We start from the raw sequence: 120,756 nt of genomic DNA, 5'->3' as shown, positions 1-120,756 counted from the left end.
CTATTCCCCTTCCTGCTGAGCCCAGAGGCGGCTCAGAATTCTCTCACAATAGTGCTGCTGGCAGCCAGTGCCACCGGCTTTGGCCTGTGAGATGAAAACTCTGTGCCATATGGGGCAGGCGCTCCATGAGGGCAGGGCTTGTCTGTGGGGTCCCTATCCGTCGGGTATAGCACCAAGCCTGGTACACAGTAGGCTCTCAGTAAGTATTAATTGAATAAATGAATGCCCCTCCTAGGAAGGTCAATCAAAGTCATAAGCTCAATGACTAACTCTTATTTAAAACATAGGCGGGGCTGGGGCATCAGATCTTAAGTCCCAGATCTGTGACTTTGCAACACGTTCCCAAACCTCTCTGAGCTTCAGTTTCTACATCTTCAAATGGAGCACTGCTACCTGCTCTACAGGCTTGTCCTAAGGATTAAATGAGTCACAGGCAGTGCCTGGGACATAGCTGGCACTCAATAAATGTCAGTTTCCAACTTCCTCTTGGAATGAGTCCAGCTCCAAGTTACAGAAACAAAAGTATTCTGGTCCAACTGAAAATGGAGGTGCTCTTCCCAGAAGAGCAGGGATGGCTGCTGGGCAGAGAGAAGCACCAGCTGCACATTCTACCCTTGGCACGGAATTGGACGGTGTAGAGAACCCAGGCTACGTCACCACAGCTGTGTGGGCAGCCCTGAATGGTAACAGACCTGAATGGTAAGAGAGAGAGCTCCCTTTGCCTGCTGGGCACTCTGCTGGGCACTGGCTATAACCCAGTTTCATATTTTTCCCAGAAGCCCCTCAATTCAGAGAATGAAGCACCTCGCCCAAGGCCACACAGCCCTGAGTGTGAACAGGCCTTGGATGTGAACTGAATGGGGCCCCCAGGGCTCCAGGAGTCTTTCCCAGCCCCATGCAGCTGATCACAGATTTCCCAGGTGGTGGCCAAGGGCAAAAGGAGTCAGAGGTCCAAGGGGCTGACGTCCCACACTCCTTCACACATGTACCCCGCTTAGTCCCACCAGCATCTCAGCCCCTTGCTTGGAAGCGCAGGCGTCTGCCAGAGACCCCAACCTACAACGCCCTCGAAATACCCCGAAGTGTCATCCTGAAAGGGGCATAGCTTATTGGATGAGCTGTGGAATCCCAGGCTGCCTGGGCTTAAATCCCTCCTCTTAGGCCACGTGGCCTCTTGGCCTCAAGTGTCCTCACCTGTGACATGGGGGAATGGTTTCACTTTGTATTTACTGCACAGATGATGCACTCAAGTAATGCCAGGCTCATGGAAAGAGCTAACTAAATTTGAACTCTTGCAATATCCACATTATTGGATTATCATATTATCCAAGTAAGAAAAATGTTATCCATTACTGTTTAAAGGTGACCAAAGATCAAACATACGGAAATTACTTGCATCCTTTCTGGAACTTAAGTCCAGGTTAGATTCTTCCCTGAGACAGTTAGAAGCTTCCAGCAAGAGAGAAGCTACCGTCCTCAGAGGCCCTCCTGCTCCGATGGCCCAGCCATCTGGGCCCTCGCCTCCTCCATCCTCTCCCCTCCGATCCTGTATTTCTCCAACTGCAGTGGCCCCAGCCACCTGCACCAGAGACCTCTTGGCAGGGGACACTTTTTAAAAATATAGATAGCAGGGTCTTTGCTGCATCAGACTCTGCATTTGACTTACCTCTTCGGGTGATTCAGACACAAATGCAGCGTGAGAACTACTGTCTTGCTCCCTCCTGACCCAGTTTCTTCCCAGATCCAGTGCCTACAGTGTGCTAAGCCTGGAGCCAGGGGCTTTCCATCCCTTACCGTCATTAACCCCCTAAAAATTAAAAAAATGACCATTTGCGTGTTGTGACAAATAAGGAAACTGAGGCTCAGAAAGGGTACGCCGTAGGCCCATGATCACACGTGGTAAGTCATGGAACTGGGACTTGAACCCAGAATCTGTCTGCTGTTCCCTTGCAAATGTGTGCTCTCCCTTAAGTGCAAGCCACCCTTATCAGTCTGGGCCCGGGTCTAACTTTGTAATTCCCTGGTGAAAGCTGGTTGCCGCAGCCAAGCTTTTTGGCCAGAGGCACAGGAGAAACATCTAAACAGAAACTAGCAACTCGGGGTGGGGAAAGGTCAGCAGTTCAGAGAGCTGTCTTCAAAGGGAGTGTCAGCATTTTGGGCCGGGGGAGGGGAGTCAGCCGGGGTTTGTGGTCGCCGGTCAACTGACACCGGCTGCGGGTTACTTAAGCAGGAAAGGAACTGTAATTAAAAGCTACTGGGGCCCACAAGCTCTGAGAAAGTCAGAGAGCCCGGCCTGGGGGCCTCAAGGCCCAGACCACCCCCCAGCCCCCAACCCTGGGGCACTGGTGTGGCAGCCTGTCCCGCTGACACCCAGACTTGACAGTCCCTGCAGAATCTCTGTCCCCGATGACTCCAGACACTGGATGCTGGCACTGCCAAAGTAGGGCTGTGTGCTCCCGCCTCCCCGGGTCATGATTCCCCCAAAGGTCTGCGCCGGGGGCCTGTGACTGAGGGAGCCTGGGTCCTGTGCCCAGCCCTCACTGCAAAGCATGCTGGAAAACTGCCCTACCGGAAGCGGCATTAGGTAGGGGATTCACCCAACCTGGGAAGGCAGCTGGAAAACAGGGCAGCCGATAAGAATGCGAATGTCCACCAAGACCAGGAATGGGGGGTAAAGCCCTGCCAGCTCCTGAGGCACGGTGCCAGGTGTTTCCCAAGTGTTAGCTTCAATCCTTATCTACAGGAATAACACCCAGTTTACAGATGCATGAGTGACAGGTCGCACTGTTGAACCCAAATACGTCAGACGCCTGAGCTAGGGCTGGTGACACCAGGACATACATCATGGCTTTTTGCTTCCTGTGACTAGGACCAGACCCCACCCTGCCAGATTGCACACTTGCCTTTCCCCTGCCTTCTGCATGTCTCCTGGCTCAGCAGGATGACCCCTCAGCATCCCTGGAAGGGAGGCAGGGCGAGTGTTATTACCCCATTTTATAGCTGGGGAACCTATGTCAGGGCGGGAGGATTTGCCTGGCTCAGGGAGCAGTCAGTCATTGTAGGGCTGGGGTCTCTCCCTCATCTGGCTGCTCTCACTGATTCTCTGCCTGAACTCTTGGGGAAGCCTGGCTGCCCTTCCAAAGGTTGCTTGGAGAGCCAGCTGGGAACACTTGTCCCACCTATCTTTGCCTGGCAGAGAGCCAGCTCCTGGTGGAGGCTGTGGGGTCGGGGTGCATGGGCCCTGGTGTGACCTGGGCAGGAGAAAGAAGGTGAAGAGAGCTCTAGAATGTATGTTCAAAGCCCTGCTTCTCCAGTCATCTGCGTTGCTTTGCCAAAGACTTGCCCTTCTCCACGGCTGGAGAAATGTCCTCAGTCCAGCCAGCCCACCCAGAGATGTCTCTCCCAGCCCCTCCTGTGACTCACCTGATACAGCAGGGCTTCACTAGCTGGGGACAAAACCACATGAGACTCTTGGCACATCTTCCTGGACAGTTGATTCTGATAGGAGATTTTATTAATTAGATACTAAAACATTCTTCCCAGTCTTCCCAATTTTCACACTCACCATGTGCCACCTGCACCACCCAAGATGGCTGCTGGGGCTGCAGATGTGACAGCGACATTCCTGCAGCAGGAAGCAGGGCGCAGAGACCCTCCAGCTGAGTCAGACCCTTTGGGAAGCCCACCAGGATGTCCAACTTCAACTTACTTAGTCAGGAGGCCACACGGCTTCAGGGGAGGCTGGGAAACGGAGTCTCTTGGCTCCACCAGATAATATTGGGGTTCTGTTACAAAGGAAAAGGGGAGCATGGATCCTGGGTAGGCAAGAAGCAGTCTCAGCCACTCCTGTCAGAAAGTGCTCAGATCCAACAAAGGGCCAACTCAGCATCACCTGGCCACTGCTGGGCCTGAGACAACACAGGTACCCAGCCTGGGTACTGAGCATCCTAAATCCCAAGCCATAATTCTATCAGGCTGTGTACCCCAGGAGGCCACACTCCTCAGCCTTAATTATCCCAGGGCCAGATACCCAGGAACTACAGAGCACCCCTATAGCTCAGAGCCTGCTGAAATTATCCACACTAGACGGTCCTAAACTGTTCACTCCGCCCTGCCCTGCCTTTCTCATAGAAACCCCAATGAAGGCTGTGGTCTAAGCGTTCTCCCCTCCCCCTCCTGGCCATCCTGGTGTTTTTCTATGCAGGGTGTGCTGCCTCCTGTCTTTAGGACCCTTGCGTAGAAGAGCCTTTGTTTTTTTCTGAACCTCTCCTCTGTGGCTGCACCTGACGTACCATCTCATAAAGGGATACAGAGCAGATCTCCAGAGACAGAAAGTCCACCACATCATGTCTCTGGTCCATCTTGGTTTTGCTTTCTGGAGATGTGTACCAGTCAAGGCAAGGTCATGCCACAATAACAAATGACCCAAATCTTCGCGGCTCCAAACACGAAGTTATTTCTCACTCACCCTACACATCCATCAAGGACTGGCAGGGCTCTCCAGTCCCCTCACTCCAGGGCCCAGGACGAATGACATTAAGGACCAACTCAGACCTCTGTTTGGGGTGTCTGCCAAGTGGCTGTGATCACCTGTGCAGGGGCAGAGGGAGCAGCTCTGACCTGGGGGGTGGAGAGGCTGCACTGAGTCCAGATGGGACCTACCTGGGCCTCCGGGGCTGAAGAGAAGGAAAGACACCTGACGCTCCGGAGCCTGGGACTGTCATGCCAGACAGAACTTTCAGTCCAGCCAGGAACCTCAGGTTCCTCTTCTGTAAAATCGGGACACTATTTCCCAGTTGGCAGATTTTAGTGAAGAGTAATTAAAATATATGAGTAACATGGGGAAATGTGACTTTATACTCCCAGCAGCCTTTCATGGAAGAGGATATTTTCAGTGGAAGACCCTTTGCCCTCCTGAGCCCCTTGGTGAACTTGGGTGGGCAAATTTGAGAGCAGGAGCTTGGCAAAGAGGGGCTTGGGGGAGGTAGATTGGAAGGGGCTCATCTGAAGACTGTGTGTGTTCACAAAGCACAAAATACTCCTAAGATTTCCTTGGGGGTGACCTTGTTCATTTGGGATGGTTTAGGGGGAGTTGATGGAGATTATGGGGGCATCCAAGCACCCATGATTGCCCCCATGGGAAGTGGGAACAGGTCAATTGTTCTGTAGGAAGAGAAGATTTGGGGGTTCCTGCGGTGGTTCACAAAATCGGGGAGCAAGAGGAGGGGAGTAGGAGAGGGAAGGAGCCCGATGGACAGAGGCTGGCAGGTATGGCCAGGAATGTCCCCAGGAGGGTGAAGGCAGCAGGAGGGTACTCTGAGAACAGGGTGAGGCTTTGAAGCTGTGGTGTGATGTAAGGAAGCCCCAGGTCCTCTCACTCTTCACATCTTGAATAAACTCTCTCTGATGACAGAGGGCTTACTCCTGCACAATTGCCACTCAACATGCTGGGTCCTCCATGTAAAGTCAAAGCCAACCCATGGACACGGAGGTCCGCTCTGCTTTCTGGGGGTGGGCATGGACAGAAAGCATATTGAAAGCTGGATCCTGGTCCTGCCCAGCACAGAGAGACTTGCTGCTAAGGCTCAGGTGTGCTCTTTCAGAAGCCTCACAGAGCCAGCTCCAGTCTGATGGCACAGTTCCTTGTCTGAGCAGAGAAATGGGAGAGAGGACAGCAGAAAGACAAGAAACATCCCGAGATCAGGAGTTTGCTCATTAATCTAGGTAGGCAGGTCATTTGGCAGACAGAACAAACTGAGCCCTGGAGGGGTCAAACAGTAACCCAGTTAGTCAGTGCTGTAACCAGGGGGGAAACTGGGGCACAGAGAGGGGGATCCTTGCCCAAAGTCACACAGCAATTCAGTAGCAGAGCCAGGATTCAAGGACTCCGGATTCTGTCTCTTCCGGCTGCCAGCCTGGGAAAGCTGCCCAGCCCTTTCACCCACTTTTTGCCTCCTGCTGGGGAAAAGGTGCCTGGGGTGGTGGGTGAGAGGCAGCGTGATCTAAGAAATCAATTCAGGCCCAAACACTAGGGCTGAACGGGTCGCCCTTGCACCCTGACCTGCCACAGCATTCTGAAAGCTGACCCCAGGGAGCCGGTAAAACTGAAGATATCCGTGCTCAGGGTAGGAAGGCTGGCATGGAGCTCGGCCTGCTGCCCGCGCGATCTCATTTTAACCCTCAGGCCACCCTGGGAGGTGGGTACCTTCACTGTTTTCAATTTTTCCAGAGAGGGAACTGGGGCCAGTAGGACTGAGGCCTCAGGGCTCTCAGCCCAGTGCTCGCAACCCCAGATCCGTGCTCGTGGCGGGAGGGACCTGGCTGAGCGCGAGGCGGCGGTGGCGCGGGGGAGGGCGCCCGCAGTCCGGATGCGCCGCAGCGGGGGCGGGAGCTGCTCCTGCCGGATTCCCGGAGCGGGACTGAACAGGAAGGGGGAACAATGGGCTGTGGCAGCAGCGGGCTGTTGGGTTCCGGAGACAGGGTGGGGCCAACTCCGGCCTGGCCGCCACAGAGACCGTGGGAACCAGGTCCCTGTGCAGGCGACTAACATAATCTGAGCACTCACTGTATGCCAGGACCTGAGTTCAGAGCTTTAGATGGATAATCTCTTGGAATCCTCACTTTACCCTTTATTATAGCCCCACTTTACAGATGAAGAAATTGAGGTACAGAATTTAAATAAATGTCCGAGGTAAGAGGTGAAAGCAAGATTTGAACATGGGTAGTCTGGCTCCATTTCCTATGCTCTTAACCACCATAAATTTTACACACACACTCTCATAAATTTCCTTTTTCACTTAAAGCATTGATAGCTTCCTATGTCATAAATACATGCCTTGTTTAAAGTCCTAACATGCTGGAAAGATGTCCGTGTGCCCAGCCCCGACTCCATACGTCTTTCCCACTATTCGAGGGGCCTGGATTTTCACCCCTGGTGCCCTGTCACTGAGTTGGGTGTGGTTCCCCTAATTTAAATAGGCTGTAACAGTAGTGGCACCAAGGGGTGGACTGGTGAGTGCTTAAGCCCCTCCTAATTTCCAGCAGAAAGCTTTCCACCATCCAAAAAGAAGCACCATCTAGATAAAAGGACATGCTTATTATGCAAATAAAACTTAAAGACAGGCCTCCTTCCCACCGCCAATCACATTGCTGCACCCAAACCCCGCCCACAGAGAATTTCCAGAGACAGCAGGGCTGGTGGGTTCCTGCTTGTGCGGTTCTCAGCTTTGAAGACAAGGTGTGGAAACAGTGCAGGTTTCTTAGGATCAGGCTGGGTGAAGATTTGGCCCTTCTCAGGACCGCGGAAGACACAGGAAGACCCAGCCAGGCGGTGATGGCTCCAGAATCTTCAGAAGGCATGGGCAGCTGGAGCAGGTAGAGGCGCGGGCCTGGGGCTGCGCTTCCTGTTTTTTTTTTATACAGGATTAAGGGCTCAGATGGGCGCCATCAATGACTGGGAAAGCCTGTGGGAATCTAGGGCACCTCTTACCCAACGCCCTTCCTCCTGAGACAGACTGGGAAGACTTCACTGCAGTGGTGATTGCAAGGCAAGGGGGTTGGGTAGTTGTTCAAGACACTCCACTACATCTGTGGGAGAAAGCCCTTTCCCCAAAGAGGCTGAATGGGGCTTCTCTTCCAAGAATGATGAGCCAACCGGAACCCCCCGCCCCCCTCAAAGCTCCCTTGGGCCCTCACAAAGCCAGCTGGGAGCACCGGATGGGGAACCAAGAACCTGCGATCTGTGGTCTAGTTTTGCTTCGCCCCCCACCCCCACCTAGGGGCTGTTGTATGACCTTGGACCAGCTGTTCTCCCTCTCTGGGCCTCTAGTTTCCCACCCTTACCACACCAGGGACCTTCAAGGACTCTTCCCACTCTGACAGGTGGTCTGACAATGATGCTTTCCCTTTCTGGGGTCACCTGAGCTGCCAGGTGGATGTTCTGGTACAAGTCAACTCTCTGAACCTCCCTTTTATCACCAATTATTAGCTTCCAAAGATGGCTGTTATTTGGGGGCCACCTAGCATCCACTTCCCCCTCCTATGGTATCAGCCCCCAGTCTTCCTCAAGGGAAGCCTCCCTCCTTCCCCTCAGCCTTGTACAGTGGGTGGAGTGGACTCTATCCCTGACTCCAAAGGAAGGAGAGTGACCAGGCCAGGCCAATGCCTGCATTCCATTCCCTGAGCCTCCAGTGGAACTGTCCAGTGGGTAGTCATGTGGTCCCATTCCAGTTACCGGCAGTCAGGCTTAGGACTTGTCCCAAACGCTGAGAAGTCTGGAAGAATCAAACCTGGGAGGGCTGGCGGCTGGAGTTGCTGGCAGCCATCCTGCCTCCGTTGCGGGGGGGGGGGGGGGGGGGGCTTTGCAGAGAAGGCAGAGCTGGGAGCCAGGAAATCAGGCCTTGACGCTGCAGTGTAATCCCTCTGACCCAGCTGTGCCTGAAGCCAATTGTCTGCCTTTAGATTTTCTAAGTCCAATAAAATGCACTTTTCACTTAAGCCAGTTTGAAGTGCGTTTCTGTTACTCACAACCAGAAGACTGTTTCGTTGGGTTTACCTGATTTTATGATACTGTGAATTGTAAGATGGCATTTTAAAGGTAAATATATCTATTCAATAACTTTTTGGTGAAAAAAGGAGCATATCAGGTGTGCTCTTTAAAAAACTGACAATAGTATGTTTTTAATCTCTAAAATTGCACGTCTTGGCCTCTTTTGGTGACTTGATCAAAGGTCTTCACATTTCAACTCTAAATCTTCTTTGGATGAACTTAGCAATTTTTATTTTGCCTGGCTGTTGATAGCCTTCTGAACACTTGATAACCTTTTATTTCTAGGTGGCATCATTTTAGAATTCACTTTAAGTGATAATTAGGGATCCAGGCTGGTAAAATTCCACCAGTCTCGATCCCAGTCACCCAAACAACTGGATAGCAGACAGTGAGAACACCAAACTCACCCTCTGACTGTTGGTTGGCATGTTCTTTGGACATCAATTGTGGGACACATCCTCATTCCAGAAATGTTTAGATGTGTGTGGGGAACCCACGTGTCAGAACTGGTTATGACTGTAACTGTGAGAGATTTCCTGTCGGACATTCACTGAGCTAAGCAGAACAGAGGTGTGACCTCAGGTGAGTAACATCACCACTGTTTCTCAACTGCTACGTCTAGAGATGAGACTAATAGCTTCACAGAGTTGTTGCGTAGATTTAATGAGAAAAATCAATGTGAAACTCCCAGAACATTTTGGCATATCGTAACTGCTCAATAAATATCAGGTATTATTATTTTGTTTAGTTCTCACAACTCCTCTTTGGGATCAAAATGATGACCCTACAGTACGGTTTAGGACACTGAGAACAGGAACAAGAAGCGGCATGTCCAGGGTCACGCACCTGAGAAGGAGGTGGTGGATCTGGGGCTCAAAGCCAGGCCTGTCCAGTGCCCATGCTTATGTTTTTAACCCTACTGCCACCTGGAGTTAACAGCCAGCGGCTGGGCTCCTAACCCCAGTGATAGGGGGTGGGGCAGGCCAGGGGGTCTTGGGGGTCCAGCTCTTAAACGTGGGGCAAGGAAAGATTATACTCACTCACCAGCTAAGCTCATTGCCCAGACCACTGTTTTGGCCTGATTTGTGGAATCCTGGGCCTTTGAAAACTCGAGAGGAAACACCAAGGCCCAGGGACTTTGTCCAAGGTCATATACACAGGGAGTGACCAGGCTTCGGGCTGGAACCTCTGTTCTCTGACTCCCCACATGGTCCTGATTCTTCACTGCCCCCCATGGGCCCTCCCAGCACCCCATCCTCCAAGAGAACCTCCCTGATCACCCCAATCCATGTCCCCAGGTCTAGCTCTGGCAGGGTCTCAACGCTTGCTGGCATTTCAGACTTTGGACTTTGGACTTGGGCCAACATTGGGTTTGAATATGCTTCCTGCCACTTATTAACAGTGTAAACCTGGGTTCCCTTCCCCATCACCGAGCCTCAGTTTCCTCACCTGTAAAATGGGCCGCAAAAGTCCATCTCATGGGGTTGATGTGGTTTCAGGTGAGGTCAGGGCTGAGCACAGCCTGACACGGAATCGGCCTTCACGATCAGCTGTTTTCTCGCTGCCCCTCCTCTAGGCAACATAATTATTATCCTTAATCACCACAAAATAAATAATAAGAATAATGACCAGAAAAGAAATTCAGACCATGAAAATTTTCTTTTATTAGTCTTGACATACATTGTGGCAGTGAAAAATAATGAACTAAATCAATAAATACAATATTACAGTGCAGAAAAGGAAAACAGTAACAAATTAATACTCTAAGTCACAGTAATGTCTTTTTTTCCCAAAAGGAAAAACAACCCATTAAGAAACACTTGCACAAGAGTGAATCCAAGATGCTCAGAGTGTGATCTGCACGTGGAATGACAGCATGAGGTCTCTCTCATGCCTGTTTCTTCCTCTCACAATCAGTGCTGTCACTGTGTGTTTCGCATTTGCTGTTTCAGTGCAGGGGTATGCAGAACACCGGGTGGTGCACCAACTGTGTCTGAAGCTGAGTTTAACCATCACAAATTGTTATCAAACTTGAGACAAATGCCGGCAGTTCGGTCTGGGTGTGCCGGGAGCCAAGTGTGTAATGAAGTTCTCTGGATTAACTTCCATGTTTATTACAGGAAGAGCCATTTTCAAATATGCTAATATCACATTATTAAAATTTAACAGTAACCACAGTGACTGTTCAGAACCTAGACTCACCAAAGAGTTTACCAGGAGGAGAAATTTAATCACGGCCTTCGGTTAGAACTGCCTGTCAGAGTGATAATAAAAAGCAAGCCAACTTTCGGTGGTTTCATGATTGCTTCTGAACTCTCTACAGACAGCACCTCCCTCACTGTCCCTCACTGTCCTCACTCCCTCTGGCCAGCCGCGGTACTCCACTGCGCTCCTTTCATGGTAAGTGTTGTTCTGATGATCTTAACAAGATTTAACCATTGGGCATCCCCAGAAAGGGGTGAATGAGGGAACGTGAAGGGAGCCCAGAACAAGGAGCCGTGGCCTCTGATTACTCTGAACAAAGAATCATCTATAAGGTTAGGTAGGTATACAAGCAACAAAGATTTTATTTTACCTTCATTTCTTCTTTTCCTGATATTCTTCCTTTCTTTATGTAGATCTGAGTTTCCAATCTGTATCATTTTCCTTCTCTCTGAAAAACTTCTTTTAACATTTCTTGCAAGGCAGGTCTACTGGCCACGGTTCCTTCAGTTTTTGTTTGTCTGAGAAAGACTTTATTTCTCCTTCATTCTTGAATGATAACTTTGCTGGATACAAAATTCTAGGCTGAGGGTTATTTTCTTTCAACATTTGGATATCTCACACCGCGATCTATTGCTTGCATGGTTTCTGATGAAAAAGTCCAATGTAATTTTCATCCCTGTTCCTCTACAGGTAAAGTTTCCCCCTCTCCAGCTCCTTTCAAGATTTTCTCTTTGTTTTTGGTTCCCTACATTTGAATATGATATGCTTAGGTGTAGATTTTTTGGTATTTATCTTGCTTGGTGTTTTCTGAGCTTCCTGGATTTGTAGTCTTATGTCTATCATTAACTTTGGAAAATTGTAAGCCATTACTACTTCAAATATGTCTTCTGCTTCTTTCTTTCTTCTCCTTCTGGTTTTCTCATTATGTGTATGTTACATCTTTTGTAAATGTCCCACAGTTCCCAGATATTCTGTTCCAGGTTTTTTTTTTCTTTCCACTTTGCATTTTATTTTTTCCCCAGTTTTACTGAGATAGAGGTGACATATAACATTGTGGAAGTTTTAAGGTATACAATGTGATTATTTGATACACTCATATATTGCAATAGGGTTAGTTAATACCTGTATCACTTCATGTAATTACCATTTCCTTTTTTGTAGTGAGAATATTTAAGATCTACTCCCTTGGTAACTTTCAAGTACATAATACAGTATTGTTAACTATACTAACCATGCGGTACTTTAGAGCACCAAACTTATTCACCTTCTAACTGGAAGTTTGTACCCTCTGACCAATATCTCTCAATTTCCTCCATGCCCAGCCCCTGGAATCCACCATTCTGCTCTCTATAAATTTGGATTTCATTGCATACTATTTGGGGACTGTTTATGTCTTCCTAGTTTGGGGTTCACTCAGCCTTTTAAATCTGTAGGTTTATGTTCTTTTGCCAAATTTGGGACTTTTTCTGTTATTCTTTCTTTAAGTACATTTTCTGCACTGCACTCTTTGTCCTCTCTTTCTCTGACTCCAATGACATAAATGTATGTTGGTATTGTGAGGCCCCTGAAGTTCTGTTGGTTTTCTCACCTATTGTTTCTTTGCTCAGGTTGTGTAATTTGTTTTGGCTTATCTTCAGGTTCATTGCTTCTTTCCTCTGTCATCTCCATCCTGCCACTGTGCCCATCCACTGAATTTGCACTCTTCACAGAACTCCATGGGGTGGGGAGAAGAGTGTCCTCTCTGATCACATTAGTGCAGGGTGGAGCTAACCAACGGAGCTCCACATCCCAGCACTCGGTGTGAGGAGGGGAGGGCTACCCACACATTAATGCACAGCAGGGATGCTCAGCAAGCTCCACACTTATCTCCCCAGAGCCAGCTGGAAGGGGGGGTGCTGGGGCTTATTTTATGGTGCCTGCCTGGAGAACAGCAAGTATTGTCTAAAGGTCTGTCCTGCCCAGTCCTTTGACTGGAGGAAGTAGGCTTTCCTTGAGACTCAGTCTGTGTTGGTGGTGGTTTGGGGTTGTGGCCTCCTCTAGTGAAGCCCCTGAGGACTCCTGGCTAGGTCATTCCTTGAGACCTAAGTTGCCTAGCCAGTCCACCTTCTTCTTCCCACTGTCAGAGTATTTTGGTAGTTGCTTTATGTATTTTGTCAAGTTTTTAGTTGTAGTAAGTGGAAGGAATAGGATGGAATCCACTTATTCCATCTTGTTTGGAAATGGAAGCCCCATAATTTTAATTTTTAAGTCAACTTTTTGAGGTATAATTTACATGCAATAAAATGTATCCATTTAAAGTGCACATTTCCATGAATTTTCCATGAAGGTATAAAAATGTAACCACAGTCAAAATACAGAATATTTCCATCATCCCCAAAGGTTCTCCTGTGCCTCTTCCCAATCAATTACTCCCATCCCAGGCCTAGACAAGCAGTAATCTGATTTCTGTCACTATGGATTAGACTTGTTTTTTTCTAGTTTCAGATAAAGAAGATCACAGTGTATTCTTTGATAAGTCTGTCTTCTTTTACCTGGTATATCTGTGAAGATTTATCCACATCACTGGGTATATAAGCAGTTCATTCCTTTTTATTGCTGAGTAGTATTCCATTCTGATTTGTCTGTGCTTTCATTTAGATTGTCACCATCCTCTGCTCCTTCCTGACAAACCCCAAGAGCTAATGGACTACACTTGCTCCTGCCACCACCACTGCTATTTCTGCTCTCAAAGTTCCTGTTCTTTGACCCAAGGAAGGAACACTTGATGTATCACTAAGTACTTATTTCAAGGTGTGGCTAGGATAAAATCTGAGTAAAAGGATGGGTTCTTCCGTATTTACCTGAATTGATCTGCTCTATCATATACTTACCAATCACATGCTCAGACCAAGGTACATGAAAAACACTAATTATATTGGTTTCTGTTCAGACATAAGCTTCTTTTAAAATGTACCTAGTCGATTTCTGGTCAAGATAGTGGAGCAGTCAGACCACAAACTCGTCTCCCCTCATGACTACAACAAAACCACAACTGACTGGTAAACAACCATCAAAAAAAAAAAAAAAAAAGCCTGAAACCTAGCAAAAAAGATCTTTTTCAACTGGAAACTTAAAGAGGGAACCACAGTAGAAATGGTAGGAGGGGCATGCTTGTGATATAATCAGGCCCCATACCCCCTAGGTGGGCGACCCACAAGCTGAAGAATAATTAAGGTGCAGAGGCCCTCCCACAGGAGTGAGAGTTCTGAGCCCCACGTCAGGCTCCCCAGCCTAGGGTTCTGGTATTGGGAGGAGGAGCCCTCAGAACATCTGGTTTTCAAGGCCAGTGCGGTTTAACTCCAGGAGCCACAAGGGACTGGGGGAAACTTCACTCTCTTGGGAAGTGCACACAGAATCTCTTGTGAGCCGGGTCCAAGGGCAGAGGCAGTGACTTCATAGGAATCTGGGCCAGACCTGCCTGCTGGTTTTGGAAGAAGGCCTCCTGGGGAGGTAGGGGGAGGCTGTGGCTCACCCTGGGGACATAAAAGCTGGTGGCAGACATTCGGGGAGTGTTCATCTACATGAGCTTTCCTGGAGGTTGATATTTTGCTTGGGTCATTAGCACCAAGACTTAGCCCCACCCAACAGCCTGTAGGCTTACATGCTAGGAAGCCTTGGGCCAAACATACTGGGTAGGAACTCAGCCCCACCCATTAGCAGACTTACTGAACCCAGGGCCACCTCTAGACACGCCCCAAGGTACAGCCCTACCCACCAGAGGGCCAGGACCAAGCTCCACCCAGCTGAGGGCAGGTACCTACTCCTCCTGCCAGGAAGCCTGCACAAGCCTCTAGTCCAGCCTTATCCAATAGGGGGCAGATACTAGAAGTAAGAAAACAACAATCCCAAAGCCTGTGCAAGGAATCTGCAAACACAGGCCAGACTACTCTGGGACCAGCTGAACCCTGGCCCTTGGGTGGCAAGAGAGGAGTGCACTGCTGGAACACATAGGATGTCTCCCACAAAGGGCCACTTCTCCAAGGCCAAGAAACATAACTAATCTACCTAAAAATACAAATAGAAAGTTAGACAGTATGAGATGGCAGAGAAATATACTCTAGGCAAAGGCACAAAACAAAATCCCAGAAGAAATAAGTGATGAGGAGATAGGCAGTCTATCTGAGAAAGAGTTTAATGATTGTGAAGATGTTCGGAGAACTTTAGAGGAGAAAAGATACACAGAATAAAGTTTTTAGTAAAGAGCTAGATAATACAAAGAATACCCAAAGAGAGTTGAAGAATATAATAACTGAAATGAATAACACCCTAGAAGGAACCAAGAATAGACTAAATGAGGCAGAAGAATGGATCAATGATCTAGAAGACAGATTAGTGGAAATCACTACTGCAGAACAGAAAAAAGAAAGAATGAAAAGAAATGAGAATAGCTTAATAAGAGACCTCTGTGACAACATGAAGTGCACTAATATTCACATTATAGGGGTCCCAGAAAGAGAAGAGAAAGAGAAAGAACACGAGAAAATTACTGAAGCAGTAATAGCTGAAAACTTCCCTAACTTGGGAAAAGAAGCAGTCACACAAGTGTAGGAAGTGCAGAGTCCCACAAAGGATTAACCCAAAGAGGAACACACTGAGGCACATAGCAATCAAACTGACAAAAAAAAAAAAAAAAAAAAAAAGGAGAAAATATTAAAATCAACCAGAGAAAAGCAACAAATAACATCAAATAACATACAAGGCAACTCCCATAAAGTTATCAGTTGATTTTTCAGCAGAAACCCTACAGGCCAGAAGGGAGTGTGGCACAATATATCTAAAATGATGAAAGGGAAAAACTTACAACCAAGAATACTCTGTCCAGCAAAGCTGTCCTTCAGATATGATGGAGAATTCAAAAGCTTCACAGACAAAAGATAAAAGAATTCAGTACCACCAAACCAGCTTTACAAAAATTTTTAGAGGAACTTCTCCAGTTGATTGATTCAGTCACATTTCGTATGGAACACATACTAGTCATTCTGAAACCACCTCAGCAAGATACACTTACCAGGTTAAGCACCTGGAGACTGCCCCCATTACAGAATGGCAGAACTGGATTTAGAACCCAGCCACCCAACATCCGACGCCTAACCCTCTCTATCTCCCCTCTCTCATGCACTCCCTTCCACAGCCCAGGCCTCCACCTCTCTGTTAGCTTGTGCCCTCCTCTAGCTTTTCCTGCAGAGACTGCAGAGCACAGAGCTGGAATCCAGGGAACTGCAAACATGACGAGGAGAACTGCGCATTCCATGTGGACGCCCTCAAGTCTGATTTCCAATCCCATGCGCCTGCGTCCTCATCGCCCGCAGACCCACGAGATACCTACAAGCGCGGCTCCCAGTCAGGGCTCGGTTCAATCACACCCAGTTCAGAGGAGCCTCAGAAGTTGCTGTCCCCGCAAAGTAAAGGAGCTTGCGTTGGTCATCACGCCAGAAGTAAAAAGCCGAAGCTCTACTCGACCCTTACACACCAGAACCGGCTGTCTGTCTCTTAAATCAAGACGTTTGTCAGCGCACTCCCGCGCATGCGCACCAGCCGTGGAAGGAGCTCCCAGAAGCCTCTGCGGTCCAAGTCTGTAAAGTAGACTGAGGGGCCTCCCCCAGTCCCGCCACTTTCACTCCATAGACTTGCGTCCCAACACAGGGCCCTGAAGGGCTAACCATGCTTAGGGTAGGTGGCAGGACATGCCAAACTTCTGTGGCTTCCTCCACCCCATCTAGGAAAACTGGCCAAAATCTTTCTTACCTTCTCCAAGCCACCCACTCCCCTCCACCATTTTCCTGGAATCAAAAAGCAGTGAAATAATTTCAAAAAGATATTGTCTTGTATGTAACATGATTTAACTTAGTTTTCTCTGGAAAAAAAAAGTATCTATACAGTTTTTAAAATACAGTGATGCCAAAGCCTCTACATGTGATGTAATTATCCACTGAAATCCACCAAAAATGAATTAACTGACTACTAAAATGAACTAAATCTTAAATAACAGAAAGAAATTTTTGACTGTGACAGTAAAACTTGAAGTCTGTTATCAAGGAAAGTTGAGCAGTCTTGTTTATCTGGAGATAATGATGCAGTCCTATATACAAATTGGGAATGAACTGAAACCGCTCTGCTGATCATTTGCTACTTTTCCTATCCATATTTCCTGCTTCTTGTTCTGTATTGTAGGAAACTCTGCCCTGCAAGCTAACATTTCCAGGCTTCCTTGAAATCTGGTTTCTAGATAGAGTCAAACCAATGTGAGACTCTCAAGAGATTGGAAGACAAGGAGAAGGAGTAACGCAGGGAATTCCTTTCCAACTCTGGTTCTTCATGATTCTAGTTCCCTCCAGGTGATTCCAATCCTGGGCTCTGATTCTCACCCTTTTCCTCCAACCCTAGGTAAGACACTAGCTTTGCGCCATTGCTAATTTTTAGGTTACCTAACCTTCTCTTGTTTGATTTGAAAATCCTCCAAACCCCTTTGTACACTAATTCCCCTTATTAAATCCTCTCTATTGTTCTGCAATTAATCAATCAATAAAATGTGCCTAGTCAAAATTTCTTCTTATACTTCAACTGAAAACAACACATTGCAACAGAAGGAATGCAGAAATAATTGTGAGAATTCAGCCATCTTCTATTAAGCCAGGCATCAAAGAGATGTACAAAAAATGTAAAATAACACCACTCTTCTGTTTTGTAAGAAAATATATTTATGGAAAATACAGCTATCAAAGAAATTATATAAGAAAAACTTTCAAACTGATGAACATATGTTTCCAGATTAAAATGACCTTCCAAATGCCCAGCACAGTAGATGAAAAACAGGAGGAGGAGGAGATAAAAGAAAGAAGACTCACACAAGGCTGTATTATGAAATTTCATCCTACCACAGATAAGCAGAAGATCCTGAAAGATTTCAGAGAGGAATAAAAGCAATCACTTACAGAGAACAGAAATCAAAATGGCATCATGACTCTCAACAGCACTGGAAACTACAGGACATTGCAGCAAAGCTTCATTCTTAGGGAAAATAACTACCAGTCTAGAATAATATTCCCAGCCAAACTATCAATTGAGAGAGTAGAAGAAAGCCATTTTCTGACGCCACCGTGTGGCAGTGTTATGGTCATGGTCCCAATGAGTCACACCTCCCCCTCAGCCACACCACTCTGGGGTGTGATTCTGCTGTTCCTCCCAGTGATGGGGAGTCTGTCTCTTCAGACCCTTGAGTCATGGCTGGACTTGTGACTTGTTCTAACAAGTAGAACATGGCAGAAGAGACACTGTGTGAGTTCCACAGCCAAGGCTTTACAAAAGCCTGGATACATCTCCTCTCATCTTCTGGATGAGAGGCCCCCCACGGAACTGAGACCGTCATGATGCGAAGAGGCCTGGGCATGTCTACTGTGGGACGAGAGACCACCTGAGAAGATAATCTAAAAGTGAGACGCCGAGACACAGCAATGTCATGTAAAATTCTTAGAGTAGTTTAATGTTATTTTCTACTAAATTGTCTTTTTCTTTAGATTTATTTATGTATTTATAGTATGAGATTTTTGTTATATTTTGCTAATATTTTCTCTCTATTCTGGCTTATCTTTCATTTATGCTGTTCTTTATGACACAGAAGTTTTGTTTTTAATCTCATTTTTAGGTGGTTATATCTATTAATTTCCTTTGTGAGGTTTTGTTTCTTGATTAACAAGGCTCCTTCCACTCAAAGATATTTATGTTAACATTCTTTTATTAAAAAACTCCCAACAGTATAAGCAATTGGTACAGTATGTTGGTGACTGTAGAAGGGAGCACTGAGAGTTTAAACTAGTCGTCCCTTGGCCGGGTTTGGGGGGTGCTGGCGTGAGGAGGTCCAGGCAGGAGGGCACTGCTTTTCTATGGGGACTCTGTCCCTCACAGACCAGCCTGGAATTTACACTGATGAAGTGTCTCCTGAATCTGACCACCTACTACCCTTGCTTCCACCAGTCTGGTCAAGGCCTCCCTCACCTCTGGCCTAAGCAACCCCAATTCTGTGGTTGACCTGAGCTGAGTGAAGTGGCTCCTCCTTTCACGAGAGGTTGCTGGGGCTGTGGGCGTCTGTGGGCTTGACTGAGTGGAACGTCCAGGTGGCTTTGACTTGGCTGGCAGTTGGTGCTGGCAGTTGGCTGGGTCCCCAGCTGGGACTGTGAGCCATGGCCCTCAACTCTCCTCCATATGGCCTCTCCATGTAGCATGGGCTCAAGAGCTAGTGTTCCAAGAGGAAGGGAGTGGAAGCTGGAAATCCTCTGCAGGTTTGGGGTTGGAAGTCCTGAAACATCCCTTCCACTGCCTTCTAATGGTGAAAGCTGTCACAAGGCCAGCATAGACTCGAGGGGAGAGGAGGAATCACTGGGGGCCGTTTGTGGAGACCAGCTACCATGATCTACTTCAACTTCCCAGTTTCTAGAGACATCTTTTAAACATACATCACTCCCCTGCTGAAATCCACCAGTGCTCACTATACCTGTACCCTAATGCCCTGCCTTACCAGGCCCCTGCCCGACTCTGCCCCTCACCCACTGCTCTCCCCATATGGACTATTTCCTCATAACCCCTAAATCACCACCTCTCAGAGCCTTTGCATGAGCAGTTCCATTAGCCCAGAACAGTTTTCCTCCAAGCCCTCACTTGGGTACTTTGTCACTCTCCCTGCTGTCATGCTCTGAGAGCTGACATTATTTATTTGCTCACATTTTGGGTCTCCTCTAGAACGTAAGGTCCTTGCAGGCAGCACCTTTCTCTTTGCTCTCTTGTAACTCACTCCTAACACCTAGACTAGCATTGATCACAGGGATGGCATACCATAAATATACTCTGTGGTTAACCGAACTTCCCTAAATCTTGGGTATCTAATGCTTTGAGAAATATATGAATTAATTCTAAACTAGGAAGAACTACAGTGGTATTTGGCAGACAGATCCAATAATCTACCAGTCCTACATACCCTCCTGGCAAATATTTTCACCTTCCTAATAAAAGCTGGCAGCTGTTTTCCTGTGTGCCCTACAGGGCAGCTGCGGCAAAGCCCAGCCCCTGGTGGTCCGTAATCCATCTGCCCGATGCACGTGGGGAACTCATCAGAACCACTCTGGGCAGAAGCCAGGAGAGTGCTGCCCTTGGCATTTTTAATTTAATGCATTTTTGGTGTCAGCTGTCCCTTATTAATTCACTGGCTTTAATTAGAGGGTTGAACAGCAATTCCTAAACTCTGGCTTCTCGATGGTCCCCAAGAACCCAGTGCAGCCAAGGCTGTCAACTGAAGTGAACTCACATTTATCCAGGAAGCAGGTGCGTGCAGAGGGCAGAATTCTTAGACACATATTCCACATGTGTCAAAGATAAATCTAAGTCCAAGACAAAATGAACAAAGCCTGTTCACTCAGAAACCTGAAGCAAGGGAAACCCTTCTGCCGTCACCTTTGCTTCATCAGGGGTTCAAAGGTGTCAGGGAGTATGCTAATTGAGTAAAAAGAAAACACTGGTGCAGCGTCTCATCAGCAAGTTTTGTTCTGGTAGGGTAGGGTCTGTGGAGTGAGGGAGAGACCAGGGCTCTTCAAGTGCATTGGGCCCTCCTTGGTTGGCTGCAAGGGGCAAGGCAAGCAGTTTGGGGACATTTCAAAAGCGGAAGAGGTGGAGGGTTTTTTGTGGCCGGCCATTTCCTGGAGCAAGTGGGGAGTCCATGGAATGCTTTTTTGTAGTCAAACTGTCATCCTAGTTATTAGCGAGTAGAGGAGGTGTGTGGCTGCCATAACCACATGAACTGAAGTTTCCCACATGATCACTGAATTTGAAATGATTATAATTTGAGTTGGAAGTTATCTTAAAATACATCTGGTCACTCTGACCCACCACACACACCTCAGCGCCCACCCCAAGTTCATTCAACAAATGGAAAAACTCAGACACAGGGTAATTCAGGATCTAAGCCATAGCAAAGGTCAGAAGCAGAATTAGGAAGTGCTCCTGAATCTCAGGGCTGTGACTATAACCACCATGCTTCTCAAAAATAAAAAGAGGAAAAAAGGAACAATCAAGTCAGTATCAACATAAACCAGTTCCAGCCGGGCCCACCAGTGGCCCTGCTCCTTTGGTAATGGATCTGGGATGCGTTCTGGGGCTCAGAGGCCCTGGGCTTCAGGAGAGCCAGCACTAGCGGGTAATGTGTCTCAACCGGTCTGGATCAGCCAATTCTCCACAGATTTAATTCTGGCCAACAAGCATGAGGGAAAAGTGGGTGGGTGGGTATCTGGAAAAAGAAAGTGCTCATTTTTTTTAGGAGACCATGGAAGTGATAGCCCATTTTCTGCCATGGGACACCAGTGGGGTTCGTTTTCAGAGCATGGGAAAAGGCTTATACAGCTTGGCAACATGAACTGAAAGTTATAAAAATCTCTTTTGACCCTACAAGTCCTCCTTCTAGTATTTTATCCTATAAAAACAAGGCAGTTAGTAAAGAAAAAAGTACACGTTCAAAAACGGTTTAATAAAAGCAAAAAATTGAAAGTAAAGCAAGTAGCCAACAACAGGGTGTCAGGAAACATTGCAAAAGACTTTGAAATAGCTCCCCTCTCCTGCCCCCCGGCAATTACTGGGTGTTCCATCTACCCCCACTTCTGGGTTGTCTCTACCTTTCACTCTCTTTAAGCTACTTTAGAATGAGGTAAATTAAGGGAAAACTGATAATGCAGATGATTCCTGTGCAGAGAAATTCAAATTTCATCCAGCACAATGTAACATTATTGCTCTGTGGATACTGGCCAATTTTGCCAGTTTTGTATTTATTAAGCAAATTCATTTCAGCATTCCTACTAGGCTTATTATTAAAACATCTTACTAGTTCTCTCTTTAATTAATGAATTAAAATCTTTAACATGTTCAGTTTGCATCTGAGTCAGGATTTTACCTTCTAAAAAAGTATCCTTTAACAAAGTGGTTAAATAAACATAGTACATTCACTTGATTTCATTTAGAGCCCTCTTAAAATAGTTATAAAGACCACATTAACTACATTAACAAATACTCTTGATCAGAAACATGCAGTGGGGGAAAAAAACGCAGCATGCAAAATTTGTACTAGACTATGATTAAAACTAAAAACGGTAAGTGCCTAGGGCAAGAATTGGAGGGGAAGAAGAAAAAAATTGAAGTCTGATTTGTTAGGGTGGCAGGATCCTACAATTTTTTTTTAATCCTAATTTATTATTACTCTGGTTTTTGTTATAATTAAAAACTATAAGAAACAAAGACCTTGTATAAGTTTCCTTTTGCTGAAATTGCCATTGTAACAAATCGCCACCAACAGTGGTTTAAAATGACCTACACTTATCATCTTTCAGCTCTGGAGTTAAGAAGTCCGAAATGGGTCTCATTGGGCCTAAAACCGAAGTGTTGGCAGGGCTGGTTCCTTCCAGAGGCCCTTGGGGAGGATTCTTTCCCTGTCCTTTTCCAGCTTCTAGAGGTCGCCAACATTCCTTGGCTTGTAGTCCCTTCCTCCATCTTCAAAGCCAGCAACACAGCATCTTCAAATGTCTTCCAGTCCATCCTCACATCTCTGACTCATTTAAAGACCTTTGTGATTACAAGGGACCCACTCACGTAATCCATGACAGTCTCCCTACATCAGAGTTCTTACTGTAATCACATCTGTAAAATCCATTCTGTCATGTAAGTTAACATACTCACAGGCTTCTGGAATCAGGATGTGGCATCTTTGGGGGCCATGGTTCTGCCCTATCCCCTATCCAGATGATTTCTTTGAACTTTTAAGTTCAATGAGAACTAATAGCTTCCCCATGTGTCTGAGTGCAAGACGTTGTAAAATCTTCCTGAAATTAAATTCTGCAACAGGCAATACTATGGTAGAAAAAATTAAAACAATTGTTGCCTGTGGGGGTGGAGTGGGGACTGATGAGGGAAGGGTGTAAGGGAACTTTCTGAGATGATAGTGACAGTCTATATTTTGATAGGGTTTTAGGGTACAAAAGTATAAACAAATACTAAATTCTAAAACATATCTAGGGGAAATTGCAGTGATATCTGCCATTTATTTTGAAATGTGATATAAAGGAACAGATTGATAGAGGAATAGATAAACATGTGATAAATAGGGGTACAGTAACATGTTTATGGTAGAATCTAGGTAGTTAGGTATAAGGGTGGGTGTTCACTGGAAAAATCTTTTATTTGTTGTCTGGCAATTTTTATAGATGAATTTTGGGGACAATAAGACATAGCTCTGAAATAATACTCTGGTGACTTAAATTAATACAGGGGTGGATTTGGAAAATCACTAAGCAAGTCCTTGAACTATCTCTCTGTTTAAAACAAAGGCTCTCAACCAGGGAAATTTTGGAAGATGTCTAGAAAGGTGTGGACCACCACTATTTCTGGTGTCTGTGATGAGGGAGGAGGGGAGTATTACTAGCATATACTGGGTAGGGCCAGGGAAGCTACTGCAACCACCCAGACCATCCACATGACAAAAAAAATATCCACACCAAGTGTTCACCGAGGAACACTGATTTAAAACCCAAATCTTCCCTTTGTAACTTTTTATAGTTTGCTGGTACTACACCTCCAACTGGGTTGTAGCTCATTTCTTGAGAGTTGGTTGCATCCACCACTTCTTGGCAACCTCAGAGAACCTAGCATAGAACTGGACCCAGAACACACATTTAATGAACATCTGATGATGGGCAAGGGAGTGGCTCCCTGATGACCCAGCCTGACATCCAAGTAGTTCCCTTCCTGGTAGATGAATGCAAATCTACTGCCCCCCAGCCCCCAAGAGGCCAACGGGGAAGGTGCTCCTGCTGCAGTTTTGCTAAAACACAACCTCCAACACTACACTCCCACCATCACACCCCAACCCCATCCCCCAAAGGGCAGGGAGAGACACCTGAAAGTAACCACCATCACGCAGGGCTGAGAAAAGCCAGCATAAAGCACTTTTATTGCAATAATAAAACTTGAAACTCATATGGAGTGCAGAAGGGTAGGGGTACGGGTGGGGTGTAGGCAGCAGTTTCTCTCACCGTATCACTACACAGGACAGCAAAGGGGTGAGAGGGGGGAAGGAAAAGCCAGGAAACTCTGAAATCAGCAGGGGAGCAGAGCATCAAAAAACAGGAGATGCTGAAGCTGTGATGACCAGCATCATTTTCTTAAGACAACACTCAAGGATTTGTCATGATGGCTGGGCTTTCATGGGTGTTAAGTGTCTACAAACAGCACCTTCAATTTAAACTTTCGATTAAAGTTCTTAAAATTTAGGAAGTGGAGCTTGGATAGCTATGAGATTACAAAAGTCCTGAATATCCATTAGAAAAACCACAGGATGGGGGGAAAAAAAAAGCCAGGCCATGAAAGAAGGCTTCAGAGGTCCCTGCTGGCTCGGGGACAGATACCTGTAGTGTCCAACATCTCAGTGAAAACTATCTGCTTTCAAAAGGCAGAGGGTTTAAGGGGAGGGTGGGGGTGGGGCAGTGGAGGCAAAGGCTCTCCCCCTTCCCACTTCTGTTTTGGGTAGGGCTTTTAATTCAACCCAAGGACATCTCTCAACTTGGAGAATAATTCGGCCCTCAAAAGCGCCTCAAATCTGCTATGGCTTTGCAGCGCAGCAGCAAGAATGTTTAATATATAATAGATAAAAATTTCATCCAAAAAAATAAAATAAAATAAAGATTCTTGCACCTCCCCCCACACACCAATTCCTATTCTAAAGTTAACCCATTACTTGTGCTGTTAATACTTGACTAATACTTAATTGGAAACCTAGATCCAAAAGACTGAAACTCAATCTTCACCCCAAAACGAAAACAAAATAAAACGAGTAACTTGAGGTTTATGGCATATAGTTCAGGTCAACACACATACGGGGAGAGGGGAAGAGCAAAGCCGGTGACAGAACACATTCAGTCAGGGGAGATGTTTACACGGAGTGGAGTGGAACATCAGGAAGAGCTCCGTACGGATTCGCGTGTGCGCGTCTGGAGGCGCCAGATCCCTCCATGTCACATCTGTTGGGGACAGAAAACCGGTGAGTTTCAGCAACTCAACGCTCTGTGTGTGCAGTGAGGGCAGCCACAAGGCTGTCTGCCACACCAAGTCCCTACCCCAACAGCTGTGAGGTCTGACGTGGACCTCACCCCTTCTGCTCCAGCTGGGGAGGGCTGGAGGCCCAGGTGAGCAACCTCCTTCCTGCTTACACTGGTTGTGTTTTTTTGAACCTAAGGTTACATTTATGCTGCTGAGGACAGCAGGAGGGGCACAGCCCAGCAACGTGGCTGACAATACAGTTCCCCATCAACAGGTATCCAACCTGGCCGTACACAGGAATCACCTGGGGGCTTTAAAAAATCTGAATGCTTGGACTCCATTCCCAGTGATTGTGGTTAACTGGTCTGGGGTGCAGCCTGGGCATCAGGAGAGTCTTAAAAGCTTTCCAAGGACTTTAATGTGCACAGCCCTAAGCTGCTGCTCCTCAGGTCAAACAGATTTAGAAATTGTCTGCAGTCTTCATTCACTCCCTCACACCTGTGACTCTCTGGGTTTGCCCTTGGATTTTCCTTCAAGACCCCTACAAGAAGCTCTGAGCTGCTCCTTGGCAGTGCATAGGGAGGCTTAGGCCAGAGTGACTCATGCCCCTTCAGCCCTCTCTCTCCTCCTCTCCCTCCCTCTGTCCCACCAGATTTACAGAAAGTCTATTCCCAAATCAGAGTAACTCTAAGACTCCCTCAAGTACATTTATGGACTCAGCTCTCAAAGAACAGGAGACAGGGTCTGGACTAGGTGTGGACCTCTGGGCAAGGAGAGGCTCGTAAAGTGCCAGGTTCCCGCCTGGTAAGAATGACAGGTGGAGAAGCCAGACTGATTAAACCTGACCAGGCCTGTACGACCCAGGTGTTTAGGACTCGAACCACTGAGTGGAAACAACAAAGGCCCCTCTATTTAAAGAAGCCCACAACAGGACAAGGTACACCATAACCAGCTAGAAGCCACTGCTACTGCTTTTAAACGAAATATTCTCACCCAGCCCCTGGCTGTGGTCCTGATTCCAGGGGCAGGAGGGGAGGAAATGCAAATGTCTGGGGCCACTTGGAAAATGGATGACAGCATTCATGTGCTTTATGATTTTAATACCCGCATGAAAAGTTATGTGCCATTAGGACATTGTGTTTGGTTTTCTAGAAATGAGAGAAGGGAAAAAAGTCCAAGAAGAGGAAGCAGGACAGGGTTCTGTCCTAATTTGCCACTGCCTGGATGTGACCTTGAGTAAGGCTTCTCTCTCTGGGTCTCGGTCTCCACATCTGTTGCACAGAAAGGCTGACTAAGGTCCCCAAGACCCCTTCCTAGACTATTTGAGAGCACCCTTTACACTTCAAAAACATCCTTGGGCCTCACCTTTCAGTGCACCGGTAACAAGCTGGCCTGCTGGCCTTGAGGGTCGTGGGCTTGCTCCCCAAGGTGGGTGGCCCAAGTGGTAATGTCTCTCTCACATCATCTAACAGGCAGCGACCACAGACTATACAGACGAGGGAGCTGCACAAGCTAGGCAGGGCAAGCAAAGTCATCACCAGTCTTACTTCAAAAGAACTAAAATGCTGGCATTGAAAATCTGGTCTGTATTTCCCGTTCCCAACTCAGTTTTAGTTTCTAAGCTACATGTAAAAATACTTCATTTAAACAGCTACCATCAGGTGCCCAACCCCATGAGTTCTTTCGAGAGCATATGCCATTCCTTCCCAAGGTATCCACTAATAACTGAAACTGAATGGAGCCAAGAGAAAGAGAACGTAAGGGGAAAAGCCCGTGGCGTTTCTGGTTCTCTCTGATGCCCATCAAACACTGGGCATGACGTGGGCGGAGCAAAGGTAGTTAAAGGAAGCTCCTTCAGCATTGAGTTCCTTACCCAAGAATGGGGAGCTCAGGGAGGAGGCCATTCCTGTCATTCCAGTTTTAGAAGCTCCACGTCAAAGATGAGAGTGGCATTTGGTGGGATGATGCCTGGGTGCCCAGTGACACCGTAGGCATAGTCTGGGGAGATAGTCAGCTTGGCTCTCTGACCCACGCTCATCTGTGAAAAGAGCAAGGAAGAACGAATGAGCTGGATACACTCCCCAACTGTCTCCTTAAGAAGCAGAGCTGTTTACCTGGGTGTCCCTTGGCCAGGATGATGTGACTAGGACACATTTCAGTGACTGCATGGCTGCCTGGGTGCTGGGCACCCCTGTGCAGGACATGGAGGTAGGCAGTCAGGCTGGATGAGCCCTGCATCTGGCTCTGAGGGGCCACACAGCAGATAAAAAACCCTCTTAACTCCCGGAATATTCAGGCCCTCGGTCTTTCTACCCAGGTCTTACTGATCTAACTCTGGACAGCCAACACTCTGGAAGTGTCACCACCTAGTCCTTGAGTGGCCTGTCACTCAAAGGACATGTTAAGAGGCATCTACATTCTTAGAAAAGGAGCACTTTGATAAAAACATTGCTTTAAAAGAGAACACACAGAACATAGTATTTGGGGGCAGGTTTCTGGGCTTTATATATTTATACTCATACTCAGAAATATAGAAAAACTAAGACAGTATAAATTTCTGGGGTACAAAGTAGCATGTACAGCATGCTATCATTTGTGTGAAAAAGAGGAAAATATATATTCGCACCTGCCTGCATAAACAGAAAACATCTTTGGAAGGACACAAATATCACCAGCATTTTTCTATGGAGAGAATAGAGAGTGGAGGAAAATATATTTCACTTTTAAAAATGTACTTGTACTTTTCTCACTTTCTAATTAAAAATACAAAAAAGTTTAAATATCTATTTTCTGAACAGTGAGCAGGTCCTTAGCTGCATATCCATCCTTGACTTACGTCTTCTAAGTTTCCATGTGTACATTCCTGGCTCTCTGACCCAGCCCAAGAGATAGTGACTAAAGAGAAAGCTGCAGGCTTGCTTCCTACAGCTCCCTTCAGAAACTAGGACATGTTGGACCAAGGTGGTAAGGACACTTAAAGGCAATTGGCTTAACCTGACAGAACTCAAAACAATCATATCCTTTCACCGAGTAATTCCACTTCCAGAATCTTTTGATAGAAATCCAAATGCTTATTGCAAGAGGAGTGGTTTCACAGGCACATCTGCATCACAGGTACACACAGCACCACTGTTCCACCAGAAAGATTAAATGTACTTAAAGCCTTGAATATACCAACATTGAAAGATGCCCAAGATATATTGTTAGATGAAAAAAGCAAGCTGCCAAAATAGTACATGTGGCAGGACTGCAGACCTGTAAACATAAAACAAACCAAAACAATATCAAAAGAATAGGAAAGGGGGCACAAGTGTTTGTAAGTTACTTGCTAAAGAAATAGCCTGTGGAGTAAAAGAAGATGCTCTGCGTAGGTCTCACCACCCAGACTTCTCATGGGTAAGAGCTGTGACTGGCCCAAAGCACACTGGGTCCAGGGGGAGCCTGGGCACCTCCCCAGCATTTCGTCGTGCCTCACCAAGCGTGGGATGTGAAACAGGCTGATAACGCTATCTCGGTGGCAGCTATGGCTCTTGGAACATACAACACAATGATTGTTCCAGTGCTGGAACAGCCACAGAAGATGAGTCGTAGGGTGGACAATAGTTGGCACGAGAGATGGGGGATGGGCTCCAGACCCAAGAGCCTGCCAGACGTTGGAGGTGGGGACAGGATGGGACAGAAAGATATAGTTGGGGAAGTTTCCAAAGGGAAGTAAGGCACAAAGATCCTCTCCTTTCTGTACTGTTGACCCTCTGCTGTGCAGGAACAGAAATCTAGACACCTGGGAATGGGATGGCTCAAAGTTTCTGAAAGTTAAGCAGTTTATCTGGAGATAAACCAGTGATATTTTATAAAGAAATTAGTGCATTCTGGAAAAGAGAGAGACAGACAGAAATCTTTCTCTCCACATTGTTTAAATCTCCAATTCTCTTTGGTGAGAGGAAATAGACTAATTATCCATCATGGCAGGGCTTAATTATAAAGCCCCCTGAGTCTTAGGCCACTATAAACATTCCTTTACCTGGTTGGTGCCAAGAAAAAAGTCCCTAGGCTCGATGCAAGGATAAAATCCAACTGAAATTTGGCAACCCTGGGTCCCCTATTGCCTACTGGGAATTCCATAGTGTTGGCTGTGTAAATAACAAAAGCTGTTGATACAAATGGGGAGGGGAAAGGTGAAGAAACAGACTCAAGACAAACAAAATTACTTTCTCCATGAGTGTGACCTCTCAGGACTGGTCTCATACAACATGGTCAATAATAAGACACAACCAAATTAAAACCACACTGAGGTAACATTTTTCATTCGTTACTTTGTCCTGAAGCCAAGTTTAACAATACACTGTGCTGGAGGGGCCGAGAAGAGACACTACCTTCACAGCCCGCTGGTGGTAATTCACAGTGTAAGTAAGCCCATACGGTAAAACGTCAAAATACAGTGCACACAGCCACTGAACCACCCACTCCACCTCTGAGAAGCTGTGGCAATCCCAGCACAAATGTAAAATAAAGTCCATAGAAGATCAGTCACTGCAGCACTGTTCACATGATCCAAATTCTGGAAATGACCCAAATGGCCATCGACAAATTACAGTACTCCCAAGGGAATACAGGCATACCTCATTTCACTATGCTTTACAGATACTGTGTTTTTTACAAGTTGAAGGTCTGTGGCGACTCTGTGTCAAGTAAGTCTATTGGCACCACTTTTCTACAACATTTGCTCCTTCATGTCTCTGGGTCACATTTTGGTAATTCTCACGATATTTCAATACTTTTTCATTATTATTGTATTTGTATGGTGATCTGCGATCTTTGATGTTACTGCTGCAAAAAGATTATGACTCACTGAAGGCTCAGATGACGGTTAGCATTTTTCAGCAATAAAGTATTTTTTAATTAAGGTATGTACACAGGTTTGAACTATATGGGTCCACTTATACATGAATATTTTTCAATAGTAAACACTACATCATCTGCAGTTGAATCCTCTGATGAGGAGTTGCAGACGTGGAGGGCCGATTATAAAGTTAGACATGGATTTTCAACTGGTTGAGGCGGGAGTTGGCACCCCATCCTCGCATTGTTCAAGGGTAAACTGTACATTGTTTTTTAGACATAATGCTATTGCACACTTAATAGACTACAGTACACTGTAAACATAACTTTGGTAACTGGGAAACCGAAAAATTTGGTGGTCTGGCAGCGAACCTGCGATGTCTCTGAGGAGTGCCCACACTACGAAGCTCTGTGAGGAGGAGAGCTTCCTCCTTTTTTATGTCCTGGTATATAAAGTATCAGAGATGGATTAAGTGAAAAAGCAAAGTGCCAAACAATGTGTGTGTGTCTAAAAGAAAAAAAAGGCAACTTAAAGAAACTCTACAAGACAATAATAAAAGGAGTTACCTGGATGGGGGTGCTGGGAGTGAAGTTTTTCACTTATACCTCGGACTTCTGAACCATATGAATGTACTACCCATAAATATAATTTAAAAGGTAGACACTAGGAAACAAAACAAAACAAACGACAGCATACCTGGGCAACCCCTTCTTCCCAGCCTCGGATCACCTCCTGCTTGCCTAGCATAAATTTAAAGGGCTTGTTTCTGTCCCGGGAGGAATCGAATTTCTTTCCGTCTTCAAGCATCCCTGTGGAAAAGGGCAGTTGTAACATGAGCAATGAGGAGTAATGACATGAGGCAAGTCAGAGCCAGTGGCAGGGTGCCGGGCCCGGAGGGTAGCACTGGAGGGCCTGGCAGGATGTCCCAGGCCTGAGGAGGAACTGCAGCGTCCAGGGAGGATTCCCTGTGTCCTCAGTAGGCCTCTGAGGAGCTGGGACAGTCCCTCTACTCCAGATCCGGAATGCTCTTCCCCAACTCCAAGCAGTAAGACAGCACAGGATTCTGCTGTGTTTGTATGGTTTTAGAGGGGGAGGGAAACCCCAACCTAAACAACGGCAACACTGGTTGGTGGGATGGGGAAGCAGAAGTCAACTGAGAGCTTTATCACAGCCACCAGACTTCTTGTATTTTGACAAAATAGGAAATGGGGAGTAGGCGGGGGGGGGGGAGGTGATGTGGGACAGGAACTGCTGTCCTAACAGAGCAGGAAGGGAGACAGATGTCCTGGGGCAGGGTAGATGTGGACACTGCCTGAAGCCTGAGGCTGAGGACTGAGAGGGAGACAGGAGGATGGGGCTCCACCTCTGCCAAGTCAGTGCAGAGCCAGGCACTGGCTCCCCAGAACTAACGAGCTGGGGACACACACAGCTCACCTCTTCACCAGAACACAGTCACTACCTGATGAAAGAAACGAAAAAGGTAGGACTTGAATAGTTTCCTATAAATGAGTAACTGGGAGAAGACCAGGTCTCCACTCTCCGCAACACTGACTGCAGACACTCCCTTCAGCCCATTTCAAGCTCTACTTCATACACTGGACCCAACCCAACTGAACTCAGCATTAATGGTGAGAGCAGGCAACAAATAGCTGGAATTGCATAATCCCTTCTCTGGCCAGGTAGGAGCCTTTCCATCCACCTGCCAGACACTGCTTGTGACAGAAATAAGGAACACAATTCCAAGGCTCAGTAACCCGCCCAAGGTCAGAGCCAGTGGGTAGTGGGGCCTGGCTCTAGCAAATGGCTTTATTTAGCTCAGCGGGGACTGCGAACTCTGAAGGAGACTGAAAACCACAAATAGCCTCTTCCTGGTCTGCGCTCTTTAGAGTAGATCCTGAGTAGAGCCCAGGGGCTTCCTGAGCAGCCACGATGGACAAGTCACTAGGTGAGGAAGTCCCCTGGAAATAAGCCAAGGATGTTAGGGGGTCCCCTCTAAGCCCTAATTATCTGCAAGGGCTGGCTGGACAAAACCCACAGAGAAAAACTGTCCAGAGGAGCACCTGAAACCCAGGCTATGGAACATTCCAGACCCTTGGAAAATCCAGACCCAGCACCCCCAACCTCCCTTTCTAACTGAGTATCAACTTTCCAGAAGCAGCAACAGCCTAACCCAGGAGACGAACTAGAATCAATGTAAGCCTTTCTCCTCTGTCAGTGTTGGCGTGGGGTGGGCACACAGCCCAGTTTGGGCCCTTGGACCAGTTGTAAAGTCTACTGGAATCTTCCAGGAAAGACCTGCGTCACTGGTAAACACACCCAAGAAGAAAGCTCTTGCCCTCCCTTCCTGTTGAATGCTGTTTTGTAAGTATGTGATGTCTGGAGCCATGGCAGCCACCTTGTAACCAAGAGGTCAGTCAGGAACCTCAGAGTAGTAGTTCCTTTGCTCCGAACCAGCCTCAAACTACCTCCCTTAAGACTTGCATTCTGAGGTGATTAAAAGTCTGTTTTGCCTTAACTCAAATTTTCAGTTACTTGCAGCTGAAATAACAAATGGAATAAGGAAAATCTTTTGACATTTACTTAGCACATCCCATTGTAGTGTTGCCATGAGAGAAGTTAACAAAGAAATGGAACTCAACAACCCATATCTCACTAAGAGCTATCACCGATTGTGACAACAAACCAGTTATGTCAGGACCCAGTCTACACATAAATCTGTATAAACAAAACAAAATTTACATGTAATAGTTACTATGTCAGATGCACTTCTCATTTTTAAAAAGAACGCTGATTGTGACCCCTAGGTTTATTTCATGATACACTAATGAGTTGCAACTCATAGTTAACAGAAATACAGTATACCTACAAAAGAATTATACTATTTCCTGTCAAATCTGAACATGCCTCCAATCAGAGCAAGATCATATTTTGATTGCAACAAAAACCACTGGGTACTGAGACAGAATCCCTATACTTTCCATTTATTCCTGATCAAATGCATTGCTAAGCAACTTCTGGATGTTATATGCATCCATCCTGCTTTGCCTGAAGGTGAGATGCTTCAACTGCCTGACTGGTACCAAGCCTGCAGCACAAGGTAAGACTCAGGCTCTACCAGCTGCTGAACCAGACTGGAGAAATGGATGGTCTTCAGTGCAGAGACTGGGTTTGGGAAGATGTCTAACCCCAGCTCCCTTAAGCTTTTCTGGGACACTGAGGGGCATAAAAGAAACCATAAAAGCCAAGAAACAGGATTTCAAAGTAAAGGGGCTTTAAGCAGGAGCTTTGCCAAGGATCCTTATTCTCCTACCCTATTTCAGATGAGCCGTTATCCCTTAGAAGAGGACTTAAGCCTCACTCCAGAACTTCAGAGCACAGTCACCATCTGTCAGTCTCAGCTACTTTCTCTGAGGAGACATCTTCACACAGAAGGTTGGGTGGTGTTGATAACGGTGGGGTTCATTAGATGTGAGGTGGGGATTTCCTATAATCTAAGTCCAAAGAGTAAATGATATCCCAAGATCTGAGCAGGATGTCACACAACTGTCACAGGCAGGGAGAGGAGATGATGTTAGAGGGGAAGCAGTGTCCATTAAGATGCAGGAATGAATGCGCATGATATCATGTTTTCTCAAGTGGGAATTAGGCTGGTCAGTGTTGAATGCAGGACATAAGAGAAGCTGTGGCATTATAACAGGCAGTTTTGGCCAAGATGGAGGAAAAGGGATCAGATTTACCCTCCTACCTAAACAACCAAAAATAAAAACAAAAAAGCACCACACAAACAAACCAAAAAAAAAAAAAAAAAAAAAAGAGGGAGAGAGAGAGACAGAGACAGACAGAGAGTGAGAACAAAAGAGAAAGAGAAACAACCTAGACAATAGCTAAAACAATTAAGACACTGGACACTGTAATGGAAAACTGACTGCTGAGAGACAGGAAACTAATAAGGTGAGTCCTATGACTGCCCCAGCTTACGTCCTTGGGAGTTTCGAAGGAAAGGAACTTGGCTGGAACTCAAGTCCACAGGGCACATACCAGGGGGAAGAGAGCTATAGAGAAGATTCCCAGAGATAGAGAGGGTCCCCTTGAGTATTCAGTAATCAATGCACGTATTTGAGGAAACTACTCAAGGCCAGGAAAAGAACCATCCATAAGGTTTAGAAGGAACAGTGCTCAGAGCTCATATAGGGCTGGAATCAGTGCCTGATTTTCATCAGCCAGACTAAAGAAAGTCATGGTTTATGAGGCACTGGGCAGGATACCCAGGAAGATCTCGCCTCAGCAGTGAGGAATATCCAGGCCCAAACGGAGCACTCCAGCCCCACCGAACAAATCATAAAAGCACGACCCAAAAGGATCAACCTGTTTCCAAGTAACTTCAGTGCTTCCCAGTACAAAGCTCACGAAGATTTATAGTAATAAAGATATCCAGCATCCCAAATGGTAAAATTCACCATGTCTTGTGTTCAAAGATTACCAAGCATCCAACGAGGCAGGAAAACATGACCTACAATGCGACTAATCAATCAACTGAAATCAACCTAGAACTGACACATGACACATCACTCTAGAACTTACACTTAGTAAAGAAAGACAGTAGGATTCAAATCAAATTTCTGGAGATGAAAAGTACAATGCCTGAGGTTGACTGGGCTGGGACTGGACACCTACAAGCAAAAGTAAAAAAAATAAAGTAAAAACTTGGATCTATTATCAGCATTACAAAAATGCACATTAAAACCACTAGGAGACAAAACTACTACTGATTAAAATGAGTACAACTAAAAAGATCGTATTACGTGTTGGTGAGGATGTGGAGGAACTGGAATTCTCATACACGTTTTGGTTGGAATATAAAACAGAACAATCACTTTGGAAAATAGCTTGACAGTTTTAACACACACCTCCTATTTGATCCAGCGATCTACTCCTGGAAATTTGAGAAATGACAGCTTATGGCTGTACAACAAGACTTATATTCACAGTGACTTACTTGTAATAGTTAATAGCCAATAACTGGCACAACCCAAACATCTGCCAAATGGTGAATGGATAACCAAGTATATCCATCCATACAGTAGAAAAATTATTCAGCAATAAAAACGAATGAACTATTGACATGGAACAACATAATCTCTGAATAATTATACTGAGTGAAAGATGCCAGACAAAACAATATACTTTGTATGATTCCATTTATACAAAACGTTAGAAAATGCAAACTAACCTATGCTGAAAGAAAAGCATATCAGCCTTTGTTGGGGATGGGAAGAAGGGAGATGTTTCAGAGAGTAACAAAGAAATGTATCAAAACTTATGAAACTGTACAGTTTATCAGAAGTCCGGAAGTCCATTATGCCTCTATAAAACTTTATTTCAAAGGGAGGGGGAGGGGAAAAAGTGAGATTTACTGAAATCCTACATATGTTTACGTCCTACACCCGACCTGGCGCTGGATGGCAGCTGCTTCCTGTCTGGGGAAGGAGCAGGTAAAGCAGGCAGCAGGTCAAGTCTCAGCAGCTGCTCTGGTTTTAACTCTGAACATCTCCGTGCCAGGACCTGGAGCCCTTGAACACTGACACCACCTGCCAAGTTAGCGCCGTAATTTCCTAGAGAAAGCACGCTCTGCTGAGGGAAGGCAACTGAGGTTACAGTTCAGACACGACAGCTGACACTCTTTAAGCTCCAAACGCTACTCTTAGCAAAAACCTGGATCACCAGCACAACCTTCTATGTGCAGAACTGACTGACTTCATTTCTGATTACACACAAATCTGTACCTCATGACCTCCGATGGTTACTTATTCTCAATTTTGAGAACTAATTCTTGTCTCTCCTGACTGAATACAGCTCGAGGTCACAGACCTGGACTCGGAGTTCCATGTCCCTGTGGCACTCGGCTCAGACCGGGCACTTGCCACACTGGCACTCATGAGCACTTTTCGATTTGCTTCATTTGCATGTTTTTTAAGAACGAGGAGGACAAGCATGAGGCTTCCATATTTGGACCTCTTCCCTATATGGTAGGAAGAACCTGAGGTTTAATCCCGGAATTTTTTACTTTTGGCACTTTTAAATTACTAATCAGTGAGGAAAATGTAAAAATTTGGAGGTCCCCAGTTAAAAGCAAAAGACCAAGAAAGAAGCAAAAGCTATGGCTGCTTGAGCCTCTGGCAGCAAAGCAGTTGATGTCACCTTCGCTTGAGTCTCCTCCCAAACTGTTTAGCTGTTGTTTGGGGGAAGAAGGGAAGAAGCAAATTCAAATCCCTGGAGAGGGAGCAGGAGGGCTTAAAGACAGCGAGAAAGAGCGTGTGGGGAAGAGTCTCCAGATCATATCCCCCCACCCCCACCCCAGAAGGAACCTAAAGAGGCAGACTTGGCCAGCAGCTGCTGTGCAAAGGACCCTTGGACTGTGTCCCTGATGCCTGGCTCGTGTCACAGAAGCAGTGGTTAAGACCCAAGGCCAGCATTTGGAGATTCAGGAGCACCACTGGGTTATTTCACTTATAATCCAACAGAAACGGTTCCACTGCCAGCACACCCATTCCCCCTACACCCTCTACTGGATACGGGAAGATGCCTGAGGAAGGCACCTGTAGAGCCACAGCTTCAGCACTTGTTGCAGCTGGAGCGTGACTCACAGTGTGGTTTTCAAGAGCTGATGAATCTTTGCAGGTGGTTTTCACAAGCAGCATTTTATAGGGCCCCAAATATGGAAAGTTTTAAGGCTAAAAATGAAAAAATCCAAACCTATATCAAACAATGACAACAAAACAGAACATCCCAAACTCCAAACCTTCAAAACTATATAAAGTTCTTAACACTTACAGTTGGGAGAGGGAGAAAGGATTTCTACTTTTAACTCAGTATCAGGTAGTTTCTTACGTACAAAAAGTACAATGACTGAATGGAGGCAGGGGAACCAAACTGAAAAATCGCCATTTTTTCCCCAGATTTGCATTTTGAAGCCACTTGGAACACTTCAAATGGATGTACTGACCTAGACTGAGCTGTTTCCTTTCCCCTTCCTTCTTATATACAGAAGCTCTCTCAACTACCTTTCACTCAACTGTCTCACCAGACACTCTCACAAAAACCACACCTGCACAGCCCCAGACTGTGAAAGCTCCTTGTGCCCCAGTCTCTAGCTCATCCTCATGCCTTCTTTCCCCTGTGAGATTTATGCTTTCCAAGGGTCAGTCAGCTCTATATTTATTCCCAAATCCATTTATGTCAGTTATACTTACTGAATATAGATAACATAATTAAATAGTATGTAATTAAATATGAGTGTGGGTAGAAAAAGAGTGGTCCTAGCTGACTGTTTGGAAAGACTCAGTAAGACAAGTCACTAAAAAATATTGTTAGTGAATAACTATGTGTGAATGAGAATAATGTTTGGAGGAAGAAGTCTTAAAAACCTAGAAAGGTTTGGCACTTAGATGACCTCACAACAGTCCCTGCTCTACTTTTTTTATTTTAAGAAGTCAGTTACAATGTGTCAATTTGGAGTGTACAGCACATGCATATACATACTTACACTCATTTTCATATTCTTTTTCATTAAAGGTTATTACAAGATACTGAATATAGTTCTCTGCGGTATACAGAAGAAATCTGTGTTTTTTAAATCCATTTTTATATATAGTGGTTAACATTTGCAAATCCTGCTCTACTTTTAAAAGAAGCCCAAACTAGTTTTTGTAAGAACCTTGATGGGAAATTCCATCAGAAAAGCCATCATAAAAGAAAGACATGGCCCTTTAGTAAATGATAGATGCTTGGATTTGAAATATAATATTTAGAGAAACCAAGTCACTTTTATGATTAATGTATCAACTATCCACTATGATGGGTGAAGAGAGATTCTACACACCGAGGTAGTGGAAAAGTAGTCATTCAAAGCCTCTGTCTTGGTTCCATTTCCGGGCCTCTGAGGTTGAACTCAGGGCAACCTTCCTGAACTGGAGTTCTGAGAACCCCATGCACGTGCTATGATCAAAAGTCGAGTGCCGACTCAGAGAGAATCAGCTTCTCCCTCTCCATCACACAAAGTGCAAGAACGTTTCCCATCTATTATCTGAAAATGCTTCTAACCTTTGGCTAAATTCCTTCAGGTTCTATGATGAAAAGTGTATTTCCAAAGGAGGGCCCATGATGGGAAGAACATGCAGGATCACAGGATACAGACAGAATGCAAGTCCTTGTGGGCGTGCCTTCCATTTCTACTTTCTCACAATACAAGGGGCTGCCACACTGTGTCTCATGGCGGTATGGGGAGATGCACAGAAGGAAACACAGTAACAGGGGCTATCTGAAACTGGGAGAAATGCACATGATCTTTAGCTTTCTTTTCTTTTTTTCTGTCTTCCAGAAATAGAGGCAGTAGGCTGTCGGGTGCAATGGTTAAAGGCATGGATTCTGGAGACTGGCTCCAGATTATTTCAGTAATTCTCCCTCTGATCTCCATGCTTCTGCACTGCTCTCCCACAGCTTAAACTCAACATGGCAGCCAGAGAGGCATTCTTTAAAAATACAAGACAGACCCTATGACTCTTCTGTTCAAAATTCTTCCATAGCTCCCCATTTCACTCAGAATAGAAGCTAAAGTCCTTAAAACGGTCTTCAAGGCCCTGTAAGAGCTGCCACCCATATCACCATCTCTCTCACTCCATCTCTGGTTACTCTCACACTTCCCTACTCTGAGAACTCTGTTTTCTCATATGTTCTGTTTACACACACCAGGGATACTCCCTCCCCAGGGCCTCTGTCCTTGCTGTCCCCTCTGATTAAAATGCTCGTGTACAGTCACTTGGATCACTGCTTTAGCTCCTTCAGGTCTTTGTTCAAATGTCACTTTCTCACTGAGGCCTTCCACTGTTCTTTCTAAAATCTCAACCACCTCCTGTTTCCTCCTTAGCACTTACTGGCTAATGTCCAATATATGTTTGCTTATTAATCATATTCATCATCTGTCGTTTCCACTACAATGTCAGATCTGTGAGGGCAGGGCCTCTCCTCTTCACTCCTATATTCCTGGTACCCAGAACAGTGCCTTGCACGTAACAGATAATCAGTAAGTACTTGTTGAAAAATCAAAGGTACCCTTCCCTTCTCCCAGCCTCTGCACACACTTGGTAAGTCCCTTCCTCCTCCCAGACTAAGTCACACACATCTAAGACCATGTGGCACTTCTAGCCCCAGGTGTGACCTGCTCAAGGCACTTTCCTTGTAACAGTAAGCACAAGAGAAGGCACTCACTCCCCACAAAGTAGGTCCCTCCAGGGCAAGGCTGAGGCTTTCCCCAGCTCCTAACACATCTGTTGAAAGACTAAGGAAAAGGTTTGGTGTGCTCACCAGTACGTAGTGAGTGAGAGGAAGAACTGGTCAGTTATATTAATCCACAGGGACTGGGCAAAACCCAAAATATTGTAAATATTCTTTTTTATTCTAATTTAAAGGAAATACAAGAATCATACCAATCACAACAGGAATGTGGGCTTCCCACACTCCAGCTAGAGTCTAATGCCAGGTCCTAACTGACCACTCAAAACAGTCACTGAGTACCTACCCCAGGCCAGGCACTGATGGGGAGGGCCTGCATAACACCACCAGTGTGGGTCTGGCCTCCTGGAGCCTGCAGTCTATACTGTCTGACTGTGAGGAAGGCTGAGAGGAAGGGCGCCCTGCTGGAGACAGAGGCGTGAGTGTGTACGCCTGTGTGAAGGACCACTTTAGCCAAGGGTTGGGGAGACTCAGTGAAGGGGCGTCATTTAAGCTGCAGTAAGAACCTGCCTTGTGGTGGGGACTGAGGGCAGTGTGGTGGCACCTACGCAGAGGGGCAGCGACCTTCCTGTGGGGAAAGCTTGGTGAGTCTGTGGAACTGAATGCAGGCCATGGAGGTCTGAGCTCCTGTGAGGGGAAAAGTAAAGGCGACAAGAGCACAGAGGGCAGCACCCAGGACGTGATTATTTCCTGTTCTCTCTCCTTTTCCTCTTTCCACTTTCTGTTCTGCTGGAATTTATTTGGCCAAAGTGAAAGGGGCCGGAGGGAAGAAACGCAAGGACTCACTGAACTCTTCAGTATGAACAAAGTAGACAAAAATGGCATATACAACAAAATGTCAACCATCGTGGAATCTGGGTGGTGGGCACAGGGGTATTTATTACTCTATTTTGATTTTTCTCTATGTCTGAAAACTTAACAAATAAGAGCTGCACACAGACCAAGAATGCTGTGAGGTCTCTGTTCATTTCAGACGAACAAGCCTTCTGCTCTCACCTGCGGAAGAAGAGAGCGCGGCCCGTGCCTGAGTCTGTACTTGGGGAATCACAATCCCGGAGGAAGGAAAATAATGTTTTCACAGCAAGGCCCATTTTCAAAATGTTAACATCCAATTACGTGAAGGAAACTGGAGGAGAAAAAGACTGACACCGTAACCGGCTCCCACGGCCCGGCTGCTGTAGCCAAACCCTGCCCCGCTCACACCCACCAAGAAACCACGACAAATGCTAAAAACCTCCCTTGGTCCCCAAACTGAAGAGAACAGCTGCAGCCTTCTTAGCCGATACTGTGTAGGAAACGTGCAGGCTTGGTTTAGATGAATCCTCACTCATACTCATCCCTTTTTTGTAATGACTTATTTCCCCACCTGTGAAACGGGAGGGGGATGAGGTTTGGCCCATCCAACTCTGCCAACACTAAGCTGGGTGTAGGTCTGGGCCACGCCAGAAGCTGGAGTGCTGAGTCCAGGACTCTACCTTTCTCCCACTCTAGACAGCGCAGGTGGTGCCGGCTCGAGGACAGACCAGGATGATGCATCACCCAGCGCCGGGGACACAGTATGTGCAGTAAGAGCATCACTGCTGCTGCCGCCCCTCCCAGAACGTGCGTGCCCCCAGCACCTCCTCACAGCAGGCATCATGACTCCCATTTCACTGGCGCACACAGAAGCTGAGAAAAATGGTTCACTCTGCCCAAGCTGCCATTAACATGTTACATGGCAGAAGCAAGATCTGAACCAGCAAAGGCCCCACATCCTCCTTGGGGATCACTGTCCGCCTGGTACCACCTCTGCCCACCTGCCCTTGGCATGCTCTGCACATCCCGGATACAACCAGGGCCCTGCTTCTGCACCTGCCACAGCAGCCCAGTGTCCACACAGTAGGCAGAAGGGAGGGGTCCTGTAATAATCCAAGTCAGCTCATGACCCTCTAAAGGTTCCCACTACTCCGAGAGAAAGCCAACGTTCTTACAACAACCAATGAGGTCCCACCATCACCTCATCTCCTATCGTCTTCCCCCTCACACAGTCCACTCCGGCCACACCGGTCTCCTCACTGCCCCTCCAATACACCAAGCATGCGCCAGCCTCAGGGCCTCTGCACTGCTCCTCCCTGTGCCTGGAACACTCTTTCCCCAGACAGCCACGCCACTCACTCACCAACGTCCTTCGGGTAAATATTAAAATGTCATTTTGTCAGAGGCCGTTTCCAAGGGAAGCAGCAAACCCCCTTCCCAGGCCCTCACTCTGTGTCAGCCTCTCCACGGAGCTTCTCACCACCTGACGTGTCACACCTCTGCGCTGTCAGTCTCCTCTCCACCAGATCAGGTCTTTGCCCAGTTCACTGGCCAGGTCTCCAATGCCTGACTGGCTGCTGTCACTCAGTAAATACCTACTGTAGAAGGAAAGGGCCCTGCTGTGGCCCTGCCCACACAGCACATCGGGGAAGCCATCTGAGCAGTCTCTGCTGGGGGAGAGTCTTCCTCCAGACAGCAGATCATCAGCCAAGAAACACCCAGCAGGGGAGTGGGTGGAAAACAGCAGAGAGGAGGGGGGAGACAGAAGCTAAAGAAAAGCAAGGGGTGGCGGGGGGAAGGGGAGGTGGTTGCCACAAAGTGGCTACACCTGCCCTGGGAGCCTCAGTGTCCCTCCAAGTGGAGCTCCTGAGGAGGAAAGGCTCAGGGAGCCTTGGTTTTTCTCAGTCAGAAGCCAGGCTATGGACAACTTAAACCCAATCCCAAGGACAAGATGTCAACTGAAAAAAGAATTCCTCAGTCCACTTGAGGTGGCTCTGACAATGGCAGGCACATGGCTTTCTGATGTGAGTGAAAGGGACACAAGCCTAGCTGTGTGTCAGCACAAGCTCTACGATACAGATGATGAAGCTGCTGGAGGCAAGGAGGCAGCCGTGAGAATCCACTTGATCCTCAAGGCACATACTTGGCAGGCCACTCTTCCACCTCCTCCCTCCCACCTCAATGCCTGGCATGCTGCTAGGGGGTGCCTGGCTGGGGACAGTAAAGTTTTCATTTTCCCTTCTACCCTTTGTGGCACCACAAAGAGGTGGCACAGGCCATTCTATGATGCCATGCTCATGCTATGCTCTGCTCGAGGCCACGGAAGGCACCAGAGGGAGCCCTGAGAGGGGCATCCAGGCTACTACTGGCAGCTGCTAGGAGTATTTAAAACACCTATGTGGCCAAAGTCAGTCTGTGCTACCCAATGAAGATGGGACTCCAGCTTCCTTACTTCCACTGCTGTTTCTCTGAACATGCTTCCCAATCAGCAGTAGCAGACACCTGGCCAGAGCAGACTGGATCAAGAGTGTTCAACCGAACTGAACCTGGGTCAATCAGATTCTCCCTAGGAACTGTAACCATGGAAGCCAAGCAATCTGAGCTAGCTACGCAAAAGAAGACAGAGAAACCGGGTGTGGGGGTGGAAGGAGGGTGGGTGGGCACACAGGGACTTCCACCATCCACCACTTGGGAGAAACAGAAAGACAGAAAGCTGTATGAGAGACTACTGAGGCAGCCAGGGAGAGAGAAAGAGAGATTAAAACTAGGGGCATGATGAGACTTTCTTCTCCCTTCCCGAGGTCCACTGGGCTTCCTGCCTGGAAGACCCGCAGATTTTTATAAAACTCCCCATCTCTTCATCATGTTGAGAAGAGATGAATTCTGTTCCCAGTGGCTTAAAAGCCTTAACTGCTACAGATGAAATCTCATAGCACCTACCCATTTCTCTCACGCCCCCACAGGTCTCAAACAGGTTCTTCCTGGGAGGCTGGTGGCAAAGACCTGTGGTAATAAAGCCACCTGCCCAATGAAGCAGAGCTGGCTTCTCACCAGGGTGTCTTTGTAGGGCGTATCAAAAATGAAATAAAAAGGAAAGCTTTTGTCCTAATGCATGCCAGGGTCCTGCTGCTGTTCTGGGAACGTGTGGGTCGGTGCCACCCTTGAGGAAAACACGAACATGGAGAAGAGGCACTGGGAGCCCTGATGGTGTTCTGGGTCCCACGACCATCTGTTCTCTTAGGAGAAGGCTCCAGACATGCTGTATGGGGACATTTCAACCAAGAGGCACGGTGAAATTCGGTTCTACCTACATGCTGGTGTCCAGTTCTGCCATCAGCACCAGAAGCTGGGGGAGCCAAGGACAAGGGGCACAGACTTGGTAGTGGGACAGCTGTAGCAAATTATCCTAGTGTGGCTACTTACAAACTGGGGGCAAGAGGGGGACAGAAGTCACCTCATCACCTCTCTGAGTCAGTCTCTGCCCCGGGTGGCTGTGGGAGCTGAACTGCCCACCCACCCCAGCACTGGTTATTCTTCTCATCTCACAGATCAAAAACAACCAAACGTCACAAGTTTTCCTTCCCTAGAACTCCTAGGCTCAGGTGCCGACCGTGGTCTACAAAGATAGCCATTTAAAACATCAAAATCACTTTCCAGTTTCGTTTGCAGGCACGAGAGACTGGTGGCAAAGATCCGTGGTACAAAGGTAGGTTTCAATACTTCCTTCTTTGGTAGCCTTTTCAGAGGCTGTAGTCTCTAACCCCCTCCACCCTCTGCCTCCTTTTCTACCCATGGAGAAGGTCCAGAGAAATAAAAAAGCCAGAGAAATAAAAGGACACATGGAGCGGGGGCTGTTAGTTGCCTTTTTTCCTTCCCAAAGTCATTTCCCTCAACAGGGGGTTCCCCTGATGATCTGGGAGAGAAAGGTAGAGCGAATCCCTGGGTAGAAGGGTCAGAACTGCCTACAGCCTACTCCCCAGGAGGAGGAGGAGGAAAACGGAGGGAAGGAGAAGAAACAGAGGAAAGAGGAGGAGGAACATGGGAAAGGGTGGGAAGAGGGAAAAAAGGGAAGGAGAAGGGGGAGGAAAGTTATTCATATTAACAACTGTAGCTACACCAATCATCAGCCCCCCACTACAGCCAAGAAGTCCCCGCCTACTGAGCCTCCCTCCCTCCCCCAGTACAACCCAGGAGAACCTTGTAAGGGCATGAAGTAAAAGATGGTTTCAAGGCATATGACTGTCATGTTAGAATTCTGGCTGAAGGTCTAATATTTCCTTTAGCTTTCTTTTAGCTTCCTTTAATTTAGGTACCTTAACTGGGCTTCAATTTCCTTAGCTTTAAAACAGGGATAAGCGAAACCTCTACTAGAAGGGTTAGGGGCTAAATCACAAGTTCTGTCGGCCTGGGCCATCACTGCCACCGAGGCTTGGATTTGTAGGTAGCTCAAAAGTAAGAAGAGGAAGAAGATCGTGCAGATCTAGTTCCTCCAAGGCCACGCTGGGCCAAAGTAATGACTTAGAAAGTGGTACGTTTCCCAGCCCGCGACGGAGGGGAGAGGCGAATCCCGAGTTCCCCACGGAACAGGCTGAATTCCCACAGACTGGGAATTACCTCGCCCTCCTTATCTCCATCGAAGGGTGGGGCGGGAGTAGGGTGTCAATCCGGACACAGAAATGGTACAAATTCTCTCGGATGGTCCTTGGCCAGGGCTCTGCCCACTCCTGAGCGTGCGACCTTGGACAAGTGACTTCGCCTCCCCAAGCTTCAGTTTCCCCATCTGTGCAGTGGGCAGAACGGCAGCACTTGCACACAACTGCTTTCGAAGTGCGAAATAATGTTCGGGCCCCGGTCAGGGCTTGAGCGCGCGGCTCAAACTGTCGGGGTCCGGCAGGCCCGAGGCTGCCCCTCGGGGGCGCTGCCACCGCCCAGGCCTCGGCCTCCGGCCATGCGGGCCTCGCCGCCGCCCCGCCCCGGGCCTCTGCCCCAGGCCGCAACGGCCGCCCCCGGGCCGCCCCCCCGGCCCCGACTCACCCGTGTAGTGCACCACGCAGGTCTGGCCGCGCTTCGGGAAGGTGCGCCCTGAGGAGACAGACGGACGGACAGACAGACAGACGGGCGCGGTGAGCGGATGCGCGCGGCGGCGGGTCACTCCGGGGCCGCCGGGCGCGCCTACTTACCGTCTCCGGGGGAGATGGTCTCCACCTGCACTCCCATGGCGGCGGCGGCGGCGGCGGACGCTGGGCGGGCGGGCGGGCTGCGCGGCGGGCGGCGTGGAACGAGAGCGGACCTGGCGGCGGTTCCCCGGCTCTGCCTCGTCTCTCCGCTCGACGCCTGCGCACGCGCGCGCCCCCGCACGCCCCGCCCTGCGTGCGCGCCCCACACGGCGCGCACGTCCCTGGAGCCCAGGCCGCGGGGCAGGGGGACCGGAAGCCCGGAAGCCCCGAGGCCTCCGGATGCGGCCGTTCCGAGGGGCGGTCCTGTTTCCCCTACCTTTCCTTTCTCTGTGCTCCCAGCCCGGCTGGCGTCTCTAACCCAGTTTCCGCATCTGAGAAATGAGAATGAGAATTGGGGATCTGCCAGTTACTGACCGGGGGACCACAAGTTCATACTTACTCATGCTGTAAAAAGGGTGGTTGTGAGAGGTCAGCGCATCTGTGCGTTCATGTTAACATTCAGTCGGTGGTTCACGATTCTGGGCTCTGCTTTTCTGCGTTGGAGGAGGCCGTAGCATTTACACTGCCCTACAGGAAGCCTGTCCTCTCCTGTCCGGATTCATTCATTCATGCATTCATCCAGTCACAGCTTACATACATATATTCTTATTGGGCACCTGCCATATGCCATACGCTGAGTTAGGTGCTGGGGAAACAGCAATAAAGGGACAGACTCAGTTCCTATGTTAAGTCACAGAAATTACAGTTTTATGAGGGAGAGACCATTGAATAACCACACAGATAAATGTGAAGTTTCAAATCTGTAAGTACTGTGAGAGCAGTACCTGGCATTACGCTATGAGGGACATTTAATAAAGATGCCTAACAGCCTGGAGTGTGGTAATATGGTTCCCTGAAGTCAGGTTTAGCCAAGGTCTGAAGGAGTTGACCAGATGTGTGTGCTAGGGTAGGTGAGACAGAAGGAATATGCAGAGGAAGCACTGTGATACAGTGGAGGACCTGAGGGAAGCTGATCTTGATACATGTGCTCCTGAGGTATTTTAAACATGACCTCAAAGTTCTTTGACCCTCTTCCTGTCGTCTCTGTCTCCTTTCCCTAGAATCTCAGTAAGCTTGTGGTTGCTTTGGCAATTTCCATATTGTTTAGGATATGGGCTGTAACAAAAAAAAATAACAGTGGCTGAAAAGAGACAGAAGTTGATGTCTCTCTCTTTTAACAGCCTAGAGGCAGGTAGGACGGCTTGGTTTCCTGGGCTGTCCAGGGACCCATGCTTTCTACTTCTCCTTCTCCATCCTTAGGATTCTACCCTCATAGGCAGGGTCCAAGTGGCTCTCCAACATGTTTGCATTCCAACCAGTGGAAAAGGGGAAAGGTTGAATATGAGGGTATATCCCTCTCTCTTTAAGTGCATGACTTGAAGTTGCATACACCTCTGCATCTCTTCCCCTTTCACCTTACTGACTACAACTCGTCGTACAGCCAAATGTAGCTGTGTGCGAGGCTGGGAAATATAGTCTTTATTCTGGGTGGTCATGTGCCCAACTAAGAATCAGGGATTCCGTTTCATAGAAGAAGGGAAAAATGATTATTGAGGCAAGATTAGAAAGGGTGATTCCCAGCAGCACCCTCGCCACCACCGGCCCCCAGCCGCAGCTCCTTCACCGCCAAACCATCTAGAGAAAGTCAGACTGCAGAGGGTTCCTGGGTCCAGTTTTCCCTGAATCCCAGTAGGATATGGATTGCCTCACTTTCGTTCTGTGATCTGGTGGTTCTCTCATGGCTCTGGATTGAGCATCTGTTCAACACATAGACCTCACTTTGAATCAGTCTGCATCACAATCTGCAGGTGTAAGATTTTTTTTTTTACCCTTTTCTACGGAGATTTACCAAAGACCTCACGATTGTACCACCTCTTCACTGGCTTGAGAAAAAGAAAGAAAAGATGTAGCTCCCGTTTTAGCCACTGGTATTGATATGCTGCAGGGACCTGCAATGAATTAAACCCTAGGACTGATGTGTGCTGTGCAGAACAAGGGACACTTACTAAAAATCTGTAAGATCTTTTAAATAGTTGGGAGGGGTCCTTTGCAAATTGGCTTTGATTCTATATATAGCCTAGTTATTAATTTGATTATTTAATTAATGGATGATTGAATATGGCAGGTGGGGAAAATTGTTACGGAGCAAAACAAAGCTGGTTGAAATGGGTGGGGTCCAGGGTAGGCCTCTTCTAGGAGCTGACATTTGATCAGAGGCCTGAGTACAGTGTGTGTGTATGGGGGACCAAACAGGCCATGTAGAGATCTGGAGAAGTGTGTTCCAGGCAGAGAGAAAAGCATGTGCAAAGGCCTGGAAGGTGGGAGCATGCTGGGCACATCTGAGCAACAGCAGGGGAGCCCAGGGTGGGGAGCCCGGTGGGAGAGGAGGGGGAGGAGCCACTCAGTCCACATCTCTGTGTCCTGGTTTCATCTGTAAAACAGAGAAAACAATGGCACACACCTCATCAGGTTGTTGTGAGAATTAAATTTATAATTCTATTGTGGAAAATGTTCATTTGAACGCTGAGAAGAGCTTTGAGCAGGACGTAAGCACTCAGCGGATACTGGCTATCTCATAGAAAAAAAGTCAGGGAGGATCTACATTAGATGAGAGATTGTCATTATCTAGGATAGTAATGCTGGATTATGGAGGGACAGTACTTTTATCTGTGTTTTATGTTTCAAATGATCGGGTATAATCAGAAAAAAAATAGCTATTAATATATTTCCTTAAAAAAAAAAAACTTCCTTGTGCAGTGTGGGCAGTCTCAGATAGCTTGGGTTTGGAAGAAATAGGGGTGAAGATTATGGACACAGAGGTGGAGGAGAGGGAGATGGAGGAAGAGGGGGATGAGGAGATGGTGGGAGTCAGTGCTGGTGATGGTGGTGGTGGTACAGGTGATGGTGGAGATGCAGGTAGAAGAGGAGGTGGTGGATGTGATGGTAGTGGAGGTGCAGGTGGTGACAGTAAGGATGTTGGTGGAGGTTGTGAAGATGGTGGTGGTAGTAGACAAGGAGGTGGAGGAAGGAGAGGTACAGGTTACTTTGAACATGATGGTAAAGGTGATGGTGAGAGAGGACTGCCTGGGGAGGAGGTGGTGGACGATGGTAGAGATGGTGGAGGAGGTGGTGCAGGCAGTTGTGCTTGTGGATTCGAGCATTTCATCTGGGGACCACTTGGAAATAGATACCTTGTAGTGGGATTGTCTGACCTCTTGAAGAAGGGAGCGTATTTGAGTTTCTGTAGTGAGACTACATTGAATGTCTTTGTGAAGCATTAGTTTCCTGTGTCTACCCCTTGATTATGGTACAGATGGGCCCCAGAGGCCCTCACTGGAACCACATGGCAATGGCCAGCTGAGTTATTATCTCAGCCCTTGACCTAACTTCTCCTAAAGCCAAGGGCTTTGGCCCTGGGTGACATCTACCCGACCCCTTCCCATTCACTGACCTTCCTGAGTCTCCAGCCCCAGAGTCCTGACCAAAAGAAAGGCAGCACCTGTCCCCAGCCAGCTAGAACTGCCAGGTTCCATAAAGCCACCAGAGCTCCGGAGACAGTGCTCAGAGGGACAAGGCTGTGTTTTTCTTGACCAGGTAGGTTCCCAGTGAGTGGGATTCCTCCTGGATTGAGCTCCAAGTTGGACCTTGTAAAATCAAATATTCCAAACCCAGACCCATCCAGCCATTTCTCTGCATGACGCCTTCCATGCATATCCCACCAGCACTGCAAAAGCCACTCTCCTCACACTCCCACAGGTGTCTGTCTCCTACCAGCTTCCCTGTCTCTCCAGATGGCACCAATGTAAGTGGCAAACCGGAAGTTGGGCACCCTCCTGGCTTCTGATGCCCCATCACCAACCAAGAAAATCCTACCCTCTCCCAAGCCCTCAAATCGCCCGCTTCTCTCCACCCCACTGCCAGCACCCAGGCCAAGTTCTGTCGCATCTCATCTCCCACTCTGACAATTGCGAATGCCTCCAGGCTTCTCTTTCATTTTAAAGCCATTTGTTCATGTATAACATACATCTAGATAATTGCAAAATCAAAAGTACACACCACAAACTGAAAACACTTAAGAAACCATCACCTGACCAAGAAATAGCAGACGAACAACCCCTAAGAAGTCCCCTTGGGCCCCTCCATCGGCTCCTTCTCTTTTCCCTGAGGGTACCCTCGATTCTGACACCACAGATTAGTTTTATATAAATAGAATCATATAGTATTTGCTCTTTTGGTGTCTGGATTATTTTGATTAACTTTATGTTTGTGAAATTCATCAGAATGTTTGCCTGTAGCAGTCATCGGTTCATTTGCACTGCTCATTGTATTCCACTGTACAAACATACCACATTTATTTATATATTCTATCATAATGGGAACTTAGGCTATTTCTATTTAAAAAAAAGTAATAAACGAAAACCTCAGTTAAATAGAGTTGGGAGACCAGCCAATGAAAAGCCTCGGGCCCTTAGTTTACTAGAGCCCTCCCAAATTCCTTTCTCCCTCTATAAAAGCGTTCTCCTTCCCTTGCTCTGCAGGGTCTTGCACGTGGCTCACCATGGTTGCAGACCCTGAATGGCAGTTGTCTGCTGATCCTGAATAGACCTATCTTTGCTGGAGAAAAATCCGGCAGTCTATTTGTTTCAGGTCAATATTTCCAGTTTGGGGCTATTGAAATGCCCTTTTTAGACATATGGGCTCATTTCTCTTGGGTATACACCTAGGAGAATTTGTTTTCCAGGATAATCCTAACAATTTACTCTCCCATCCACAGTGTGTTTTACCAATTTATTTCCTTCTCCCAGCCAGCATGATATTTAATAGATATGAAAGGTGTATGGTTCAAAATTCTAAAATTAAAAAAAAAAGACAGTGTAACATAAGTCCTTCTCCTACTCTGTCCCTCAGCCACTCAGGTGCCCCTTCTCCTTACAGCCACAATTGCTGTTTTGTGTATCTTTCCGGAGTGTGTGTGTGGGATCTACACAGAAACAGGCAAATACGTATTTATATCCATTTATATTCTATATAGACAGAAGCGATGGAAACCAGAGTATGTCATCCCAAAATATACCTCTTTGACATAAAATTATCTTAAGCTGAAGACAAAAGATGACAGCAGAGGAATCTACAAACAAACCTTATTCCATTTGTTTCCTTCCATGTATTTACCTTCCCACAATCTGCCATCTTGGAAGCTTAAACTGCCTTCCTTTGTTCTGTCATTTGTCTATAACTTTATTGTTCTTTGTTGAAGATGCTATACATGCTGGAATTTTAAGCTGCGGTTTTTAATTACTTTTCGTTAGGATTCTCCCCGTGATGTGTGCTGCATGTATTAATAAACTGTTTTCTCTTGTTAATATCTTTTTGTAAGAGTCCCAGATGAAAATCTACGATGGGTAGGTAAAGTTTTGCCCCCCTACAGAAGCAAACTACACATTCCAAGGGAGGGAGAGAAAATGGAACCAGGTCCTCATGTTTAAATCCTGCCTCCTCCACCTACTGACTGCATGACCTTGGGCAAGAAACTTACACCATGTTTCTCTTCTCTCCCTAATGGGCTTGGTGTGAGGATCATGGGTTCATATTTATGAAGTGCTTAAACAGTGCCGGGCACATGGTGAGCCGTATTTTTGGAAATGACATATCAGGTATCTTGGAGAACATCCATTTTCTTTTACTTTACTTTACTTTTCTTTTCTTTCTTTCTTTCTTTCTTTTTTTTTTTTTTGGTTGGGTGGGAGGTAATTAGGTTTGTTTGTTTGTTTGTTTGTTTGTTTATTTATTTTTAGAGGGGGTACTGGGGATTGAACCCAGAACCTTGTGTATGCTAAGCATGAGCTCTACCACTTAAGCTATACTCCACACCCAGAACATCCATTTTCATGCATGAGCTCTCATTCTTTATAAATGGCTGTATTGTATTCACTGTGTGAATGTACCATAATTTACTGAACCATCTGCTTAAATTCATTTAGAGTCTTTTATTACAGACTGATTCAAAGCTATTCATTCATTTATATGCACACGCTTCACTTATCTCCCAGAATGCACCACACTCTCTGGGGCTTCCTGGCCTTTGTACCTTCTGCTCCCACCTCCTGGAACATTCTTCACCAGCTCTGACCACTTGGCTGATTCCTGCACAACATCTGGTTCTCTGCTCCAAAGTCCTCTCCTTGAGGATGGCTCTCTCACTCCCTGACAGGCCACGCCTGCCTGTGAGAAGTTCCGGTGTCTGTCTTGCCCCTCACCTTCCTTGCTGTCCTTTGGTCACTGTCTCTCTCCCCTGCAGATTGTACCTAAGGTCTGACCCTCAAGGAGCTGGTGGCTCACCTTAGACCCTTGGGCCTGGCACAGAGCAGGTGCTTATCAATCCTCATTGACTGATGGATACCAGGGGCTTTTTCTCTCACTTTTTTTAATCTCCTAAATCTGCAAGAGACCTGGACTTTAGAAAGTGCATTTCCATGTGCTCAATATCTCAGTTGCCCTGGTGGTCCTGAGGGATATTAGCAAGCTCATTGGTCTGAGGTCACAGCTTATCTGCTTTCTGCGCAGATCCAGTAACAACTAACCCTTAACAAGTGTGTGCCCATACACGTTAAGTAACCCTCTGAGGCAGATACAACTTTAGAAATGAGGACGTTAAAGCTCAGAGAGACGATACAGCCACTAAATGGTGTGGCAAGATTCAATCCAGGTCCAACTCAGGTCACTGGGCACTTTTTCTCTTGGTCACTTCCACCTGGGGCTTCAAGGACTTGGTTTAGAGAATTGTCAGGCCTTTGTGATAACTCTCACCACCTAACTTCCCCCATCACCATCAACTTTAGATCTCTGTTGTCTGGCTAGTGAGCTGAGAGTGTTCAGATGGTTAAAGTCTCTCTTGGATTCTGGCCACCACTGAGGATTTGGGGCCCTGTCTGGCCTGCCTGGAAAGAAAGCTTTCCCATCTTCATGGGGTCAAGTGGTCCCATCTGCTAAGAGCCTTTGGTGTCTCTGCTGATTGGGGCCTTGCTCTCCAGATTCCTGGTTGAAATCATCCAGAAAAAGACAAACCCCTGGGGAGAGAGGGTGCAAGCTGACTTGCCACCTGATCAATCTGGAATCTTCTGATATACCCCATCACCTGGGGGAGTTTAGGTGTTCCAAATCTGCCCTGGAGGCTGGAGTGTTGTCAAAACCAATAGTATTGGCTGCTCTGGGGATACAGGAACTCACAGGTTTTGGAAACAGTGTTACTAGCCTTACAGTAATTGTTACTAACAATACAATAATCCTGCTGTGAGCCCATTTTACAGATGGGAAAACTGCAGAGCAGAGAGAGAGAGAGGGGTGAGTCGAGGAGGAAGGGTTTGAAGCCAGGCCTCTGGAGTCCATTCTTGGTTTCATTAGTCTTCTCTCATCCCACAAGTCCAAGGGGAACATAGTGTTGTCCCTCAGTAGGGGACAAGATACTGTCCCTGGCATTGGCTCCCTCTCAGAACCCAGAGGTTAGGTGACTAGTCCAACGTCATATCTGGTAAAAGATGCAACCTAAGTTCAAGGCCAGATCGGCCTGCCCTATACCTTCACACATCCTTTTGGTCTGTCTCTTGAGGAAAGAAAAACTTTTTGCCTCTGTTAATGAACCAGACCCTGTCATCCTTCACAGCCCAGCTCAAGGGTGCCTTCTTCTGTGAAGGCCTCTGATTTTCCCGTGCCCTTCTCTCCACCTGTCAATCATCTAAGCCTGTGTCACACTCTTGCCTGTGTCCTTGGGCCTACCTTTTCCACAGCAGCAAAGCCTGGTGGTTAAGGGCCACGGCTTTGGAATTAGGCAGTTGGGGATTCAAATCCTGGTCCTGCCTTTTACTTGGTGTATGTCTCCAGGCAAAGCCCTTCTCTGTGCCAAGCCTCAGTATTTTCCTTTATGAAGTGGGGTAACTGTGGCACCTCTGGGTTGTTGTCAAACTATGTGGGGTAATGCACACAGGGCTGGCATAAAGCTGGTGCTCAGATTATGGCAGCTGCTGTCATCATTAGCAGAAGGTAAAGAACTCGTCCAGGCCTTGAGGATCTCAGGTGCTCACTATGGAGGGTAATTGGCCCTTAACGAACTTCCTAGTGCAGCCCACACAGGGTGGGGAAAGTGCAGGGGGGCATTCCCTCTATACCCTGTGCCCACTCCCCACATACACACCTGTGTTTTGTTCTGCCTTCTTAGAGCCTTTGCTGGAAGAACCTGAAGCTGTAGAGCCCTTGAGAACGATGCCTCCCTGTGGCCGAGTGAGAACGTGCCTTGGGAGGAAGGTAGATGGGGGAGGAAGGCTGTCTAATCTCTGTTTCACAGGTTCACCCAGCTATTTGCTGAGGACCTACTATGTGTCAGGCACTGTGCCGGGGGCTCAAGGTACAAGGGTAAAGAGCACAAACCCCCTGCTTCATGGAGCTTATAATCTAGTGGAGGGACAATGGAAACAAACATAAGAATATATAACACATCAGATAGAGGTAAGACAGAAAATAAAGCAGGACAAAGGGATAAAGTGGTGAGTGGGGCTAGGTCTGCGCAGCTCTTCAGGCTTTAGTAAAAAGTTTCTAGGGGTAACGGGGAGGTCCTGAGAACTTTAAAGGAAGAGAGTGATGGACGTGGGACCTGTGTGTGAACAGACTGTGAGGGGCAAGGGCAAGAGCAGAGGGGGACCAATGAGGAAGTCACTGCAGTTGTTGATATGAGAGGTGACGGAGGATGGGCCCAGGGGATCATAGGGCAGGGGTGACAAGTGGCTGGATTTGGGATGCGTTTGCAGCAGAACTTGGAGGACTTGCTGAGGGACTGGGCATGGAATGAAGCATGAGGTCGCTGAGAGAGAGGTGCAGGCTGCCAAGAGAGGAGCTTGCTCAGAATGGGACCTAGGCTGGACCCCAGAAGTCAACATTGTTTTCTGCTCTGCTTCCCTGGCCTGGCCTGAGAAGAGAATGGACCTAGAAGTGGGGGACAGGAGGCCACGGCCACAGCCCATGACAAGGGGGCAGAACCCATTTTAAAGAAGGAAGATCTCCTTTTATTTGGCCCTGGGAGGGAGAAGTCCTGACAGCAGTTCCCTGTGAAAGTGCAGTGCTTAGGATAGAGGAAGCAGCAGGGACCCCACGTTTCTGTGCTGACTTTTCCCGGTGAACACCGAGTCAGCTTTAAGGAGTTCCTGGTGGGGTGGGCACATTTTGCACCACTGATGGGTACGGAAAGGGTGCCCCGGCTCAGTAGGGCACTTTGGCAATGCCACTCAAAGCCATAAACACGTGCCCAGCTCCGCCCCACGTGTCTGTTTCCTCCCGTGGCCATCTCCTGAGGAAGCAACCAGATGTGCTGCAAGCTGTCCCTACGGGACTGGCATGTTGTGGTTTGAGGCCACACGGGAACACCACACGTCCCAAGGCAGACCAGTTTAAAATGAACACTTTAGGGCATCGTCGTGATGGCTAACTTACATTTTTCACTCGATGAAAAATTTTGGCTACCTTTCCATTAGGACATGTCCCATGTGTTGCAATTTATCTTTGGCCCAGCCTATGTAATGCCAGGAAGATCCCTCACTTGCCAACCAACTTTGGGGATGATTCCAAATGCCTCAGTTGAGAATGACTGCCCTGAATTCAGAAACCCCAGCACCCGTGGCTGAGTAAACCCCCTATTTTTATTTTTAAAATCTATGTAATATGAAAGCCTATGTGCGAGGCCACCAAGAACAAAAAATCAGGGCTGAAACATCCTTATCCAGGCTTGAACCAGATCAGTGTGACCCCTGGCTCTGTGGTTGGCAGTCCTTCTCACCTATGGCTGGACGCTTGACTGGTCTGCACTGTGGTGGCTGCAACAGTTAGATCAGATGCCTTGCTCACTTCCTGTGGCTGGGAATCCAAAGAAGCTCCTGCAGACTCTTCCAGATGATGCAGGGTGTGAGCGATGTTTCTATGATCTCTTCCGGTATGTACTAACCAACATAAGCAGGAACCCTGAAGGGGGCGGGGAGCCCATGTATACGGGGCACGGTGGTTAACAGCAGTGCCTCGGGGGCAGGCAGACCTTATTGCTCACCAGCTGTGTGACCTGGCCTACAGTTCTGTGCTGTAAAACGGGACTGAAGGCACTGAAGCACTTAGGATGTTGCTGTCATCACGCAACTTCTTCAAAGCAACCCCTTAGAAAGTACAAAACTCCATTGTCCTCATTCTGGTTTTTAATGGTCAAGGTGACAATACAGTTTCTGCAGACCTGAATTTAGTTTCATGTTTACCTCCACCTGCTGGAGGGCACGCTGTGGTGGATGCTGCCGCCCTGGCAGCCCCCTGCCACTCTGGGATTGGAAGCACCAAGCCATTCCTTTCTCAATACAGGTCCGGGTTGAAACCCCAAGCCCTTCCCCACTCTGGATAGTAGTGTTGGCTCGTGGCTCCTTGCAGGGGGTGAAGCAGCAAAGAGAAAGTGATCGGTGATGACTGCTCAGAAAGAGGACTGAGGCATGTTATAATTCAAAACCAGGAGATTGAGTCAGCGCTGATTCCAAGTTCTGGTTCATTTAACAGGGAGGTGGAAAGGCTTCCATCCAAGACCTCAGTGAGCCTCCTCTCCCAAACTGGCACACTTATTGCAGGGGGTGGGGGGAGGTCTTTGCCTAAGCTGGTGCAAGTCATAACTCAGCAGAGAACCACAACAGAGTGGAGCCTTCACACCTAAGCCATACTCATGGTTACTCTAACTTCAGTCAGCAGAAGCCTCCTGCAGGTGCCAACAGTGAAAAGAGCACTGGGAACCCACCCTTCTTCACTATGTGACCTGCCATGCATCATCAGTGCTCAGCAATATTTTGATTCTGTTTCTCTTTCCGGCCATGATACCCTGACTGTGACCTCATCTGGATTGCCACTAGCTGTTTCCCAGTAAAAAGATGCCCTATCTCCTCCGAGGCACATATTTCTGCATGTGGAGTAAATAAAGCAAGGACAGAGCAGCCCGGATGATGAGGGGCGAAAGGGCTGGGGCAGGCAGGTATAGTTAGAATCTCAACTGGCCAAGGCCTGGGGAGCATATATTTCCAGGGTGTGAGCGAAAGGCACACAGGGAAGTAATTATTTTCACCTGAAGGAGTTGAGCCTATAGCTCTGACCCCACACTTAGGGGACTCTTGTTGCTGCCCAGTTTTATCCATGTAAGGGATCCGCTCTTGTGGAAGCGAGTGGATGCAAAGTCGTCTTCTCTAAGTCCCCCACTCCCTCCCCTACAAAGGGGAGATCCTCCTCTAGTCACCCTGGGGGTGGCGGGCAGACGCATGTGGATGGGTGTTGTGTGCCCTGTGTAATTTTTACGCAGAGAGGATGGATGGAAGGCACCTCCCCACACACCCTAAACATAAATATGACTTTAAAGCAATTGAAGCCTGCACTGACTGTACACCTGTTCCACTGTACAACATGCTGGTGACATTCCTTCAATTTTTTTGGTTATTTTTATTTTTTCTTTAAAGTCCATTGATCGTCACAAAAAACCAGGAAATGCAACTAAGGAGAAAACAAATGTCCAACTGAGATCTAAGAACCCAGAGCTACGGAGGAGGCGTGGCACTGGACTGCTGGGTGTGCGGGAGGGGGTGGAGGGGCGGTCCCCATGGGGCAGCTGGCCGCGGGAGACACAGGAGGGAGATGAGGTTGCCGGTAGGGCCGGGCGGTTATGTTAACCGTTGCACGATGACGGCGTTGAGCAGGTTGGCTTCCTTCAGGGTCTGGCTCTCATCAGCCAGCTCTTTGTTTGGGAAAGTAGTCATGAGGACAAAGCTGGTGGCAGCCATGGCCGGCCGGGCATCCACGATGAAGAGTCGGATATCGCTGATCCTGGCGGAGTGGGATTGAGCGGGGAGGTACATGAGCAGTGTCCTTCTCTGCTGGCCACGCTGCCCATGCCCTGCAGGCTGCCTCACATCCTCAAGTCCCCTCCCAGGCCCACCCTTCTTTACAGAGGCCAAAGCTCTCATTTGGAAGCACAGGGGCTCATGTCATTCCCTCCCACCCAAAACCCTTCACGAGTGCTCCCATTTTCCTTGGCATAAACACCAATCTCCTGACTAGGGTCCCAAGGCCTGTCTAATTTTATACCACCTCCTTCATCCATTCTCCTACCTCCCCACTTCTGTTCTTCATCATGCTCTGCTCCCTGCACACATTTGGGCTCCTCTTCCTACAGGCTTCTCTGCCTGATCGCTTTTCTGTAATCCTTATCAAACTTGTTTCACAACTAGCCTCACATGAAGCCTGTCTGCACTTGAGGACCGGTGAACCACTCCCTGGGCCCCGCATGTGGCTTCTGGTTTGTATGGCCTATGAATGATGTAACTGAGACACTGCTATTCTAGAAAAAGGAGCTGCTAAATATCTTCACTGGCAACAGTCCAGCCCTGCTATCTGTGCCTCAGTTTCCTCGTCTTTACATGGGAGAGGCACGCTTGCTTTGATCCAGCCCAGATGATCTGAGATAGTAGAACAGGTATTCTAGAATTCTCAAAGTTCAGACCTAGACGAGACCTTAGTAGCCCAGCGGTTTTCAGAGGCCACTTTTGGGGAGAGAGGTAGGGGAGGCCAGGCGGGTGGGATGCTGGCACCATGTTCCCTCTCCCCTCCACCAACCACAGCAGTTCAAATTTATGTGTTCTGCACCTGGGCTTTAGCATGAAATTCCTTTGAACAGATAGTTTGGTGGCTAAAAAAAGAAACCCCTGAGGAATCCAATCCCACAATCAGACTTAGAGACTGGGAGTCAGCCCCACCGGAGGCAAGTGAGCAGTCACTGGCCACACAATGGAAGAGTGGGGACCGAACCGGAGGCTTCGCTTACATACCTTCCCATCCCACTGCCTCCTTTGGGGAAAGCATGGAGTGCCTGCTGGTGTTTAGGAGGAAGAACTGCTCCCTGCTTCTCACCCACTTGTGGGAGTTTTGAGGACCCTCCCAGAATAAGCGACGTCACATAACTCCCAGTACCTGTGGCTGTGGTTAAATTTCTGCACCAGCCTCCCGCCGTCGGCAAGCCGTATTTGGATGTTTGTGGTAGGCTGTGACTCATCGATTGAGATAGAAGAGCTAGCTTTGGCTTCATTTTCTGCCTGTTGGGCTGGAGAGCTGGTATTCAACACCTGGGGGGCAGTGCTGAGGAGAGAGGATTACATCAGGCTTGAATGGAAACAAGGCCCCAAGAAGAAGAAATAGGATTTCTGAAATCCTTTGAAAGACTTTTACTGAGCATTCACTTCATCTGGCGCTCTGCTTGTTGCTGCTGATAGAAGGAGTGACCAAGACACAATCCCTGCCCTCGTGGAACTTACAGCTAGGGCAGAAAGCAGCTTCAACCCCGAGTTACTACCTGCTCCCCAACTCCTGGAGTTGGGCAAATCACCAACACTCTTCTTCCTTGGTGTTCACAATTGAACAAGGGCTTGAAGGGAGGAAAGCAGTATGGACTATGGCCTGGGCTGGGAGACACTGGGACCTGAGGGCTGGAGGACCCAATGGACCAAATGAGTTTTAGTCTTAATGAGAGAGGCCAAGGGCAGAATGGGGAGGGGGCATTCCAGGTCTGCAGCTGAGGCAGGCTTGACACAGCCCAGCAACTGACTGTTGTAATGTAAGGGACAAGTCCAGACCCTTTTCCTTTGATGGAATTTTCAGGCCTGCATGCCCTAGTGCAACCTCACTCTTGTGAGCATCTCATAATCAGCTGTCAACTATCAGGAGGTGGCAGAGATTTCCAGGAGGCCAATTAAGTGCCTAGTACTGCAGGGAGTAATTACACAATATGAACAGGACATGGTGCCTGCTGCCCTTTAAGAGCTCAAATCTTGGAATGAGATGGACCAAGGTTTGAATTCACCCACTAATTACAGTGGTGTTGGGCTAGTTATTTAAGTTCCCTGAGTTTCAGTGAGGGTAGTAATGAGGTTCTTTAACAAGAGTTAAGGCTACCTGCCTTGCTCAGATTTTGTGAGGATTAAAGAGAACTACATAAAGCACTCAGGGTGGCTGACAAACACAAAAAGCACACGAACTCCTAATTCTCTGCAGCAGTTTGGAGGCTTCATCTCTCTCCTATAAACCATCTTTGTCTTCACTCTCAGCCTTTCTCTTAGCAGATGCCCTGGCCTAGACCTTTGCAGAGAACAGAGGCCATCAGGTGAGAGCTCCCTCACTTCCTCCCAAAGCCTCTAATTAGATCACTTCCTACACTTCACTCCTCCCTCTGATCTTTACAACCTAAAAAGGGTATTTGTAGCAAATCCAATTCAAAATGCTTTCCTAGTGGTTTCCCTGGGACCCCAATCCCTTGAGATATCTCCAGGAATATTTTGGAAATGTCATATATTATACCAGCATCACAGGCCACTAACATATTAAAGGTCTTAAGAGATCGTGCAGTTAAGGCAAACTTATTTGACCACCATGTCCTTTTTTCATGTTACACTTAACCTCCTGCAGATCATTTCATGGAACACAGTTCGTGAGATGCTGTCACAGAACATATAATTAGCAAGGAAGAACCAAAAAGTGAACTCACTCTTTTCTGTGCATGTGAAAAATGTGGGCTTAAAAGAATTACAAAGTGGAGCTCAGAAGAGAACCCTGGCCACATTTACTGGCTGGGAAAGGAGCTTCTTCTGTGTATCAGCCTCAGAGCATGTGGGCCCAAATGTGAGCTGAGACACAGATAAATTATACCACCACAGGCCGGAAGAGATGCTTGGACATAGTGGGAAGTTAAATGTTACAGCTATAAATGCCTAAGATCTTCTTTGTCTATTCATTAGTCTTATGGGCATTAGGTCAACTCTCTATTTAGACTCTAGGCAGCCTATCCCTCAACTGTTTATAACAATCCAAGTACATGACAGGTACTCACTGAGGCTACTGGCTGCCAGAAAGGCCTAAATGAGAAAGAAGCTGAGTTACCTGACTGCTCATTTTGTAGTAGAACTAAATTGGGCACTAAGGTGCTTTCTGCCACAATGATGAGTCCTGAGACCCTGCCACTGGCTTTACAAAGATGACCACCACAGAAAGCATGGTGGACAGCGGAAGCTCAGCCCTCGCAGCAGTGGCACCCCCACCGTCACTGCACTACTGGTGTTTGCTACTCAAAATCAAATAAATGCAGTCTTCCCAATCTTCAGATTAGTTCCCATCCACGCAAATGCAAAACCTAAAACAAAAGTTTCATACAACTGAAAAACTTTTTCAAATTTTTGAACTGAGAACAATCTATTCTTTCACTTTATTTTTCCAGACAATTAAAGAAAAAACCCAGGATTTACTGATTTTTGAGGCAAACTTGAGAAAATTTTCTTAAACTTTTGCCTTCCTGATCATTTTAGTTAACAAAATGACAATGAAAAATATAGCAAAATTTATTGAAAAAATTTAAAAAGCTGTCCATCTGGTTTAGATTGAAAAGCTAAAGTCCCACCTCTCTTAGCTATATAAAACTTTTTTTTAGCTCATTTTTCATAAAAAGCCAGAAATGAAATAAAATCAAAATGGAACTGGCAATGAACATTTATTTAGCTGACAAATCACATCCAATTACCAAGCCCTGTCATGACTTGCTATTCATCCCCCACACTAATGAAGAATTTATTCCCATCCTGCTAAAACAGACCCTGAAAAATATTTAATTTTTGAGATGTGGAATCTCACACACATAAAAGAATTAGACTTTCTAAAAGCAGAAGCATTTTCTGTTAGTAACATAAAACCAGACAAACTCAAACTGCATGGTGTTCTGAGCCTTCCCTGTAACTGCTGGTGGGTGAAAAAAGGATACATTTTTGGAGGGCAACCTGACATCATCTTAAAAGTATGAAGATCTTTTGAAGCAGCAATTTTACTTCTAGCTCAACATTGAGGAGTATACAAAGATTTAATTAGAGATATTCACTGTAATGCTGCACGTAATACTATTTATAATACTGCTTCTAATGTTTAATAGCAGGGACTGGTTAAATTATGGCACATATATAGGACAGAAAATTATGTTAGCATTAGAGATAACATTGTAGAAATACACTTACTGATATGGAATGAAAGGCGTAATACACTGACCAGGCCAAATAGCAGGTGATAGAATAGCATGTTTACTTACATGCGCACATACACATGACATCTATGTACATGCATTAAGACTTAGAAGGATATTTCCCAGATCCTAACTGGATATATCTGGCTGTTAGGTTTAGGGATAGTTTTTATTTTCTATCTGTATTGTCTATTTCTTTTTTAAGATAAATTCTTCATTTTAACAAGAAAAGAAAAAAATTATCTGGTGCTCCACAAAGCTTACCACAGCTGACAGGGAAGTCACAGATGGACCATTCTGGGAACAGCTGTCTCAGACGAACCCATAGGCCCGACTGTGGTAGCTAAAGTGATGTGAGCAGGGTGGACTTAACTATTTTGGCTCTGGTAAATCACAACCTATTCGTCTCTAATGTTCTGAGCTATGACTGTTGCTCCTGATGAGGCATGAATGGCCAGCAGAGAGGTAGGGGATTCTAGAAGAGGGCCAGCCAGAAGCTCGAAGAGCACAGCTGTTGGCAGACCATGCTCTGATTCCTGTGGATGGTGGTGAGGTGAGCAAGGGTAGTGCCTAGCTCAAGAGCTGCCAGAGCCAGGTCAGAGAGGGTGTCTTGCTGTGCAGGAGTGTTGGAAGGAATGCCAATCAGAAGGCCTGGTTCTAGTCCTGGCTCCACCACATATCAGTCATGCACCCAAGGGTAACCCTTAAAGTCCAAAAGCTTTAGCTTTCCCTTTGCAAAACAAGGATTGTACTGGTAGGGTCACTATACTCCGAGTGCCTCTCATGGGCACAGATCCCTCTGAAGAAAATTGACCAAGTAACCCCATGACCATGGCCAAAGCTGAGTGGGCCCCTGAGAGAAGGCTGCCTGCCTATGGGTTGGTCAAGGATCTGGTGAGAGAACCCTGCCTACCAGAGCAATAGTAACCATCAACCAATCAGGTCCTATCAGGGGTTTGAATGAAAGATGGAGATAGTGGCAAAGGACACAAAGCAAAAAAAGTCACAGGGAGTGACAGGGCAGGGCCAAAGAAGCAGAGATAAGAGCTACCATAATGGTGGAGCAGCAGCCTGCACAGGGACAACGATAGCCTTGGGCTTCCCTGGATTCTGGACAATGCTGCTGTGAGGCTGGCTGAGCAGAATAGTCCAAGACTCCTTACTCCCTCTGAAGCCCCATTTCAGGTGACCTGAATGTGTGTGTCTGTTTCAGCTTTAAAGCCATCAAGGAGATCACCCCTGCCCTGAACACCCTGGATTACTGACTCAGAGCAGCAATGTGTTACCTCTACTGCTTACACCGACTGCCCACCATGGGGGCAGTGCTCCGCGTGCTCCTCCCAACAGTAGCTGAGAGGGTAAGGACCCCTAGTCCCACTTTCAGTTGAGCAAACTGAAGCTGTAAAGTCCAAGCCAGAAAGCAGAGATTTAAACTCCAGTCCGTTAATGCCAAAGCCTATGTTCTCAATACTCTTCCTTTCATAAAAATAAAATTTGAAGTACTTCATAATAAACAGTAAAGAGCTATATAAAGTGAGCAATACACAAGGTCCGCTGTGCCTGGAAGGAGTGACCCACACAGTCCCGCTCCCACCTGTGTGTCTCCTTACCTGCCCAGTTTCTGACCCTCGCCAGTGAAGGCTTTGAAGGCTCCCTTGGGCTTCACAAAGTCCTCATCCCGATGGTCCTCCATGTCCAAGTTCACCTGCCCACCATGAGCTAACCTCCGCAGCTCTGCTGGCACCTCTCTGAGGGAGAAAAGGCAATGCTGGGGCCCACATACAGCAGGATGGGGATGACACTGATGGGTGCAAAGGGAGAAGGAACTTCTCAGCCCCAACAGTGAAAACTGCTGGGCCTCCACGGGAAGTCAGCTACTCTGGTGGCTACCTGTCTGCCTCCACCTTCTCTCATACCTATTCAGAGTCATAGCAGAGACCTGTATCTTATTTGATGACTTGGCTCTGTCATAGGCCCAAAGGGGAAAGTAGAGACACAGGGTTTTTAGAAAAGATCTGTGAATCTGTATTTGAACTGTGCTAAATCTGATTAAAATTCTAAACTTCTTAAATAAAAAACTTGATCAGCTTCCTTCCCATCTGCCATCTCACTCAGTGATATGGAACCTGGACAAGGGTTTTTCTGCTCACCCTCTGCGGATAGACTCCAGAAACTGGGCATTGGATGGGTCTTGGTAGCTTCTGAGTTCACCATTGTCCAGGCTGAATCCACTCTTCCAGAGTTTCAACACTACATGGACCTGTGACAACAGGAGGTAAGCAGTCCATACATTGTCAGGAACCTGGCAAGCACACCAGTGTGAACCTGCAAATTAGCGAGTTTTTACTATTTTACTGTGTTATTATTAAAACACACAGACAGACAAACATATACACATACAAAAGGAGATCAATCAACAACCAACAAAATGAGTATTAAATAAGCAGGTGACATGGCACAGGTTGAGAGCATGAGCTTTGATTTAAGCAGACCTGGGTCTGCATCATAATTTTGCCACTCACTAGCTAAGTGGCTGAGGCATCCTTCTCTGTAGGGTTGCCAGTGTGCTTGGCACAAAGCTTGTGCTCAACTGAACTACTATGGCAAAAATTATATGTACTCTGCAGTCATTAAAAACAGTATGGACAACTTCTGTTAATAATTCCCTATACATATCCACAGAAAAGAGTCCAAAGGACTAAAAACCAACATATTACCAGCTGCTGTCTCAGGAAGATAGGATTTTTATTTTTTCTTGCTTGACTTTATTTTAGGATAAACCCCCAAGTGATTAAAAACAAATACATTATGGAAACTAATGGTCACAAAAAACTCAAAATTGTCTCTACGGTATGGTTACACTTATTGTAGGAGGGGACCCCTATGCATAGGACTGGACAATAGCAAGAAAAAATTTTAGAAGTCACATTTCAGGCCTCCTTGGGTGGTCTGAATTCCAAGTTCTTTAGCCATGTCCACACTACCAGAGAACCCTGGAATCACTATCCCTCTGCCTGAGATCCATGGAATGCTCAGAAAACCCTTCCATTCATTCATCTGCTTTGCCCACCCTTCCTCATGAGCCCCTCTACTCCCCACCCAGCCAGATGAGAGATGCCTTTGATTCTCAAGTAAGCCTTTCTTTCCATTCACAAACCACAGCAAAGGTGCTCTTTTTTCCTTTTCAGAGGCTGCTGATTCACATGTAACATGGGACCAATTTCTTCTAAAAAATGATAAAACAGTCCACGAGCTTTCCTAGAAAAGTTATATGCACACTCACATCTTGGCCGGAATGCCGCCTCCTTTCTCCTGCCACGTAGGCAGACTCTTCCTCTGGTGCTGCTCCAAGGCGGTAGCCACCCCCTGCAAATGGCTATAAAAGATAAGTTCATAAACCCGAGAAGTGGGTCAACAGCGATCAGGTTACTCAAATACAATGATGTTATCTCAAGCTCGTTAACTACTAGATGTACTTTCTCTGGGTAGCAAACTCAGAACTACAGGGCCAGAAAATAAAGGTAGAAGAATTAAATGGCCAGGATTGGGGTGAAAACTAAAGGTGGGCAGGAAGGGGGCAGGGTGCTTGGCTAAAGGGAATGACTGTTACTAAGCTCTAGTTAATTATGACCATGTTGGAATCTAGGTGCAGAATAACACCAAAGACTTTCTGATTTTCCCAAAGAAAACAGAAATCAAGATTTAATGTAAAGCAGGTGGCTACTGATTCAATTAAAACAAAAATAAAGCAAAACACTAAGTCAAGTTGGTCAGGCCAAATAAAACATGTCTGCAGGACCTGATCCAGACCACAGATCACAGGTTTGAAAACTTTGCCCCAAATCTTGATTTCATGTTAAAGGGTAAGAGAAACTGCACTGCTCTTCACATACGAGAAGTGAGCAAATGAAAAACAAAAACAAATTTAGTCACTACTGGGGTGAGAAAGGCCTCCTTCCCTGCTCTGGAACCTCAGCCCTGTGGACACAGACAACGACCTGCTTTATGCTCACTCTTGGTTTACTGGTCTCTCCAGGGCTTCTGGTCACTCGCTCCACGGCTACGGCTCCATGCTCCTTGGCACCTTTAAAGAGATCGTCCACCAGCTCGTTGGGACTTTTCTTCCTGGGAGGGCCAACAATCTGCTGTCCACTTCTCTCTGAGCCCCCAGCATAAAACCTGTGCAGAAAATACACATCTAATACCAAATACACTTAGAAAACATGACTAGAGCACGTGCCAGACTCTGGGCTAGGAGCCGAGCACACTGAAGCAAAGGGTACAAATGCTCATCTTTAAGGAACTCACTGTCTAGTTGGGGACACATGTAAAGAGGCAGGCAGGCATACTGAAGTCAGGGGTCAGTCAGGGGTGCTCTGGGAACACTGAACTGGGGAGGACAGTCAAGGGTTCCTAGAAGGGAATCTTCTGGGCTGAATCTTGAGGATAAAGTTTTTATCAGGAAAAGAAATCAGGGAAGGGCATTCCAGGCATGCATGATAGCATGTTAGCTCTGGAGAGGGTCCCAGCTGGGAACTATCCAGCCAGTGGTCAGCACCTTTCCAGGAGACGGTAACTACGGTCACGGTCAGAAGCAGCTACCACTAGCAGCCCTAGTGGCAGTGGCGTGGTTAGTACAGGCAGCTAGGCTCCAGCATTGGCTCTGCCAGAGTGACCTGGGCAAGCCGGTGCATTGAGCTGTGCCTCATTTTCCTTCTTTGAAATGAGAGGAAAAGACCACATGCCCTACCTACCTGCTCCTTAAGTCAAGGCCGAGAGGTTCAAACCAGCGGATGTATGCAAAAGAACAAGCACAGAGTAATACACACGTGTAAGGTAGTGTGATACAGTACCGAGAGCTCATCCAAGCCTCGTCTCATCTTGCAACTTTCGTAACATAACACTGCGGGAACTGACGAGAGGGTACTGGAGAAAATCAGGGAAGCTCAAATACAAGCCCCAGGATACCCACACCAGGCTTTGCAATGGGCCAAACAAGGCTTTAGACTGTCAGCACTTCTTTTTTTTTTTTTACTGGGTTTAAAAACCTGCAGTCATGCAGCCTTGGCTAGCTGGCTCCTCTCCACTCCTATTCACAGCTGGGTCAACAGCAAACCCCTGAGTGGAGAGAACTGAGAACCTTCAAAATTGAGTCAGCCTTTTATTTCCTGACATTCCTCAGGGAATGCCCAAGGCCTTGGCAGGGACAACAGCACCGGTATCATTAGGTCTGAAATGCTGAGGGACCAAGGAAGTAACAGGGATGTGAAATAAAAGGTTGTTGGCTAGAGGATGTGACAGGATGGGAGAAGGAGGAGGTCACTAAGGGACTGAACATTCACTTACTTGATGACATTGCCTTTCATTCAAGGCGTGTTAAAACACTGAAATTTACATTTATTCCTGAATCTTCAGTGTATCTAAATAGAAGGCTCTGAGACAGTGTAAAGGTCACCATATGGATGAAAATGGAGAACAAGATATAGGTAATTTCTCAGCCAACTTCCCAAAGAGTGACCAAAATGCAGGTAATTGCATTTCCATAATGGTTACTATCCAATGTTCCTTAGGAATGTTTCACAGACTGAGGCAGATTCCACGGAGAACCAAAACCCATGAAATGAGGCTGTAGCCAGTTCATCTTTATTCATTTCAGGTAGAAAAGGTTTACTCAATGGACTGTAAGATTTTTATTAACGGATCTCAAAGCCCTGGCTTACAAAGTAGGAACCTGTGATAAAGACTGCTATAAAAATATTCATGCCCTTGACCTGGTATTTTCATTTCTAGAAACTTTTCTAATAATCTGAAATGAAGTCAGAGAGTAGTACACAGAGATGTTCACAGCACTGATATTTACAGTGGTAAAAAAAAAATCTTACTGATGTAAACATTGGACATTCCATATGATGGATTATTATAGTCACTGAAAACACTTATGAAGAAACTTAATGACATGAAGAAGTATTTAACATGTAGTATTAATTCTACAAAAGCAAGAAACAAAATTATCTGACCTTCATGATGTGAAATACAATAGAAACTAAGTATATTTATACACAGAATCAAGACTAAGTGGAAATATGTCAGAATATTAACTGTAGTTACCAAATGGTAGACGAGTGTTATATTTTTTTCATTACACTATTCTGTGTTTTCCACAATGGACACTAATTTTATTACAACATTCCTAAAGGTTAAAAACAAACAAAAAATAGTACTGTGTCTATATATGGGGAGAATATACATTTGTAAGCCTTTTATTCTGTTCATTATGTGATGTATTGCTTTTTCAATTAAGAAGAAAAAGCTGGAAGGAAATACAACAAAAATATTGATACCTGGTTACCTCTGGGTTTTAGTATTATGAATGGCTTTTTTCTCTATTGACTTATTTCCTTTCCCCTAATGTTCTTGAATAAATACATACTATTGTAATAACTAAAAATGAAACAAAACTGGGGGAGGGGGGTGTATAGGTCAGAGGTAGAGCTCATGCTTTTAGCATGCATGAAGTCCTGGGTTCAATCCCCAGTACCTCCACTGAACAAAACAAAAAATAAAAACAAACCCAGAATACCCCAAAAGGAGAAAAAAAAAATATTAAGAGGACAGGGATCATTTCTAAGCTACAGGGAATGGAAAACTGTTTCCAGTATGTGTGTGACTAGCCCACAGCAGTAATGGCTAATGGTAACCAAGCATATTTATTCTTTTAGGTGATTTACACATTATCATGGACTTTTCTAGACTGTGCCCCTGAACAGACTCACCTCTGACCCTCTTCCTCCTCCTCGTCCTCGTCCTGGTCATGAATGAGGTCTCTGAAAGATGTCACCCTATTATCGCTGGAGACACAGAAAGGAGCAAAATGATCTCAAAGGGGAGTTAAAGAAAGGTGAGCCCCATCATTACAGCTGCTAAGAGTTCATTTTTTTGGTGGGGCAGGAAGAAGATCTCTTGGAAGAGGGTTAACCTCTCAAGTTTATGTGCAAAATAATGTGGCATTTATTTATTCCAGGTCACACAGGACTAAGAGCACATCAGCAAGTGTACTGTGAAGTAAAGGGGACTCCCGTTTAAGTTCTCCTGTCGGGGGGAGGGAACAGGGCAGGGTCTGTGCTACTTTAAAACCTACTGCTGGATTGTGGTTTTTATCATCTGATTTTTAAATGCTGAGGGAATGCCTGTGTGCCAGGCACAGAACTGGATGCCAGGTCTATAAAATGATCAGGCATACTTCTCATCCTTTAGTTGCTTACAGGCTAATGGCACTTTGGCCAGGAAACCATCCACTAAATACTGTGCAATAGGGGCTGTGACAGAGGGAAGCACATGGGATGTGACAGCACAGAGTCTCTTGTTCTGGGTGAGGGTGGGGGGACGTTAGGAAAGTCTTCCCAGAAAAGCGCACATTTGGACCAAGTGCTGAAGAACTGGTGGCGGATGGTCAATCAGGTGGCTAAAAGATGGGGGTGTGAGGTGGTGCTGGTGGGGAAAGGAGTTGTTTACTCCAGTTCAGTATTGAAGATTTACTTCAAAGAGACACTCAGAGGACAGAATAGATTCTGAGGTTCCACCAACCAGAAATGAGAGGACAAAGAGTAATCGATGTAGCAAGTACATTCCTGCTTGACTTAGCTGAGAGCAACCCCCTGGGCATTCCTTGATGCTCCACACAACACAGCTCAAAAGGATGCAAGTGATAAGATACATATTAGTGCCCTAAAAGGGTAATTCCACTCATTAATCCTCCCAGGGGAGTTTTCCAGATGCTCAGCTTAGCAGCTATGGAAAAAAAAATCCTCTATCTCTCCACTTTTAAACATCTTCAGATACACATGTGCATCCTTGTTTGAGCAAACCACTTGCTCTGGCTAAGGGTTTGACTCTTGCCCCTGAAGTTCTTACACCTAGACTCCTGACAGTATCCAACACAGGCTCTGGTGTCCATATACCTGGTTCTGATCCCAACTCAGCCTCCCACCCTGGGACCCGGGGCATGCGAATGGAGTTCTCTAAGCCTTCATCTTCTCAGGTACAAATGGAGACAATCAGCACCAACCTCAGGGTCTGGCTGTGAACAGTCAGGGTGCCAGTGCACTGTGTAGCACATTTCAAGTACTGCTCTTAAGCAGTGGTTCTCAAAGTGCTGGTCCTTGGACCAGGAGCATCCGCATTACCTGTGAAACTGTGAGAAATGCAAATTCTCAGGACCCACCTTAGACTTCCTCAATCAGAAACTTCAGAGGAGTGTCTAGTAATCTGGTTTCAAGGAGTTCTCCAAGTAATTCTGATGCAGCTCACATCTGAGAACCACTGCTCTCTCTGGAGTAATGCTCTGAGAGTTGGCTTGATTGTATGGATGTCCTGGGGACATTACCAGTTTCGGAATACTCTGTCTTAATATCCTCCATAAATTGGCAAAGGTGTCTTAGAAATTTCAATTGTTCAGCATCAAAACCCTACCTCCCAGGTACCCTGAAGTGGCATCAAAGTCCTTGGTCAGATCACATTTCTGCAGTGACAGAAATGTGGTATCTGCACTGTCCAATATGGAAGCCACTAGTCACATGTGGCTATTGAGCACCTGAAATTCAGTAAGTGTGAATGAATAACTGAATGTTTGTTTTACTTAATTTTAATGATAAAACCACATCGGTGGCTACTGGCTATCATATTAGACTGCAGTTTCAGAGAATCAGACAATGATAGTCCCTGAAATTCTAAGAAAGTATAGCTTTGTTGGATGAAAGAAGAAAAAGGAAGATAACAGTCAATCTCTCGCTCAACCCTGTGCTAGGCACGCAGGTCGGAGGTATTAGACAGTGAGGTAGCTAGCAAGTGGCAGCAGACGCAGCTATGGACAAATCTGGGCTTGAACTTGCCATACCAGCAAATGTGCTATCACCCTTTCTAAGACTTAGCATCCTGACCTGTGAAGTGGTGAGCACCTTTCCTACCTCCACAGTTACTGAGGTATAAGAGAACATATATGAGACTATCTGGCAGAGCTACACAGATAGTGGGCGCTCCTGAAATACTAGCCCTCCCACTTCCAGGAACTTACAATTTACATAGGGAGAAAAATACTAAGGTAATAAAAAATTATCAGGAGAAGAGTTCAAAACAACACAGGAGAGATGTCATAGAGTAGTATGTGGATATGGGCCGTGATGGAGATCTGAGGAATAGGACTGGCTTGCTGCCTATGGGCTGGGGATGACCTGCTCAGTATAGAAGGTAGGGAGGGAGCTAAACCTGGAAGGACACAAAGGATCTGCACAGGTGGAAAGAAAGCAAGAGAGTGGGCATATCCAGTCACGTGAGATGCTCAAACAAAAGCAGAAGAACCAAGAATGAGATAGGGACACCAAAGAAATCAATTTGGCTGGAATATAGACTTAAGAAATGAGGAAAAGGGGGTAAGATTAGGATGGCAGGTTCATGGCAAACTCTGGAAGATGCTGTACGTCCCCAGGGAGAGGCATTCTGGCTGAGAGCTGAATGCTGGAAGCAGCAACAGATCTGCATTTAAATCCTTGTTTTACTAGTGCGTGATCTTGAGAAGATGCTCAGCCTCAGTGCCTTCATCTGTAAAATGGGAACAACAGCAGTACCCACCTCATAGGGTTGGAGTGAGGATTTAAAAGACGTATACGTAAAAGCTTAACCCAGTGCCTGGCGCCTGGTAAGCGCTCAGTAAGTGACAGCTGTCAGTTTATTACTGAGGAGCTGAGACTTTCTGCTATAGAAATGGTCAAACTTTTATGTCCCACAGCCCTCTGAGAATCTGATAAAAGTTATGAATTTTCTTGCCAGAAAAGATATAACACATATACAAGTTTGTACCTACAATTTCAGGTAATTTATAGACCTTCTGACAGCCACTCCATAGATTCTTCCTAGGGGGCTCAGGGTCTCCATGTGAGACCCTGTTCTCCCTGTTCCAGAGCTAAAAGAGGAACTCACTGGGCGCTGTGCCACAGCAGCAGTGATGACACGAAAGGGTATGCAAGACGGTGACAGTGGGGGGCAGGCAGGGAGAGCGCAGCAGCAGGCAAAGTGTCCTGCAACAGTCAGGTCAAATGTGGGGGTGGGAAAGGCAGGCCCCACGTAGAATTCCTCTGAGGGGCGAGCACAAGCTTGGCTTCTCCTGAGAATGCAGTCAGCGTTTTCCTTCCGGACAAGGACAACGATGTAACAAACCGTGCCCTTCCTTTGTTTATTCCTTGGCTTCACCTAAGCCCAGTACCAAGACTGAGGCTTAATCAAAGCAAAAAAGCAAGACCTTTAGGCCTGCAAGTGTGTTCAGTTTTTTCACTCCCCTCAATCTTAATGTTAAACTGTTTCCTTGATTCTTTTACTTTCAAGTCTACTTTTTCACGTATGTACTTGTAGAATGGGACAGGGAACAAGCAAGAAAAGAACAGGGAAGATAAGAATGGATGCTAATAATGATAATAATAAAATGACAGTAGCAGCTAACATGTTCTGTGTTCTAAGTGTTGTGTAAATATTAACTCATTTAATCTCCCATGTGGTAGGCATTACTATCGTTCCCATTTGACAGGTGAGGACAACTGAGGGACCGAGATGTTAAGTAACCTGCCCAGTCATAAAGCTCTAAAGTAGCAGAGCTGGGATTTGTACACAGGCAGTCAGGCCCCTAGCCCTAATAAATGACTGTCTTGATAAGACTTTGGATCCACCAGAGAAGACAGGTGTGAACATGTGACTGACATCAGAGACTAGGTTTCAACTTCTCTTCCTCTGTATTTCTCTAACATCCCAACAGTAATCTGGGGTGGCTGTGAAAGACAAACCCCAGGAAATCACCCTCCTCTATCATCTATTAGCAGCTGCAAGAAGTGCCCTTACTCAATCAACCAGGTTCCAGGAGTAATATCCTGATGTGGCATCACTGACACCTCACCTCATCTATGAATAACTATTGCCTATTACCACCTTTCTCTGGAAATGGAAGTAGGGAAAGAAGTTAAGGAAGCTATGAGAGCTGGCGTTAGCATTTCTTCTTGAAAAGGAGGAAATGAAGGAGGAAATGTAATTTAAAGCTCAGATGCCCTCAGACAGAAACACCATTTACCACTTCAGCGGTAAAGAAACACTACATCTGTATTTTCGGGTTGAATTCAAACCCAAATAAATTGTTCTGGTGAAAATATATACCAGAGTAGAAACAAATCAGGCTACAGCAGAGAGGGGATTTGTAGTTCAGACAGCTTTACAGGAAGAGGCCCTGCCTATCTCCCAGAATACCTGCACTGTCCCACTGTGGGAACCTCAGAGACAGGGTGGCTGGGACAGGGATGCAAATGGGATCACAAAGGTTAATATCCTTTCATAAAATAAGACAAGGTTTATTTTCTCTAAAGTCTCCTTGATAGGGCAATGGGCATCCTAAAATATCCAAAGAGCCTTTCTAAAGACATCTGGCCTACCCTTTTACATTTACAGCATCTAAGTCCTTCGGTTTCTACTTAAAAATTTTCAGAGATGGAGAAGCCACTCCTCACATTTCACTTAAGAGACCCCCCAAAGAACTTAAAAGCAGGTTCTGTGGTTTCCTCAGGGGATCAGAAACCAAACTCAGTTAAGAATCGTGTATATCTCTACAGGAAAGGAACGAGTCTTGCAAGCAACTCCTACCCACCAGGCAGTCTAACTTTCTCACTCAAACCCACTGCTCCACATTCCCAGGTCTGAACCTTCTGTCAAGCCAAGAATAGCTCATCACTGCCGGAAGCACATCAATGTAGCAATAATTGAAGTTGGCCCTTACCTGGGGGCTGTGCCTCTGGACACTGAACTGGGGGTTGCCTGCGAAATGGTCACAATGTCTTCGTCCCCTCCATCCTCATAAAAGCTCGCTAGGGCGATCTGAAACAGAGAGGTAGTAACTTGGGATCTTTAAACACTTCATGTAACACATCTCCTTTGAACAAAAAGGAGCAAAGACACAAAGATATGGGCCACACTTACAAGGCAGTCTGTATCTGGGGGCCACAGAAAATTAGACCAAAAGGTAACGGCCCAACTATTAGTTTTCATATCACCTGAAACATGTTCCACCTGCTGAAGGGAAAAGAAGGCAAGAAGGAAGGTTGGAATGGAGACACTCCTCATTCTCATTTTATTAGGAAATGAGCTCTAGAGTAAAAGCAGTGTACGTTTACTGATCACTTATTAACGTGCCACGTCGTTCCGAGTACAATCTACCTGTGTTACTCATTTAATCCTTAAAGAACCCTTTGTAGTTAGTGTTATTATCATCTCATTTTATAGCTGATAGAGAAGTACAGAGAAGTTAAGAAACTGCCCAAAGTTACACGGCTGGTAAGGAGTCGAGCCAGGCTTGATCCCAGGCAGTCTGCTCAGGCCCTTACTCTTAGCTCTTAGGTGATACCCAGGAGTTGCGGACTCTGAGGTTGGTCCAGATTGCTACTTTTACTTTCTCTCTGAGGCCGTTTCCAAATCTGTGCAATAGGAGCACAACCTGCAGAACCCTGCAAAAATGATCTATTAACATTTATGCACCGTCATGTCTTAGCTGTATACATACAGAAAGGATAAAGGAGTCTTCTAGCCCTTTGTGATTGAATGTTTCATGGACTCAATACATTGGTATTTACTAATCACTTGGCACAAAGAAATGAGAGCAGTGAGGTCTACAGAGATGAAAAAGACATGGCTCCTGTCCTCAAGGTCGCCACCTCATTAAGAGGCACTGAGTTTCTGTGGGACATAACCAGCCTCCTAGGAGTAGTGTTGCTTCATGGGACATAACCAGCCTGCTGGAACAGTGTGTCTTCGCAGGACACAGCAAGGCTGCTAGGAGGCCGTGCGCTGCCAGTAGGGGATTGGGGGGTTCTACATTCAAGTCTGGCCCTGCCAGGCAAGTCATGTCGCATGCAGGAGCCTGCTTCCCCACCTAGAGCATGAGGAGACTGGGACTGATGACCTGCCAACTGTAACTATAACCAGCTATAAGTCTTTCAGGCAGAAGCTGCATTTTGTACTTCTGTCCAACACAGAGGCTTCACAGTGTGTTTGTACAGGCATGATACTCTACCTAACTCTTTTAATTTGGGGAAGCATATAAATGGTGGAGTCAGTAAACCCAGTTCAAATCCTAACCCTGGCTGTGTGACCTTGGGCCTATCACTTGCCCTCAGAGCTTTCAATTCCTCATCTATAGTATGGAGGTAGTTTTTACTTCAGTGTTGCTAGAATTAAATGAATCATCATCTGAAAAGTGCCTGGCATATAGTGGCTAAAAGCCTGGACTCTGGCATCAGACAACTGAGTTCTAATGCCATCTCTTCCACTTGGTAGCTCATAAGACCTTGAGCAAGTTACTTAACCTCTCTAAACCTCAGCTTCAAAATGCAAGGGTTACCTAACTTAAGACACGTAAAGCAACTAGAACAGCACCTAGCTCATGGTAGGTACTCAATAAATATTCATCATCATCATTTACCTAAGATGTAGGCTAGCCAAGAGCATTTATTCAATTCTTTCTCCAATTAATTACTGAGTGCCTGTTATGCGTCAGGCGTTGTTCTATGCACAGGGGATTCAACAGTTTACAAAAACCCTTGCCTCGTATAGGGATTAATATCTTAACGTCTTCTTAATTAATAAATATTTAAGTATTTAAAGTGTATTTAACAAATGCCAGTGACCAAACGATAAACTCCACGAGACTCCAATTTTACAGATGAGCTACTTAAGAGAGATGAGTAGGCTCCAACCTTTCGCCATCACCCAGAGGGAGATTCTCCCAGCAATTAGGTAGGAAGGGGCGTGGGCCAACTCCCGGTTGGGCTTCTCCCTCCACCTGCGGCCGGGGCTGCGGAAATGGAAATGAACACGCACCTCGTCCCCAGCGCTGCTCCACCCGGGAGCTGGTCAGTCCAGCCCGCCGCCGAGACTCGGCGCGGCAGCCACGCCCCCAGGCTCCCCCTGTCCACGCGGGTGGCGGCAATGCCCGAAGTCTCGCTGACTCAGGAGCCAAGTAGAAGGGGAAACTGAGGCTAGGCAGAGCAGGTCCGGGCCAGGGCTGGCCCGCGTTTTCGCCGCCCAGACCGAGCTGGAGACGCGTGGCAAGCGGCCCCAGGACCCTGAGGCCTGGGTCGGGCCGCGGCCCGGCGGGATGACTATGCGCTTCGGCCACCGCGGGCTTGAAGCGCCAGGGGTCCGCGCTCCGCAGCCCCCCGCCCGCCCGATGCAGTCCGCCTCGCGGCGCTTACCTGCAGGTCCCAGCCGGCCGACTCGAGGAAGAAGCGAGCACGGTCCTCCTCGGCGCCCGTCACCGCCACGAACTCCCTCAGCGCCTCCTGCCGCTCCGCCGCCATCTTCGCCCCGTGCGCTGCCCAAACTGCTCCGGGCGCCGCCGCACAGTCTCAGCCCAGCCGCCGCGTTCCTCCTGCCGGTCGACCCGGCTCAGCCGAGTGGAGCCCGTTCGCAGGCCCCGCCCCACGCGGTGCCTCACGCAAAGTCCTCCGTGCGGGAAACTCTGCTGCTCCGCGCCCTCTGGCGGCCAGAGCGCGGACCCGCAGTCTAACGGCAGGGATAGCAGCCAGGGGAGGATGAGAGGAGGGGCGGCTCTCCCACTAAGTACCTGTGGAATGAAGAATCCCGAAACGAGTCAGGTTCACAATTATTCATGGAATCATTCCCTCACTTCATTAATTAATTAATTGGTTCATTTATTTACTTGTTCAAATATTTATTAAGTGCTGTTAAGGGCCTGGTACTTTTTTCCAGGGCTGAGGATCAACAGCGAGCAAAACAAAGTCCCTACCCTCTTGTTGCTCACATTTGAGGGGGGAAGAAAACCAAAAGACCTTGAATAACAGGTCACTCCTGTCTCTCAACCCTTCCGTGGCCCCCCATCTCACTCTGTAAAAGACAAAGTCTCATGGCCTCTGTGAGGTCCATGAACCAGCCCTCCATCTCACCTCCTGGGCTTCTCATTGGCTACGTCTGATTCAGGCACAGTGCCCTTCTTGCTGTTCCTTGAATGCGCATTTGCGTCAGAGCCTTTGCTGCCCCCTTTGCCTGGAACACCGTTCCCGTGCAGGTGGCAAGGTGTTCCCTCACCGTCTTCAGGCCTCTGCTCCCAGGGCCCTTTCTCAGACAGAATCCCGGCTTGTAGGTCCTCAGCTTCTTTGCCCTCTTGCCTCTTGCCACCCTGCCTGGGATGCTTTTCTCTTCCACTTTCCCTTGTCCTGCTCATCCTTCCCTTCTCAGTTTAGATGTCCCTTCTCAAGGAGGCCTTTGTACATCCCCAGGCTCCATCAGACAGTCCCCAGTGCCTGCCCTCTGACACCATGTAAGTGTCTGCCTTCCCCAAGAGCCACGATCCCTGTGACAGGACTATGACTGTCTCCTGCACAAAATGGCTCAAGAATACACGTCCTGGACTCAACCTGGGGTTGAAACCCAGATATTACTGCTTGTGTGATCTTGGGCAGATTATACCTCTAAGCTTGTTTCCTAATGTGTAAAATGGAGCTCTTTAAAGTAGCTACCTCAAAGGGATGTGTGAGGATTCATATTGAGGCGGTGTGAGCTGGTGTTGAGATGAGTTAAGGCCATGGGACCCAAGGCCACGATCAGAGCATGTTTGTAGTATGCAGTAAATAATTGCTCCACGCATGCGTCAATTATATAAGATTTAGACCAAAGAAAATAGAAGTACGCATGTGCTAGAGATATTCTGTAAGCCTAATGAACAAAGAAACTCAGATCACGCATGTGCTGACAGAAAACAGATAAAAGCAGGGCAGGTGCATCATAGGCGCACCTCCCTGTGGCAATGAAGTGTTGTTAACCCCATGGTGTCTCCGGCTGAAGTCTGTCCAGCAGTATGGCAACTGCTCGTGCATTTTTTTGTTTGGGCCGCTCACCTCCTAGAACCCCACATCAGCCTCTCTCGGCTGACAGGCGGGAAGCCCCATAAAAAAACAGGCAAGGCCCCCAAGCAGGGGCACTACTCTCACGGCAGCACCATCCGGTTCCCTGGCCCAGAGCCTCTATCTCACTTTTTGCCTCTGAAATGGCTTACTTACCCCTAAGACTCTATTGGTTCCCTGAGCTCACTTCTGATTGGTTATTTCCTTCACTCCTGATTGGTTATTACTCTCACTTCTGATTGGTCCACTTCCCTAACTTCTGATTGGTCCATTTGTAGTACTTCATTTGCATGGAGCTCAGTCCTGATTGGTTATTTCTCTCACTCCTGATTGGTCTATTTCTACAAAGCTTGTTCCTGGTTGGTCAACTTCTGTTATATTCTATTTGCATATGATGTTGCAAAGTGTAAAACTGGCAGCCTATAAAAGCCTGTGTCTACAAAGAGGGTCCAGAGCTTGGAGTGTTAAGTTTTCTGGGCCCGCTGGCGTATTAAAGCTGAGTTCTCTGACTTTCTGAGTGCTGGTTGCTCTCTTGTGCTGATTCAGGTTGCTGTCACAACTGAGCTGTAACACCGAGCTGTAACACATTTTTCTGCAGCAATGTGAACTACTGCGAGCACTGATTCACACTTAGTAAGTCCCAGCAAGTGTTAGCTGTCATTTTATCTCCCATGATTTGTAGTCACTGGCATTAAACAGCCACTTAATGTCTCTTTGCTGAATTAATGAAGGAGTGAATAAATGAAACCTTGAGTAGCTGCATATCCAGGTGAGAAATCTGTATAGAATGCAGAACTCTGGATAGGATTTAAAATTTGACAAGGATAAAGGGCAGGTACTTGGACCCTGTCGACTGAAGAAAAGGCACAACTTAAAAGTTGAGAATTATGTTTTATTCATCAGACATTCTGAAGAATTTAAGCCCAGGAGGCAGCATCTCAGGTAGCACTAAGGGACTGCTCTGAAGAGGTAGGGGAGGATCCAGGATATGTGACTTTTTGCAACAAAGACTAGGTAGTGGGGAAGATCAAAGATTATTTTTTTTAATTGAAATATTGTCAGTTTATGATGTGTTAATTTCTGGTATACAGCTTAGTAATTCAGTCATACATATATACAGATAGATATTTCTTTTCATATTCTTCATTATAGGCTATTATAATATATTGAATATAGTCCCTGTGCTAAACAGTGGGACCTTATTGTTTTATCTATTTTATCTATAGTACTTAGTATCTGTAAATCCTGAACTCCCAACTTATCCCTTCATCCTCCCTTTATTCCCCTGGTAACCATAAGTTTGTTTTCTATGTCTGTGAGTCTGTTATGTTTTGTAAATAAGTTCATTTGTGTCTGTTTTTTTTTGTTTTTTTTTTTTAGATTCCGTGTGTAAGTGATAGCATATGGTGTATTTCTTTCTCTTTCTAGCTCACTTCACTTAGTATGACAATCTCCAGGTCCATCCATGCTGCTGCAAATGGCATTATTTTGTTCTTTTTGATGGCTTAGTAGTATCCCATTGTGTGTGTGTGTGTACACATCACAACTTCTTTATCCAGTCATCTGTCAATGGACTTTTAGATTGCTTTCATGTCTTGGCTATTGTAAATAGTGCTACTATGAACACTACGGTGCCTGTATGAAAGACTACTGTCAATAAAGAAAACCAGATATCTCAAGTTAAGGAATTTAGCACTTCTCTATGTATAGGAAGAGTCTGGCTCATGGAAATCATTCGTTTGATATGCACTGTCTAGGGCCAGTTTCCTGTGCTTCCCATTCTGAGTCTCCTCAGGGGGCACCCTGGGGGTGGCTGCAGCAGCTGAGGGCTTGGCAGCAGGCGCCTTAGTTCCCTCAGGGCGCACCACTGGAGCAGCTACACTGTGATGTCTTGATGGCTGCAACATCCTCTGTTTACTGATAAAATGGCAGGCGATATTTTTCATTCGCAACCCCGGAGGAATGTTCAGCTGACTGTGGGATAGGACCTAATTTCAATAAATACAAATGTTCATTTTCCATAAAATAGCTGCCTTTGTGGCTGGGAGAAATGGTGACCCTGGGAACTGCAAACACATGGTCTCCGGTGAGGTGGCTGCACCTCACTTACCTACCTGAGGATTGAAATACAGATCATTTTATTCCAATTACTTTCTCTTTATTTTCCTCCAGAGCACCCAGTATGTTCCTAACCACTACACCACCCTCTCTCTCTCTTTGGCCTGTAGGACAGTGCTTCCTTGTCTGGTTTCTGGAAGCTAGCTCCAGATGATCTAGAGGTATTTAGGGCTACAGTTTGATTAGAAGGGGATGTGAAGGTGTGAAGTTGAAACTACCTTTCCATAACACTTACCTAAATATCCTTAACAAAACTGGGTAGGGGTGGTGCTGAAGGCCCAGCTCCATTCCCCGCCCCCTTTCCTACCTCCAGCCCCTCCCTCCATTTGCCTGCCCACTTGCCCCCATCCCCAAGTCCCACCACCACTGCAGCCTCCAGGCTCACTCCTATCTTGAAGATGCACCATCAGCAGCAGCTCCTGACCCACTCAGCCCTGCCTCTTTCACCCCTAACCCCACTCCCGCACCCCTACCCTCCAAAGCTCACTTCCTCCCCAAGTTTCTTCCCCAGCCTGGTTCCCATCCTAGCCTTTCCCCAGTCCCACCTTCCACCATCTGCCTGGAACATTGTTAGCCTTCCGCTACTTTTTATGACTGAATGAAAAGGGCTAAAATAGTGAAAAGTTAGGTTCCTGCCTGGGTGAGCTCAGATTCCAGTGGGGACAGCGAATAGCCATCAAGGAAACAGACACATGGGATGGCATTCACTTGGAGCAGCAAGTGCTGGGAAGAAAATGTCAACTGCAAATGGGAAATGAGAAGGAGGAAGATGTCACGGTGGACGGAGCTGTCCAGGAGGCCTCTTGAAGGAAACAGTTAAGCAGAGACTTGGGTGAATTAGGCGACGTGTGTGGCCAAGGCCCAGGTGGGGCCAGAGTGGAGTCAGTTTCAGGGATGGTGGGGGGAGAAGAGGTGGGGGGTGTGGTTTGCAGGGATCAGATCATGCAAGACCCTGTCGGGTGAGGAGGTTTTCAGGAGCAAAGGGAATCATCTCCAGTTTGTTCAGAGGCCCAGTTCCATGCTGTTAGTTTCCTCTGGCTCCTAAAACACATTACTACAAATACTACATAAAACAGCAGAAGTTTATTCTCTCGTAGCTTTGGAGGCTAGAAGCCTGCAATCAGTATCACTGGGCTGAAATCTAGGTGCTCGGGGGCCATCCTCCCTCGGGAAGCACTGAGAGAATCTGTTCCTTGCTTCTTCCTGATTCTTGCTGCCAGCATTCTTTAGCTTGGGGCCACATCACTCCCATCTCCGCCTTTGTGGTCACATTGCCTTCTCCTTCTCTTCTTAGTCAAATCAGGACACTTGTGTTTGCATTTAGGATCCACCTGGATAATTCAGGACAACCTCCCCGCTTTAAGATCCTTAATCACATCTGCAAAGTTCTTTTTGCCGTATAAGGAAACACTCACAGGTTCCAGGGGTTAGGACTTGGATATCTTTTGTGGGGTCACATTATTCAATTTATTATATCTACCCTTTTCTTTTGATGTCTGGTAATCCAATGATTTATTCAATTCTCAGTGCAGTGTAAACCCTGACAGTTGTTTCTTTTTCCTTTTTTATAATGCGACTGTCTGATTTAAGCTTTGATTGCGGAAGCGTCCATTTCAAAGAGGCATCCCCTTCCATGTGTTTATTTCCAATAAACACATTGCCAGCCTCACGTTAGATAAAGAGTCAGGCTCCTCTCCAAACTGAGGCTCCTTTGTTTTAGCGATCTTGGTTGATTTCAATAACCCATCATTTGAGCTACTTGTTTTTTTTCTCTTTCCGCACTTTATTTTTATTTATCTAAACAGCTTTATTGAGATGTAATTCACAGTCATGTTTTTTAAAATTTTGTTTATTATTTGCTTACTTGTATTTTCTCTTTTGGAGGGGAGGTAATCAGGCTTTTTTTTTTTTTTTAAATGAAGGTACTGGGGATTGAACCCAGGACCCTGTGCATGATAAGCATGCACTCTACCACTGAGCTACACCCTTCCCCTCTCTTCCTATACTTTAAATTTTTGCTTTTATGTTTTAAATTCACCAATAGTGAGCCCACCAAACCCAATAAAACAGAACCTCAGGCATGCTTTCTCTTCCCTCTCTCCCCCTCCCTCCGTTCCTCTCTCTCCCTAACTTTGACCTACCTTGGCCACCTCGCTGTGTGACATGCCCCCGCCTCACCTCCTCCAGGAGTGCTGTGTAATTTACAGGTCTTATAAGTAATAAACTATTTTTTCAGAGTCCCGTGATGGCTATCACCGAAGGGCATCTTGCAATCATAATAAGAACAACAAGGGCTGGTCCACCCACAACACTGGTCATCAAGATACACTGAAACTGGCATAAAACATGAGACTAAATTAATGGCCCCTTAGGCTTAGTTTTGTTCAAGCTGTTTTTCTGTTTGTTATAACAAAAAACATCCAGACTGCTCCACTCCCCCACATGGTAGGTGCTAAGTGTTTGCGTGGAAAGAGAAAAGGGAGTTCTCGTGCACTGACCATACACAGAGCACACGGCACCTAGGAAGCCCTCAGTCAATGCTGAATTGAATCACTTCTTATACAATGCAGAGTCCACTTTATGTTCTAAGAGGTGCAATGACTGATTTGTTACTAATGGCACACAGGGAGGGAGTAGGAGCTTCAGGATTAGAAATCAGATGTGTCTGACTTCAGGGCATGCCTGCTTCACCTACACCAGAGCTTCTCAACCTCAGTACTACTGATACTTTGGGCCAGGTAACTTTTTGGTTGTGGGGTCTGCCCTGTGCATTATAGGATATTCAGCAGCATTTTGGACCTCCACCCACTAGATGGCAACAGTGCCCCCCCAAGTTGTGACAACCAAAAATGTCTCTAGCCATTGTCATATGTCCCCTGGGGAGAAAGATATACTTTTCTTGAGAACTACTCCCCTTCATCATGCTGCCCTAGTGGAGGAGGTGGTACAAAGAGGTGCCATTTCTGCTCGGAACTGAACTCAGGTGTCCCATGGAACAAGGAAGAAGCTGCCTCTATGCCACGGAGGTGGACATCACTGGTTATCTACTGATATTAACTCTCTGGTTCTCCAGTGACGGATTTCAGCTGGGCACACTCTTGCCAGAATAAAGACTACATTTCCCAGCCTTCTTGCAGCTAGGTGTGGCCATGTGACAACATTCCAGCCAATTACATACAATGCAGGCAAATTTCTAACTTTGCCCTTGGAAGAAAATGTCATGCTCTCCTGCACTGCCTCCTTCCCTGGTCTTTCTGCCTGGGATGTGGACCTGGTAGCAACAAGATCAAAGAATCCTGGGTCTCAATACCAGGGTTCCCCCTAATTGCCTGGCCTTCTTATGCTTGAAAATCACTACCAAAACCAACTTTCTCGAGTCACTGTTTGAGCCACTGTTACTTAACAGTTTTGTTAAAGTTGTCAACTCTGTATTCTAACTATTACAGCCACCCAGGCCAGCCACAGCAGGGAAGAAAAGAAGGCAGGAAAAGAGGAGAGAAGGATGTAGATGGAGGGGCACAGGTGGTCTGGCTGGGCAAGCTCAGAGACGCTCAGGGAAACCTTTTGGGAAGGACTCCAAGTTGGATCTTGAAGAATGAGAAAATATGGAGCAGAGAGCAAGGGGATGGGCACTCCAGAAGGGGCTGCAGCAGGGACAGGGGCCTTGAGAGAGACCTGGGCAAGGCCTTGAAGGACAAAGAGGGCTTGAACAGGCTGAGAAGAGAGAGGAAGGCACATCAGAGGGGAGCCCAGCACCCGATGGGGAATTACACCAAGTGAACTGAAATCAGGTGTAGTGATCCCGGAGTTCGTCATGTGGTCTGGGGGCATCTAGAGGTTGGAACTGGAGACAGAGAAGTGGCTGGGGAGCCCTGAGCCCTCTCTGACTCAGAGGATCCACTCTGGGGCTGACCCCTCATCCAACACCCCATGCTAAGATGAGCACAGCTCTGCTGGGCCTGAAGTTTTGACGTCTTCTTGTCAAGGGCTCCTCCGGCGGGCAACCAGGACCAGCAGAAGTACAGCCAAGGTCACTGCCTTTAGCCCCAAGACCACAAGTGTGAGCATGGACAGGAGGCCTGGGGGACACAGGGGAAGGCTGAGGAAGGACCCCAGTTGAGTCCCTGACAGCCCAGAGCTCAGAGCCCCCATGGTGAAGTTGGACTCAGCTTCTGTATAAACTCTGGGGCCACACCGTTTCTACACTGAAAGAGATCAAAGACCACCCCTTTCCCTGTCCCAGGCTCGAAGAGGCTTTGCCCAATATCCTACCTATACCTTTAATCACCTTGACTGCATCCCTGAGCTCTGATAATAATTAGAAAACTGCTTTCATTATTGGCTGCTCAGCTCCTCTGTCCCAGGTCCTGAGCTAAGCACTTCCTAACTGCCTTCTATGAGCCTCAAACTCATCATGCAAGGTAGGACAGCAACTTGTATAGATGAGGAGAGAGACCCCGAGTAGGGAAGTGATTTGCTCAGGGCCATGTGTATCAGAGCAGTGATGGGACCAGGTGCTCTGGCTCCCAAGAGTGGCAGGAACAGGGCTGAGCATCAGGGAGGCTAACCAGGTCACCTCTATTCCAAGTTCCCCTCAGTTATTGAATGCCCTCGAGTGCACAGCATAGGACACCAGAGAGTCAAGTAGGGAGACAACCTGTCCACAATCTCACAGCTGGCAAAGGGCTCGATCCAGGGAGGCTGGCTACAAAGCCACATTCTTCAGCACAGTTATGCACAGCTTCGCGGTGTATCCTTGCACTGAATCATGGGGAGCTCACTACCTTGCAAGCAAGACTGCCCACTGAACAGTTAGCACTGTTAGAAAGTCCTTCCTTCCACTGAGCTTTAACATGGTTCTCTGGGTTCTGGTTCTGCAGCTGAGATGGAGTCCTGGGAACTTTCTTGGTGGCAGATAGGCTCTGGAAGTCTGGGACTGCTTTCTTCCCATGGCCAAGCCATCTTTGGTACCCCCTACATGTGTAGGACTGGTTAACTCCAGTTAGTTGGAGGTAGATACACTCACCTGATGGAGACATCTTGACTACACGTTCACTGGTGAATTCTGACTCTTCGGGAGAGGTGCGCTTTGCTGCAAGGGAGAGAAGCAGCCTCACTTTCCCCTTTTCTTTCTATCCCTCCACTTCATGAGCCCTTGTGTTAGGAACTGAGGTCACTGAGATGAATATACTAGTTTCTACCTGGGATGGGGACTAGAAGTCAAACCCTGTGACTATGAAGGACTAGTTAGATCTGATTGAGCATCTCTGGGGTAGGGACAATGTCTGCATCATGGCAGTATCTGCAGCATCTAGTACAGTGTAGAGCAGTCAACAGGCATGTAAGAGATGTTTGTTGAATCATTAACAGTATGTACAAAGTTCTGTGGAGCCCTGAATGGGGAGAAATTAACTCTGCCTGTGAGAAGGAGAAGGTTTCACAGAAGAGGGGCTATTTGTGCTGGGCCTTGAAGGATGAGTAGGAGTTCTTCACAGAAAAGAAGAAGGGAGTCCAGGCAGGGGGAAACAGCCTATGTAAAGGGATTGAGGCTAAGAAGAGCTGGCTTGTTTGGGACATGGTAAAAAGTTCCTTGTGGACCACCTCCCCCTCTCCCCCAGTACCTCCTGGACCACCTGTCTCACCTTTCACTCTGAGCCTGGTGCCCTGTCCAGATTGGTATTGCCTGCTGGGTTGCCTCTGAAATTTTACACAATAATAAGTGCCTGCAGACTCAGTGGAGATGTCGTGCAGAAGAATGCTGAAATCGCTGTTGGAGGCCTGGACCGCTGTCACATTGGGGGAGGAAATGCCTCTAAAGTTGTAAATGGCCTCCCGGCTCAGACCAGTGCCCCGAAACCACCTGATGGGTCCCGAGGGACCATCTCCAAGCACCGTACAGTTCAGGAAGACAGTGTCTCCAGTGGTTGCCAACACCAGCTCCTGGGGTTGGATGATCCGGAGGTCTGGCTCTGGGTCTCCAGCTCCTGAAACCAAAGAGAGGACTTTGTTGCTCCTGCTCTTCCTTCCGAGTCCACTCATTTCCTCCCTCATAGCTTCCCTCCCTTTCCCTCTCCGATTTCTTCACTTAGCCACTCGCTCCTGCATTCCCTCATTGTTCACTAGCTGATTCCCTCAGTGAAGAAGTTCTCAGTACCTACTATGTGCTGATGCTAGGACTGGGGGAAAGGAAGCTCGGCAAGACACACAGATGTCCTGCCCCAAAGGAGTGCTCAGTCTGGTGGTGAAGACGGTCCAGAAAATCCCCCTGAAGCTGGAAACTCAGAGGACTGCTGGACTAAGAGAAGGCATCTGTCCCAGCTTGGAAGGAGTCAGAGAAGACTTCCTGAAATTCTTGCATTAAGTTAAAATGAGCCCCCACCCCCACCCCCACCGCCCGCCCCAACACACGCACACAGATACCCTCCACATCAGCAGTTTACAGGGTGGTTTCACAAACGCCCATGCTTCTATTTCATCAGCTGAATGACCTTTGAAGTGGGAATTATGTTGCCTATTTTACAGGTTAAGCACTTGATGGATATAGAGCTGAAGTGACTGATTTAAGAACACACTTCCATTGAATGACAGACCCAGGATTTGAGTGCCCAAGTCACCAAAGGTGGACTCACAGATAGCATGACTGATTACTTGGGGAGTGTGGTAGATTCAGTGACCAGCCCCAGTTCCTGACTCCCCTCTGACAGTGTGGTACAGCAATACTCCTGCCGTGGCCTCATGGTGGCAGGGTACACTTCCTTGTCTCTTGACTGTGACCTTAGCCATGTGACTTGCTTCAATGGATGGACTGTTAGCAGACATTATATAAGCAGAAGCTTGAAATGTGCTGTGGGGGTTGGGACTTGCCCTCTTGTGCTTCTGCCATCTCCACGAGAAATATGTACTCTGGCCAGTCTGGGCCCTGGAATGAGACATGTAGAACAGAACCACCCCAGCTGCCTGCAAACGTGAGTGAGGTATACTAGTTGCTGTGTGCCACTGAGATTTTGTGTGTACCGCATGACTGTGGATAAGGGTGGCTGATACTGGGAGGCAGAACAGAATGCAATGACCTGCAGGACCTGATACTCACCCTTCACAAGCACTGAGGTGCCCTCACCCAGCTTCCTTTCTGAGTGCTCACTCAAGCTATCAAACCTCACACAGTGGTAGGTTCCAGCATGCTCGCTGGTGACTTTGTGGATATAGATGGAATAGTCGCAGTTAAGTGGTTCCAGTGTCTTCTGGGTCATGGGCGTCACTCCGGGGAAGAGGTCATGTTTGAAGTTATAAATTTCCTGTTGGTCCTGATTGCTCACCTTGATCCATTTTATCATGTCGTCGGTGCAGGATCCGACTACTGCACACCTAAGCAGGAGGGTCTCACCTTCTGCCACTAGCATGGGGCCCTCGGGCTGCAGCACCTGCCACTCATCCCCGTTGCTCTGCTCAGAAGGTCCTGCAACAGAGGAAGAAAGGTCTCTTGCTGGGCGGGAGGGACTTGGAGCCCTAAGAGGCAAGCTTAACATAAACCAGCTGTTAGCTGGCTGAGAACAGGTGCTCAGAACACTGGAAGGGTCCTGGTGGAAAGCGGAGTAAAAGAGGAGATGAGGCAGCTGGCTGGAGAGAGAGAGAGCACAGAGCTATTGAACGGAGAACTTATGAGTAATAGGTGGCGCTTGAGAGCTCACCATGTGCCAGGCACAGCAGGTCTTGTTTATTCCACCAACACTCTTTTGAGCTGGGCAGCATCATCCCCATCGCACAGCAGAAGATTTTGAGATCCCAGGAAGGTTGGGTAACTTTCCCAGGATTACTGTCTATTGGGCTGAACTGTGCCTCCCTCCCACATTCATAGATTGAAGTCCTAACCCCTGTTACCTCAGAATGTGATTGCATTGGAGATAAGGTCTTTAAATAAGTGATTAAGCTAAAATGAGGTCACCCAGGTAGGTCCTAACCCGATATAACTGGTGTCCCTATATGAAGAGGAGATTAGGACAGACACACAGAGGGAAACCATGTGAAAACATGGAGAGAGGACAGCCATCTGCAAGCCAACGAGACAGCCTCAGAAGAAACCAACTCCACGCATCTTCATCTTGGACCTCAGGCCTCCAGAATTGTGAAAAATAAATTTCTGTTGTTTAAAACCGTAGCCTGTGGTGCCTTGTCATGGCAGCCCTAGCAGACGAACACAGCAGCTGAAAAGAAGGTGACAGAGCCTCAATCCAACCCCTTGCAGTCTGTTTCTGGAGTCACTGCTCTTAACCTTCAAATGTATCATGTAAAATTTGTGTGCTGTGATGTTCGGTGTAGAGGCCCTTCCTGCCTCCTGTGGCTCCTTCAGCACACTACAACACCTGTTGATGTGTTGTGAAGTGGGTCTGGCTTGGTGATAGGTTGACCGGTTGAGTTTGGCCTGAGACTGGGCTCAGAGAAAGAGGGCCGAGGCCTCCCGTGGAAGTTCTCCTACACCTACAACCTGGGTTACGAACATCACCACAGGCACTCCATCCAAGAACTCTGTGAGGTCCTCCATTTTTGAGAGAAAACTAGTGCTCAGAGAGGTGAAGAAACCTGAGGGAAACCGTGCATTCAGTAGATGTCATGACCAGGATTTGGACTCAGATCAGGTGACAAAGTTCTGCTCACCACAGGCTCATCAGTTTTGTGTTCTGTGTTTCCCTTAATCTGTGCTCCCCTCAGTCCTTGGGAATAATTCGATCTCACTCTAAGACTTAAGTGTGCAGTATCTCATGGTGTTTCTCAGTTTCGAGTGAGGTGGAGGAGCAGAAAGATGAAGCAAACATTCCCTTCTAAGAGGATCAGGGGAAGGGCTGTGGAATTCTGAATTCTTTTCCTGCCCATCTTCAGCTAAGAATGCGTCACTAGCCACTAAGAACTGCCTCACATTTGTGACCAAGTTCACACCCCATGTTTAATCCTAGGGATTCTGTTTGTCCTTGGTGTCCTTACTTCCAAGAAGTTCAGCAACACTCACCCCCAAACACAGTGATTTGAATCAGTCGGATCTTGTTCTCTCGATACTTTCTGGTGGTCCTTTCCCTGGCCTCAGGCTGCTTCCTCACATGTATGCACTAAACTGTGCCCGCCGCTCAGGGCAGGGCTGGGAATACTGCCAGTTCCTACCTGTCGGACAGGAAAACCTCATGACTGATGGGGCAATGGGTAGACTACAGAAGAGAATATTCAACCCAGAGAGAAGTACTCTAGTCCCATCCAGCAAATCTGAAAAGCTAGGCTCCCAAATAATAAAATATAATACTGCTCTATTGTGAGGCTTATAACGCATATATCAGTAAATTTAATACAGCAATAGAATAAAGGCGGGGGGGTAGGGAAATATACCATCTTAAGGTTCTTACACTATATGTGAAATGGTACGATATCGCTTAAAGGTGGATGGTGATCAGTTAAAGAAATATATTATAAACCCTAAAGCAACCACTAAATTACAAAATAAAGAGTTATAGCTAATAAGCTAATAAAGGAGGTAAAATAGCCTTATAAAATATTAAAGTACCAAAAGAAGACAGAAAAAGAGGGGAAAAAAGAACAAAGAACCAGTAGGCCAAACAGGAAGTTAGCAGTAAACCTAGTCATATCAAAATTACTTTAAATGTACATGGTCTAAATACTTTCAGTAAGTTAGAGATTGTCAGACTGGATAAAAAAGTAAGATCCAACTATACGTTGCCTGTAAGAAATCCACTTTAAATAGAAATGTGCAAATACGTTAAAAGGAGAATGATGGACAAATATATCATCCTAACACTAATCAAAAGAAAGCTGGAGTGGCTATATTAATAAAAATTAAGAACTCTTGTTTGAAAGGAACTCAAAAGACACTTGTGAAAGAATGACAAGACAAGCCACAGGGTAGGAGCAAATCTCTGCAAGGCATACATCTGATAAAAAGGTTTGCAACCAGAAAATATAAAGACTTCTCAACATTCAATAATAAGAAACACAATTTAAAAATGGGAGTTGAACAGACCTTCATCAAAAAGGAGGCACACGAAAGATGTTCAACATTATTACACATTAGAGAAATGCAAATTAAAAGCACAATGAGATATTACTACACAGCTTTCAGAACAACTGAAAATTGAAAAGACTGACCATACCAAGTGTTGGCAAGGATGCAGGGGAAACACCATCCCCATACACTGATGGTGAAAACATAAAATAGTGCAACCACTTTGGAAGACATTTTGGCAGTGTCTTAAAAAGTTCAATAATCACCTACCACATGATCTACTCATTTTATTCTTAGGTATTTTCCCAAGAGAAATGAAAGCATATGTCCACCCAAAGACTTTTACACAAATGTTCACAGACGCTTTATATGTAATAGCCCCAAACTGCAAGCAACCCAAATGTCTGACAGTAGGTGAGTGGTAAAACAAACTGTAATTTACCCCCACAGTAGATAGAAATGAAAAGATGTGACTATTGACATGTGCAACAACATGAATCAATCTCAGAATGATTATGATGAGTAAAAGAAGCTACGCAAAGAGGAATACATGATGTATGATGTTTGCTGTATAAAAGTCTAGAAAACACAAACTAATCTATAGTGGCAGGAAGCAGATGAGCAGTTGCCTGGGGAGGAGGAGGAGGAGGAGGAGTGGAAAGGCTGAATCACCAGGAAATTTTTGGAAGTGTTAGATGTATTCATCACCTTGATTATCTGGGCGATAAGTTCATAAATGTGAAACATGTCCAATGCCCACAAAAAGTGTCAACTGTACTCCTTAAATATGTACAGTTCATTGTATGTCAATTGCACCTCAGTAAAGCTGTTAACAAATTTATGAAGATGAAGCTTCTGTGTGTGATGAGAAAGGGAGAACTGATGGAGAAGAGGCACTGGGAGAAGGCGAGGGTTCAGGAAGTCCCATGATTCTTATACCAGCTAGGGCACGTCTGACTAAGCGAAATGGCAGGGAGGAAACTGGAGCCTGGAATAAGGCTCCATGTCCCTTCTCGCTTTCCCCTTTTTGATTCTCCTTCCGTGCTGTCATGTGGACTTTGGGAAATGCCCTGGGAGCTTTGTCTGTACCATGTCCGTGGAACTGGACCAACCCTTTCCCACAGCTCTGGGATTCCTTCCCATACATTTTCCACCTGCCTACCCTGGTTTTCATGATCCCTGTCAAGGGGTTCCCTTTTGAAAGCCTGGTAGAAATCAACATTTTCCAAAAATATTTTGAATATATTTGATCCCAGTTCATTTTGATACATGATTTCCCAGCTTACTGCCTAACACATAGTGGACACTTAAAAGTATTTGTGAAATGAGAGACTAGGAATTATGATTCACACTTTATAATCAAGGAAACCAGCTTGGAGAAGAGAAGGGGTCCTCAAGTCACAGCCAGTGAGCGAGGGAGCATCCAGGTCTGACTCCACACCTGGACCCCACAGGGGCTTCTCTTGGGGGTGACCATCCTGGGGGCCCCAAGGTATGATGAACAGAATCTAGATTTCAGTAGGGTGTCGGGCAGAGACCCAGATGGGCAGGGGATGGAATGAGCCCACTAAGAGCTACACAGCTTGTCTGGTGGATCAGAGGGTTCTGGGCTCAGAGGCTGAGCTGTACCCAGGAGCCCCAAAACTCAGGCTAACTCAGCCTTAGGCTGACTTAGGGAAGACATGAATATGATAATAATTGCCATCAGTTATTAAATCTTTACATTGTGCCAAGTATTTACAGGTATTATTTTGTTGAATCCTCCAAAGTTATGAGGTGGGTCCTAGAATTAGCCCCATTTTATACAGCCCTGTTGGCTCGTGGATGTTTGATTTGTAGAGCTGCAAGAGGCCTCGTGCTTAGAAGGAACTCATGCTCGCCTTAATGCTCTACTGTTGCTGTCATAAAGTTCTTAATAATTTTTGTACAAAGGACCTGTTTTCATTTTGCACTGGGCTGGGCAAATTATGTAGCTGATCCTGGGCTGAAGCTCACCATTCTTATATTTAATACTCACAGCACCTCTAGAGAAAGGGCCCATGAGTGGCTCTCTATAGGAGAGCATCTGACATGGGCACACAAGTGGCCGAGGTGAAGCCCATCAGTGTGAGCCCCGAGCCTGGGATCCCTGTGCTGCCCCCAAAGTTCTCCTTCTCTGGACACTTGGTCTGTGCTCTGCTGGGATCAGGAAAGCTCTCATCTCCCTCCTCCCACTCCATCTTGGTGGGGTCAAGCCCCTGCTGGGGCCCCTTTATAGGATGAGCCAGGGGTGGACCCTCTTCTGTCCCAGACCTACTCACCTGAGAGGACAAGGAGCAGTGCCAGCAGCCGGGAGCAGGGAGGTGAGTGAGCCAGGCAGGGAGGGGTGGGCATCACAAGGGCCACAGGGCGCCATCTGTGGTCCTCTAGACTGGCTGCCATTCTACCCTCTGCTGGAGGCTGGACTCTGAAGTGGGGTCTTGGACAAGGCCTTTTCTGCTTCTCGTGGCCAAGGCTACTTGGGGAAGTGTTTTCACTACAGCAAGACAAGATTGCTGGTGCAAGAGGAAGAAGATGGGTGGAGGGGTTTCCGGCTTTTGTGTCTGGGCAAGTAGTTCCTGTAATCACTGTGCCAAAACCTTAATGCCCCTTTCCAGGCCCTGTCTTTGGCACCCTGGGAGGGAGATGAGCACGGCTGTCATAGTATGCCCGCAAGTCAGTCCAACTATGGATCAAGAATTGAGCCTGCCTTTTCCTGGCTGTGTGACCTTTCAAAGGCACTTGTTGCCGCTGGTGGGAATGCAGTTTGGTGAAGCCACTGTGGAACACAGTATGGAGATTCCTCAAAAGACTAGGAATAGACTTACCATATGACCCAGGAATCCCGCTCCTGGGCATATATCCAGAAGGAACCCTACTTCAAAATGACACCTGCACCTCAATGTTCATAGCAGCACTATTTACAATAGCCAAGACATGGAAACAGCCTAAATGTCCATCAACAGATGACTGGATAAAGATGTGGTATATTTATACAATGGAATACTATTCAGCCATAAAAACCGACAACGTAACGCCATTTGCAGCAACATGGATGTTCCTGGAGAATGTTATTCTAAGTGAAGTAAGCCAGAAAGAGAAAGAAAAATACCACATGAGATCACTCATATGTGGAATCTAAAAACAAAACAAAACAAAACAAAACAAAACATAAATACAAAACAGAAACAGACTCATAAACATAGAATACAAACTTGTGATTGCCAAGGGGGCACGGGGCGGGGGTTGGGAAGGGACAGACTGGGATTTCAAAATGTAGAATAGATAAACAAGATTATACTGTAAAGCACAGGAAAATATATACAAGATCTTGTGGTAGCTCACAGTGAAAAAAAAATGTGACAATGAATATATGTATGTTCATGTATAACTGAAAACTTGTGCTCTACACTGGAATTTGATACAACATTGTAAAGTGACTATTACTCAATAAACAAATGTTAAAAAAAAAAAACGAAGTCACTTGTCATCTCTGAGCCTTTGCTACCTCATCTGTAAAATGATCCCTTCCTAAGAATGGTATTGCAGGAATTATTTGAGATATGTGCTGGAGGGCTCAGCACAATGTAAAGGCTAAGCATAATAGCCATCCTTACTGATTGATACGTAGGAAATAGAGGGGGTAACATTTGCTTAAGAAAAAGGATTTATTATAAAACAGGCCTCCTGGAGGCCTCCTTTTGGCAGTGCAGGGTGGGCACAGACCCCATTTCTAATTGTATAATCATGGGCAACTCCCTAAACCTCCTTTACCTGGGGTCCAAATGTAACACAATCAGATAATGCAAAAATTTATGTTTGGGGCATCTTAATTTCCTGCAACTGATCTAAACTTCCTTGGTTAACACCCATCACACTGGCTGTTAGGAAGAAAAGGCTTGTTTGCCAATTAAAGCAATCCCAGGCCCTTCTAGGCTCTGACAGCCCCTTTAGCTGCACTGTCTGGGGTCAAATCCTGGCTTTACCCAGATCTGCCTGTGTGACCTTAGTGATCATTTAAGCACTTCGTGCCTCAGTTTCCTGCTCTGTAAAATAAAAATAGAAATATGGTTGCATGTATGGGGTGTAGTTAGGACGGTATATACCGCCATCATTCTCTTTTAGGTTAACTGGATCTTTTCCAGGAAAAAAAAAAAAAAGCTCGAGCTTTCAGTGCTTCCCTCCTTCCTTCTTACTCCACATGGTCCTGGGTGCAGAGGAAGCTGAAGTTTCTTCCTGGGGCGGGATGCTGGGACTTGGGTCTGAGAACTGCTGTAGTAGAGAATAATCTTTGTTTTGTTGGAGGTTTACAGGGACACTACGACCTAGCCCACGGGGATGGCTGCAAGAACAAAGAATGCCTGCAGCAAGAAGATTACAAAAATCAACCACACCCCCTCCCTTATTTTCCCTCTCCCTCCCTTATTTTTTGTGTAAAAGGAGCCTGTATTCTGACTAGAGCAGGATGGTTCTCCCAGATATTAGTTTGCCATCCTCTCGGTCTGCCGGCTCTCCGAATAAAGTCGCTATTCCTTGGCCCCAACACCGCATCTCCAGATTTATTGGCCTGTTGTGCAGCGAGCAGAACGAGTTTGGACTTGGCAACACTGTCTGGGGGTCTGGGTGTGAGTACCGTCTAGGAGGTTGGTCTGGCCCGCTTCCTGAGCACTTGGCACTGGGTCTGTTGAGGTGTGGCTGGTCCTGTGTGGCCCTTTGGGACCTTGCATTGGCACCACTGCTAAACCCCATTGCTTCCTCTACTTGTTCTCCTGTTGAGGAGACCTGTGTATTACAGACTCTTTGAACAGACCACAGGCCTAGAAAATTCCACCAGACCCTCGGGACCTCCATGTCATCCTCACAAGGAACTTTTGAATCAGCCCCTCAACTATGTGAAGTCCTTTTTCAGCTATTTCTTTTCTTCTCCAGTTTTACTTAAAACTAATTTTATTTTACTAAGTAAGGCATTGTATTGCTGTGTAACAAACCACCCCAAAAGTGTGAGAGCTTAAAACAATAAAACCATTTATTTAGTTGGTGATTCTGTGGGTTGATATTTTTGTCTGGGCTTGGCTCCATGGTTCCACACATCTCAGCCGATTTTTTTTCCTCATTGGTGATTATGATTGCTTGATTGATAACACCTTTATTGTGGTGCAGTTCCTGTGCAGTAAACCACACATATTTTAGGTGCACAATTTGATGAATTTTGGTGAGAATGTAAATTGGTGCAGTCACTATGAAGGACAGTATGGAGGTTCCTTAAAAAACTAAAAATAGACTTACCATCTGATCCAGCAATCCCACTCCTGGGCTTATAGCTGAAGAAAAATGTAATTCAAAAAGACACATGGACCCGAATGTTCATAGCAGTCACTATTTATAATAGCCAAGATATGGAAACAACCCAAATGTCCATCATCAGCTGATTTTTGACTGGGTTTGCCATGCAGCTTGTTCAGTTGAGGGGGCAGTTCTGAGAGGCAGCAGAAGTTACAAGGTACAGTGTTACTTCTTCCACATTGCTTTTTGGCCAAAGCATGTCACAAGACCAGAGCAGATTCAAGGGATGGAAAATAGACTTCACTTCTTGATAGGAGGAGCAGCAAAGTCAGATTGCAGAGGGTGTGCATGCACGGAGGGGGTAAAAAATTGTGAATATTTTTGTAATTTACCACAGGCATCCATGTGATACAAGAAAATGGGGCACGAGAGAATGGCCACGTCCCAGGTCTTGGACGAGTCTCTGGGACTCGCCCCATCAAGTGAGGCTCCTTGAGTTTGTACAGGAAAGAATTCAAGAGTGAAACATAGTACAGTTAAATTAGATTTATTCCAGAGAGATACACACTCCATAGACTGAGTATAGGCCATTTCAGAAGGCCAGAGAGGCCACGAGACGTGGGGGTGGGTGTTTAGTTTAAAGTAAAAGTAGGTACACACTCAATACACACTAAGAAGGGAGAGCAGCCACGAGGTGTGGGGTTGTTAGTTTTTATATGCTCAGTAACTTCATATGTTACTAAGTGGAAGGATTATTCCAACTACTTTGGGGAAGGGGCTGGGATTCCCGGGAATTGGGTACCGCCCACTTTTGGACCTTTTACGGTTAGCCTTGGAACTACCATATGCCTGTGAGTGTGTCATTTACCATGCTAATATATTACAATGAGCATACAATGCAGCTCAAGGTCTACTGAAGTCAAATCTCCCGCCATCTTGGGCCTCAAGTTCTACTAAGAGTTGGATTTCCCACCAACTTGGTGCTCACTGCTGTGTCATTCCATTAATAGCTATGCCCTGCCCCCTTCTTTCCTGTCTCACATGGGGTTCATAATGCACAGAATTCAAAGCCTCCTTCATAGGGCTCCCCCATATTACCTTCCCTAGGGTTAACCATACACATCAGTTTCTGGAGATAATTCAATTTCTTCACTATTTTTGATCTATTGCTCAGGTATCAGGTTGACCATGGCCCCGGGTGGCCTGTGGCACCCTTAGCAGCCAGGCCAAATCCCTCCTGCTCTTGGATCTTTAAACGTATTTGGGATTTGTATACACCATCCTCATCCCACTCCAGGGTTTTGACCCTAGAGTGTGGGGGTGTCAGGACCCTAGTAGCATCTTGACTCCTGCCCTTCCTCCACCTCACTTCAAGTCATAGGGAAGGCGTCCCCTTCTTTCTTTCTGTAGGGACTTTCCTAAGCTCAGCCCTCTTCCGAGCAGATGGTCTTCTCTGTTCTAGCTGGAATCCTTCCAGCCCCCTCCTCGAGGCAACAAGTCTTAGGCTCCAGCTTTGACAAGGGACAATGCTGCACAGGGAAGAACTGGATTACTGTGAAGAGGACAAATGCACGAGGAAATTAAAAAAAAAATTAAACCTATCCCTTCACTGTAAAACGGATGCCATGGGATAAGCCAGTGCGGTGCTGGCTCTCGGTAATTGCTCAGTAGCTGGGAGCAGTGATTCTCCTCCTGGTTAGGGGACTTGGTATTCGGTTGCTGCAGGCATAGTGGTGTCTATCACTAGCTTGAGGACTTAGGTCTCAATCATTTTCAGCAGGGTCACCTGAGGTAGACATAAAACACAAGTCTACCCTTACACTGGCTTTTTTTCTCCCTGCAAAAATGGAACTTTGTAAAGCAACAGCTTCTTCATTGTATACCACAAAATGGCAAGCCCAGTAAGCAAGTCTAGGGAAAACATTCAACCTCAGCAGCAATTAAAAAAAATACCAATTTAAAAAATACCAACACTGGCGTTTTTGCAATCAACATTTATCTCCATTCCTTTCTCTATTCTCCTCTTTATCAGAGGGGCTGACCCTTGGGGACAACATTTTCCAGAACTCCTTGTCAGGTTTGCTCTGGATTAGGTTCTATGCAAGAGGTGCTTGCAGTAGGTATGGACGGGGAAAGAGAAGGAGAGACATGATTGCTTCTCTAGAAATGGAGAGGGGAAGCTGCAAGGACATCAGAAGATGGCAAACGTGAGGTTTTGCAGTGCCCTCCGCCCTCTCTTCTGTAAATCACAGGCAACTGTGACCACTAGTAGTGGGTTCCTGTGAATCTTGCAGCTTCTTGATTCTCCAAGAGCTAGCAGTGAACTAGGGAGCGGTGAGGCTGTCCAGTGTTTGTATGCAATAAACCCCCAGTTCCCATGAGAACAAAGCAGGAGTGCATGGCTTTTTTTGACCTGACTTTGAAGTCCTCTAGCATCATTTTAGCCATTCTCTCTATTTAGAAGAAGCATTTGAAACCTCTAGATCCTTGAACTTGACCCTCTGCTGTTTGCAACATGTCCTGTCCTGTGCTTTGTTTTGCCTTTCTTGTTCCCCTTTTGGTGTGTTATGTCAAATCCCATGACACGCTTTTTGGTGTTGTTTCAATTTTTGTTGAAGTATGACTTACAGAGTAGTGTACGTAAGTCCGTGAATATGTAGCTTACTGAAATTTTAGCCTTTTTACATCTCTCTACACCCATATAATCACCACCCTAAGACATAGAAGCTTTTTTTCTTGTTCCTTTCTATTCAATCTCTGGCCCCATAGGCAACCACCAATCTGATTTCTAGCACCATAAATTGTTGATTCTTCAATTTCACATAAATGGAGTCATACAGTGACTGGTGTCTGGCTTCTTTCACTTATCTTAAAGTTTGTGTGTGTGTGTGTGGGTTCTTTTTTCTTTGTTGTGGTTAAAAAACTCATAACATTAAATTTACCATCTTAACCCTTTTAAAATGTACAGATCAGCAGTGTTAAGTATATTTAAATTGTTGTGCAACAGATACCAGAACTTCTTCATCTTGCAAAGCTGAAACTATACCCACTAAACACTAATTCCCCTTCTACTAACCCCCTTGTCTTTGGCAACTGCCTTTCCACTTTGTTTCTATGATTTGACTACTTTAGGTACTTAATATGAGTGGAATCATACAGTATCTGTCCTTTTGTGGCTGGCTTCTTTTGCTTAGCATAATGTCCTCTAGGTTCATCTGAGTTGTAGCATGTGATGGAATTTACTTCTTTTTTATGGCCGAATAACATTCCATTGTATGGACATACCACATTTTCTTTATCCATTCCTCTGTCAATGGACATTTGGGTTGCTTTCACCTCTTGGTGTTTGTGAATAATGCTGTGATGAACATGAGTGCAAATATCTCCTCAAGGTCCTGCTTTAAATTCTTTTGGATATATACCTAGAGGTGGGATTGCTGGATGACACAATAGTATTATTTTTAATTTTTTGAGAAACCTCCACGCTAGTTTCCATTTTCCATTCCTACCCATAGGACACAAGGGTTCTCATTTCCCCACATCCTTGTCAGAACTTGTTATTTCCTGTTCTTTTAATGGTGGCCATCCTAATGTGTGAGATGATATTTCACTGTGGTTTTAAATTTTAACTTAACTTTAAAATTGAGCTACAGTTGACATATATTATATTAGTTTCAGATGTATGACATAATTATTTGACATTTGTGTATATCACCAAAATCATCACCATGATAAATCTAGTTAACATCTGTTACCATACATAGTTATAAAAATATTTTTCTTGTGATGAGGACTTTTAAGATTTACTCTCTTTACAAGTTTCAAATATGCAGTACAGTATTATTAACTATAGTCACCAGGCGGTACATTACGTCCTCATGACTTACTTATTTTATAACAAGAAGTTGGGGCATTTTGACCTCCTTCACCCATTTTGCCCCCTGCCCCCCAGCTTTTGGCAACTATCAATCTATTCTCTGTATCTACGAGCTTGCTTTTGTTTGTTTTTTAGATTACACATTGTAACTGAGATCATACAGTATTTGTCCTTCACTGTCCAACTCATCTCATTCAGCATAATATCCTCAAGGTCCACCCATATTGTCACAAATGGCAAGATTTCATCCTTTTTTATAGCTGAATAATATTCTGACACATATATACCATACCTTTTTTATCCATTCATCTGCTGATGGACACTTAGGTTGTTTCCATTATCTTAGCTTTTGTAAATAATGCTGCAGTAAACATGAAGTGCATATGCCTTTTGATTTTAACAATAGTAAGACTCTCAATCATGAGCACGGAATATCTTTTCATTTATTTATATCTACTTTGACTACTTTTAACAATGTGTTGTAGTTTCCACTGTATGAATCTTTCACCTCCTCGGTTATGTTTATACTTAAGCATTTTATTCTTTTTCTTGCTATAGTAAATGGGATTATTTTCTTAATATCCTTTTTGGATTGGCCATTGTTAATTTATAGAAGTACAACCGATTAACATGTGTTGGTTTTGTATCCTGCAACTTTGCTGAACTCATTTGTTAGTTGTAAAGTGTGTGTGTGTGTGTGTGTAGTCTTTAGGGCTTTCTGCATATGATTTCATCTGAAAAGAGAGATAATTTTACTTCTCTCTAATTTGGATGCCTTTTATTTCTGTTTCTTGTCTAACCGGTCTCACAGCGGTATGTTGAATAGTAGTGGCTAAAGTTGTTATCCTTGTTTCTGATCTTAGAGGAACAGATTTCAGTCTTTCACAATTGAGTATGATGTTAGCAGTCAGCTTTTCATGTACAGCTTTCATCATGTTGAGGTAGTCTCCCTCTATTCCTTCTAGTTTGCTGAGTATGTTTATCATAAAAAGGTGCTGAGTGTTGCAAGATGATTTTTCTGCCTCAACTGAGATGATCATGTGGGTTTTGTCCTTCATTTTGTCATTGTTATTTGTTTGTTACATTGACTAGTTTTCCTATGTTGAACCATTCTTGCATTTCACGTATAAATCCTACTTGGTCATGGTGTATAGTCCTTTTAGTGTGCTGTTGAATTTTATTCGCTAGAATTTGCTGAGGACTTTCACATCAATATTCATCAGGGATATTGGTTTGTAGTTTCCTTTTAATAATAGTGGAGTATTGGAATTTGTAAGGAATAAGGGTCATTGTTGTAATTTTATCACTTTCTATTATAGATTTATTGAGATATAATTAACCTAACATAAAATTCACCCATATAAAGTGTACAATTCAATGGTTTTGAGTATATTCAGAGTTGAGACACATCAGACTTGAGTGTATAAACTTCTGACGTGTAGTTATAGCCTGTTGGTGTCACTGAAGAGCTCTCACTGAGGCAGAGTTTTCACTGATGCCTTCATCTCAGTGTGGATTGTTTTATTTTGACAAAATTAGGCAGCAGATAAATGTAATGCATCTGTCTCAAGGGAGACTGTTATTACAGAAATAGAGGATAAATGCACCTTTGAGTTTCAGAAGCTGTTATCCAGATGAAAGATGCAAAAGGTTGGAAAAATAACAGGCTCTGGTAGAGGCAGCCACTCCCTGCTCACCTTCCCCCACACTCGTTACCTCCTGAGACTAAACGACATTGTCCGACTTGTGGCAGAGAGGAGAGGAACTGGAGGGAAACAGCCCTGGGTGGGGGAGATCTGAGAAGGGTCCTACAACCTGCTTCTCAGACCCCAGGTCCAGTTTGGATAGGAGAGGGATGGGAGAATCAGGAGAACATGTGCTTTCCTTCCTGGTGACATGGTTTGTAGAATTCCTGCCTCCAGCCTGGACTGGCAACAGAAGGGCAGCACTGGGTGTGTGCTCTGCCTGCATGAATGGATCTGAGACCGCCTTGCAGAGATTCCTGGGGTCCCATTAGTAGCCAGATTTTCCACTGTGCTTTTTTTTTTTTTATGTTTAAATATTTTTAATTAAGATATAATTCCACAGTCTGTACAATTTATCTTTTTAAAGTATATGATTCAGAGAAAGACAAACACTGTTATCACTTATATGTGGAATCTAAAAAATACAACAAACTATTGAATACAACAAAAAAGGAAACAGTCACATACGTAGGGGCTACCAGAGGGGAGAGGGAATGGGGGAGGGACAAGATAGGGGTGCGTTTTAAGAGGTACAAAAAACAAAAGATAAAGGTCATTGTAGTTCCTGTTGCTCCTGCCTGGCATCCTGGATTGCATTCTTTGGGAGAAGCCAGCTGCCATGTTGCCAGGACACTCAAGCAACCTCCTCGAGAGCTGTCCCCCTCCCCACGACAAAGAGCAATTGGGTCCCAGATGTCAGCAGTGCCGAGGCCGAGGAGCCCTGTCAGGCCTAAAGTACTAGAGCTGAGCCTCGTCCTGTGTGGTTGGGATCTGGCTCTCTGACCGATGGGGTCTGTGCGAAGCTCACAGTTCTGTCCCCAGCACCCAGAAGGGTCCCAACAAGTAATGGCAAGAAATGAACCAAAGAGGCCCCTCTCCCTCTGCCCCCAAGCAGATCCATCGGCTGGTGCCGGCCCTTGGGGACCCGAGCCCCAGCCCAGCAGCCCACAGGACACTCACAGGAGATGATGAAGAGGGCCTCGACACGCGCGGAGTCACGGGCGTCTGGATCCAGCAGGCGCGGCAGCGCGCCGAGGCCCGGCACCTGCTCTGGGATGGCGCCCACGTTCCGGCTGCACGTGCGGCCGAGCTGCGCCTGCGCCCCGCAGCCCCGCAGGCCCCCGCCTCCAGGTACCCGCGCACCAGGACGTGCATGCCGGACAGGCAGAAGTCTGCGGCCTTGTGCAGCTGCTCGCACAGGTCGGCCAGCAGCTTGAGGGCCCCCTCGCGCTCCTGCTGGTCAGCGGCCAGCTCAGCGCCGCCAGCCGAGGGGACATAGGCTGGGACAGCACTCGGAGGCAGCTCTTCATCTGCTCCACCTCCTCCCGCTGGCCAGGAGGGCGGCCCACACGGCCTCCCGCAGCCGCTGGCCCCTCTCCTCACTCATGGGTTCTGGAGCGGGGTGTGTGGCACTGCAGAGCCCGCCGTGATGGCCCTCTGCGGCAGGCCTTGGCGGTGTCGTGGGGGCGGGGCGTTGCCCAAGCCCCCTGCGGAGGAGCCGCTGCCCCCGGAAGAGCAACGCTGGGAGCCTGAGGGCAGCACCGGGGGAGGGCGACAGCCTCCGGAGCCTTGTTCCGCCACGGGCTGTTTGTGAAGAAGGTAAGAATGTGTTGGGGTAAGGGGTGGTCACGCTGAGGTCGCGCTGCGTCCTGACCGGTGGACTCCTGGGGGTCTGCTCTTTGGGCCTCGCGTCGCCATTGCTGCTAAAGGCCGAGTCTCCCGCACCTGACTGTGCTGGGCGCCGCCATATTGACCGTCCACTGCGCTCGAGAGGATTGTGAGCAGAGCTGCAATCGAGGGGCTATCGGGAAGCTGTGAGACCAGGAAGACGTTAATGCTAGGGGCACCTGTGAGGATCTGTATGTAGTCAAGGGCAGCACAGGGTAATGGACATCTTAGCAAAGTCCTGCATGGACCAGTATCATAAAGGCAACTTAACATGTCAGGGAATGGAGAGGATGGCGGGGTGGGGGTGGGGAGGCTAGGGGGTGAGGGAAGATACAGATTTGATGGAGGCGATCCTGATTTGACCAAGATTAAGTCCATGGAAAAGGATCTTAAAATAGAAATTATGTTAAATCATGGAAAAAATTTAAAAAAATTTTTGTACACATTGGAATGGTAGCTTGGAGTTGCTTTGTTTGACCTTCTTCTTGTCGCCTAATGTCTCCAAAACACAAGTTCCACATTCTGGTTTGGAGAGGAGAAATTGGACTAGATGGTATCAAGAAGTTTTCCAGCTCAGATTGACCATGATGCTAAAGTCTCTGATTCTCTCAGCTGTTCCATTGCCCACTTGTGAATGTTCTCTTTACATGTCACTCTGTTAGCAGTCCTTCCCACAGTGTCCAGTGAGACTGCTGAGTATCACCAGTGTAGCCCAGTGTGACAGGGGACAAGGAGGACATTCTCAATCCCTGCAGAGGTCACATAACAATGCAGAAGGAAAATATATGTACCATCATGTCATCATGACAAATGGAAACATTTTGTCTCTCTGCTTCCCCCTCCAACCCACACATACATAAGCACGCCTTTTGTACAGGAGCCTGGAGACGCATTGTATCCAAGGGCTTTGGGGAAGGAAGAAGGATGGAAAAGGAAAATGATTATTTTAGCTCTGCTGCTTGGCTGCCCTGGCAACCAGTTTTACAGACCTAATGACTAAAAATATCTCTCCAGCTCTGACCCCTCTCTTGAGCTAGAAACATATATGCCCATCTGCCTACTCAACATCTGCACTAGGACGATGAACAAACGTTATGTTTAACATGTTCAACACTGAACCCGTAGTTCACATCACCAACCTATTCTTCCTCCTGTCTTCTCCATCTCATCCATTGCTCAATCTTGCCAGGAAGCCATCCCCGACTCCTCCCTCTCCATTGCCTTTCACATTCAGTTCCCAAACATTTCTGGTCATTTGTCTTTAAATACACCTCACATTAGTCAATTTCTCTCCAACTCTTCTGGCACTGCCATAGCTCAAGTCACCTTCACTGCTCCCTGGTTAGGTGCAGTAACCACACATCTGATTTCTGACTCCTTGTTTCTCTCTAATCTATTTAGGGCACAGGTGTCATGGTGATTTCCAGAATTCTAAATCAGATATTGCAGTTTGCTCTGTCAATTAAAACTCTAATGTCTTTCCGTTCTTCTTTGAATAAAATCCACATTCCCTACCATGGCAGATAGCTGTGTGTGATTGGCTCCTGCCTGTTTCTTCAGCATTGTTCCATATCCCATTACTGTCAAATTCCTGCTCCACTGGCCCCCTTCCTCTTTGAACACTCCACGTTCCCTGTACCTCAGGGCTTGGCACTGTGGGCTCCCAGTAACAAGAGAGTATTTCCCCCAGGCTATTGCAAATTTTAGATAAGCCTTTTTGAGATTCCTTTCTCAGAAAGGCTTTCTCTACCATTCTTTCTAGGTAGCAGACACTTAATTCCCGACCCCTGTGGAGAGCTCTATCATTGAAATGCCCATTCTGTGCACCCTTTTATTTTCTTCAGATCTCTCATCACCTTCTTGTTTATTTCTTCCAAAGTTTCCCCTCCTTCATTCCCTCCCCATTCTTCCCTCTCTCCTTTCTTTTCTGTCTGTCCTCATCACACTGTAAACTCCTCAAGGGTGGGGACCGTCAGTACCAGTGTTTCCCTTGTGTCTATTACAGTGCCTGTTGCATAGCATAAGCTCAGTAATATTTGTGGAATAAATGAAGGCACAACCTCCTTTGAGATGAGCAATTATTTGTAAAGCCAGTCCCCAGCCTGGAATCTAGAACCCTGACATGAACTTAAAACTGTATGTATCCACCTTTTCCATTCATCTGCCTTTTTCCACTTCAGACAACTCCTATTTAAAATTTTGTATATATTGTTCCTTTTTAAAAATATATGGTTTTGTCATATATCATGTTTTATAAAATGTTTGGAGGCTTACGTACCTAATTTTGTTTTTTTTGCTAAGGCTAATCCATATTATCTGTATAGCTGTTGATTTATTTATTTTTATTGCTGTAGAACGTTTCATCTGTAATTGTACTTAACTACTTGTTCATCATCTTGTAGATGAGCATTGGGACTGTTTTCAGGTTTTGGTAATTTTAAACTATGCTAGCATGTATATATTTGTACTTATCTCCTGGTGTCCATGTACAAGAGTTTCTTTGGGGGAACAACCAAGGTGTGGAGATGCCTGGTTATGGGGCATGTGAATGTTCAACTTAAACATTTTCAGACTGTTATCCAAAGCATCTGTGCCAATTTATGTGGCCATCAGCAATGTAAGAGAAGGTAAATTGCCATTTCAGTGTGGTCTTGCTTTGGCCTTTTCTGATCACTAATGGAATTGTGTGTCTCTTTATGTGTTTGCTGGCCATAAGTATTTCCTTTAATATCATTCTAATGAAGGGGTTTTAAAGGTTTCATGCTAGTTTGGGGGCCCACAATGGGCTTTCCTTGAGGGGCTGGAAGATGCCTTCAGGATCGCACATATGTTTCTTCCTGGTAGAAGCCTATCCTGCCTCTGCTGGATTTCTTGCTCAGGTCAGGTGTCCACAGAAGCCTCACTCCTAGGTAGGACATGAGAGGCCACCTCTCACTACTGACTTTCTGGTCCAGGCTCTCACTTCCTCTGGGGCTGCAGGAGACAGGGAGGGGCAGCCAGTGCTGGACAGGTCTCAGAAGGCTGGTGTGGCAGGAAAAAATGGGGTAGAGGCTACGGACATCATGGGAAGTGGTCCTCCTGGATCAGTTCTCCTGAATAAGACAGGAGGAGACAAGGGTCCTATGTCACTGAGGGGGGCCTCACAGTGCCTTGGCCTACAGAGGAAGCAGGGAGCTGGGGCAAAGCCTTTGTTCTTCTCAAACTTCTCCTCAGAGGCCACCTCACAAGTGTTCTCTCTATACTAACTCCTTTATGTCCCTCCTTAAGTGCTCCCCCACCCCTGCCCAGACCAAGGGAGCCTGCATCTTTCTGCATCCTCAGGCTGGAGCTGTGAGAGTCAGAAGGGAAGACTGAGGAAATTGGGGTGCTGTTCTCAGGGACCTGCTGGATTCAACTTGCCTTCAAGGTAGAGGAGAAATAGAAGCACCTTGTGGCCTCTCCTCACAGTGCCCCCTGTTGGCCTGGAGTCCCACCCCTGGGAGCCCAAGTCCTCTCTGGGGTCTCCAGTTTACCTGGAAGGGAGGGTCCTCCTGAGGACATAGATGATGGAAACTGTAGTCAGGAGAAACAACTTCCAGCCAAGCAGGAGGAGGGTCCCAAAGAGGGAGCTGGATGCTGTGGCACCTGGTGACAGGAAGATATCAGGATGAACCTGACTTCCTGCTCCCATCACTCTGCCACCCCAGGCTCAGTCCACCCCAGACTCAGGTAACAAGACCACACCTTGGTCCTGGAGGAAGTCACCTTTCCTCTCTGAGCCATAGTTTCCTAATCTTTAAAATGGGGATTATAACATGTACCTTAGATCATTTTTGTATATCAAATGAGAGCACCCAGCAAAATTCCTAATAGGTACTCAGTAATTGTTGAATCTGAATGGCTTTTGGGAAGATGGATGGGAATTGGTGAAAGAAATTTCATGTTAACTTAGTTATTCACAAGAATAGCTGGTTTGTTTTGTTTTTTCTGGGGGAGATAATTAGGTTTTTATTTGTTTATTTATTTATTTATATGGAGGTACTGGGGATTAAACCCAGGACCTCATGCATGCTAAGCATGCGCCCTACCTCTGAGCTAAATCCTCCCCACCCAAGAATATCTGGTAAAGGGGATGTGTCATTAGGATGCAGCTGTGTGATAAAGTGGTGCTTGCTGCTGTTTGGTACCTAAGGCTTCACAGTGTGTAGAGGTAGCTGTATTTGCTGTTCCAGTTTATAGATGAAGAAACTGAGTTTCAGGAAGGTGAAGTGGTCTTCCCAAGGTCACACACATGGCAGATGTGGCTGAGCCGGCATTTAAGCCTGGCCTGTCTGTCTCCAGGTTTAACTCTTTAACTGCTTGGTTATTCCACCCTTACTTACCCAAACTGGCTTGCTCTTCTGTAAGCTCGCTCAGCTGCACGCTGGTCTGGACCAGTGTCTGGTCCTCACGCCACACTTGGCAGGTGAACAGCCTTTTGTCCTCTGAGGTGCTGACCAGGATATGACTGTCTTGGCTGAATGTGCCATCTGGGTTCTTGGTGGGGGCGAAGGCCTCATAAGACTTGAATCGTCTGTTCCTCTCCTGCCAGATGATTTGTATGACTTCTGGGTAAAACCTTTGCACGTGGCAGGTGAGAATGGTCACCTGGAGGCTTGGGACACCGTGAGCTGATATGTTCACTGTGGGGACAACTGAAACAACAGGCCTCCCTTCGTTACTTCTTCCTTCATGCAAAAGATGCCTAAGGAGCATCCATGCCATTATAGCCAGTTACTCTCAGTTCTTAGGATACAGCAGTGAGCAAAGACAGACATGGTCCTGCCTCACGGAGGGCCCAGTCTGGTAAGGAGAACAGGGAGGAAAAAGCATTCACATGACCCCCATACAGGTTATGAGAGCCTTTAGGGGCACCTGACCTGGTCTGGAAGTGGGGCAGGTAGGGAAGAGTTTCTGGATGAAGTGGCATTTGAGCAGAAATTTGAAAGATGAATAGAAGTGAACTACACGTGGCTGATTGTGTTTTCCAAAATGGTCACAGCAAGCCATACAATGTCATACAGAACCCCGCCCCTCCGATCAGTGGGGGAGACTACTTCTGCTCCCTGGGAACCTGGGGGAGGCTACTTTTCAATGCATGACACGAGGAAGAGAATGCTGCAGAGGTGACACTGTGTGACGTCCAAGGCTGGGTTATAAAAGTCGATATGGCTTCTGTCTGGGAATCTTGGGGCACTCACCTTTGGGACACAGCCACAAAGGTTTGTGGAAGCCCAAACTAGCCTATGTGGAAAGATGATAAGGAGAAGCTTGTGTCAAGAACTGAGGCCCCAAGCCGACAGCCAGCACCAGAGGCTCGACATGTTAGTGATAGAGCCTTCATATGATTCCAGCCTCTAACTGTCCAGCTGAGGTCCCAGATGTAATAGAGCAGAAACATCCTTACCGGGTCCTGTCTGAATTTCCTGAAGTACAGAACGTGTGAGCATAATAATTTTGAGGATTTGGAGTAGGTTTAGAATATCAGGATAAGTTTGGGATAATGCAGCCCTGGTAACTGGAACATTAGGCAGAGGGGCTGGTGGAGGGCGATACAAAGGAGGGAGGGCCCTGGGAGCGGCTGTGTGTGTGGAGGTGCATCTCAGGCAAAGGGCAGGGCACGTGCAGTGGCCCTGAGGGGATGCCTAGCATGTTGCAAGGACAGAAGGGTGCTCAGGGTGAGTAGGGGGAATGTAAGCAAGATGAAGCCAGGGTCATAGCCACTTTGAAGACTGTCTGCACTTAACTGCTGCTACAAGTACCCTGGGGTCACCTGCAACTTCCTAAAGAGCACCTACACTGAGAGTTTAATATAGTTGATTTCCAGATCCTGAGCCCTTGTATGACTCTTTCCTAAAATTGCAACTAAGACCAGATCCTTCACTGTTTCTTAACTCTACTTCTCCAGCGTTACAAAAAAAAAAAAAACCTTTTCTCTCACCCATCTCGAAACTAACTATGGTGCACTGTCCTTGGTGTAAAGACTTTGGGACACAAAACAAAAGGACACTTCAAAATATTGTTGACCAGAAACCCTGATTTATCAAATAGCTCCTCCATTTATCTCACTGAACTGCCTTTCTGATATAATTTTAACTGTTATTTTAATCATTATTTGTCAAAATTTGTCATATGTCTAGATTGTTTTGATCAATTATGCAGTTCAATCCAAAAGAATCTTTTAAATACTTAAATCCTTAGTTCATAAGAAAAAAATCAAATAAATTTAATTTATATACATATTTTATACACATATACATACACATTATATACATAAATTTGTAGTTCTCTGTGTTCTCATAGTTCTCTATATGTGCAATTTTTGGCCCAGAAAAGATTTCCACATATAAAATATGCTATCCTAGGATAAAGTTCTCTGCAAGAATTAGAATGGAAATATAAACTCAGGAATAAAAGGGGTGAATATATGTATAGATTCTGGTTGTCAAAGAAAACCTTATTTTGTTTGTTGAAATGGATGATGGTGGGAAGCAAATCACCACGATGTCACTTTTCCATTGAACATTTTCAGAGTGATGGAACATTTGTAATATTCCAGGAGTTATGTTCTGAGTGACTATTTAAGCAAATGTTGAGCAAGCTGATGTGAAGTCTTGATTCGACACCAAAGTAGCAGGTTTGTCTTTATGAGCTCAGAGCAAGAAAGGTGGAGTGTGGCATTGCCTGCATTGTCCCCTCCCTTGATGCCAGGGTGGGTTCAGGAAGTGTGTTTCAAAGGCAATGATGGGCACCAAAGCAGTGGTGGTGTGGTGGTTTGGACCATGTTTTAGGAGTCCACCTGAGCGTCCAAGTGGGAGAAGCTTCCTTGTTGTGGCCCAGAAGCCCTGTGTGATCTGATCCCTGTGATTTCTCTCCACCCATTTCCTTTTTCACGCACTCTTCGAGTAAGCTAGATTTTGCCTATTTTCATCTATTTCAGTGCTCTGTCTTCCCCTCACAGCAAATGTTACAAGTTATACCATATAATTGTTTGCATCTTGGCTGATGAGGTTCACATGACTGTGAAGTCAGTGAGGCAGAACCAGGTCTGTTCTGTTTACCATGGAATTCCCAGCATCTAGAATAATGCACTACACAGCAGATGCTCAGTAAATCCTTGTTGAATGAATGAACTCCCATCTCCCAAATACACTAGAGGGAAGGGAGCTCTGAAAGAGAAGGACCCAATTATGGCATTCAAAGGAATAAGATGGTCATATACAATAGGGAACCTCGTACCCACCTCACATGGGTCTTGGTGAAGAATGAATAGGGGGACTCAGGTGAGGTGTGCCAAACGGAACAGGTGGAGGTCACCTAGGTTTGGCCATGGGGTTGTGTGGCTGGGGCTCTTACCTTGAAGGAATTCAGAGATGTTCACACGTCCACTGAGGGGCCTTTGCAGTTCACTGTGAGTCACTTGGCAGGTGACCTGGGAGTGGAGTGAGGACAAGTCAAGGGTCACCAGGGCGATGCTGACAATGGTGTAGGAGGAAGCATCTCCAGGCAGGAAGATGAGAGTCTGATGGGCTGGAAGCTCCACGCCATTTTTAAACCATTTCAGTTGTATGTGTTTGGGAAAGAAGCCAGTTGATCTGCAGGTGAGATTCACTGCCTCACCTGGGCTGGCCCGTTTAGTGGGGCCAGAAACCTCTGGAACAGAGGGCTTAGCTTGATCAAGGCAAGGTGGAGAGAGAAGAGAGAGAAGTGAAGATGGCAAGTTACTATCTAGTACAATATCTGCCTTTCTGCTTTACCCAGCGAGACTTGTCACCTCAATCTCTCATCTCTAGTTTTCTCCACTTTTTCATTTTTATTATGACTCTTAATGTCATAACAGCTTGCTAGCTGGCCTCACTGACTTTGCTTCTCCACCTTTGCATCCACACTCAGACACCAGACCGTGGTGATCATGCTAAAATGCAGATCTGACCATATCACTCCTGTTCCCTCTCTTCCTTTCCAAAGCACACTGTTTACAAAATCATATAAGGTGTGTAATAAAAAAAAACCAGACCCATAGCTTCTTCCTCTTCTTGCAGAAATTACAGACCAACCACTCTTAAGTATTTCAGCTGATTCTTAGGACATTTCTATTTTTCTAAATAATGTGCTTAAGCTATTATTTCTCAGTGTCATGTATTACCGGTAGACCTACTACTATGGAAGATGATAATTTAGCTCTACATCTCCCTCCACTTGCATTCACACTTCTGTTCTTCACAACCTCCTATTGTGGACACCTCCAAATCTTTTCATTTCATCAGTATTCAGAATTTATATTACTGTGACCAAAGGAGCATTGTTCACAGCTGGGCCATGTAAGAAATCATGCTTATATTTCCTTCCTTGTGCAGCTTTTTGCTTTCCAGGAATTTTTAATGGTCTCATTCTTTTTATTTGCTTAGTTTTCTATGAACCTATGACAACTTCATCCCCAGACTTCCTGCCAGATAGGTGTAACTCTTCCCAGTACTTTTGAAACTTTGTATTGTAGTGGACTGCGGCTTAGAATACATGTATAACTGAGAGTGCAGAAAGACGTTTTAGGGGGCATAAAGGCGTATATTAAAAAAAACTTCTATCATAGTAATTTGTAAACACACATGAAGACAGAAAGTAATCATGCTGGGACTTGTTAATATAATTAATACTGCTGTATTTTATATATGAAAGTTGTTAAGAGAGTCAATCTCAAGAGTTTTCCTCTCAAGGAAAAAAACTTTTCTTAAAAATTTTTGTGTTTATATGAGATGATAGATGTTCACTAAACTTATTGTGGTAATTATTTTGTGATGTATGTGAATTAAATCATTATGTTACACACCTAAGCTTACAGTGTCGTATGTCAATTATATCTAAGTAAAACTGGAAGAAAAAAATAGAAAGTGCCTATCATGGGACTTTAACAATGATCAACAAATGGCCAATCTTATTTTATCTTTATTCTTGTACCTTCCATACGTTATTTTAAAGGAAATGCCAGACACACTATTATGTTATTCACAATTACCTCAGCATATATATCTAAGAGTTAAGAATTCTTTTTTAAACACAATAATAATGCCAGTATTGTACTTAAAATTTAATAATAATTTCTTAATATTCTGATATTTGTTAATATTTAAATTTCCTGCTTGTCTCACAAAAGCACTTTACAGGTGGTTTATTTGTCTCAGTATGCAAACAAGATCCATATGTTGCTATGTCTTTTATTTTTAATTTAATTTGAATTTTTATTGACATATAGTTGACTTATAATATTGTGTTAGTTTCAGGTTTACAGCATAGTGATTCAGTATTTTTGCAGATTATATTCCATTATAGGCTATTACAAGATATGAGATATAATCCCCTGTGATATACAGTAGATCCTTGTTGCTTCTCTGTTTTGCATATAGTCATTTGTATCTGTTAATCCCATAGCTGTAATTTGTCTCTCCTCCTTGGGATCCACAAGTTTGTTTTCTATATTTGTGAGTCTGTTTCTGTTTTGTATATTCATTCATTTGTATTATTTTTTAGATTCCACATATAAGTGATATCATATAGTACTTGTCTTTCTTTGACTTATTTCACTAAGCATAATATTCTCTGTGTCCATCCATATTGCTGTAAATGGCAGTATTTCATTCTTTTTTATGGCTGAGGAATATTCCATTGTGTGTATATGTGTGTGTGTGTGTGTGTGTATATATATATATATATATACACACACACACACCATATCTTCTTAATCCAGTCATCTGTTGATGGGTACTTGGTTGTTTCTATATCTTTAAACATTGGGGTACATGTATCTTCTTGAGTTAGTTTTTTTGTTTGTTCCAGATATATATCCAGGAGTGGAATTGCTGGATCATATGATAGTTCTGTTTTTAGTTTTTTAAGGAACCTCCATACTGTTTTCCTTAGTGGCTGCAGCAATTTACATTCCCACCAACAATGTAGAAGGATTTTCTTTTCTCCACATTTTCTCCAACATTTGTGATTTGTAGACTTTTTGATGATGGCTGTTCTGACCAGTGTGAGGTAATACCTCACTGTGGTTTTGATTTGCATTTCTCTGATAATTAGTGATGTTGCACATCTTTTCATTTGCCTGTTAGCTGTCTGTATGTCTTCTACTCATTCTTTTATTGGATTATTTGATTTTTTGATATTGAGTTGTATGAGCTGTCTGTATAGTTTGGATATTAAACCCTTGTTGGTAACAACATTTGCAAATATTTTTTTCCCACTGTAAAGGTTGTCTTTTCATTTTGTTGCTGGTTTTGTTTTCTGTACAAATGCTTTTAAGCGTAATTAGATCCCATTTGCTTATTTTGCTTTTATTTCTTTTGCCTTAGGAGACATATCCAAGAAAATATTGCTGCAATTTATGTCAAAGAGTGTTCCACCTATGTTCACTTCTAGGAGTTTTATGGTTTCAGGTCTTATATTTAGATCTTTAAACCATTTTGAGTTATTTTTGTATATGGTGTGAGGGAATGTTCTCATTTTATCTTTTAAACATGGCTGTCCAGCTTTCCCAGCACGACTTGTTGAAGAAACTGTCTTTTCTCCACTGTATATTCTTGCCTCTTTTGTCACAGATTAATTGACCATAAGTGCATAGATTTCTTTCTGGGCTCTCTGTTCTGTTCCATTGATCTATGTGTCTTTTTGGTGCCAACACCATGCTGTTTTGATTACTGTAGCTTTGTAGTATAATCTGAAGTCTGGGAGGGTTATACCTCCAGCATTGTTCTTTTTTCTCAGGATTGCTTTGGCAATTTTTTTTTTGTGGTTCCATATAGATTTTAGGATTAATTGTTTTAGTTTTTGAAAAATTTCCTGGGTATTTTGGTACAGATTGCATTAAATCTATGGATTGCTTTGAGTAGTATGGCCATTTTAATAATATTTATTCTTCCAATCCAAGAGCATGGGATATCTTTCCATTTCTTTGAATCATCTTCAGTTTCCTTCATCCATGTTTTATAGTTTCCAGAGTATAGGTCTTTCACTTCCTTGGTTAAGTTTATGTCTATGTTTTATTTTTTAATGCAATTTTAAAAGATAATTTTAAAAACTTTCTCTTCTGTATATTTCATTATTAGTGTATAGAAATGCAATAGATTTCTGTATATTAATCTTGCATCCTACCGCCTTGGTGAACTCATTTATTAGTTCTAATAGTTTTGGGGTGGAGACTCTAGGGTTTTCTATATAGAGTATCATCACAATTACCTCAGGGTGTATAGCTAAGATTTAAGAATTCTTTTTTAAACATAATCATAATACCATTATCACACTTAAAATTGAATAATTCCTTAATATCATCTAATATTTGTCAGCATTTAAAATCTCCTGCTTGTCTCCCAGATACCATTTTTTAAATGGTTTGTTTGAGTCAGGATGCAAAAAAGATCCATTGGTTACATTTTGTTGTTATTTCTTTTAGTTCTCTTTTGATCTAAAGGATTTCCCCTTCCCTCTTACTTTTAACAACTGTTTGCTAAAAAAAAACTTGGTCTGCAGGAAAAATCTGCAGAATTTCCCTCATCTTAGCTCATATGCCTTTGGTATCATTTAAAATGATCCTATCTCCCCTGTATTGACTGTAGATGGAACTAGAGGGTCTAGTTGATTAGGATCAGGTTCGTAATTTTGGTAAGAATACTTCATGATTCTGACAGCTTCTTACTACATTACATGAGAAGGCATGTGATATTTGACTGTCTTTCTTTTCGTGCCACTAGATTGACTAGTGGCTTTGGACACTGTCATCTCAATCCACCTAAAGTTCTCCACTAGCCCTTAGACCAGTGTCTTTAACAGCTGTAGACAATTATTATCTAGATCCATCACTTCCTTAGGGATTGCACACTGGTGATAGTCTAATGCTACCATTCCTTCTGCCTTTATTAGTTGGAATTATTCTTTCTCTCATCAACTTTTTTTTCTTTTTTAAAAAGCAGTTTTATTTAGATATAATTCACATATGTACCATATAATTCACCCACTTCAGGTGTACAATTTAGCAATTTCTATATTCACAGAGATATGTAACTAGCACCACAATCAATTCTACACCATTTTATTTTGGAACTGGCTTTTTCAACTCTTCTTGGTTACTCTGACATACAGTTCTTACAGGAAAGGCAGGATAAACGTCTTTGCTTACTATCTTTGGGATTTCATGGTAACAAGTTGGTGCCTTAGTAATCTCCAAAGTGACCAATGACGTTTCTTTAACATATTTGATGAATGTCAGTATAGTGTAATCTTTATCCTTTTTAATGCTCAAATTGTCACATCTTTGAAAGCCTCCTTTACTTTAGTTACTGAGTCTTTTTATACAACTTCAGGAGACGTGAGAAGCTTCCTTGCTTCTAGTACAACAAAATATTCCAAGCTCATTTTACACATTTCCCTGTTCAAGGTCTGAAATCAGTCATTTCCCTGAGGACCCCTGGTTCTCTCTTAGTGAAAGTGTAGCCTGGAGACCATATCTGTGTATAGCAGTCATCATTACTACTGGGTTGTCATTGTTTCCAGGTTCTTGTTCCCTCCATCCACTATAGTAAAATTATAAAAGTATATTTTGATATATTACTCTTTTTTTATTATTTTTAGGGAGGAGGTAATTAGGTTTATTTATTTATTTAATGGAGGCACTGAGGATTGAACCCAGGACCTCATGCATGCTAAGCAGGGACTCTACCACTGAGCTACACCCTCCCCTATTACTCATTTTTTAGAAGCAGATATGTATATGCTTGTATTTCCTACTCTTATCATAAAAAGTGCTCCCTACTCTGTTCTACACCTTGCTTTTCTTGTTTAATGATATCCTGTGGTCTCTCTGAAGCAGTGTGCTGGGTTTTTCTCATTCCCTTTTATAGTAGCATAGTACCCCATTGTGTGACTGCACCACGGTTTATTTACCAGCTCATCTTTTGTTCTTGCAGATAGTGGTGTAATCAAGAGCCTAAAAATAAGTCATCTTGCATTTATGTTAGTGTATACATTTCTAAAAGTGGGATTGTTTGACTTTTTTCGGGACATGATCAAATGACTTCAAGAACATTTTATCTCCTCATGTGTTGTATTTAAGATTTGTGGTGCAGGACCACAGCATCATTTATCCTACGGTGAGTTTTTTTTAACCTCTACTGAGGCAGTATACGCTATCAGCTGCCACATGAATTATGAGATTTTTTCCCATAGGTTGTTGAAAACAAGCACTACTCTCAGCCTTGCGTAAGTTCCAGAGGTTTTTTTCCCCTGAGGCCATGTAATGCACACATATACATGTAGGTTCTCATGTACATACACTTTTGGTACTCGGTGGAATGCTGAAGATATTTGGAGTTCTCTCGCCTCTTTGGTGCTCTGAAGACTCTACCACTTTGCCCTCCTTAGACTTCTAACTCCTTCTTATCAACTCAGGGAGCTGTCCAGGCTCCTTCTGATTTCTCTCTCTCTGCATGGTGGCCTGGAAGCTTTCTGAGACCGTAAATTGGAGGCAGTTTTGGGTCTCACCTCATTTGTTTCTCATCTGTTAGAGGTCACCGTCCTTTGTTGCCTGACTTCCAGGGTCTTGTGAACCACTGTTTCATATAGTTTGTATAGATCTTTAGTGAGTGAGGAAATCCAATCCCTATCTCTGTTTTGGTAGAAGTTGAGTTAAGTATATAATTGACTTAAATTTGCTATTGTATTTGTGCTTGTCTTTTCCATTATATCTTTTTTTTGATATATATATAAAGATTATTGATCTGTTTGGTTATTTTTTAACTTGCTATGGTGCTAAATTATCTCATTGTTTGTAAAGCTTAATGTTGCTCTATTAAGTTTTCCAGATGCCATGTCATCTACAAGGGGAGATCATTTTCCTCTGTAATTATTATGCTTTTTATTTCTTTCTCCTCCATAAAAACACTAATACTTCAACATGATGTTAAATAATATTAGAAGTGGTGGGCGTGAGCGATTTGTAAGCTATTTAATATTCTAGCAATTTTGTCTTTTTGAAATGTCCCTCTTAAAGTGCTCAGTCCTCCTAATCTGTAATGACCCAGCAGCCATTCCTGTCCCTCCTGTACAGCTGTTATCTTGGGGTCTCCAATCTCCTATTTGTGCTTCCCTTTCTTATGTCTTGTTTAACCCTTGTTTTGGTAAAGCAAAAAGGGTGCATGAAAGGTAGTTCTTGGTGATCTTACAAACTCAACAAACTGTCTGGGTGTAGAATTTTAGGTTGGAAATCAGGTTCCCTAAGAATTTTGAAAGCAGTAGTCCTTATACTCAATCTTCAGTGTTACCTTGGGCATCTCATGCTGATCTCATTCCAGTGGTTCACATACAACTTACTTTCTACTTTCAAATCTTGAAAATCATATGACCTTCTCTTTGCCCAAAAGACTGCCCACCATTCTCTTTGTTTCTCCATGGTCCTCCGGTGCTAACATTTAAAAGATTCAAAAATTCTGTTATGTATGTTTCTGTGGTTCTTTAAGACTAAATTGTCACTTCATTATTTTATAGGTAAAACACTATAATTATTAATTCATTAATACTCTGTCTTTTTTTAAATGGATGCTGTTTAGAGTCTTGCAGGCTTTGTTTTCAGCCACGATTATATCATCCAGGACCAAACCTAAGAATATACAGGACTTACAGAAATCCAGGACAAAATTTAGGAAGCATCAGGATTAGATATTCCACATCAAAAAATGTGATTTTATAATTTTCTCCCCAAATAATTGTATCATCCTTTGTAAATGTATTGTTCCTTGCTTTGAAGATTTTTTAAAAGTCTGATCGGTTTTAATATTCTGAAAGCTGATAATATACACTAATATAATAATTCTTATGTTACAGGCGCTCTTGAAAGTATTTCACATTTATAAATTCATTTACATTTACAATTCTCACAGTAAATCCACTAGGTGAGCACCACTTCTACCCCTATCCTATGGAAGGGGACACTGAGACACAGAGAATTTAAGAAACTCACTAAAGTCACAGAGCTTGTTAATAGCAGAGTTAGAAGTTGAACCCAGGCCATTTGGCCCTGGAGTCTGTAATTTTACTCACTCTGATTTCCAGTCTATTTATGTGCTTTTGGAAGCTGCACAGTTCTACATTTTACTCTGCTCCTCCTCTGTGACTGCTCACTGTCGCCATCTTCTGTCCTCAAGCTTGACACAATGGCTAGTGGCAGGGGAGTCTTGGGCTAAGGGCTTGGGGGTTGTGAGTGTCTTAGAACAGAGGGCTGGATTTTCAGGGATCTGGACTTACCAGACACAAATACCCAGGTGCCTGGTCCAGACTTATACTCCACGTCACCAGGGAATCCTCTCTGGAACTTCACACAGTAGTAGACACCGGCGTCTGCCGGGGTGATGTGACTGATGCGGATGGAAAAGTCCATGTTGTCTCTCCTTGTGGTGTCTGAAGCATTTGTTACTCTGGGGAAGTGACCTCCTTTGTAGTCGTAGATTAACTCCTGGCCTGGCCCTGTGCCCCTGAACCACTTGATGGGCCCCACAGGGAGCAGGGAGGTCGTGGTACAGGGCAGAGTGGCCGTCTCTCCCGCTGCAGCCAACACTGACATCTTAGGCTGAATCACCTGCAGCTCCTGACCCGCCACTCCTGGAAGGAAACGCAAGTTAGCTGCAAGTCCCCTGCCCTGGCCCAGCTGGGGCCAAGCAGGTGCCTAGGTCCAGGCTGCAGTTGAAATTTCATTAATTCTTTCTTTTCAGCCCATGTATCTGGGATGGACAGACTGCTGACCTGGGTGCTGAGAGTGTCATGGAGACAAGACAGGTAGACAGCCATACCTTGCAAAAGCCACATGCAGAAAAGACATGGCAGAAGAAACAAATCTATGAACAGACAATCAACAATTCCTAGTAAACGATGAAATGTACACTTAATCGTAAGTCAAATGCTAAAGTCCACAGCAGAATACTTGGGAAAGTTAAAAAAAAATGAAGTCAGATTTGAGCAGATTCAATGTAAGAGCACAATTTTAGGGTACATAATAGAGACTAGTTACCAAAGTAGATAGAAGGTCAGTGAAACAGAAGAGAGAGCCTAGAATTGGACCAAGGTACTATGCTGAATTACCACGTGATGAAGGTGACATTTTTGTCTGTGGCAGAAAACTATCTGGAAGAAAGCAAACACAACCCTTAAAAACTGGCTGCTTCCAGGGAGTGGGATGGGAACGGACATTCATTCTTTACTTATGCATTCCCTCCCTGGTTGGGTTTTTCATGTCAAGCCTGTATTGTGAAAGTAAAATAAAATGAAGCACGTTTCCTTTCTGTAAGTTATGAACAGACACAGCTTTTAGAAGATTATCTTGGCAAAAAAATGAAAGAGGTTTCCAGTTTTCAGTGTTGCCAAGAGTACAGCTGGGCAGACACGGCCACGTCCTGCTGGTGGAAATCTGAATGATGGAACCTTTCTAGGTGCCACTAATGGCATCATAGTTGTGACCCTGTGATATGTATACACTTGCTCGAGCTGTGGTTTAACAAGCAGAGGGGAAAGGCTTTAACCAAATATGTTCCGATCATAAATATTGAGTAAGTCCACTATCCACTGCTCTCCTGTGTTGTAATGAATTGAGGTAATGTTTTACTTACATTGAGACATCCATGTTTTATTGGGAAATCCTATATTTCAAAAGCCTTCAAAATGTATGCATACCTTTTGACCTAGCAAGTTCTCTTCTAGGGACTTATTCAGTGAAACAGTCAGACAAGGGTGAAGACATTTTGTAAAGGAATGGCAATCACAGTATATTTACAGTTTTGAAAAGTTTGATATGAGGTACCTGCCCAAGAATAGGGAGTTCATTAAATAAGTGATGGAAAAGTATCTAGCTATTAAAAATAGTGGGGAAGTATCTATTGGGGATGTATTGATGATGGCATAGACACATATATCAGCATGGGAGAGGTCTCCGATTTATTATTAAGCAAAAGAGCAAGATAACAGAACACCATAGTTAGTGCAAATCTGTTTTTGTTAAAAATTCAACATAGATGAAAGCAGCACAGTGAAGAGATTAAGGCGAGGGCTTGTGGGCTTCCACTGACCTGGGTTCAAATGCCTCAAGTGGTTGCTTGATGTTTAGCCTTGAGAAAATTACTTACTCTCTGAGCCACAATTTCCTTCTTTATGCAACATATTTAGTAGGAAAATAAGACTTCTTTTGTGACTTTATGTGAGAGTGAATCTGAAAACCTCTGAGATACACTCAGGACTATGTCTGAGGGGCCTCCCCAGTGGGAGGGCCCTGGCCTGAGCACCACCAGGCTGATGTGGGCTCGAGGCCCAGCTGACAAGCCTGGTGATTCTCGAAGGCCACTCCCTTCCTCTGTTCCTGCTTCCTCTTCTATGAAGCATGATGGATCATTTCTCTTTTCTGTATCTGCTGTGAGGTTTTTTTTTTTTTAATTGAGTTATAGTCAGTTTACAATGTTGCATCAATTTCTGGTGTACAGCACAATTCTTCAGTCATCCATGAATATACTTATATTCATTTTCATATTTTTTTTCACCATGCTGTGAGTTTTAAATGAAGCACAGGCTTGTCAAGGACACAGAGTGAATGCGGTAATGGCCAGAATCAGCAGGACCACTTTATGTTCATACGTGCAATTAACAGCCAAAACTTACACAGAAGCTTCTGTTTGCCACACATCACTCTAAACTCTTAAAAATTTAATTTTCATTTAATTTTCGCCACAATCCTATTAAGTAAGGCATTGTTACTTACCCATATTCCTGGATAAGAAAACAGAGGCACAGAGATGTTTCATAACTTTTCCAAAGTCAAACATGGTATAAGTGATAAAACTTGGTTTTGAACCCTGGCACATTGTTTTCAAAATACATTTATGCCTTTAACCACTTTCCTAGAAAATCACCTCTCAACTGAGATGTTAACACCACTGGGAAGGGAGGGGTGCCTCTCCTTTCTGCCTGGCTCTGGGGTCAGCTGTGGAGAGAAGGGAGTGGACAGGCAGGATTAACTCTCACATCAAGAATATAATACTGAGATGCTGAGATTCCGGGAGACTTAATAGTCTACAAAGAACTGATTTTTTCTAACTTTTTAATAGTTCTCCATTCTGTATGTAGTACTTGCCATATACCTATTTGTCTGTCTAAACTGTATCCACCTTAATTTAGGCAGCCCTGACTCCTAGGTTTTGTGGTCTCCAACAGGTCAGAAGAGTCAGATACCACATCTCCGCCTTGTCCATTAGGATGGCACCAGGTCCCGCAGTTCACCCCAAGGGGTCCAGGAGACATCACAGGGTGTCAGGATTGTGGGAAGTTAGGAGGGATTGGTTAACCCCTGTCACTGAGAAAAGCCTGCCTGGACCTGCAATGAAGAGGAAAGGACCTCTGTAAGTAATAAGAACTCTGGGGGATTTGTTTGGGAGATCCTTGTAGAAGAGAATATTTAGAGAAATGTCTTGGGCAAGAGGCAGCAAAGAAAGAGGTTCTGGAACAGAGATCCATCTGCCCCACTGCCAATGGGAAAATGATATCACTACCAAACTCAAGTGAGCATCCTGGTGCAGTGGTACCTGAAGGCTAGGTGCTTACCTGTGGGTCCCAGTAGCAGAGGCAGCAGCATGGAAAGGAGGGGCAGGCAGCACAGGGAGGCAGGGATGGGCATCATGGTGGCCTCTGGGGCCTGCTTTCTCTGAAATGTTGTGCTGGAGAGGCCTGGAACTCTGTGCTCTGTGGTGAGAGGTGAAGCCTTGTCTCCTGATATAAGAGGAAGTAACTATGATGAGAGGAAAGGGCTGTCAGATTTTTGACAGTTCCTTCTTCTAGATGATGAAACAGGAATCAGACACAATTTAAGAAATTACTGCTGTGAGGGTCCCAAATGCTTGGAAAGGCCCTGGGAGACTGTCTTAGTGCCTAGTTTCTGACCCCAGGGCCCCCACACTCCATCTCAAGGGTGCTGGTGGAC

General features: G+C 45.7%; 4 protein-coding genes, 2 long non-coding RNA genes, 1 other non-coding gene and 1 pseudogene across 8 annotated transcripts; 2 read left to right on the top strand and 6 right to left on the bottom strand.

Moving 5' to 3' along the window:
* The first annotated feature begins 7,207 nt into the window (after window positions 1-7,207).
* On the top strand, window positions 7,208-15,366 carry LOC140687402 (uncharacterized). The gene is made up of 3 exons (XR_012061670.1): window positions 7,208-7,374; window positions 10,872-10,948; window positions 13,391-15,366. It is a non-coding gene; the product is annotated as an uncharacterized lncRNA (long non-coding RNA).
* Window positions 15,367-23,741: 8,375 nt separating this feature from the next.
* FKBP1A (FKBP prolyl isomerase 1A) lies at window positions 23,742-45,142 on the bottom strand. The gene is made up of 5 exons (XM_072943956.1): window positions 44,957-45,142; window positions 44,811-44,858; window positions 30,390-30,502; window positions 26,727-26,891; window positions 23,742-24,834 (listed from the first exon to the last, which is right to left on the bottom strand). The coding sequence occupies exons 1-4, from the start codon at window positions 44,991-44,993 to the stop codon at window positions 26,763-26,765; spliced, it is 327 nt and encodes a 108-aa protein (XP_072800057.1). The 5' UTR covers window positions 44,994-45,142; the 3' UTR covers window positions 23,742-24,834; window positions 26,727-26,762.
* An 11,323-nt stretch (window positions 45,143-56,465) lies between these two features.
* Window positions 56,466-75,554, bottom strand: NSFL1C (NSFL1 cofactor). Its single transcript, XM_072943955.1, has 9 exons — window positions 75,365-75,554; window positions 72,895-72,992; window positions 67,865-67,939; window positions 65,105-65,270; window positions 64,375-64,467; window positions 63,242-63,351; window positions 62,702-62,839; window positions 58,010-58,174; window positions 56,466-56,866 (listed from the first exon to the last, which is right to left on the bottom strand). Exons 1-9 carry the CDS (start codon window positions 75,467-75,469, stop codon window positions 56,704-56,706), a joined length of 1,113 nt encoding a protein of 370 aa, XP_072800056.1. The 5' UTR covers window positions 75,470-75,554; the 3' UTR covers window positions 56,466-56,703.
* LOC140687401 (uncharacterized) lies at window positions 63,502-68,186 on the top strand. Its single transcript, XR_012061669.1, has 3 exons — window positions 63,502-64,222; window positions 67,811-67,989; window positions 68,113-68,186. It is a non-coding gene; the product is annotated as an uncharacterized lncRNA (long non-coding RNA).
* Window positions 75,555-80,872: 5,318 nt separating the features above from the next.
* On the bottom strand, window positions 80,873-91,571 carry SIRPB2 (signal regulatory protein beta 2). The gene is made up of 5 exons (XM_006220340.4): window positions 91,451-91,571; window positions 86,241-86,606; window positions 84,793-85,134; window positions 84,177-84,242; window positions 80,873-83,229 (listed from the first exon to the last, which is right to left on the bottom strand). Exons 1-5 carry the CDS (start codon window positions 91,569-91,571, stop codon window positions 83,132-83,134), a joined length of 993 nt encoding a protein of 330 aa, XP_006220402.3. The 3' UTR covers window positions 80,873-83,131.
* TRNAD-AUC (transfer RNA aspartic acid (anticodon AUC)) lies at window positions 81,068-81,140 on the bottom strand. The gene has a single exon. It is a non-coding gene; the product is annotated as a tRNA-Asp (tRNA).
* A 27-nt stretch (window positions 91,572-91,598) lies between the features above and the next one.
* On the bottom strand, window positions 91,599-101,821 carry LOC102535414 (hsp70-binding protein 1-like; annotated as a pseudogene).
* Window positions 101,822-102,097: 276 nt separating this feature from the next.
* Window positions 102,098-120,490, bottom strand: LOC102535661 (signal-regulatory protein beta-1). 2 transcript variants are annotated; one of them, XM_072943950.1, is made up of 7 exons: window positions 120,381-120,490; window positions 117,048-117,401; window positions 109,116-109,430; window positions 106,103-106,414; window positions 105,254-105,365; window positions 104,704-104,833; window positions 102,098-102,490 (listed from the first exon to the last, which is right to left on the bottom strand). In XM_072943950.1, the coding sequence occupies exons 1-6, from the start codon at window positions 120,454-120,456 to the stop codon at window positions 104,755-104,757; spliced, it is 1,248 nt and encodes a 415-aa protein (XP_072800051.1). In that variant the 5' UTR covers window positions 120,457-120,490; the 3' UTR covers window positions 102,098-102,490; window positions 104,704-104,754. The 2 variants fall into 2 exon arrangements, with proteins under 2 accessions (XP_072800051.1, XP_072800052.1); XM_072943951.1 differs by lacking the exon at window positions 104,704-104,833.
* Between the last annotated feature and the right edge of the window lie 266 nt (window positions 120,491-120,756).

The sequence above is a fragment of the Vicugna pacos genome, chromosome 19, assembly GCF_048564905.1.
Source record: "Vicugna pacos chromosome 19, VicPac4, whole genome shotgun sequence".
Taxonomy (NCBI): domain Eukaryota; kingdom Metazoa; phylum Chordata; class Mammalia; order Artiodactyla; family Camelidae; genus Vicugna; species Vicugna pacos.
The sequence above is the reverse complement of the archived record's forward strand: the minus strand, read 5'-3'. Positions and strand labels throughout refer to the sequence as shown.

Coding starts and splice junctions, on each gene's coding strand:
- LOC102535661 (XM_072943950.1), bottom strand. CDS start 120,456: ATGATGCCCATCCCTGCCTCCCTGTGCTGCCTGCCCCTCCTTTCCATG. Junction 106,415..109,115: donor CATCTCTGAATTCCTTCAAG/GTAAGAGCCCCA, acceptor CTGTTGTTTCAG/TTGTCCCCACAGTGAACATA. Junction 105,366..106,102: donor AGAAGAGCAAGCCAGTTTGG/GTAAGTAAGGGT, acceptor TCCTGTCACCAG/GTGCCACAGCATCCAGCTCC.
- SIRPB2 (XM_006220340.4), bottom strand. CDS start 91,571: ATGGCAGCCAGTCTAGAGGACCACAGATGGCGCCCTGTGGCCCTTGTG. Junction 85,135..86,240: donor CACCTCAGTGCTTGTGAAGG/GTGAGTATCAGG, acceptor CTTTGGTTTCAG/GAGCTGGAGACCCAGAGCCA. Junction 84,243..84,792: donor CACCAGGCTCAGAGTGAAAG/GTGAGACAGGTG, acceptor TCTCCCTTGCAG/CAAAGCGCACCTCTCCCGAA.
- FKBP1A (XM_072943956.1), bottom strand. CDS start 44,993: ATGGGAGTGCAGGTGGAGACCATCTCCCCCGGAGACG. Junction 44,859..44,956: donor GACCATCTCCCCCGGAGACG/GTAAGTAGGCGC, acceptor CTGTCTCCTCAG/GGCGCACCTTCCCGAAGCGC. Junction 30,503..44,810: donor CTGCGTGGTGCACTACACGG/GTGAGTCGGGGC, acceptor CCTTTTCCACAG/GGATGCTTGAAGACGGAAAG.
- NSFL1C (XM_072943955.1), bottom strand. CDS start 75,469: ATGGCGGCGGAGCGGCAGGAGGCGCTGAGGGAGTTCGTGGCGGTGACG. Junction 72,993..75,364: donor CGGCCGGCTGGGACCTGCAG/GTAAGCGCCGCG, acceptor TCTCTGTTTCAG/ATCGCCCTAGCGAGCTTTTA. Junction 67,940..72,894: donor TCCAGAGGCACAGCCCCCAG/GTAAGGGCCAAC, acceptor CTGTGTCTCCAG/CGATAATAGGGTGACATCTT.